Here is a 144,179-nt window from a genome sequence, read left to right as displayed (position 1 = left end):
AATGGATCTTTTTCTCTATATCTTATCTGATCTGTACAAACTCACACATTCATCAATATTAACAAGCCAAAATTAAACAAGCTAAACCAAAAGACATGCAGTTAGGTTAACACGGGGTAGCCATAGACCTGAAGGTTGGGCTGAAGTGCCCTTGAGCAAGGCACCTAAACCCCAACTGCTCCCCGGGCGCTGTAGCCTAGCTGCCCACTGCTCTGGGTATGTTTGTACTCATTGCTCACTTGTGTGCTCACTGCTTCAGATGGGTTAAATACAGAGGACGAATCTTACTGTGCTTGAGAGTACATGTGACAAAGTCTGCTTCTTCTTGTTTGAGGCATGTTTCACAAAACCAGAATATTCAGCTATTCAACAAAAAAAATTTTCTGCAAATTTGTCATAGCTTTTTTACTTCGTAGCAAAAAAAGAATTGAGTGAACATCCTCCAAGTGTGGAGATTCCATAATTTTTGCCAGGGGTGGAAACACATCACTGCCTCTATAGCTACATTTCAGGCAGCATCTGTAAGAGTGCAATCAACAGCAGACATCCAGTACTTCTGTCCCTCTACTTCACCCTTAATCTAAACTTTGTAACAGAAGCTGTGTGCTAATGCCGATATATTTAACCTGCCCTTACTGACCTCCCCTCACCACTGGGGTAATTCTCATCATCATAAGGGTCATTTCAGTACTTTATTAACTTCAAGTTTGTTAGAGTCCCAAGAAGTCGAGTCAACCTAAAAGCTCAAGCCTGCAAATACATACCCCTGTATTCAGAAGGAAAATCAATGGGGACGTGATTAAAAACCCTACTGGTGCTGAAGGAGCTTCCTAAAGACCTACTCTGCACAACTCTATAAGCCCAGTCATACTGATTTAGAGGTTTATGGCATTTTCATACTTGCACTTTTTTCCCCAAATGTCATTCTGTTTGCATGGGGTCATGTTTTACCAAAAAACACATGCCGTCCTGAGAAACAAGCACTGTTTCAGCTAAAAACTGTGGTCTGGAAACCTAGTGTGTTTCACAAAAAGTGTAACCACTTTCTAATTCACAGTGGAAGGAAATGACATGTTGTGGTCTGAAGATAAAATATAAAGTCTTCTAGATACACGGAGTGAAGAAAATAAAAACAGATACACTCAAAAACTTATTTCTTTATAAGCAAGTTGCTTCAATTGGAAGACTTCATCCAGACTGCTAAACAGTGTTGAGGCAAATAAAAATGAGAACTGAGGTTCTTTTTCATTTAAACACAGACAACTGACATACAGTACGCTCCCCAACTCAGAATGTCTTTGTATAAAACAAACCTGCAATGCTGTCACCCCAAATAAATTATTCAAGAATTGATCTTGAGTACACACTCAAATATTTTTAGTGTGTCCTAAAATTATGTTAAGATCTTATAGTATTAAAGCGCCAGTTAAGAGGTTTTATAGCCGAAATGCTTCTACATTGAATGGGTACAGCCCATTCAGTCTTTACATATCACTGATGTGAAGGATCTCCTTGGGTCACAATCAATCACACATGAGAAACACGGATAAAGATCACACCAAATGTAGGCTTCAGCAAACAAGAGTCATCAGGAGATAACATATTCCCCCGGCCCCCACATGAAACCCCACTCCAAAATTTTCCTGTCGAATTGGTTGCCATGGAAATACAAAAAAAAAAAAAACAAGATCAACTGTGAGCTACTGCTCACTTACGTATCCCCCCCACTCTCACTTATATCAGAATGCAAGCGATTGAAGGAATAGGACACTTATTATGAATGTTGACTTCAATAAATAATTAACCCTGAAACAAGTGAGTAAAGAGCAGTGTTCTCTTCAGGGATTTCAAACAGCATCCTGGTAAACTGTCATTTTGAAATAACATTTTGCTTCTTGAAATAGCGTCAAAATCCACCCTGTGTTTCGTAAATACATTCCGTCGGTAGACAGGAAGTTGATGTGCAACAGACCTGAAAACGGTATACACGGTATAGAACCCCAAGCTGAAGTTTGGTACCAAATGGCTATGATTTGTGTGCTTAGGGTCATTGTCTTGCTGCATGACCCACCTTCTCTTGAGATTCAGTTCATGAACAGATGTCCTGACATTTTCCTTTAGAATTCACTGGTATAATTCAGAATTCATTGTTCCATCAATGATGGCAAGCTGTCCTGGCCCAGATGCAGCAAAACAGGCCCAAACCATGATAGTACCACCACCATGGGATGGGATAAGGTTCTTATGCTGGAATGCAGTGTTTTCCTTTCTCCAAACAGAACGCTTCTCATTTAAACCAAAAAGTTCTATTTTGGTCTCATCCATCCACAAAACATTTTTCCAATAGCATTCTGGCTTGTCCACGTGATCTTTAGCAAACTGCAGACAAGCAGCAATGTTCTTTTTGGAGAGCAGTGGCTTTCTCCTTGCAACCCTGCCATGCACACCATTGCTGTTCAGTGTTCTCCTGATGGTGGACTCATGAACATTAGCCAATGTGAGAGAGGCCTTCAGTTGCTTAGAAGTTACCCTGGGGTCCTTTGTGACCTCATCGACTATTACACACCTTGCTCTTGGAGTGATCTTTGTTGGTCGACCACTCCTAGGGAGGGTAACAATGGTCTTGAATTTCCTCCATTTGTACACAATCTGTCTGACTGTGGATTGGTGGAGTCCAAACTCTTTAGAGATGGTTTTGTAACCTTTTCCAACCTGATGAGCATCAACAATGCTTTTTCTGAGGCCCTCAGAAATCTTTGTTCGTGCCATAATACACTTCCACAGACGTGTTGTGAAGATCAGACTTTGATAGATCCCTGTTCTTTAAATAAAACAGGGTGCCCACTCACACCTGATTGCCATCCCATTGATAGAAAACACCTGACTCTAATTTCACCTTCAGATTAACTGCTAATCCTAGAGGTTCACATACTTTTGCCACTCACAGATATGTAATATTGGATAATTTTCCTCAATAAATAAATGACCAAGTATAATATTTTTGTCTCATTTGTTTAATTGGGTTCTCTTTATCTACTTTTAGGACTTGTGTGAAAATCTGATGTTTTAGGTCATATTTATGCAGAAATATAAAAAATTCTAAAGGGTTCACAAACTTTCATGCACCACTGTATAATAAAAAAAAAAATCACAGAAATCCCAAAATGTCAAAAGGCACAACTCCTCTAGTCACTTAACATGACTTTCAGGTTTTATGAAAAAAAAAATCCTAATAGTTTGAGAGTTATGCTCCGGAAACTAAAATGTTTACAGACAGACAAAGCAATAGTTTGATCTCCCTGCATTATATGCCAGAGGGATAATAAAGCAAGAAATTCTCAAAATTTTCAAGTTCATCAACAGCTATTTCAAACAATTCTAATAATTTGATGCTTAAGGTCAAGTCACTTACCGAGGGTGGATCTATTTTTGCAAATTAGCCAGCAGTGATAAGCAAACAGTGAAGCCAGACTGACTGAGAACATGGAGGCAGCAAAGAACAGGAACATAATATGGAACTTGGCTTGAGTGTCTGGCAGGCCGTTCTGAGAAATGACATGAAACCATAAAAAGGAGTCCCAATTATAGCACATAGCACAACTTCAGAATTTAGGAAACTGGAATAGAAATTGTTAAGTAGCAAAACTATAACCCACTAGAGCATGTTTCCTATTTCAACAGCTAACGCACTGGCTTAAATCTTGAAATGCTCTGCAGCTAAGGCCACTACAGGAGTCTATCAGAATCTTATTAATGAATCAGTCATTGACTGTTTGACCCAGTAGTTCCTACCCAGTACTGTTTAAGTCGCTCATGGGTTTTACCATCCACCTTGCAGGAAAATACATGTATGAAGATGAAAACAAGCATCATGACCATTAAGACAATGCTAGGTTTTCTGTACAACACTTTCCTAAAGCAGTGTTAATCAAGAGTATTGTTAACCAAAAGACCTTCTCTGAAAGCATTCTGTAAAACAGTGTGTTATTTTAACATCCTCATGCTTTAAGAGTTTTTTTTTTAATCTGACCAACAAAATAGCCCCCCAAGCATAACTACTTCATCAATTGTTTACCACAATGCATTGCGGGGAATAGCCGGGGTCGGTAGTCGAGCAATATGATGGATATCAGATTCATTTTACGTGAGCGCGATGCGAGAGGAGCGATTTTGCCATGCTCTGTCATGGAAGAGACATTGAAGAACAGAATGAACAAGGGCCACCCTAGCTAATCACACCCACAGACTAGAAGTGTTTCACCAACAGTCCCTGCATCGCATCATGAACAACTGGTGGCAACATATCACCAACCAAGAGGTACTGTCAAGAGCCAACTCAACAACTGTGGAGACAATGCTGAGAACAAATCATCTAAGGTGGTTAGGCCATGTATCAAGGATGGAAGAGGACTGCATCCCAAAACAACTTTTGTTTGGAGAACTAAAGAATGGCATCAGGGAGCGTGGACGGCCAAAAAAAAAAAAAAAAGATGGAAAGATTGCGCGAAAGATGATCTGAAGCTATTTGCCATCAACAGTACAACTTGGTAAGAAGAGACAAAACAGAGACAAGTAGCGCCAGAACCTATGACGGGGTCGAGCCAGCTGTGAGGCTGAACTAGCAACCCGTGCCGCACGCCGCCGCCAGAAGCATCATGACAGGGTTCCCTGTGATCACAAGTGACAGGGATTGGAGTGAGTGAATGTGTGTCATGGAAGAGAATGAAATTGGTGATTTACCGTAAAAGAGGTGGATAACATGTCGAGGGTTTACAGCAGGAAAATCGGAATCCAAATCAAGCTTGGTGAGAAGGTAAGAGTCTAGACCAAGTCTACCACACTGTACAACATCATCAAATCTCAGAGTGTCTTATTACTGAGGATGTATATTGGATCATGAAGCAATCTTGGACATAAGTCGAAATTTGTTTCTTTTAATCTTCAGTTATTCCTTACCATTTTCTAAGAAGCTTTGTTCTAATGAAATCTTAGCCTTGTACTTAATCTTGATCCAGCACAATGAAAGTTACAGATGCAGTAAGGGAAACTATTATTGGGGGGGGGGGGGGGGGGGGGGGGGGGGGGATCAACTGTTGACTTAAGTCGAAGATTGCTTCGTGATCCCGGGGCCCAGATGCACAGCATCAAAACATTTATAAATGAGTGATTAGTTAAATTAAACAAAACTTGATATCAGGAAACATTACCAAAAAAAAACACCACTTTGAAAACCTGATGATCTGCCGTGTCAAGTTCAGCATAAGTGCGTTTTCTTCAATAAATGCTGCTAGTGAGGTACACTGAACATTATACATTCCCGAAAAAGAACCCTTCGTGGTTTGGGAGTTTTATCGGTCCGACAGGCTCATTTGGCTGCCGAGCGTTTCGGCATGTTGAGAGGCAAAGGCTGAAGAATGCTTGTGTTTTACAGGCTTTGGAATATCACTAGTTTCAGACAATAAACAGTGTCGATTGTTATAATCTTCTATAACCAAAGGCCATTCCGCAGACCATGGAAATATTGCTGGGTCACAGTTTAAGTACGTCTTTTTCCCACCAGAGAAATGTAAACTACAAACACTTGTCCATTTCGATTCAGTTCAAAGGTTTTTGGTGCAGATTAAACTTATCAATTTCTTTCTACTCTTCTTCTTCACTGGCAGCTGATAAAAGCTCAAATTAGGTGTTCTCTTTGTTGTGGAGACACAGTAATTCACTTTAGGCACGGTTAAAACCCGTTACACAGAACAATGCAGTGTTTAACAAAGGCGAAAGCAAAACAATACGGCGGAGCTGACTCCGGGGATCGCCCATAATGCACTGCGGTAAATAAGTGATGATGCAGTTATGGGTTAGGGTCATTGTTTGAACTCCAATCTAATCATGTTACCTAAGCTACCCATTCAATTGAAGGACATCTTGAAGAAGAAATTACTTATACTTACAGTCCAAAACTGAATAAAGTACTGCAGGTCTGTTGCAGTGATAAACAGGCAGTACACCAAAGAGTACGCAAGAAAAAGTGTAAAAAACTTGTAGTTTGAAAAGCCCACGCAGTTGTTCACCCTGTCAGAAGACAAAAAACATTCATTCAATCTTTATGTATAAATATAGCCCAAAAAAAAAAGGACTGAAATTTAAGAAACAATCTTCTAATCATTAAGGTTAAGTCAAGCTTATTTGGCTTGCATATCATTCTCAGTTGGCCAAAGTTTATTCCATTTTTTATACAACAGTTAGTTCCAGTCCACTAATTTGTTTGGTCGAGCAACATTCCAAAAGTGCCTATATTTCCTACAACCGCACAGGGACGTTTCACTCTTTGTATCACTCTGCTCGTTTGTGTTATCTATGTAAAATTCCACTTCCTAGTTCAAAATTGTTACTACAGTAGTGTTAGAAACATCAGTGAACATGGCAAACGATATATCAATTTTATTTATTTATTTTTTAAATTCTAGAACCAGAAGCACCTTTAATGAGAATGCACCGATCAATGTTAGCTAGCTAGCCAGCTAGTTGACATGCTGTGTAGTGATTGTGTCTTCTTTGGGATCTACTTCCACTAGTGGAGCAAAAATAAACAGAACATTTGGCAGCATTGCATCTGAAATGTCACTCACTCAATCTTAAGTGTGTGTTTATAGAACTGTTGTATAAAAGAAATACCGCACTCGCATTCTCACTCTTGCAATATTACTTAAGTATTTCCACATTAATATTATTGTCAGGCATTTTTCTTCTTCAAAATACATTTCTCTGCACTTCCTCTGTGTTCAACATCCTAAGTTACTACATACCATGGACAGTGGTGATCCATCTTCAAGATGCAGCTGTGAAACAAAATTAAGTAAATGGTTTCAAAAAGATACACCAGCAAGATACTGTACATTCTTACTAAATTTCAAGTCTTTTTATATGAACGGAAAAATCATACTTATCACAGACTGAGCAGTGATGACATCGGTCAGGTTTCACCAGATAGCACCGATCACAATAGCGAATAGCTATGGAGATAATTTTTCTACAGAATGAATAAAGCTTATTTGCTAAAGACTGAGTGGAAAAAAAAATAAAATATATGCACTCGTTGTTATTTGTCTTGCATCTGTAGAATATTTCTTGGTCACATTTCACCTGGCAGTACAAAAGTCCTGCAGTGACAGCTCACCTCCAGACGTTGTGCGAGTGGATATGGGTAAATCCTTGGCTATTCTTCGGAGAATCTCTTGTTGAGATTCAGCACGATCCTCCTGCTTCAGCAGTTCTTTGTCAGTGTGTGACAGGTGGAACTGAGCAGACCGGACAAACACACAATGCTCCGATTTCTATTTTTATTTGACAAGTAATAGTCTACACTTACACTGACACAGTGATTTTAGTGTCAAATTGGATGAAATGTTGTTTAATCACTTGAACACTGCGTGTGTTATAAACATGGATAGCTTATGTATCTTATAGACACTTAGACATTGTATGGTTTCTGTGCAGGACAGTATCAAGTTTAGAAATATTTGAAGTATTTTACTATCCAGTATATAGTATCTATATGACTTTCCTTACATAATGTCCAATAAACTTCAGTTGGCATCGTTCAACGGTTGTCAAGAGCTGTCTTTTTTGGCCTACGCGTCAGAGAACTTGCTGCTTTGATCTCATACATGGATAGAATTACAAATGAACAAGTTCTCCGACGTGTAGGCCAAAAAGTCAACTCCTGACAACAGTTGAACGACACCAGCTCGAGGAAAGGTCGACTAGAAGAATTGTGCCTCGGAGGAAGAATTGATGGAAAGAAAGCCGAAGCTGTCAAAGATGACTTCAGTTGCACAACTTCCAACCTAACCTCAAAAGTGTAAGTGTGCTCTGGAGCGTTGCTAGAAATCGAGAGAAGTGGCGCCACATCACTCAAACATGGTTTGTCTCACGTCTGGATCGGGTCGGCAGTGACAACGACATGATATTGCTGATGCAGTAGTGACAATCAGGAACCAAAATGGCTATTAAGAATATTTACCTATTTTGTAATAACATTTTTTGGTGCTCAATCGATTACAAATAGCTACTTGAAAAATGACATCAGTGCTGGGGGGGGACAAACACACATTACATACCTCTTTAAGTGGATTCATTGGTTTGGTGAAGATGGTTTGCCAGTATGACCATACAAACATGATGAAGGAGACATGATATGCCATGAGGTAAACTACTGAAAAACAAAAACAAAAATTCATGCTGACCTGTCAGTCGATTAAGTAGTCTAAACCTATGCAATAGATAGTAAACTGACAAATGTGCATTGTTTTAAATTACCAGTATATGGGGTACTATATAAGAGATTTAATAAATCTGGCAACTCCATGGTTTTTAAATAAATAAATAAATAAATAAATAATTTTTGCATTATTGATCATAAATTGTTCACAAAAAATAAATAAATAAAAATAGTTTAATTTTTCAACATGCCATCCATTTTGTTCTGTAGAAGTGTTTCAGCACTTAGAAAGTATTTGACTAATTTTCTCATTCTAATTTTGAATTTTCTTATTTTTCCCAACTAAACCTATTCTAAAATATCATTATAATAAAAAGGCCTGCTTACCTTTCTCTCCCATGTTTTCAATTGTTTCTGTGCAAAGAATTAAAAAAAAAGAAAAAGAAAAAAAAGGTTAGACCCAAAATGTCGTTTAATAAGGCATTTTTAAGAGCTTCAGCCAATGGTGCCAAGCTCTAACCCCATCAACATGATTGGATGGCTTGTATTCTTGTAGTTTATTGTCTGGGTGCCCCCTATTCATACCCTCTGGGTTAACTTATAAAAACAACAAATGCACAAGAAGCAATTAGTAAAATCCAGGACTAGAAAGAATCATCATATGCACCTTATTTAAAGCAACACAATATTCACTGTCGGAGCCCTGTATGAGGAAAATTTAGAGAAATCTGAGCTAAATATGAAAATGAACAGCATGGCAGTGTGTGTTTATCAGAAAACAGCAGCAGATGCTGTACAGCTGAAGTGGTTGCTGATGCTGGAACCTATATAACAGAAGTGAGCTGCTGATCGTGCCTCACGTATAGGGCACACTCACAGAGGCCTTTTCTTTACTGGTGCTAATGTGACTTGTGGAAAGTCAATGTGAGGTGTATGTATTGACAATGCAATTCAAAGTGTTCAAAAATTAACACCGAGACTGTGATACTGGATTTAGATGCGATCATACTGAAAACTGTCACAGTTTCTAACAAAACTCACACATTGTCCCTATATGTCAACGTTTTTTTTTAACTGGGTTAACACTCCAGCCCTACAGACCCCAAGAGCTGTTAGGTGTTGGCATTTGCTGGGGGAAAGTGTGATTGGTTCTTCACACAGCATATAATAATTTTCGTTCTGCAAATTGCACACAGCTCTTTTAAGAGATTCAGGAGTTGTCAGATGTACAGTAAAACAGGCAGTTACTCTGCTAATGTAAGGTGGGGTAGGCTGTAGTCCAACAGTAAAGACAATCACCATAAACTTCTATAAGACCAGACCGTCAGCGATGCAGTAGCTCACACAGCCGTACCATGAGAAACCAGACTTATTTATAATTAGCCAAGATGCTCTCCATGACAACAATAAAAACAATTAGATCTTCCAAACAAAACATCCATCCATTATCTGTAGCCGTTTATCCTGTTCTACAGGGTCGCAAGCAAGCTGGAGCCTATCCCAACTGACTATGGGCAAGAGGCAGGGTATACCCTGGACAAGTCACCAGGTTATCGCAGGGCTGAGACATAGACAAACAACCATTCACACTCACATTCACACCTACGGTCAATTTAGAGCCACCAATTAACCTAACCTGCATGTCTTTGGACTGTGGGGGGAAACCAGAGCACCCAGAGGAAACCCACACAGACACGGGGAGAACATGCAAACTCCACACAGAAAGGCCCTCACCAGCCACTGGGCTCAAACCCAGGACCTTCTTGGTGTGAGGCGACAGTGCTAACCACTACACCACGGTGCCGCCCCAAACAAAACAATCAGTGTCAAAATCCATTGAAAACTCCGGGAGGAGTAGCGATTTTCCTGAAAGTTCATTAACCAGCCTAATTAGCAACTTGTTAATGAGAAATCACAAAACCAAGGGGTAACTTTTGTGCGGACTGATTAGATCTTCCAAACAAACCAATCAGAGTCAAAATCCATTGAAGACTCAGGGAGCAGTAGCAATTTTTGTGACTTGTGGACGGACGGACGGACAGATGACGGACGCTGCATGATGGCAATAGCTCCATCACCCTATGGCCAGTGAGCTAAAAAGAATTACATCATTTATTTCCTGATGCACATGTAGACGTGTTAAACAACTTTGAATATGGCAACTTGGATGGCAGACCACCCTATTCTAGGTGAGCAAAAGTATAGAAACAGACAGATAACATACAAAAAGTTTATTAAACTTAATATTCAGTTGCAAGTGCCTTGCTTGCAATAACTGCATCAAGCATCACCAAAATGTTGCAATTGTTTTTGGGATGCTTTTCCAGGCTTGTACCACAGCTTCCTTCAGTTGTTTGTTTTGGGGGTTTCTCCCTTCAGTTTCCTCTTAAGGAGGTGAAATGCTGCTCAATTGGGTTACAGTCTGGTGATTGACTTGGACAGTCTGAAACCTTCCACTCCCCCCCCCAAAGAAGTCATTTGTTGTGTTGGCAGTGTGTTTCGGGTCACTGTCTTGCTGCATGATGAAGTTCATCCCAATAAGGTTGGATGAAGTTCATCCCAATAAGGTTGGATGAAGTTCATCCCAATAAGGTTGGATGAAGTTCATCCCAATAAGGTTGGATGAAGTTCATCCCAATAAGGTTGGATGAAGTTCATCCCAATAAGGTTGGATGCATTTCTCTGTAAATTGGTAGACAATGTTTGTGTAGACTTCTGAATTTCTTCTGCTACCATCATGAGTTACATCATTGTTGGATTGGACCAGGTGGGTGGAGCACAGAAGCACGGCAGGCCAGAACTGAGTTCTCAATGAACTATTTATTTTTAACAATATGTGTGGCTTTTCAGCTCATTCACTCATTTCCCAGCCGTGCACGCGTACGCACACACACGTGTTCGGGTTGGGGAGAGCTCCCTTTCTCTGCTCTCCTCTCCTTTTAAAGGGCGCGGTCACTGGGGAAGATACACAAACACAGGTTAATCCCCATCAGATGCAATGATTCCACCACTTACCTTCCCTGACTCCGCCCTCCATTCACAGACTGACACTTGGCCATGCCCCACTGCCACATACCCCCACCGCCAGACTCAGGCCGGGGAGCCGTCCGGCCTGTAGCCAACTCCCCCGCCCCCCCCTTGACGGGAGAGGAAATCCGCCACGACCATCTGTGCCCCCGGCCTGTGGACCACCTTGAACTTAAACGGCTGGAGTGCCAGATGCCAACGGGTGATCCACGCGTTGGCATCCTTCATGCAGTGGAGCCACTGCAGGGGCACGTGGTCTGAACAGAGGGTGAAAGGGCACCCCAGCAGGTAGTAGTGGAGGGCGAGGACCGCCCATTTGATGGCGAGGCACTCCTTTTCTATCGTGCTGTACCTGCCCTTGCGGACCAACAGCTTCCGGCTGATGTACAGCACTGGGTGGTCCTCCCCCCCACCTCCTGGGACAGAACAGCCCCCAGCCCTCTGTCCGACATGTCCGTCTGCAAAATAAAGGGGAGAGAAAAGTCAGGGGAGTGTAACAGTGGCCCCCCACACAGTGCAGCCTGTACCTCCGAGAAAGCCCGCTGGCATTGCTCCGTCCACTGGACCGGATCTGGTGCTCCCTTTTTAGTGAGATCAGTCAGCGGGCTGGTGACGTCCAAATAATTAGGTATAAACCTACGATAGTAGCCAGCCAGCCCCAGGAACTGTCTCGCCCCCTTTTTGGTCTTGGGCCTCGGGCAGGCCGCAATCACTGCTGTCTTATTAATTTGGGGACGCACCTGCCTATTGCCCAAGTGGAAACCCAGATACCGTACTTCCACCCACCCAATCACACACTTCTTCGGGTTGGCTGTGAGACCCGCTCGCCTCAGCGACCTAAGGACGGCCCTTAGATTGGCCACGGCATGTGGAACATCATTACTATAAATAACAATGTCGTCCAAGTAGGCGGCCACATAGGTGGCATGGGGGCGGAGGACCCTATCCATAAGTCGCTGGAACGTAGCGGGTGCCCCAAACAGCCCAAAAGGAAGTGTGATGAACTGGTATAAGCCAAACGGTGTGGAAAAGGCCGTTTTCTCTCGGGATAGCGGAGTCAAGGGGATCTGCCAATATCCCTTTGTCAAATCCAGTGTCAAATAAAAACGAGCCATGCCTAGTCAATCGAGCAACTCGTCAATACAAGGCATTGGGTACGTGTCAAATTTAGACACCGCGTTGACTTTCCTATAGTCCACGCAGACCCAGACCGACCCGTCGGCCTTGGGAACCAAGACCACCAGGCTGCTCCAGTCGCTGTGGGACTCCTCAATGATGCCCATTTCAAGCATGGCCTTGAGCTCTTCCTGAACCACCTTTTTTTTTGTGTGTTCGGGCAGTCTGTAAGGGTGGCTGCGCACTACTACCCCTGGGGGCGTCTCAATGTGGTGTTCTATGAGGTGGGTGTGGCTGGGCAGCGGTGAGAACACGTCAGAAAATTCTGTTTGCAACTGGGCGACCTCCGTGAGCTGGGTTGGGGAGAGGTGGTCTCCACAGGGGACCGGAGGGCGACGTCAATTTCCCTTTTTGAACCTCCGGCCCCAGCTCCGCCTTCTCTGGAACCACCGACACCAACACCACGGGGATCTCCTTGTTCCAAAGTTTTAGTAGGTTGAAGTGGTATATCTGTAACGCCCCACCCCTGTCCGTTCGCCTCACCTCATAGTCGACGTCCCCGACTCGCCGTGTGACCTCAAAGGGTCCTTGCCACCTGGCGATCAATTTAGAGCTCGATGTGGGCAACACCACGAGTACTTTATCTCCCGCTGTGAATTCCCTAAGGCACGTGCCCCTGTCGTACAAACGGACTTGACGTTCTTGGGCCTGCCGCAAATTCTCCAGGGTTAGGTGCGTGAGTGTGTGGAGTTTGGCACACAGGTCAAGTCAAATTTATTATCAAATATGCTATACATGCTCGACGTACAGCACGGATGAAATTTCAGTCCTCTCTGACCCACGGTGCAAACAGGCAATGCAATAAATAAAAATAGAATAATTGAAAAAAAACAGTATAAACACTCTAGATAAGAACTAGACAGACTAAACACACATACACACACACACACACACACGTAAATTGGTGCAAATAAACAGTCAAGGGCACTTGAGGTACAGCAAGTAAACATGAAATAAGCAGTATAAACAATAAACTAATGACTGTTAAGGTGAGGTAGTGCGGAATAGTGCAAATGAGCGAGGTAAAGTGAAATGTGCAGTCCCTGAGTTCAGTGTGTTAATGAACATTGAGAGTATGTATGTATGTATGTATGTATGTATGTGTTGGGGGAGGGAAACTGTGAGGGTGACCTGTCAGATGCTGAAGGGGGGGCAGGGGGGAGTGCGAGCAGAATCTGTGGCAGGGGGCAGGAGAGGCAGAACAGGGAGGGAGTTGAGCCTCCTGACCGCCTGGTGAAAGAAACTGTTCTTGAGCCTGCTGGTTTTGGCCCAGAGACTCCGCAGTCTCCTCCCCGATGGCAGCAGACTGAAGAGGCTGTGAGATCGGTGGGTGGGGTCACCTGCAATCCTGATGGCTTTGCGGGTGAGGCGGGAGTTATAAATATCCATTAGAGAAGGGAGAGAGACACCAATGATCCTCTCAGCTGCTCTCACGATGTGCTGCAGAGTCTTGCAGCAGGACACGGTGCAGGCGCCGTACCACACAGTGATGCAGCTGGTCAGGATATTCTCAATGATGCCTCTGCAGAATGTGTGCAAGATGGGGGCCAGGACCCTTGCTCTCCTTAGTTTGCGGAGGAAGTACAGACGCTGTTGGGCTTTTTTGGCCAGTGATGCAGTGTTGTTGCTCCAGGACAGGTCTTCAGAGATGTGCACACCCAGAAACTTGGTGCTGCTCACCCTCTCCACTGCAGCACCGTCAATAGATAGTGGAGCATGCTGGGTGTGCGCTCTCCTGAAGTCCACAACAATCTCCTTCGTCTTCTCCACGTTCAGGCGGAGATTGTTGTCCTTGCACCACATGGCCAAGCAGCTCACCTCACTCCTGTAGATTGTCTCATCGCCATTGTTGATGAGACCCACCACAGTCGTGTCATCCGCAAACTTAACGAAGAGATTAGAGTAGGATGTTGGTGTGCAGTCGTGGGTCAGCAGAGTGAAGAGGAGGGGGCTCAGCACACATCCTTGGGGGCCCCCCGTGTTCAATGTGATGGTGCTGGAGGAGTTGCTGCCGCCGACCCGTACAGTCTATGGTCTCCCCGTCAGGAAGTCCAGCAGCCAGTTGCACAGGGACGTGTTGAGTCCCAGCTGGTCCAGTTTATGAATGAGATGCTGAGGAATGATTGTGTTGAATGCTGAGCTAAAGCCTATGAACAGCATTCTGACATACGAGTCTTTTGTCTCCAGGTGGGTGAGGGCTGAGTGGAGGGCAGTGGAGATGGCGTCATCGGTCGAACGGTTGGACTGATATGCAAACTGGAAAGGGTCCAGGGCGGGGGGGTGGGGAGGGGGATGGCAGATTTGATATGCCGCATGACTAGCCGCTCGAAGCACTTCATGAGGATGGGAGTGAGTTCGACAGGGCGGTAGTCATTGAAGCAGGAGGGAGACGGCTTCTTCGGGACCGGGATGATGGTGGTGGCTTTGAGGCATGTGGGGACAACAGCCTGGCTCAACAAGATGTTGAAGATGTCTGTAAAGACATCTGTGAGCTCCTCAGCACAGTCTCTCAGGACACGACCAGGAATGTTATCAGGACCTGGGGCTTTTTGTGCATTTGTCGTCGTGAGACCTCTCCTCATGCTGTCAGGGGACAGCATCAACACCTGGTCGCCGGGAGGTGGTGGGGTCTTCTGTGCCATGGTGCTGTTGTCTGCCTCAAAGCAAGCGAAAAAGTCGTTCAACTGATTCAGGTCAATAATGTATTGAATTTCGTTTTCACTGGTTGAAGGTTCCTCCTCCCAATTTTATCGTAGCACATCCAGAATGCCACGCGGCTTACACCCGTATAGTAATTCGAACGGGGAGAACCCCATGGAGGCTTGTGGGACCTCTTGCACTGCGAATAACAGGGGCTCGAGCCATTTATCCCAGTTGCGTGCGTCCTCGCTTACGAATTTTCTAATTATGTTTCCGAGGGTGCGATTAAACCGTTCGACTAAGCCATCCGTGTGTGGGTGATAAACGCTGGTGCGGATAGGCTTAATTCCCAGTAACCCATACAGTTTGCGCAGCGTATGTGACAAACGTATTGCCTTGATCAGTCAGAATCTCTTTGGGGATTCCGACCCGGGAGATGACGCGGAAGAGTGCTTCAGCAATACTACGTGCCGAGATATTGCGAAGAGGCACTGCTTCCGAATATCGCATTGCATAGTCTACCAGAACTAAAATAAAGCGATATCCTCGTGTTGACCAATCTAATGGCCCGACGAGATCCATCCCAATTATTTCGAACGGGGTCTTGATTAATGGTAGAGGGCGCAAAAAGGCGCTTTTGGGATGGCCGCGGGATTTACGAACTCGCATTCACGGCACGCCGTACACCACCTACGGACATCGCCGCGAATCCCTGGCCAATAGAACCGGGCTATTATTCGGGCTAGTGTCTTGTCCTGCCCTAAGTGTCCAGCCATGGGATTAAACTGAGCCGCCTGGAATATAAATTCCCGGTGGCTCTTTGGGATTAAAAGTTGGGTTATTTGTTCCTTAGTCTGACTGTCCTGTGTCACTCGGTATAATCTATCCTTAATAATGGAAAAATAGGGGAAGGACAGGGTGGCATCTGGCTGGAGCGTTTGACCATCGATTACTCTCACTTGGTCAAACACATGCCGCAGAGTCTCGTCTCGCGACTGATCTAACGGGAACTCCCCGAGGGAATCCCTGAGAGAGGGAGGAGGAGGAGCCTGCTGCTCCTCACTCTGGCATGGTGATGACGTAGATGGCTCTGTGACAGTTGCTCCCGCCAATGCCACTCCAGGACCTCCCCCGCTGAACTATGGCAGGCCCCACTCTTCACCAAGTGCGTCATTAATTCCCGAAATCCCGGCCAATCAGTCACCAAAATTATTGAGTGAGTAAGGCGAGGATTAACCGCCGCCTGTACTCTAAATTTCTCCCCTCGAAACAGAATGTGGACCGACACTAAAGGATAGTTGTGAACATCCCCATGCGCGCGCGCACACACACCACCTTCACCAACTGTGCTCTTCCCAATGCCTCGTCTTGCACCAGGCTTTGGTGGATTGAGATCTGATTACAGACGGAGTCCACCAAAGCCTGATACGTATCCCCTTGGATACTCACCGGTATGCAATACGCTCCGGCCCGATTGAGGGCGGTCTTTGGCGCGTCGGGGATCCAGACCACCGCGCCCACCTCCGAGCACTGATGCTGGACGTGCCCCGGTTCTGCGCAGCGCCAGCATACTGGCTCAGGCTCTCTCTCTGCACCGGTGTTCCAGAGATCACTCACCTGAGAGAGGGAAGACACCGACATGGAAGTGGGAAATGGTAGGACACCGTGGGTGCAGCGGGCCGGCTAGGGTGAAGCCGGCCCCCGCCTCCGCGATGGGGGAATGGGGCGAGAGCGAGGAACGGGGGGGGGGGGGGGGAGAGAGAGAGGAGAAGGGGAGACACGCTGTCCTGCCATCGGAATGGCCGCCATATGGTCCTCCGCCAGCTCGATGGCCTGATCCAGGGACGCTGGGTGATGGCACTAGACCCACACCGCGGTTCCTTCTGGAAGTCGGGCGACGAATTGCTCTAGCACCACCAGATCGATGATCCCCTCGGTGTCACGGTTGTCGGCCCTCAGCCACCGCCGGCAGGCGTCCCGGAGTTGCTGGCCAAACGCAAACGGCTGGCCGACCTCCTCCAGGCGCAGCGCACGGAAGCGCTGCCGCTGCTGCTCCAGGGTGCGACCCACGCGCTGGAGGACGGCCCTGCGGAGGTCCGCATAGACCAGCCGGCTGTCGGCGGGGAGCTGTAGCGCAGCCAGCTGCGCCTCGCCCGTTAGCGGGGGAGAAGGCGCGCCGCGTGCTGTTCCACCGGCCCACCCCATGCCTCAGCTGCGTGCTCAAAAAGAGTGAGGAAGGCTTCGGGGTCGTCCTGTGGACCCATCTTCATTAGGGTGAGGAGGGTCCACGGCGGTGGTGATCGGGGGCCCCGCCGACGCGAGCAGGTGCCGGAACCCCTGGCGATCTTCCTGTTGCGCCAGCACCAGGGCTTCGAAGCGTTGTTATCGCTCCTTCCAGAGGGCGATCAGCGCCTGGTGCTGGCTCTGTTGGGCCCTGGCGAGGGCATGGACCAGGTCCTGGAAGGGGGAGGACTCCCTGTGGCTGTTCCCTTCTGCACTTTCCTGGGTTTCAACACCACTATTGTATTGGACCAGGTGGGTAGAACACAGAAGCACGGCAGGCCAGAACGGAGTTCTCAATGAACTATTTATTTTTAACAATATGTGTGGCTTTTCAGCTCATTCACTCATTTCCCAGCCATACACACACACACACACACACACACACGTGTTCTGGTTGGGGAGAGCTCCCTTTCTCTGCTCTCCTCTCCTTTTAAAGGGTGCAGTCACTGGGGAAGACACAAACACAGATTAATCCCCATCAAGTGCAATAATTCCACCACTTACCTTCCCTGACTCCGCCCTCCATTCACAGGCCAATGCTTGGCCACACCCCTGCTGCCACAATCATCAATAATCAGATCAACTGTGAGCTACTGCTCACTTACATATACCCTCGCTTATATCAGAATGCAAGCAATCGAAGGAATAGGACACTTATTATGAATGGTGACTTCAACAAATAATTAACCCTGAAACAAGTAAGTAAAGAGCAGTGTTCTCCCCAGGGATTTCAGATAGCATCCTGGTCAACAGTCATTTTGAAATAGCATTTTGCTTCTTGATATAGCATCAAAATCCACGCTGTGTGTTTCATAAATATATTCAGTCAGTAAACAGGAAGTCGATGTGGGACAGACCTGAAAACAGTATACACGGTACAGAACCACAAGCTGAAGTTCGGTACCAAATATCAAGCAGTTGTGATTTGTGGTTGCTGAGAAAAGTGTTATGAAAATTTTGTAAATCCACGCTATATATGTTTTGTAAATGCATTCAGTCGGTAAACAGGAAGTCGATGTGGGACAGACCTGAAAACTGTACACATGGTATAGAACCCCAAGCTGAAGCTTGGTACTAAAGTGGCTAGGATTTGTGGCTGCAGAGAAAAAGGGCATTTCAGTCGGACGGAGATACGGACACAGGTAAACCAGTAAAAATATTAGTGAGCCTGTTCCAGAAGCAACCATGCAAACCCAAACCATGACACTACCTCCACCATGCTTGACCGATAAGCTTGTACGTTTCAGATCATGAGCAGATCCTTTCTTTCTCCACACTTTGGCCTTTCCATCACTTCAGTCGAGGTTAAGCTTGATTCCAGAACTTTTGTCCTCATGTCTGTAATTCCAATCCGGCTTTCCGATTCTTATTTCTGATGAGTGGTTTGCATCTTGTAGCATGGCCTCTATTGCCGCTTTTCCACTACAAACGCGGCTGAGTCGGGCTGAGCCGTGCCGTGCTGAGTCGAGCTGAGCGGGGCTGTTGGAGTTGCATTTCGACTACAACCGCGCTGAACCATGCTGGCTGGAAGTGGGTGGACACATTGGGTGGAGTTAGCGAAAGTGGGTGGACGTCAGGTGATGTCGTTAGGCAGCACAAACAGTGACATCAGTGAGCTTTTAAGCGGTAGTCTCACGACCCGAATAGTAAACAATAAACATGGAGGACATGGAGTCGTTAGTGTTGCTGGTCTTGGTGCTGTGGCTTGTTGTCACCGACAACGCGGACAGATACTGGCAAGAGCGTATAGATGAGGCGAGGCGCATAAGGCTTCAGAAATTCTCGTAATTCGTAATTATTCTCCTTCCGGGTTTGCGGTGTTTACAGATCCCAGCGCGCTCGCGGGGCGTGTGTGGGCATGTGAGGACACTCCTCCTCACCAATCAGTGCACAGGGGAGTGTCTGCTCACGCCCCCGGCCTCACTCGGCACGGCTTGGCTCGCTTCAGCCCCACTCCAAAACGGTGCGAGTTTTAGGGGCTAAGCAGGGCTGAAACAAGCTGAGTTGTGCTGGTTTTTGGTAGTCGAAACGCGAGCCGTGTCGGGCTGAAGTGAGCTGAAGCGAGCTGAAGTGAGCTGAAAAAGGGTAGTGGAAAAGGGCCATATATTTCTGCTTTCAAAGTCTGTATTGTGATCCCTTTGCACCCAGCCTGTGGCAGTTGTTGGTAAGGTCAAAGACTGTTTTGGGGTTTTTCTTCACAGCTCTCACAGTGTTTGTCATCAACTGCTGTTTTCTTTGACTGACCTGTTTGATGTCTGGTTGGTTGTACCTCAGTGATTTCTGTCTTTTTCAGGACATTCCAAGTTGTTGTACTGGCTATATCCAATGCCTGTGCAATGATCAATTTTTCATCTTTTCTTAGGTTCAAAATAATTTGCTTTTCTCCCATAGACAGCTCTCTGGTCTTCATGTTGTTTTTTCCTTTTTTTTCCCTCAAATACACAACAAATTCAGTCTTCACAGATGAAATCCAAGGCCCATACTATACATTCAGTGCCATTAATTGTGTAAATAATCAGTCTAACAGGGCACACCTGGACAACAAGAAACACCCGTCAGGCACATGTTCCAATGTTTTTGATCATTTGAAATGTCAAACAAAAGGTGCCATGTTCTCAGTTGTTTAACATATCTAAATGCAAATATCAGGAAATGAAAGCTTAAATTCTGATTTCTTGCCTCATTCATCTTTTGATCTCAAACTCAAAAGGTCTTCAGTGTATAGCAAATACAAAAGAATTGGGCTTGCTGTTCCAATACTTTCAGAGAGGACTGTATAGCATGAATTGTATACTGTCTGCTTGATCATCTAAAAGATAGAAATATTCCTGCTTGTTATAAGGAATTAGTCTATACCGATCATATTGCAGTGTTTCCCATACATACTGGGATAAGCTGGCACTATGCCCAGGCATACTGATAACTACCCAAGTATATTTTGTCTCATCTAAAAAACACTTTTTTTTACAAAATTAATCCAGTCTGAGAAATGAACAAGCCTTATCTCTAATTTGGCTGTGGCATAAATACTATGCAGAGCAGGAGAAAAGGAAAGCTGGATGTTGCTAGTAAAACATTCTCCTTTCCTAAAAATGCTTGAACATTAATTACACCATGAACGAGCTAATAACTGTAATTGTAAAGAAGCTGACAAACAGCTGCATTAGTAGCTCCTAATATTAGCATGCTCCCATTTCCTGCTCATATTGGGCAATAGCAGAGCACACAAGAATATCCAGATTGATCCGAATTGATATGTTAAACAAAACGGTTGCCATTGTCCTTCGTTAGTTCAGCATTTTACATGTCCTTTACAACCATTTAATCATGAATATAGTCACATAATGCATTTTCAATATCAGTATATCAACTGCCTCAGTTTATAAAAACTGCACTCTACAGAGGAGCTCACGCTCCTCTTCAGGAGAGCTAAAAAAAAAAAAAAAAGGCCACGATTTCTTATGGCAACATGCTTATATTTAGATTATGTCATGGTTGGGATGCCGATATAATTTCAGTTTACGCCCATACACTGGGAATGCAGCTAAGCATGAAGAGTTAATAGACTAGATAAAAATATTTCTACAAATATTAGAGATCATTCTTACTTCTTTGAGAAGTCTCTGATTAAAAGTATTCAGAATCAGTCATGTGTCCATTAATTGTGTGGAGCACCTCATTTTTAATTAATTGTAATTCATTAAAATAAAACAGTATTTGGGTGCGATAGGAAGACAGAGCTGAGAATGTGGGAGTGAGAGATCAAATAAAACCTTAATGCATCACATAAACAGTGTCCACTACTCCACATGCAATATTATGAGTTGCAAAAAATTGAAATTTGTGCTTAAAGCATATACGCAGAACCATGGCCTCACTTTCGTTTACAAATGCCTTGAGACCTCAAGAATGGCACAGGAATAGTTTTAAGCGTTAACAATAAATCTAATATAGTAATTTTTACGATTAAAGTGATTCATATAGGTAGCAGTCTGAGTGAATGACCTTGATGTCTGTAACGTCACAGCAGGAAGTCTATCAGTCTCATTGTCATTTCTGCTATACTAAAACACAGAGCTGACTGCAACTCCAATCCTCCATTTTGAGCTAATTTATCACCATGCCACGTAGATGTGTTGCTGGCCAGTGCAGCAACACGACAGAAGGTCGATTTACGTTGCATTCATGGCCCAAGAATGTTCAAACTGAAAAGATTTGGACGTGTTTTGTGAGAAGTTTACAGGCACATTGGGCACCTATGAAGTGGTCTCTCATCTGCTCTGCACATTTTACCGACGACTCGTATGAGACCTCTGATCTGCTGAGGAGCATTGGCTATAAGGCCGTATTGAAAGAGGGTGCAGTGCCAACAATTAAATAAAACTACAAGAAAAGGAAAGCATTTATTTTATTTTTTTTTTTAGAAGGAAAGTAAGTTCAGTTGCACCAGTTCTCCTGGAGTGTGAGCCGAGGGTTGTTAGTAAAACCTGGGACGGAACATATTGCTCGGGCAGCGACCTCCCCGCGGTTGTTGCTAAAACCAGTGACGTTCCGTCCCGTCCCATCTCGGGTTTTAGTAATTGCCTGAGCCGAGCAGTAATGGCGGAGTACTCAGTATGGAGAAAATGGAGAATGAGTGGACCAGCCGTCTGATTTCTCCACTGGATATACTTGTCTCAGCAGCAATATTTCACCCTTATGTGGAAGTGAATGAATGAAGAACTGAAAGAACAACTGAAAGTCAGATTGTTTCAAAACAATCGGCCACAAGATCAGCCTTCAAGAAGCGAGAACGCAGATGGGTAAGATGCGACTCTCATTTGGATACAAAACAACAAAAACACGTAGTTTACCTGCATTTAGATTAATACATGTAACTTGTATTGTGTGTTTAAGTTACCGGTATAAGATTATTTAATTTGCTTCAGAATGTGATTGTCTCAGTTCATCTGATTATTTAATTAGCCTTTTATGTTTTATCAGTGAAAATGCATGCATGTTGCACAAGTTATGTCACCTATCCTGTTTTAATGAGAGTCAACCCACAATCACTGAAGTCAAATCAGTCTTAGTTGAGCAAGTCGGGAACGGTATTTCTTACTTTCACCATAAATTTTTATTTATATGACTTTGGTCTATAGCCGTAAAAGGCCTCGGCCTTAAAACCGGTTACCACTGTGATGTCACGCACTCAGGGCTGGCTGGCTCGCTCAGCGGGGCAGCTCAAATGCAAACTTTGCGGTCGATTTTAACTCTCAAAAATATATTTTTTGAATTCCCATTTATGCAGCATACAAGAGTCAAGAGTAGAGATACTAGCCACTCAATTTTATTTTAAAATAAAAGGTTCTGCGTATCTGCGTTAAGTTAAAAAAAAGGGGGGGGGGGATATTTCAGACCCTTTATTCAGTACTTTTTGGAAGCACCATTGGTAGCAATTACAGCTTTGAGTCTTCTACTTTTCTTAAGTCTCTACAAGCTTTGTGCACCTGGATGTTGGCAGTTTCTGCTATTCTTTCTGGCAGGTCTCCACAAGCTCAATCATATTGGTTGGGGAGCATCTGTGAATTGCAATCTTCATGTCTGACCACAAGTCTTCTATTGGGGTCAAATCTGGGCTTTGGCTAGGCCACTCAATGACCTTCAAAGGCTTGTCTCAAAGCATTGCATTGGCTGTATGCTTCAGGTTGTTAAATGGTGAACCTTTAACCCAGCCCAAGGTCATGTGCACGGTAGACCAAGTTTCTTCAAGGACCTCTCTGTATTTTTGCTGCATTCTTCCTTCCTTCAATTCTGAACTCATTCCTGCTACTTAAAAGCACCCTCGCAGCCTGGTGCTACCACCATCATGTTTCACCATAGGGATAGAATCAAATCAGTCAGCTGATGAGCTACACCCAGGTTGTTTTTTTTTTTTTGGGGGGGGGGTCAGACACAGCACTTGGAAGAGTCCTGGTGATTTCTTTATCCATTTAACAATGACAAGAGCCCATGGTGCTGTGCTGGTACACTCAAAGCTTTAGAAATGGTTTTAAACCTTTGCCCAGGGCTGACACAATGCAATTTGATCATGGACATCGACATAGATTCCTTGGACCTCATGACTTTGTTTTTTGGCCTGGTACGCACTGTAAATTCTCAAACCTTATATGCATATTGTCCCTTTCTAAACCATGTCCAAGCAATTAAATGTCCCACAGGTGGACTCCAGTCAAGTTCTAGAGATGACTCAAGATAAATCACAGCAAACAGGATACACCTGAGCTCAATTTGGAGTGGCTTAGCCAAAAGGTCTGGATACTTGTATAAAATCCAATATTTTGTTCTTTGATTTTTAATACATTTTCTAAAATTTTCAGGAGGAGGAGAAAAAAACAAAAACAAAAAACACACAGGTCAAGTAGGAGATTAGTTCTCTGTTAAGAACTCAGCAATGGGATTAGCTCGGAGACATTTAATCAGCAGATCACACACTCATAAAAAGTTCTGTTGTATCCATTGCAGGCCAAATGCTGCCTCATGGATGAGTCAGCCTCAACCTACTGTTTGATAGTAACACTCACCAGAGGACAGTTCGGCACCAAGAAAGGCTTATTTATTTGTAGTAAATGATGAAAGCTACTGGCTGGTAAACATTCGAGTGAGATAAGAGGCATTAATCTAATCTTACATTCAACTGGTAAAACATCCCAAAACACCCTTCAGGATGATGTACTAGCTTTAATGAAAACACCTACGTAGGCTGGGGATTTTATTACGTCTTTGCTTATTTTATTTATCTTGTCCTGAAGCCACAGAGTGCCAACGGAAAACAGATTGCCGATACATACTGTCTGCAGTTCAGCATAAATGCTGGTCTCACTCAGAAGCAGTGACAGGCAGTTGGGACGACGCTCTTGGCCTCCTTCAAGCCAACCTCTGGCTTCGCCACGGACGGATGGATGTATGTCTTGCTTTTCAAGCTGAAACAAAAGCTTTGATTGTTGAATCCAATTGTTCTGAATCTTCAGAAACCACAGAGTGGAATCACTACAGTCTTCTCTTCAGTCATCTGTCCATCCATGATGGTGAACTTGTGACATCACAAGCAGTAAACAATTGAGTGGCCAAAGTCAATAACTTGGGCGGCACGGTGGTGTAATGGTTAGCACTGTCGCCTCACAGCAAGAAGGTCATGGGTTCAAGCCCAGCGGCCAACAAGTTTGCATGTTGCCTGCATAGGTTTGCTCCGGTTTACCCCAAAGGCATGCAGGTTAGGTTAATCGGTGGCTCCAAATTGACCGTAGGTGTGAATGGTTGTCTGTGATGACCTGGCAACTTGTCAAGGATGTACCCCATCTCTAGCCCATAGTCAGCTGGGATAGGCTCCAGCTTGCCTGCAACCCTGTAGGACAGGATAAGCAGCTATGGATAACAGATGGATGGATGGATGGAAGTCAATACGTTAGCACTGTCACCTCGCAGCAAGAAGGTCCTGGGTTCAAGCCCAGCGGCCAACAAGTTTGCATGTTGTTTGCTTTGGTTTCCCCCAAAGGCATGCAGGTTAGGTTAATTGGTGGCTCCAAATTGACCGTAGGTGTGAATGGTTGTCTGCGATGACCTGGTGTCTTGTCCAGGGTGTACCCCATCTCTCACCCATAGTCAGCTGGGATAGGCTCCAGCTTGCCTGCAACCCTGTAGGACAGGATAAGCAGCTATGGATAATAGATGGATGGATGGAAGTCAATAAGTTAGCACTGTCGCCTCACAGCAAGAAGGTCCTGGGTTCAAGCCCAGCGGCCAACAAGTTTGCATGTTGTCTGCGTTGGTTTGCTCTGGTTTACCCCAAAGGCATGCAGGTTAGGCTAATTGGTGGCTCCAAATTGACTAGGTATGAATGGTTGTCTGCGAGTGTACCTCGCCTCTCACCCATAGTCAGCTGGGATAGGCTCCAGCTTGCCTGCAACCCTGTAGGACAGGATAAGCGGCTACGGATAATGGACGGATGGAAGTCAATAAGTTGGCACTGTGCAACTTAATCATGCTTTATTTAAAAAAAAAGGTTAAATAGTACAGATTGGATCATGAATTAAATGAAAACAAAATAAAAACACCCTCCATCTCTCAGACAGACATAGTTAAACATGAACTTGTCTCCTTTAGAGGAATGGGACTGTTTTAGTGCTTTAGCTCCCTGACACCTTCATAATCACAGATAAGCTCTTGGCTGTGTTCCTGAGGAGTATATGAACATGTCAATGTCCTAACCACTAACCTTCAAGTAAATGCACTGGTAAACAACATGTTTAGGTTTCTCGCGAATGAAAGCAATGACAAATTTAGGTGAAATATGCAAAGAACAAGACACGCGTGCCCTAAAACGGTTCGGGTTCAGCGAGATCTCAGGCGATCCGCCCTTACCTACGCAGAGCTGGACCACATACGCGTAGTAGGACCACGCCACGAGCACGCACACGAACAGCACGGGGATCCAGTGCACTACTCGCTGACACTTCCGCTTGGCACTGCGCGAGCCCGAGGGCGCCATGTTTCAGCTCCACTCACTGACCCAAACATGCCAAAGCAAAACCGCCGAGCTCTTTCAATCCGTCAGGACAGCGGATGCTCGTAACTAGCGGACACGAGCCCATTCCCTTCCGCCCTGCGCACACTCATTCCGCCTTGTGTGTGTGGAGAGCAATAACGGCCCCGCCTCTTTCTCACCAAGTTACCATGACGCCCATTAAGCGCAGACCAGGCGATGGTCAGAGTCGCATATTATTATTATTATTATTACTGTAGTACACAATGCACAGCGCTTTATTTTTTAATTTATTATTTTTTAAAATGTCCTGTTTAATACTGTAGTATGCAGGTTTGGACTTAGCCTTGTTGTGCGCACCAGTGAATAACTCCCCACACAGGAAAAATGACTGAGCAGTTTTTACAGAGTTAAAAGTATTTTCCTCAAAAATAGTTAATTTTACTCAAGTTTGAGTTTAAAGAGTAAAATTTAGAGTTGGAGTAGGAGCGAAATTACAGAGTTGGTTGTGGCTCTGAACTGAGTAAAATGGTAGAAGAGTCGCCTCATAGCAAGAAGGTCCGGGTTCGAAACCAGGGGCCGGCGAGGGCCTTTCCGTGTGGAGTTTGCATGTTCTCCCCGTGTCCGCGTGGGTTTCCTCCGGGTGCTCCGGTTTCCCCCACAGTCCAAAGACATGCAGGTTAGGTTAACTGGTGACTCTAAATTGACCGTAGGTGTGAATGTGAGTGTGAATGGTTGTCTGTGTCTATGTGTCAGCCCTGTGATGACCTGGCGACTTGTCCAGGGTGTACCCCGCCTTTCGCCCGTAGTCAGCTGGGATAGGCTCCAGCTTGCCTGCGACCCTGTAGAACAGGATAAAGCGGCTACAGATGATGAGATGAGATGAGATGAGATGAGTTGGTTGTGGCTCTGAACTGAGTAAAATGGTAGAAGAGTTCATTTCAAGACACACTGAATGGTCAAATACCACCACAAAGCACGGTGGTGTAGTGGTTAGCGCTGTCGCCTCACAGCAAGAAGGTCCGGGGTTCAAACCCAGCGGCCGGCGAGGGCCTTTCTGTGTGGAGTTTGCATGTTCTCCCCGTGTCCACGTGGGTTTCCTCTGGGTGCTCCGGTTTCCCCCACAGTCCAAAGACATGCAGGTTAGGTTAACTGGTGACTCTAAATTGACCGTAGGTGTGAATGTGAATGGGTGTCTGTGTCTATGTGTCAGCCCTGTGATGACTTGGCAACTTGTCCAGGGTGTACCCCGCCTTTCACCCGTAGTCAGCTGGGATAGGCTCCAGCTTGCCTGCGACCCTGTAGAACAGGATAAAGCGGCTACAGATAATGAGATGAGATGAGTTGGTTGTGGCTCTGAACTGAGTAAAATGGTAGAAGAGTTCATTTCAAGACACACTGAATGGTCAAATACCACCACAAAGCACGGTGGTGTAGTGGTTAGCACGGTCGCCTCACAGCAAGAAGGTTCCGGGTTCGAACCCAGCGGCCGGTGAGGGCCTTTCTGTGTGGAGTTTGCATGTTCTCCCCGTGTCTGTGTGGGTTTCCTCTGGGTGCTCCGGTTTCCCCCACAGTCCAAAGACATGCAGTTAGATTGATGTGGGGCGGCCTTGGGCTGAGGTGCCCTTGAGCAAGGTACATGCTCCCCAGTTGCTGTGTGTGGCTGCCTGCTGCTCTGGGTGTGTGTGCGCGTGTGTTCACTACTTCAGATGGGTTAAATGCAGAGGATGAATTTTACTGTACTTGAAGTGTGCATGTGACAAATAAAGGTTTCTTCTTCAAGAGTAAAATATTAACACTGAATTGAGGAGAATTGAGTCTGGAAAAACAGCTCCGTCAAAATAGTAAGTTTTACTCTTTTTAGAGAGGGACCAACTGTTATCTGGCATAGAGTAAAATTTTCCTCAATTTGAGTAAATTTTACTCAGGCAAATTTCCTGTGCAACCCCCCCAACCCAAAAAAAAACAACAACACTGAGGGTTTAATAAAGACAAGAGCATATCAGGTCACAAGTTCAAGACTGCAGTAATAAATTTATTTTAAAAAACAACTCCGGCTCGTTCTTTGTTTTCATCACTATCATTTTTATTCATCTTTGCTCTTTCTTTTTTTTCTTCAGTTTTCTTCTACTCTGTACTATATTATGGTGGTGTAGTGGTTAGCACTGTCACTTCGCAGCAAGAAAGTCCTGGGTTCGAACCCAGCAGCCGGTGAGGGCCTTTCTGTGTGGAGTTTGCATGTTCTCCCCATGTCTGCGTGGGTTTCCTCGGGGTGCTCTGGTTTCCCCCAAAGTCATGCAGGTTAGGTTAATTGGTGGCTCTAAATTGACCGTAGGTGTGAATGTGAGTGTGAATGGTTGTTTGTGTCTATGTGTCAGCCCTGTGATGACCTGGCGACTTGTCCAGGGTGTACCCCGCCTTTCACCCGTAGTCAGCTGGGATAGGCTCCAGCTTGCCTGCGACCCTGTAGAACAGGATAAAGCGGCTAGAGATAATGAGATGAGATGATATTATACATACAGGCAGCATGGTGGTGTAGTGGTTAGCACTGTCGCTTCACAGCAAGAAGGTCCTGGGTTCGAGCCCAGCAGCCGGTGAGGGCCTTTCTGTGTGGAGTTTGCATGTTCTCCCCGTGTCTGTGTGGGTTTCCTCGGGATGCTCCGGTTTCCCCCAAAGTCATGCAGGTTAGGTTAATTGGTGGCTCTAAATTGACTGTAGGTGTGAATGTGAGTGTGAATGGTTGTGTGTCAGTCCTGCGATGACCTGGTGACTTGTCCAGGGTGTACCCCACCTCTCACCCATAGTCAGCTGGGATAGGCTCCAGCTTGCTCCCTGCAGGACAGGATAAGTGGCTACAGATAATGGATGGATAGGTGTACTCTTAGTAATGATAGTAATTGTGTACTACAGGTAGTCGTCGACTTACGACTGCGTTTGGTTACGACTGACCGGTCGTAAACCGATCTGGTCGTAAGTCGGCCTATGTTAAATGAACGTAAGTATATTGTGATGTGTAATGATATTGTAATCATCTTAAAGTCTTATTTTATCAACATTTTCTTATTTCATTACCTTGGCACATTATTTGGTTTAACACTGCATACTACACTGCGTACAGTACAATTCGTTTAATATGTGCAAAACAAAAAATACGAAATACAGGTGAGAAAAATAGAAAACATTTTAGTTTGAAACATACCAAAATACAAATGTAAAACATAACAAAATACAAAAAATTTAGTGACCACTGGCATCACTGGTGCTTGGCTGTGGGTCATCTACGTAATCATCAGCTGTTGCAGTGCTCGGGCTGGCGGGGGGGATTTGCTCGTTTCATAAATCAGGAGCTGGGGCGGAAACTGTATGACGGAGTGCGTGAGAGAGACTGCGCATGTGCCTGGAGCTGGGATGGAAACTGTCGTACGCGGTGAGAGGCGCTGCCGGGAGCTGGGGCGGAAACTGTCGTACGCGGTGAGAGGCGCTGCCGGGAGCTGGGGCGGAAACTGTCGTACGCGGCGAGAGGCTGCCAGGAGCTGGGGCGGAAACTGTCTTACGCTCAGCTAGCTCAGCTGGGAAACACTTGCCAGTCATAACCAGACGGTCGTAAAGTTGATCGGTCGTAAGTCGCATAGGTCGTAAGTCGACGACTACCTGTATATTTACTTATATATACTTAAATAATACTGGCTGGTGTTGAGTGGTATATCACTCATCTTCGACTCGTTCATATATAATGCTAGCTGAATGGAATATATCTGATACACGACGAAAATAAAGCCAGCCAATATTATGATTATTATTATTATATATACAAGCAGCATGGTGGTGTAGTGGTTAGCACTGTCGCTTCACAGCAAGAAAGTCCTGGGTTCGAGCCCAGCGGCTGGCGAGGGTCTTTCTGTGTGAAGTTTGCATGTTCTCCCCATGTCTGCATGGGTTTCCTGCAGGTGCTCCGGTTTCCCCCACAGTCCAAAGACATGCAGGTTAGGTTAACTGGTGACTCTAAATTGACCGTAGGTGTGAATGTGAGTGTGAATGATTGTCTGTGTCTATGTGTGAGCCCTGTGATGACCTGGCGACTTGTCCAGGGTGTACCCCGCCTTTCGCCCGTAGTCAGCTGGGATAGGCTCCAGCTTGCCTGCGACCCTGTAGAAGGATAAAGCAGCTAGAGATAATGAGATGAGATGAGACACGACGAAAATAAAGCCAGCCAATATTATTATTATTATTATTATTATTATTATTATTATTATTATATATAGCCCTGTGATGACCTGGCGACTTGTCCAGGGTTTACCCCGCCTTTCGCCCATAGTCAGCTGGGATAGGCTCCAGCTTGCCTGCGACTCTGTAGAAGGATAAAGCGGCTAGAGATAATGAGATGAGATGAGATTATTATATATACAAGCAGCACGGTGGTGTAGTGGTTAGCACTGTCGCTTCACAGCAAGAAGGTCCTGGGTTCGAGCCCAGTGGCTGGCGAGGGTCTTTCTGTGTGAAGTTTGCATGTTCTCCTCATGTCTGCATGGGTTTCTTGCAGGTGCTCCGGTTTCCCCCACAGTCCAAAGACATGCAGGTTAGGTTAATTGGTGGCTCTAAATTGACTGTAGGTGTGAATGGTTGTTTGTCTCTGTGTCAACCCTGCGATAACCTGGCGACTTGTCCAGGGTGTACCCTGCCTCTCACCCATAGTCAGCTGGGATCGGCTCCAGCTTGCCTTCGACCCTGTAGAACAGGATAAGCAGCTCCAGATAATGGATGGATGGATTATACATACACACTCTCGTTTCCAATTTTTTGATGTCCGTTGATATGTTTTTCTCTTGTAAATATGTGTGAATAATATCTAATGTAGCTTTTCGGGTATTCGGCACATCTTTCACGTTCCCGGCGATTAAAGAAATGTTTCTGCGCATGCGCAGCAGTAAATGTTCGACGTCATATCACCAATCCAGTATCCATCTATCCATTATCCATAACCGCTTATCCTGTGCAGGGTCGTGGGCAAGCTGGAGCCTATCCCAGCTGACTATGGGTGAGAGTTGCCAGGATAAGTCGCCAGGATAAGTCGCCAGGATAAGTCGCCAGGATATCGCAGGGTTGACACATAGACAAATAACCATTCACACTCACATTCATACCTACGGTCAATTTAGAGCCACCAATTAGCCTAACCTGCATGTCTTTGGACTGTGGGGGAAACCGCTGGGCTCAAACCCAGGACCTTCTTGCTGTGAGGTGACAGTGCTAACCACTACACCACCATGCCACTCTCGTTTTCAACTCATTCAATATAATGCTAGCTGAATGGAATATATCTGATACACGATGAAAAAAAGCCAGACAATTTTATTATTGTTATTATCTCATCTCATCTCATTATCTCTAGCCGCTTTATCCTGTTCTACAGGGTCGCAGGCAAGCTGGAGCCTATCCCAGCTGACTACGGGCGAAAGGCGGGGTACACCCTGGACAAGTCGCCAGGTCATCACAGGGCTGACACATAGACACAGACAACCATTCACACTCACATTCACACCTACGGTCAATTTAGAGTCACCAGTTAACCTAACCTGCATGTCTTTGGACTGTGGGGGAAACCGGAGCACCCGGAGGAAACCCACGCGGACATGGGGAGAACATGCAAACTCCGCACAGAAAGGCCCTCGCCGGCCACGGGGCTCAAACCCGGACCTTCTTGCTGTGAGGCGACAGCGCTAACCACTACACCACCGTGCCGCCCGTGCTTGAGTGTATGAGTGATAAATAAAGGTGCATATATTTGCCTTTATTTATCACTCATACATTCAAGCACAGACTGAGAGTCTGGGGTGGAGAGTCTGAGGGGGAGGGGCATCAGCCCCCAACAGGGCTCTTAAGTTTTGAAGTCAGTTCAGAGTGAGATTTGTTGGGAAGGGCAGGGGTGGTGCTGGTGAGGGGTGTCGGCGGCGGCGCACAGGGGGATGGGGGGGGGTTATGATTGGTGTTATGTGTTGTAAGTGTTAGTGGCAGATTAAGAGGCCTTCAATACAGGGGTATGGGCCTCCCACTTGAAACACAGTGGTTCCAGGCCTGCCATTTTAACAGCCATGATTGAGAAGATGGTTCCGTCAAGGGCAACGTGTAAACAGAAGCGCGTAACAATGTACTACTATATCTGTGTATTTTGCAGTTTGGCAAGTACCCAGTAAAGGAAGAGGGAAAAAAAATCACACTGAGTTTTCATTCAAGTATGCAACACTAGGACTAAAAACAGGTGTCAAAAATAGCTGTTGAAATTAGCAAGGATTCAAGATTGAAGTGGCTAGACAAGCTCACAGACTCTGGGCAAACTGATAGTTAACATTATTAGCTGGAGACAATATTCCCCAACATCGGCTTTCATAATTTTTGTGATGCAAGTACTAATTTCGTTCAGGAAATACAAAGTCATATGATGAGATGATTTACTGTACTGTTGGCTACTCATCAAATACGGCGCTCCCACGTCCTCCAATGTGTGTCCGTCTGCACTTCACCACATCATCTTCTTCGGAAAGTTCACGTAAATTTTACCCGGATACAACTGTCAAGTGTTTTGCTCCTTTGCTGTGCTTATCCCACACTTGAAGGGTAATACCAATGCTGAACATTAAAACTGGAATTCACTTTCCTTTGCAGGTGAAAAACCTTAAAAGACAAACACCATCCATTTACCAATTTGCACAGTTTTTTTTCTTTTTATAAAAGCAGTTACACAAAAAATGATTATCAAAAGCTTAACATTAAATACATGTATGTGAAAATAGATAGAATTTACTTTAACTTAGGACAGATTTTGAATGAATTGTTTCAATGTAAATGCATCAAAATATTAAGGCTACGTTCACACTGCAGGCTGAAGTGACTCAAATCCGATCTTTTCGTCCATATGTGACCTGTATCCGATCTTTTATTGACAATATGAACGACACAGATCCGATTTTTTCAAATCCGACCCAGGCCGTTTGGATATGTGGTCCTAATTCCGATTCCTATCCGCTCTTTTCATATGCGACTTCAGTCTGAACCGCCAGGTCGCATTCATCCGACTTACACGTCATCAACAAGCCACAACGTCACTATTCTGCGCTGAAGTAGGCGGCGGGTCTCTCAAAAAAGTTACAACAACATGGCGCATAATCACGGGCGCAGATAGAGGGTGGGACGAGTCAGATTTAAATTCACCTCGTTCGGTCCCCCCCACTTATAGGGAGGAAAAAACGTCTATGCTGTCTTTCTTTGCATAAGGCAAACCTCACGGAAAAATCAAAAGACTAATTACCATTCGGTTTATTGAGGTGCACGGCAGTGTATACATAGTTGCAACAACTCACATAAAACAAAGACTGATATTCGGTTGGTTGAGCTGCGCAGACTGCACAGGTTGCGAGCTCGAGCTTGGTTGCTATGGTTACTAACAACAAGTTTGACAGGCATATCGGGGTTGGGGTTGGTTTGCTGGCAGCTTTGTCCCCCCCCCCCCCCCCCCAGTTTTTTGTCCCTCCCAGTTCAAAAAACGTATCTGCGCCCCTGCGCATGACATCAATGCGAGGGACGCTTCGGGCTGTGAAGGTTCTGAATCTTCTCAATGGAAGGACGCAGAGGTTAGGGAGCTGATTTCCATTTGGGGGGATACAGCTATTCAAGCTAGATTGGATGGGTCATACCGCAACCGGGCGGTTTTACTTCCGTAAACACTGGCCATGCTCACTGCGTGTGACGTCGTCGTATCCTGCAATGCGCATGCGGAACACTTTTAGGTCGCTTTTTGTTCATACTGAGGATCACATACAAGTCGCATATATTTGTTAATGTGAACGACCTCACAAAAAAATCGGATTTCACAAAAAAATCGGAATTGAGCATTAAGCCTTGCAGTGTGAACGTAGCGTAAGATACATTTTAACCACAAGGCCCATAATGAATTAAGCAAATTACTAAACCCAATAAATGCATTACCAAGTAACAAGCCAACCTACATATTTACAAACCATATCCACCATGAACATTTTAGCAATGAAATACTTTCAGTTCGTTTTAAACATGCACTGTATGCACGTAGAAAAAGATACATTGAAGCATGAAGATGCTTTTAAACCATGTCTTCACTGGCACCCAAGGATTCAGCACAATAAAGCCCACGCATCAAACCACATCTAAATTGGGCCATTTCAAACATGAGACCAAGCAAGTTGCAATAACCCTTACCAGCCAACAATTACACAAAACACCATGTGAATATTTGAACCTTAAGACGCTACAAACACAAACATTTTCCCTGCATCTCAATGCCCCGTCAGCGCAACAATTTCCTCGCATTCACAACAAAATAAAAATAAACGTGAGCTTACCGGCTGTCTGTTCAGATCTTGACAATGGGAAAACTTCTACACAGCTTCACAAAATGCTCGGCAAGTGATCGAGTTTGTATTTCGCGCTGCAGCAGCCTATTTTTTTGCTGCTCAATCCTCGCACCCGAGCAGGAAGTCAGCATGTCGCTTTGTTCTCCTTGATTGCGCACAGGTGAGTAATTAACACGCGTGCATACCGGCTGACAAAAAGGGCGTCCGCCGCGACAACAACAATGCTATTTTTTGATTGGCTGTTGGGTAGCTACATTTCTCAATTTATTGATCGGTGTGTGGCAAGCTATTTCTGAACTCTGCGGGAAACCACTTGATGCCTGCTCTTCGTCCACAGTTAAAAAATAGCGGTGCAACTTGGTGGGCGTTGTCTTAGTAATTTCTGTGCGTGAGAGATACAAGGTGTGGCGTGTGAGCGTGTGAACTGCTTGAAATGTGTGTGTCTCACGCTCAATGCGTGAGACTTGAGAGCCCTGGCCCCCAATATGCCTGAACCCCACCATACCAATCCCCAGCCTGTTAAAGGGGAACTGAAGTCATCTTTAAACTTACTTTATTTCTTAATTAACGTGTTATTCAATTACATTTTCGGTTTTATTAACCTTATATCGTGATTTGTATTGGCATATTATATTACACTTATCGGCCTTTTCAGTTTTTAGCCGTGTTGAATGTAGTTTGTTTGGTCCACGGCAGGCGTCGGTTATCCGTGTGATCTTCACGAGACTTGTGCGAGACTTCAAACGTGAAGTGTCAGCGCTGCCATTTTGAAAACTGTTTACACAGCGGCCAGATTGCCATATCATTCCAATTTAGATTAATTTTGAGATTTGCCAGCTTCATTAGTGATGGAGTGTCAGTCCTGCGCGTGTACCTGAAGGCGCGCCTCGGGCTGCGCGCATGCCAAGTGGACTCCAGCACACGTGTCCTGAACAAGGTGCACCTGAGCTCAATTAAGAAACTATGTGTTTGCCTATTTAAGGACTGTGCTGATGCATTTGCATCAAGAAGTATTACGATACACATGTACACATTACTGAGCCTTTCTACCCGTTGTCTTGATTTCCTGTTTCACGATCCTTGTGCCTGTTTCTCGTTCTTGTCCTCACTTAGCCTTTGATGTACTGTTTGCGCCTCGAACGACCCTTTTGCCTGTATTCTCATTTTTTATCTAGCCTGCCATTTTGGATTGTTTGCCTCTGTACAGTATATATTGTCTCACTGTATATATATTCTGCATTTTATTAAACTTCTACACATACATCCGCCTCCCTCACGTATGTGACATGGAGATTATTTCATACGACTTCGAACCAACGTGGAGTAGAGAAGAGTTGGAAAGACGACAGGATAAGGACTAGTCTGTCGTGCTGGTATGTCATTACTGTATCACGATTAAAATGTGCCAGATCAGGCGGCTGGTGGGTTTTCAAAATAATAAATACATGCATGTATTTTTGTGATAAATACATATTATCCTGAGCGCATTTCCCACATAATCCTCACTAAGGTTTCGGACAGCACTACAAAATGGCGTCCCCACTATATAGTGCCCTATATAGTGAGTAGGGAGCGATTTCAGACACAGGGAAAACTTCCAGCTTGATTACGTCAGGATAAGAAGGAGGGCGCGTGCGTCTTTTGACAATGCTGGCAGATGTTGGTCACTTTGATTTCCGCTGTACGTTTTAATTCCGTCCTACAATGTCTCGCACAGGTCTCAGCGAATCTTGTTTATGGCCATTGCTTTGACATATGGACTGATATATTACATAGCATATTTCAAACACTCATAACTTGCTATAGCAGTGACAAAATAGCTGTCAGAAATGCATTTTATAAAATGAGATAAATAGAATTTTGATAATATTTTTTTTCCTTCAGTTCCCCTTTAAGGAGGCATTTGTGATGATTATTTGTTTCCCTGAGGGCAGCATTCCTAATCTGATTGTTTGGAGTGCTCTGCACCACCAGTGAGTCAATTCCTGGGCTCCTTTTACTGAAACCAGGGCATGTTTCAGTCCATGGTGTTTGGGGTCCAACTGCAGACTGATGACCCACTTCTGGAATGCTCACAGTTCCAGGAAACCCAGGGGGATCACTAAGCATCCTCAACAGGCTCCAGTATATGCCAATGAACATCTAGACAGTCTTCTGTTCTGAACTGTGGGATGTACTTTTTCTATAACACATCTGTTCAAAATGGAATAAAGTCTTTTGGATAGAATGACTATGTTGGGGTTTGAGAACCTCAAAAAGGGCACCATGGAAATGATCTATAACCTGTACCAATCTGTGAAAGGCTTCTTTGGCAGAAAGCCCAAGACATATTCTGCAGGGCTGATTTGCACATTAGGCAGAGTAGATTGTATCAACCACACCTACGTATAAGCTATGTGGGTAGAAAGTTGCCTGATATCTTGTCCCACATGTCCCACCAGCAGGCAGTCACTTCTCTTGCAGAGGAGGCAATAGCTGTACATTGGAGGAACTTCTTCCATGCAGAATAGTGAACACACTGTACTGCCAGTCTGTGCCACATGCAACATAATAGTATAAGTGTTCACCAGGGAAACATCAGTGCTTTCTGCACTCACCATACAAACAATTCTAAAATACTGTCCTGGTCAGGGTCATGGTAGATTCAGAGCTTAGCCTGGAAACACGAGCTACAAGGCAGGGATACACATAGAAAATGTTGTGGGAGTTAAGGGAACGGCCCTCTCCTGGCTCAGGTCTTATTTAACTGATCACTATCAGTTTGTTGATGTAAATGGTGATTTTTCTAGACATACTGAGATAAAGTTTGGTGTTCCACAAGGTTTTGTCTTAAGCCCACTGCTTTTATCTTTATATATGTTACTTCTGGGTGATATTATTCGTAAGGTATGGTATTAGTTTCCACTGTTATGCTGATGACACACAATTGCATGTTTCTGCAAAGCCAGATGAGAGACACCAGCTTAATAGAACTGAGGAATGTGTAAAGGACATTAGACACTGGATGCTTATTAACTTCCTTCTGCTTAACTCTGACAAGCTAGAAGTACTTGTACTAGGACCACATGCAGCTAGAAGTAGGTTTTCTGACTACATAGTAACTCTGGATGGCCTTTCTGTTTCTTCATGTGCAGCAGTAAAAGACCTTGGTGTGATCATTGACTCCAGTCTTTCATCTCATCTCATTATCTCTAGCCGCTTTATCCTTCTACAGGGTCGCAGGCAAGCTGGAGCCTATCCCAGCTGACTATGGGCGAAAGGCAGGGTACACCCTGGACAAGTCGCCAGGTCATCACAGGGCTCACACATAGACACAGACAACCATTCACACTCACATTCACACCTACGGTCAATTTAGAGTCACCAGTTAACCTAACCTGCATGTCTTTGGACTGTGGGGGAAACCGGAGCACCCGGAGGAAACCCACGCGGACACGGGGAGAACATGCAAACTCCACACAGAAAGGCCCTCGCCGGCCACGGGGCTCGAACCCGGACCTTCTTGCTGTGAGGCGACAGCGCTAACCACTACACCACCGTGCCGCCTCAAGATACAACCACATCACCTCTATCTTATCCACACTGCATTGGCTCCCAATCAAATTTTGCATTAATTATAAAATACTACTATTGACTTTTAAAGCACTGAATGGTCTTGCACCATAGTACCTGAGCAAACTTCTGGTCCTTTATCTATCTGCTGGTACCTCATATAGTGAAGGCTACATCAGGGGGCAGAGCCTTTTCTTACAAAGCCCCACAGTTATGGAACAGCCTTCCAAGTAGTGTTTGGGACTCAGACACAGTCTCAGTGTTTAAGTTTAGACTGAAAACATATATTTTTAGTCAAGCCTTTTGTTAATAGTTTTTATTAGGTAAAGGAGTAGATCTGGAGGGTCCTCAGACATAGAGTGTTTTGGTAAACTGGGATGTATGGATGCTGTCACCCCCCACTCACTTGCTCACTCAGGTTTGTTGACAGTGTAGTGGCTGGATGCTTTATGTCTCGGAGCTCCCTCATGACTGTGTTACCTTCTGGCTCTCCCCTTTTAATTATGCTGTTATAGTTAGTCTTGCTGGGGTCCCTGCTTGCAATCATTGCAAAATGTATCCTGTTCTTACTCATTAGGTGACATTGGACATACCTAACAATCTGTGTCCTCCCCAGGTCTCTTCCCTCAGTCTGTCCCTCTCTGTTGCATTACATGTTGATCCTGAGACACCAGTAAGATGCTGACCTGCTGACCTCTTCTGCTCTCCGGACCTGCCCGATTCATCCTGATGCCCTATGTCTGGCTGGAGTCTCATCACATCACTCCTGTGGAGGACGGCCCCATATGGACAGTCGAAAGTTGCACTTGGAAGATGCTCTGGACACTTACAGTAATACATTTATGGCTGAGGATGACAGTTGACTTGCTAACTTTAGGACTGCAGTTGTCATGAACAGTTTTGCACTCAAGTTTCCATCAATGAACAGTTTATAACTTCAACAAAACAGACTTCATGTTAAAACTATCATGACTTTCCTGGTTAAGTAGTTATACTTTGTGAATATATATGACACAGTTATAGAAGCAAATTATTTATAATCATACTATCACCCAAATGAGGAAGGGTTCCCTTTTGAGTCTGGTTCCTCTCAAGGTTTCTTCTTCATGTTGTCTGAGGGAGTTTTTCCTTGCCACCGTCACCACAGGCTTGCTCATTGGGCATAAATTAGAGATAAAATTAGCTCATGTTTAAAGCCTTTAATTTTCTCTAAAGCTGCTTTGCAACAATGTCCATCCATCCATCCATCCATCCATTATCTGTAACCGCTTATCCTGTGCAGGGTTGCAGGCAAGCTGGAGCCTATCCCAGCTGACTATGGGCTAGAGGTGGGGTACACCCTGGACAAGTTGCTAGATCATTGCAAGGCCTTTGTGACAATGTCTGTTGTTAAAAGCACTATACAAATAAACTTGACTTGACATACCCATCGCAGAGCATCATACACCCACTTACACACTCATTTACAGCTAGCGTCCATTTAGAATAGCCAATCCACCTACTGGTATGCTAGGTGGTGAGGCAAAACCAGTGAATCTAGAGGAAACCTAAGAGGACACATGAAGAACATGCAAAATTCCACACAGGCAGTAACCTGAGCTTAGGATCGAATCCAGATTCCTGGAACTGTGAGATGGCAGTGCTACCCACTGCTTCAACCTGCTAGCCATTCCTTTAATACAGTCTCAATTGTACATGAACTGTTCCATGAGGCCAAAATATAAGGACCCATAAATAAATAAAACAAGCTTTAATTAAATTGTCCAGTACAATGGACATTATTCTATCCACATTTACTGGATATGAGCAATTTCGTGGTCTGATTGGATACTCTATTACTAGGCTATCAGCTCATATACCATGAGTAGAGAAAAACAAAATGGTGGAGCGTGTTACTGAACCAGCTGAGGATGAAATAAAAACTCTACTCAAAAACAAAACCCCCCAAAATACAAAAAAACAACAAAATATGGAATAAAAGTATTTGATGGTAAGAATGTATCTTTTTTCAAAAATTATTATTATAGCATTTTTCACAAATTGTTACTGTCATTTCATTGGTTTGTTTACATTTTAAGCGGAAATAATTTTTGTCGGACATTTTGTATAAAGTTTTTATTTATAGAATTTGCAAAAAATAACAATAAAAATGCTGTATTTCTCAAAATCCAGTGAATGTGGCTATAATAAAACAGTTATTCCACACAATCTCATCGTACATGGCTTATAGCTAACTCAGCGCTATGCACCTCATCTGCTATCAGCTCATGTACAACTCGATTTCATGGAATAACTGTTAAATATTTTGTAAGGAACATATTTTTATTTCTCAGTGCCTTTCCTGAACTAGTCACAATTTATAACAAACGATATACCTATATTACAAAATAATCAAATGGAGACTCAGTTGCAAATACAAATCTTTTGTGAATTATCCTCATTTTAAATATTGTCTTATATTAAACAAATATATAACTGCATTTAGAGAAGAGAGGAACAAAAAGTTCTTGTGAGGTATTTTGTGCAGCTACCTGAAAGCTATGGAAGAGTTTCTTATTAGCCTCTATATTGTTGAGTAAGCTGATCTGGGGCGGGTTTCCTAAAAGCCTCTTAACGCTAAGAGCATCTTAACGAGGAGAAAGTGTTCATTGTGATGCTCGCTCTACCACTTAATGATGATCTTTGTGCTACAAGGCTTTTGGGAAACCCACCCCTGAGCAATTAGAGGCTCACACAAAGTACAGTGGCATGCAAAAGTTTGGGCACCCTTGCTGAAAATGTCTGTTACTGTGAATAGTTAAGTGAGCAGAAGATGATCACCAAAAGGCATAAAGGTAAAGATAACATTTCTTTTCAGCGTTTTATGCAAGATTTGTGTATTATTTTTGTTTTGTACAATTGGAGAGTGAAAAAAGAAAAGGAACACAATGCGAAAGTTTAGGCACCCCAATACATTTGCGTTCTCAGGCAACTTTTACCAAGGCTCCAGACCTTAATTAGCTTATTGAGCTGTGGCTTGTTCAAATTCTTCGTTAGGAAAGGTCAGATGATGCAGATTTCAAAGCTGTATAAATTCTCTGACTCCTCAAATTTGTCCCTAAAATCAACAGCCATGGACTCCTCTAAGCAACTCCCTAGCATTCTGAAAAATAAAATAATTGATGCTCACAAAGCAGGAGAAGGCTACAAGAACATAGTAAAGTGTTTTCAAGTAGCTGTTTCCTCAGATTGTAATGTTATTAAGAAATGGCAGTTAACAGAAACAGTGGAGATCAAGGTGAGGTCTGGAAGATGAAGAAAACTTTCTGAAAGAACTGCTTGTTGGATTGCTAGAAAGGCAAATAAAAAACCCTGTTTGACTGCAAAAGACCTTCAGAAAGACCTTCAGAAAGACTTAGCAGACCCTGGAGTGGTGGTGCACTGTTCTACTATGCAGCGACACCTGAACAAATATGATCTTCATGAAAGCATCATCAGAAGAAAACCTTTCCTGTGTCCTAGCCACAGAATTCAGTGTCTGAAGTTTGCAAATGAACATCTAAGCATGCCTGATGCAGTGTGGAAACAAGTCCTGTGGACTGATGAAATCAAAATAGAACTTTTTGGCCACAATGTGCAAAGGTATATTTAGAGAAAAAAGGGTGCCAAATTCCAGGAAAAGAACACCTCTCCAACTCTGAAGCATGGGTGTGGATCGATCATGCTTCGGGGTTGTGTTGCAGCCAGTGGCACAGGGCACATTTCACTGGTCAAGGGAAGCATGGATTCAAATAAATACCAGCAAATTCTGGAAGCACACATCACACCATCTGTAAAAAAGTTGAAGTTAAAAAGAGGATGGGCCCTATAATAAGACGATGATCCAAAACACACCTCAAAATTTACAATGGAATACCTCAAGAGGCACAAGCTGAAGGTTTTGCCCTGGCCCTCACAGTCCCCTGACCTAAACATCATTGAAAATCTGTGGATAGATCTCAAAAGAGCAGTGCATGCAAGACAGCCCAAGAAACTTGTAGAACTGGAAACCTTTTGCAAGGACAAATGCGCGAAAATCCCCCAGGTAAGAACCGAAAGATTATTAGCTGGCTACAAAAAGTGTTTACAAGCTGTGATACTTGCCAAAGGGGGTGTTACTAAGTACTGACCATGTCAGGTGCCCAAACTTTTGCTTCAGGTCCTTTTCATTTGTTGGTATTTTACACCTGTAAATGATGGAAATAAAAATGTAATATTGCAGAAAATATTAAAGAAATGTGTCATCTTTACCCTTATGCCTTTCGGTGATCAGTTCATCTTCTGCTCACTTAACTATTCACAGTAACAGACATTTTCAGCAAGGGTGCCCAAACTTTTGCATGCCACTGTATGTTAGCAATGTGGTGGTGAGTGTGTAGTGAGTGTGTAGTGATATATGTTAGCAATGTAGTGATTATGTGGCTTAGCAGTTATTGAGAAGTAAAGAAACCAATGTTGCTGAAGTGGCAACAATTTATATATATTTATAAATTTATTTTCCAGTGTCTCGTCTCGTCTCGTCTTCATCCGCTTTTTCCGGGGCCGGGTCGCGGAGGCAGCAGTCTGAGCATGGAAGCCCAAACTTCCCTTTCCCAGACACCTCGGCCAGCTCCTCGGGAAGAACACCAAGGGGTTCCCAGGCCAGCCGAGAGACATAGTCCCTCCAGCATGTCCTGGGTCTTCCCCGGGGCCTCCTCCCGGGGGGACATGCCTGGAACACCTCCCCAGGGAGGCATCCAGGAGGCATCCAAAAGAGATGCCCGAGCCATCTCAGCTGATTCCTCTCGATGTGGAGGATCAGCAGCTCTACTCCGAGCTCCTCCCGAGTGACTATGCTTCTCACCCTATCTCTAAGGGAGCGCCCAGCCACCCTGCGAAGGAAACTCATTTCGGCCTCTTGTATCCGCGATCTTGTTCTTTTGATCATTACCCAAAGCTCATGACCATAGGTGAGAGTCGGAACGTAGATTGACCAGTAAATTGAGAGCTTCGCCTTTTGGCTCAGCTCCTTCTTCACCACGATGGACTGGTAAAGCGACCGCATCACTGCAGAGGCTGCACCAATCTGCCTGTCGATCTCACGCTCTATTCTTCCCTCACTCGTGAACAAGATCCTGAGATACTTAAACTCCTCCACTTGAGGCAGGACTTCTCCACCAACCTGGAGAGGGCAAGCCACCCTTTTCCGGTCGAGAACCATGGCCTCGGACTTGGAGGTGCTGATTCTCATCCCAGCCGCTTCACACTTGACTGCAAACCGCCCCAGTGCATGCTGAAGGTCCTGGCTTGAAGAAGCCAACAGGACAACATCATCTGCAAAAAGCAGAGATGAAATCCTGTGGTTCCCAAACAGGATTCCTTCTGGCCCCTTGCTGCACCTAGAAATTCTGTCCATAAAAATTATGAACAGAACCAGTGACAAAGGGCAGCCCTGCCGGAGTCCAACATGCACTGGGAACAGGTCTGACTTACTGCCGGCAATGCGAACCAGACTCCTGCTCCGTTCGTATAGGGACTGGACAGCCCTTAGCAAAGAGCCCCAAACCCCATACTCCCGAAGCACCCCCCACAGAATACCATGAGGGACACGGTCGAATGCCTTCTCCAGATCCACAAAGCACATGTGGACTGGTTGGGCAAACTCCCATGAACCCTCGAGCACCCTATGAAGGGTATAGAGCTGGTCCAGTGTTCCATGACCAGGACGGAAAAAATGCATTGTTCCTCCTGGATCCGAGGTTCGACTATTGGCTGAATTCTCCTCTCCAGTACCCTGGAGTAAACCTTCCCGGGGAGGCTGAGAAGTGTGATTCCCCTATAATTGGAGCACACTCTCCGGTCCCCTTTCTTAAAAAGGGGGACCACTACCCCAGTCTGCTACTCCAGAGGCACTGTCCCCGACCACCATACGATGCTGCAGAGGCGTGTCAGCCAAGACAGCCCCGCAACATCCAGAGACTTGAGATACTCAGGGCGGATCTCATCCACCCCCGGTGCCCTGCCACCGAGGAGCTTGAAAGCCACCTCAGTGACTTTGGCTTGGGTAATGGACGAGTCCACCTCTGAGTCATCAGCCTCCGCTTCCTCAATGGAAGATGTGACAGTGGGATTGAGGAGATCCTCGAAGTATTCCTTCCACCACCTGACAATGTCCCCAGTCGAGGTCAACAGCTCCCCACCCGCACTGTAAACAGTGTTGGCAGAGTACTGCTTCCCCCTCCTGAGGCGCCGGACGGTTTGCCAGAATTTCTTCGAGGCCGACCGATAGTCCTCCTCCATGGCCTCACCGAACTCTTCCCAGTTCCGAGTTTTTGCCTCCGCAACTGCCCGAGCTGCGGCACGCCTGGTCTGACTATACCTGTCAGCTGCCTCCGGAGTCCTGGAGGCCAACATGGCCCGATAGGACTCTTTCTTCAGCTTGACGGCATCCCTTACTTCCGGTGTCCACCACCGGGTTCGGGGATTCCAGCCACGACAGGCACCGGAGACCTTGCGGCCACAGCTCCGAACAGCTGCATCTACAATGGAGGTAGAGAACATGGTTCACTCAGACTCAATGTCCCTCGCCTCCCTCAGAAGCTGGGAGAAGCTCTCCCAGAGGTGGGAGTTAAAGACCTCCCCGACAGAGTGCTCGGCCAGACGTTCCCAGCAGACCCTCACCATACGTTTGAGCCTGCCAGGTCTGTCCAGCTTCCTCCTCCACCAGCAGATCCAACTCACCACCAGGTGGTGATCAGTTGACAGCTCAGCCCCTCTCTTCACCTGAGTGTCCAAGACATAGGGCCGGAGATCCAATGAAACGACAACCAAGTCGATCATCGACCTCCGACCTAAGGTGTCCTGGTGCCACGTACACTTATGGACACCCCTATGCTCGAACATAGTGTTCGTTATGGACAAACCGTGACTAGCACAGAAGTCCAATAACAAAACACCACTCGGGTTCAGATTGGGGAGGCCATTCCTCCCAATCACACCCCTCCAGGTGTCACTGTCGTCGCCCACGTGAGCGTTGAAGTCCCCCAGTAGAACAATGGAGTCCCCAGTCTGAGCACCTCTCAGTACCTCTCCCAGGGACTCCAAGAAGGCTGGATACTCTATACTGCTATTCGACCCGTAGGCACAAACAACAGCAAGAGCCCTCTCCCCGACCCGAAGGCACAGAGAGGCGACCCTCTCGTTCACTGGGGTAAACTCCAACACATGGCGGCTGAGCTGGGGAGCTATAAGCAAGCCCACACCAGCCTGCCGCCACTCACCATGGGCGACTCCAGAGAAGTGGAGAGTCCAGCCCCTCTCGAGGAGCTGGGTTCCGGAGCCCAAGCTGTGCGTGGAGGTGAGCCTGACTATCTCTAGCCAGTACCTCTCAACCTCCCGCACAAGCTCAGGCTCTTCCCCCTCAGTGAAGTGACATTCCATGTCCCAACAGCTAGCTGCTGTGTTCGGGGATCAGGTCATCGAGGCCCCTGCCTTCGACTGCTGCCTAATCCACACTGCACCAGCCCCCTACGGCTACCTCTGTGAGTGGTGAACCCACAGGAGGTCGGGCCCACGTCACCCCTTCGGGCTGAGCCCGGCCGGGCCACGTGGGCAAAGGCCCGGCCACCAAGCGCTCGCATACTAGCCCCAACCCCGGGCCTGGCTCCAGGGTGGGGCCCTGGCTGCGCCATACCAGGTGACGTCACAGTCCTTGATTTTATTTTATCTATAAGGATTCTGGTGAATATTTTCCAGTGGTGAATAAATATTTCACGAGTGAAGCAAACAAAAATATATGTGTGTCTGTGTGTGTGTGTGCATTTAACAATTATTTTCTGAAGGCGAAATGAATATCAGTGAAAAGTAGCCAAGACAAACTCGAGGTTATTATTCTTGGATAGTCACTGAGCCTGAGGTGGATAATTATTTTAGTATAAATACACAGGTGATTATTTTTTAAAAATCATATTTAAAAAAAATAATTTATTTCAAACTTCAAACGCAGAATGCAAATGTAATAACGGCATGGCACAGGCTTGTGTCACATCTATGCTGACTCACATAAAATACTTTGTTTGGAAAACGATAAAATAAATCACAGTTCCACCTTATCTTTGAATAGTTTTAGACCAAACTTTGTAGCATCTTTAGTGGTTTTAGGAACAACATTTTCTAATTTGTAATTCTTCCTTACTTACCACGACAAAGCGGTTGGCCGCCATTTTGCCGAGTTGCTCGAGGTGATTGGTCAAGAAATTCAGACTATTTCTCGATAACCAGCGTGCGCAATGACATTTTGGATTGACATTTTGACTGTGGACTTTGCATAGTTTTCCTTTGACTAGCCGCTAGTCAAAGTAAAACTATGCAAAGTCCACAGTCAAAATGTCAATCCAAAATGTCATTGCGCACACTGATTATCGAGAAATAGTCTGAATTTCTTGTCACTAGCGTATTCTGTTTGCTAACAGCCTGACCCTGGCTGCTTTTAACTCTGAGTTTGGTTCATCCTTTTGGTTGTGTGCTTTGTTCTTTTTAATAAGACTGCACTCGCGAAGAAACGTTGTGTGATCTTCTGACAAATGTTACTGAAAGTGTGCTAGTGAATAGAAAGTAGACTGTTGTTAGACATTTATCTAATAAATGTGGCGAATTTAAAGGCGCTATGTCTGTCTGTGCATTAAGACTTCTGCCCAGTCTGGGACTTTACATTATTACTCTGCAGGACTGTAGCAGATATTACAGAGATTCTTGGTGCAATTCATTCTGAAGCCCAAAGGAAGATGGGAGAACACTCACAGCAGACATATATAGGGTCATTCCATAGTTAAGTGTAGAAAAACAAAACCCAATTCATTCTTATCAGTCTTTATTAAACAGATTATTGTGAACTCACCTTCAAATTTGATTTCCCCAACAAACATGTCAACGTTAAGCACAAATCATATTAATCACAGCAGATCAACTAAAAATCAACTGGGAAAATGTACAGTAATTCCAGTCAGCTGTTTTATCCTGTACTCTGACCCTTTTTTGTATTCATAGTCTGCATTATGCTGTAGCCTACATTCAAATTAGCAAAAGAGAGGTAGATGATAAATAGTATATCCTACAGCAAGATAATGTCGCAACCACAACATAACAGAAGTTACACACATGCACACTGTATAGTGTAGGCTATTTATTCAGCCTAATATTTACTCATGATTATACACTTTTTTGTGCTTTCAGAGTAGCCTACTTTGCAAAAAACAGAAATAGACTAATACATAAACATCAATGCTGACTTTGGCTTTTAAAAATATTTGTTACATTAAAGGCTTTTAGTAGACATTCTTATTCAGAGTGACATACAAGATCCTGATATACCCACAGCAATGGGCAGATAGGTGCCTTGCTCAAGGACACTGTAGCTATTCTTACTGATCTAGGGACTTGAACTAGCAACCACTTGAGCACAAAGCTGCTTCACTAACCTCTAGGCCATGGCTTCCCCTGAAATGAAACCTGTTGATTTCATCCTTAGGAGTTCTCACTGTGAAAGCATCACCTCCACAGGGACTGGGCATTGTCCTGATCATTTAAAAATAACCTGGTATTAGATGTATTAGATGTCTATCCCAGGCTTGCTCATTGGGGATAGATTAGGGATAAAATTAGCTCATGTTTTAAGTCGTTCAAATTCTGTAAAGCTGCTTTGCAACAATGCTTATTGTTATTGTTAAATAAACTTGACTTGGCATGTATTTATAGTTAACGATTAATAATCTTGATTTGACTAGACGGCTGTGACCAGAAAAAGTGGTGTTTTAATCAGAAACACTTTATAAAACCAAATTCTATTCAAACATACAGAATTATAAGCTTCTATGCATATTCAGTGCCTTGCAAAAGTATTCATCCCCCTTGGTGTTTGTCCTGTTTTGTCGCATTACAAGCTGGAATTAAAATGGATTTTTGGAGGGTTAGCACCATTTGATTTACACAACATGCCTACCACTTTAAAGGTGAAAATTCTTGTTTTATTGTGACACAAACAATAATTAAGATGGAAAAACAGAAATCTGGAGTGTGCATAGGTATTCACCTCCCTTTCATATGAAACCCCTAAATAAGAGCGGGTCCAACCAATTCACTTCATAAGTCACATAATTAGTTGATTGAGATCTACCTCTGTGCAATCAAAGTGTCACATGATCTGTCACATGATGTCTGTATAAATCAACCTGTTCTGGAAGGACCCTGACTCTGCAACACTACTAAGCAAGCAAAATGAAAACCAAGGAGCCTCCAAACAGGTCAGAGACAAAGTTGTGGAGAAGTATAGATCAGGGTTGGGTCATAAAAATACCCCAAATTTTGAATATCCCAGGGAGCACCATTAAATCCATTATAACAAAATGGAAAGAATATGACACCACTACAAACCTGACAAAAGAAGGCCGCCCACCAAAACTCACAGACCGGGCAAGGAGGGCATTAATCAGAGATGCAACAAAGACACCAACGATAATGCTTAGGGAGCTACAAAGATCCACAGTGGAGATGGGAGTATCTGTCCATAGGACCACTTTAAGCCATACACTCCACAGAGTGGGACTTTATGGAAGAGTGGCCAGAAAAAAGTCATTGCTTAAAAAATCATGTTTGGAGTTTGCCCAACAGCATGTGGCAGACTCCCCAAACACATGGAAGAAGATCCTCTGGTCAAATGAGACAAAAATTGAACTTTTTTTGGCCATCATGGGAAATGCTATGTGTGGCGCAAACCCAACACCCTGAGAACACCATTCCTACAGTGAAGCATGGTGGTGGCAGCATCATGCTGTGGGGATGTTTTTCATCTGCAGGGACAGGAAAGCTGGTCAGGACTGAAGAAAAGATGGCTGGCACTTCATACAGGACAATTTTGGAGGAAAACCTGTTTGAGTCAGCCAGAGGTTTGAGACTGGGACAAAGGTTCGCGGTCTACCAGGACAATGACCCTAAACATACTGCTAAAGCTACACTGGAGTGGTTTAAAGGGAAACATTTAAATGTTTTGGAATGGCCTAATCAAAGCCCAGACCTCAATCCAGTTGAGAATCTGTGGCATAACTTGAAGATTGCTGTACACCAATGCAACCCATCTAACTTGAAGGAGTTGGAGCAGTTTTGCCTTGAGGAATGGGCAAAAATCCCAGTGGCTATATGTGGTAAGCTAATAGAGACATACCCCAAGAGACTTGCAGCTGTAATTGTAGCAAAAGGTGGCTCTATAAAGTATTGACTTTATATGTCAATACTATATATGACTCCAGATTTCTGTTTTTTCATCTTAAATATTGTTTGTGTCACAATGAAAAAACAATGTGCTCTCACAGTCCGGTCCAGTCCATCCATGCCTTAGATTGTGAGACTTCCATGCTGGCTTCAGGCCGGATCCAGGACAGGAATTCAGTCCTGCCTTGCTGAAGGCCATTTCCTGAAGCAGCACTCCCACACCTGCTACCACTCCTCTCCCATCAGCCAGGGCTTTTTAAGAACTGTTTGAAGCTACTCCATTTGCCAGACTGTCTCTTGTAGACTTTCCTCACCACGCTACAGCTCATTGGTATTGTGTCTTCTTGATTCCCCCTGCCTGAATTTCTCCTTGGGTTTTTTTGGTCAAGTTTTTCTGTCCAGTTGTTTTGTCCCTGTTTTTTGCCTGCCTGTTCTTTTGAATTGTGTCTTTTGCTACCTCTGCCTGGATTTCCCTTGTCCCTATGTTCATCAGTTTTTGTGAAGATTTTTCTGTCCTGTTTTTTGTCCCCGATCGTGTCTACCTGCTCCTCTGTGTTTTTGACCTGGCCTGTTTTTTGACGACCGATTTTTGCCTGAGCCCTACTGTACCTCTGCCCTCTACTTCATTAAAGAAGCTTTTCTCTGTACATTGCCTGTCTTGAGTCTGCTCTTGGGTCCTCACTTCACCTCAGCTCACCATTTCTGACAGCACAGTCTGGCCAACATGGACCCAGCAGATTTCACCCAGCGAAGAGCAGTGGTGCAGGGACAGGGAGCTCTCCTTGGGACCCATCAACAGGACATCCAACAGGTGAATCAAAACCTTGTCACCATCTCTGACACTCTCAATCTTCTTGCCACTCAGCTACAACAGCTTCAAGTAATGTCTGCTCCTACACAACCCCCTCCGCCTACTGCTCCTCCTGCTCCAGCCCTTTTCAGAGAGCTGAGACTTCCTGCCCCATAGCCATATGACAGAGAACCAGGTACTTGCAGATCATTTTTATCTCAATGCTCGCTAACCCTTGAGCTTCAACCACTGGCCTTCTCTACAGACCGTTCCCGAGTGGCCTACACCATCACTCTCCTCACTGGCAAAGCTAGGGAGTGGAGAACAGCTATGTGGGACGCCAATGCACCATGCTGTGCCAGCTTCAAGGATTTCACAGAGGAAATGAGGCGATCCTTTGATTGTTCTCTGTCTGGCAGAGAGGCAGCAAGAGAAATCATGGGGCTGCGGCAGGGTGCCCGGTCAGCTTTTGACTATGTGATTGAGTTTTGCACTTTGGTGGCATCTTGTGGCTGGAATGAGTGCCTTGTTTGACGCATTTTTGAACGGGCTGTCAGACTCCATCAAGGATGAGCTGGTCTCAAGAACTGCCACCTGATCTCCCCGGTCTCATGGACCTCCCTCGCCAGTCGTATTGACTCCCGGATCAGACAGCGGGTGAAAGAGAAAACTCAGACTAGTCTTGCTCCCCCTCAGCCTCCCATTCCTTCCGCTGAGCCAATGCAGGTAGACCAAGTCCACATCTCACCTGAGGAACGACAGCGCTGTCAGGATATGAGGGCATGTTTTTATTGCGGACAGTTGGGGCATTTCTGACAATCTTGCCCTTTAAAAGGAAGAGCCCACCAGTGAGTTTAAGGGCCCTGGTGGACAATGTCCAGAATCAGCCCCCTACCGATCGACCGCTACTCCCAATGGTCATTATCCATGGCAATCAGCCCCACGACCTCCAGGCACTCATTGATTCAGGGGCTGACAGAAACCTGATCTGCTCAACCACCGCCAAGTGCCTGGGGATTCCACTACTGGCTCTGAACCCATCCCTCACTGTCCTGACCGTTAATGGTACTGGTCTGACCACCATCACCTGGTCACCTTAAGAATTTCTGGCAACCACTCTGAATCCATCCAGTTTTTTGTCATGAGTAATCTTCATGTGCCCATAGTTCTTGGTCTGCCCCGGCTAACTCTACATAACCCCCATGTCAACTGGACTAACAACACCATTTTAGGATGGAGTCAATTCTGTTTATCATCATGCCTGAGATCTGCCCTCCCTCACGCCGAGCTGCTCCAGCCCATCATTGGTGAATATCCTGACCTCTCTAATGTGCCTCCCGAGTACAATGACTTAAAACCTGTGTTCAGCAAGTCTCAAGCTGTTTCCCTTCCTCCCCATAGGCCCTATGACTCTGGAATTGACCTTCTCCCTGGGACTGCACCACCTAAGGGGTGACTTTACTCTCTCTCTCCTTCTGAAAGGCAAGCCATGGATAAATACATCACTGATTCCTTAGCAGCTGGAGTTATTCGTCCCTCCTCTTCTCCTGCAGGGGCAGGATTATTTTTTTTGTGGAGAAGGACAAATCCTTGCGCCCTTGCATTGATTACTGTGGGCTAAATGACCTCACCACCAAGAACTGTTACCCCATACCTCTCATGTCTATGGCATTTGAGTTACTCCAGGGAGCCCAGATTTTCACCAAGCTAGACCTGTGTAATGCTTACCACCTCGTGAGGATCAGGGAAGGGGACAAATGGAAGATGGCGTTTAATATCCCCACGGGCCACTATGAATATCGTGGTTCCGTTCAGCCTGACTAATGCTCCCACGGTTTTCCGGGCCCTCGTTAATGATGTCCTGAGGGACTACCTTAACATTTTTGTTTATCTGGACGGTATATTGATTTTTTTTCCCTGCTCCCTTGATGAGCACCGCATCCACGTCAGGCAGGTCCTTCAGTGACTCCTGGAAAATAAACTCTTTGGTAAGGCCAAGAAATGCGAGTTCCATAGAAGTTCTGTCTCCTTTCTGGGTTTCATTATCTCCCCTGCACAGATTCAGATGGACCCCCTGAAACTCAAGGCAGTTGCTGACTGGCCCACTCCATCCTCTCGATGAGAACTCCAGCAGTTTCTTGGGTTTGCGAATTTCTACAGCCGATTCATCAGGAACATTAGTACGGTGGCTGGGACCCTCACAGCTCTAACTTCCACCAAGGTCCCTTTCCGCTGGGAGGAAGGGGCCAAGAAGGTGTTCTCCGAGCTCAAACAAAGGTTCATGTCAGCACCGATACTCACCATTCCAGATCCATCCCGGCAGTTTGTCTCTTGTTGGCTTCCCCCTCTGAGAGAAACTATGACGCTGGCAATAGGGAACTGTTGACTGTTAAACTGGCCTTGGAAGAATGGAGACATTGGTTGGAGGGGTCAGACCTTCCCTTCATCGTACGGACAGATCACAAGAACCTCGAATACCTCAGGACTGCCAAGCACCTCAATTCTTGTCAGGCCCAATGGTCTCTTCTTTTCTCACTTCAAGTTCACAATTTCCTTCTGCTCAGGCTCTAAGAATGGTAAGCCCGGTGCCTTGCCCAGAATGTTTTCTCCCCTCCAGGAGGAATCAACCTCCCCTATGACCATCCTTCCTCCATGGTGCCTGGTGGGGGCTGCTCTGTTAGAAGTGGAAACCCTGGTCCAGAAGGCCCATAAGCAGGACCCAGGGCCCAGTAATGCACCTCCTAACCATCTTTTTGTTCCTGTTTCTGTGCGGGCACAGGTGTTGCAGTGGGGTCATGGTTCCAGAATGGTGTGCCACCCAGGAGCAGCCCGGACTCTGGCACTCATACGACAACGTTTTTAGTGGCCATCCATCAAGGAGGACATCCAGAGGTTTGTGGCAGCTTGTGACATCTGCGCCAGGAACAAGACTGGCAACAGACCCACTGCTGGCTTGCTGAGACCCCTTCCTGTTCCCCACCGGCCCTGGTCAAACATAGCCCTGGATTTTATCACAGGACTCCCCAATTCAGGTGGCAATACTTGTATCCTCACTGTCAACCGTTTTTCTAAAGCTGTTCATTTTATCCCTCTACCCAAGCTTCCCACCGCCAAGGACACTGCCAAATTGCTGATACTCCATGTTTTCCATCTACAGAGACTCCCCTCAGACATGGTATCAGACTGTGGACCCCAGTTCTCTGCCTAATTCTGGAAGACTTTCTGTAAACTCATTGGTGCTTCTCGCAGTCTGTCTTCAGGTTTTCACCCTCAGACCAATGGACAGATGGAATGGGCCAACCAGGAGCTGGAAGTGGCTCTCAGGTGCATGGTGTCCAAGAATGCTGCCTCCTGGAGCAAGACCCTTCTTTGGATAGAGTACGCTCACAACTTCTTATCCACTTCTGCTATAGGTTTTTCCCCCTTCCAGTGCTCTCTGGGTTACCAGCCACCACTCTTCCCCATCCAAGAAGAAGTTGCCGTGCCCTCTGCCCAGATGTTTGTGTACCACTGCAGGAGAACGTGGGCATTGACTAGGAAAAAGCTCCTACGTTCTGTCAAGATGTTTAAAGAGCAATCTGACAAACACTGCTTGGCAGCTCCCATCTATCGGGTGGGGCAGTGGGTAATGCTCTCCTCTTGCCCCTCAAGATGGTCTCCCACAAATTGGCTCCCAGGTTCATAGGACCTTTCCCCGTCTCCAAGGTAATTAATCCCTGCTCTGTAAGACTGTCTCTGCCCGTAACCATGTGCCATATTCACCCAACTTTCCATGCCTCCCAAGTCAAACCCCTTGTCTCCAGTTCCCTGTCCCCACACTCCAAACCCCATCCTCCTCCCAGGTTCATAGATAGTGGTGAGGTCTTCACTGTCAGGAGGTTGCTGAAGGTACAACACTGAGGCAGAGGACTCCAGTACGTGGTTGATTGGGAGGGGTATGGTTCTGAGGAGAGGAGCTGGGTTCCTGCCAGGTTCATCATGGATCCCACCCTCATCACGGACTTCCAGGCTGGCTCCAGGACAGGAATTCAGTCCTGCCTTGCTGAAGGCCATTTCCTGAAGTGACACTCCTACACCTGCTACCACTCCTCTCCCATCAGCCAGGGGTTTTTAAGAAAGGTTTGGAGCTACTCCATTTGCCAGACTGTCTCTTGTAGACTTTCCTCACCTCACTACAGCTCATTGGTATTGTGTCTTCTTGATTCCCCCTGCCTGAATTTCTCCTTGTTTTTCTGTCCAGTTTTTTTGTCCCAGTTTTTTTGACTGCCTGTTCTTTTGAATTGTGTCTTTTGCTACCTCTGCCTGGATTTCCCTTGTCCCTGTGTTCATCGGTTTTTGTAAAGATTTTTCTGTCCTGTTTTTTGTCCCCAATCGTGTCTACCTGCTCCTCTGTGGTTTTTTTGACCTCCTGGCCTGTTTTTTTGACCACCAATTTTTGCCTGAGCCCTACTGTACCTTTTGACTTTCTGCCATCTACTTCATTAAAGAAGTTTTCTCTTTACATTGCCTGTTTTCTGAGTCTGCTCTTGGGTCCTCACTTCACCTTAGCTAGCCATTCCTGACATGTGCACCTTTTAAAGTGGTAGGCATGTTGTGTAAATTAAATGGTGCTAACCCCCCAAAAATCCATTTTAATTCCAGCTTGTAATGCGACAAAACAGGACAAACACCAAGGGGGATGAATACTTTTGCAAGGCACTGTAGCAGCTTATGATATTAAAATCATGATGATTCATAGGACATATTAAGCTGCTATATGAGACACATTAAGACAAGGTTATGCATTATCATTTGACCATCAAATGCATCTGAAATTGTACATTTGTAAAGCATACATTTAAGGATTTTTAAAAATGAAACAGAAAAAATGATCATACATGTTATCTGCAGAAAATAGTTGGAAATCATTTTAATATAAATATAATAGGTCCTTACGTAGTATAGAAGACTACATAGAAAAATAGTCATAAATGCACTATGAATTTGCCTTGGTTGTTTAATAAAGACATATTGCATTACTGCATAAGGCCTCAAGAGAAGAATCCAAGTGAAACTGAGGTTATAAAATTCTTACAAAAAATTTCTAAATGTTCCTGTTTTTGTAAATGGTTGCATGTATAATTTAAATGTTTAATTGTGCTCTCAGTGGATATTAAAGGGCTTTGCAAGTGTGTCAGTGGAAAGGTATTAGGTAAATTCCTGAAGGTTAATCTGATTCGATGGCTTATCATATAGAGTATAGTCTTCAGTCTTATGGCTATCGCTGTAAAACGAACAATATGCAAAGAATTTCGCTAGTTGACAAATAAGTATTTAAAACCATTAATATTACAAATTGATTACTAACCATAATATCATGTATAGTTTAATTGTTAACTACCTATGGTAAAATTTCAATTACACAATTCTCAATGTAACAGCTAACATCCTAAATATAATTTCAGTATGCAAAGGCAATAACTAGTTTCTTGCTTGACTCTTAGCTTTAACTTAATACCATGCTATGACAGTTCTCCTCACTGACCCAGAGTCTGGCTGGTATCTAGTATCGGTTAATCGACTAGCGCATTAATATTACAGAGTAATACGATGCTTAGGCAAAGTCTTAGCCAAAACACACTCTGCTTTCATGATGTGGCTCCTAGTCATTTGTTTAAAAATCCCTCAATGCAAAATTATACTACTAGGCCTGATTTTGTGGAAATAAGACAATATCACTCATTTCACTGAGAATAGCTACATATACTAAATATGCTAATTACAATCAAGGTAAGCTTAAGACTATATATTTTTTCTTCTCCCAAACTATTTTCCAGCCAGCTCTTTCTTCATACAGGCCTTAAAGGACGTGAACTTCTCATCTCCTCGATATCCCTAGAAGTAAAGAAGAAACAGTTGAAATAAGACAGAATCAGTGTGACAGAACACGATCACAAACTTTTCCAAATCAACAAAGTGAGAGAAAGAGAGAGAGAGAACAATAGCCCTAAGGTCATTGAGTGCAACATCATAAAACCAAAACAAGACCACTAGATGGCAGAAAATCTTCAGGCAAATTGTCAAGCACAATATAGAATACATCTAGGTATATGCCTCTGTATTAAAAGACAAATGCACATTTATTGATTTGTCTATAGTCCAGCTGTTTATAGGGTTTTTGCTCAAGTTTCTCACATAAATAAATATGGGGGACGACAGGCCTAGTGAATTGTGAAGAAAGTCTTTTGAATTCCACTCGCTATTCTGAAGCACTAGACTCATTTTCTTTCGAGGCCTTCTAATGTTTCATTTGACAAGTTAACTGAGGATTATATAGAGTATCTCTTAAAAATTGTTACTTCTTTATGCATGGATGGGTTTGCCAAAGTAAAATGAGATTCTGCTTTGGATTTGACTTTCCACCACATCCTGATTCTAGCTGAACACTTCCATCGATTTGTGCTGTGTAATTGAAGCTCACTTGTGAAAAGCAAAGGAGCAATTCCTCTGGAGCAGAAAGCTCTAAATAAATTAGTTGTTATATAGATTACCCAACAATAATAGCAATAGTATAAGCATCACCCTCTATGCGTTTACAAATGAAGGCATGAAGAAATGTTTATTAAATTTGTGCTATCCTTGACTTGCAAGTGACGTCAAAGCAAAATAGAAGCCCGGATGTTGGCCACGTTGGCGGATATATAAATGCGGGGTCAAGTGACATTCCATACAAAATGCAACTCTCTGTTTTTCCACTACTTTAAGTGTTCTTTTAGCTATGCCATATCTTTGTGCTGTATATGGTTGTGGTCACAACAGTACTCGTGACCGTGGCACATTCAGATTTTTTAGAATTCCATCCGTGATTCGGAAAGAGGGCGAGGAAACTCAGAGGCTTCGTACGGAGAGGAGACGAGCATGGCTGAACAACATCGGCAGGGCTGATCTAACAGAGACTAAAACCAAAACAGCTCATGTTTGCAGTAATCATTTTATCTCAGCTTTCTCGATAATATCATGGAAGAATTTTATTTTGCGTTACTAGAATTTTGCTATAAAATGAGCGTTCTCTTGTCGTGGTATACTCGGTCGTTGTTATAATTTTAACACGTGTATTACCATTTCGCTTCTAGGAGCGCCAGCAAAATTATATGATAGAAACCATCCAGACTGGGCACCCGCTCAGAAAATGGGCTATGTTTTGTCCAAGGTCAGACTTGATTCTTTGGCAGTCAAACCAGATAGAACATGATATCTGGGTACTCGATGGTCAGTAGAAGCATCCTATCTTCAGAAAAGTCTGACTTTTTAAAATAATATGGGTCAAAATCACACATAACTATCTTCTCTTTGTATCGAATCTTTGCTCGACAGTTCAAATCATGGTAATCCTGAGAAATTCAGCATTGTTTATAGACACGCTTTCAGCAGCTGCCATCCTAGTTGCTTTGTATATCCACCATCATGGCGGACACTCATGACGTAGCACATTTTGATCACGTAGTTGCAAGTCGTCTATATCTGTCATTTGGAAAACAAAAAAGCAAGTAAGACAAAATCTCAAAGTGCTGAACAACTCGAGGTGCTCAAGGTGTCTTGGTCAAGGCTCAGTAACTCTCTGGTAGTCCTTGGATTTGAACCCACTGGTGGCTCAGTGGTGACGGCTTTGGATGACCCATCAGAAGTTTATCAGTTTGAATCCCAGTACTACCAAGCTGCCACTGTTGGGTCATTGAGCAAGAACCCCTAACTCTCATCTGCTCAGCTCAATTGTAAGTGACTTAAATAAAAGTGTTTGCTAAATGGTTTAAATGTAAGTAAACTCATGACAGCTTGCTAAAGGAATGATCTGAATACTAACTTAGCAGAGAGTTACAACAGCAGAATGTCCTTATATAGAAAGTTGAATACCTTCTATATTGATTGGTGCCTCAGAGAGGAACCAAACGAACCTGTACATAATAACTTATTAACTAACAACGCTCTGGCCTCTCAGTCTGGATCACATCAGGCTACTGTTGTGTAGCATCTACATGTTTGATTTCCTCTACATGGACATTTTTGCCTCAGATTGATTGGGGGTTTATAACCCTGCTGTCACCTGGGCTGCTGTAAAAGAAAGATAAACAGTGTTTAAACAGCCCCAGCTGTGGAGCGGCTGACCCTCTTGTCCCATTTACCCAGGAGCCTCGATGCAGGCGGTCCTTCATGATTCCAATGAACTCCTTGTAGCTAAGTTGGTCATCGTGGTCCACATCAAAAATCTTGAAGACAGTGTTCACAAGGTGTTGGGAGAGTTTTAAGCCTGTGGCAACGTAGACTGCACGTGCAAACTCATCTGTGCATCAAATAAGATGGAATATGTTTTACTGTACATCATCTGCTCAAATGCTTGACTTTAGAAAATGTGCAACAAGGACAATGGACAGAATGGGTAATATTGATATTGTGATTTTTTTTTACCTTGTCCAATGGGTCGACTTGCATAGTTGTACATTTGCATTGCAATGGCAAAATCTTCTAAGTTATTGAGGAACTGAAAGAATGACCTGAATTCCTCAAAAGTGATTCCCTAGAAGAAACAATAAATAAATATCATGATATATTTATAGTAGAAGGTCCGGTCAACGACATTTACACAGATTCAGATTCTAAACAGGATTACGTGTTGAAAAGGAAATGTATTTTCAAACAATTGTGAAAACTTACACCAAGATAAAACATTCTACACAAACCAGAAAGTTCGTTTTATCAAACAAAGGTGCTGTCTCTGGGAGAAAACTCATAAAAATAATGACTCTCTAAAGGATGTCTCAACCCTGAGAATAATGTTTCTGATAACAAATGCAGAGCTCTGAACAACACATTATCTGTGTCAGACTTAACTCTCTCTCAATCAGAGGGAAACCTTAAGTATCTAAGAGACCTTGAAACTGTCAGACAGATAACAGATCCAAAGGCAGGAAATAACTTAGTCAAACAGTCAAAGTATACCCACCCAGGTCCTGTTCCAGGCCCATGATTCGAGCTGTCAGCACTCAGTTTTAAGGTCAAGCAGCCTGTAGATTTTTTTTTTCCCAAAGAAGATTAACCTGATTCTCACATAAACAAAAACAAAGGGAATCTATCCAAAACACGTCAGGACTAGTGGATTACTAGCCTACCAGTCTATTGAATTCCACTCATCCATTCTCAGTCACGAGACCCTTTCTCTTTCTGCAGTGCCATTCTTATGTCTATTTTACAAATGAACTAATGAGTAACATGTGACGCTTGGCTGTTTTTATAAGTGGAACTACATAAAATATCACTTAACGTGGTGATAAGACACACTTACTCATCAATGGGCATCTACCAACAGCCCCCTCATTAGGTGAACAATTTTTTTATGCATGGGTGAATTTGAACAAAGCGAAATCTAAAACAGGACTCTGTTTTCTCTTCGCTCGTGTTAACATCCCGGCTGAGTATTTGCACTGATTTGTGCTGTGTAATTTAGGCTCACTTTTGAAAAACAATGGAGCAATTCCTCTGGAGGGAAAAGCTCCACACAAAATTAATCTGTGGCCAATAAGCATCATCAATATGTGATTACAAATGAACCCAGTGGGGAATGTTTGTTCAATATTGCAAAAATAACAATGCACGTACAGTATATTTTAGCATGTTTAATATCTGTATGATGAAAATCAAATGCATATTAACAAACTGAACATTTAAAGGTAGACTGCCTTTCAGATTTTTCAAGTATAGGTCATAAAAAGAATTTTCCCTGACACCCAATTTTTGTTTAGTGGACCAAAAGCTACTGAATTCGAATCACAGACCTCTAATTTTATTATTATTATTTTTAAATAGAATAATTAATGAATTTGGGGCCACATGGCCCTAAATTCTCTGCTATTTTTTCCTGCTTCACCATGACCCAATTCAAGATACTATGTCATGCATCACGTGGTGGGCTTTCCCCATTCGCGCAAGGCATTATGGGATACAAATTAGAAACAGGAAAGAAAAATGGAGGATGTGAACGAAACATGAAAGACTGACTACAGTAACGAAAAGCGATAAGAAAAGATGTTATGTTGTGAAGGAAAGGAAACGCAGGATCAAACTAATAAATATCGGTGGTCAGCGAGCAACTCGGTGTGATCAGCTGTTCGTTTAGCAACAGAATGATGTCACTGTCAGTGCACGGTCAAAGGTAAACCTGCGCATGCGCACACGGACTTCCTCTTTCTGCTTGACTGCGCGAAACGAGCGATTTCATGCACATTATTTGCTAGGGAATCCTCTCACAGTAAATAACTTCCCAGCCACACAATGGCCAGATAGTTTGTGAGATATTACAGAAATAAACATATATCACAATGACCAAATTTCAGAGGGAACTAAATTTCACCAATTTTATGAAATCAAAAGGCTTTAAAGCGTTTAGATAAGAAAAATCAAAAGTCACTAAATAAGGGCAGTGGGATTCATATTACAAAGTAATATTTTACCTTAGTTATTATGATCATTTCTATTTATTTATTTATTTATTTAGGCGGCACGGTGGTGTAGTGGTTAGCGCTGTCGCCTCAAGGCAAGAAGGTCCGGATTCAAGCCCCGTGGCCGGCGAGGGCCTTTCTGTGCGGAGTTTGCATGTTCTCCGCGTGGGTTTCCTCCGGGTGCTCTGGTTTCCCCCACAGTCCAAAGACATGCAGGTTAGGTTAACTGGTGACTCTAAATTGACCATAGGTGTGAATGTGAGTGTGAATGGTTGTCTGTGTCTATGTGTCAGCCCTGTGATGACCTGGCGACTTGTCCAGGGTGTACCCCGCCTTTCGCCCGTAGCCAGCTGGGATAGGCTCCAGCTTGCCTGCGACCCTGTAGAAGGATAAAGCGGCTAGAGATAATGAGATGAGATTTATTTATTTATTTTTCCTCAGCAGATTCAATATCAAAGTCCATCACCAGATCTCCTCTGGAGTCCAAGAGTAGAAAAACTGAAGTTATTCTGCGAAAAGTATCATGAAGGTATGGTGTGGATTTTCCTTAGTATATGAGCACTGCTAATTAGTATGATCTTCTGTATTTTCTGGATGATGTTGTTTCCAGGAATTTTCTTCATGTTCTTTTCCAAAACTTTCCTCATCATCCCAAGTGCCCCAACAATAACTGGGACCATTGTTGTCCTAACACTCCACATGCTTGCAATTTCAACTTCAAGATCTTTATACTTTCTAATGTTTATTATTATTATCCATCCATCATCCCTAACTGCTTATCCTGTGCAGGGTCGCGGGTAAGCTGGAGCCTATCCCAGCTGACTACGGCCTAGAGGCGAGGTACACCCTGGACAAGTCGCCAGATCATCACAGGACTGACACATAGAGACAAACAACCATTCACACTCACATTCACACCTACGGTCAATTTAGAGCCACCAATTAGCCTAACCTGCATGTCTTTGGACTGTGGGGGAAACCGGAGCACCCGGAGGAAACCCACACAGACACAGGGAGAACATACAAACTCCACACAGAAAGGCCCCCATTGGACACTGGGCTCGAACCCAGGATGTTCTTGCTGTGAGGCGACAATGCTAACCACTACACCACCGTGCCACCTCTTCTTCTCATCTCATCTCATTATCTCTAGCCGCTTTATCCTGTTCTACAGGGTAGCAGGCAAGCTGGAGCCTATCCCAGCTGACTACGGGCGAAAGGCGAGGTACACCCTGGACAAGTCGCCAGGTCATCACAGGGCCGGCACATAGACACAGACAACCATTCACACTCACATTCACACCTACGGTCAATTTAGAGTCACCAGTTAACCTAACCTGCATGTCTTTGGACTGTAGGGGAAAACGGAGCACCCGGAGGAAACCCACGCGGACACGGGGAGAACATGCAAACTCCACACAGAAAGGCCTTCGTCAGCTACGGGGCTCGAACCCGGACCTTCTTACTGTGAGGCGACAGCGCTAACCACTACACCACCGTGCCGCCCCCCTCTTCTTATTATTATTAAAACCACATTTCAAATAGTAAAGTACATTTTGGTGGATATAAATGACAGGTCCGGTAGAAAGTGGCTGTTTTGTAAACTAACTCCAGGTATAGCACCCCTCACACTACTCTTAAAAACCAAGCTTGCAATATTGCAGTAGTGGGATACATCTAAAGTGTGCTGGTCCAAAGGACACTCTGCTTTTGTGAGCTGCAATGTGCTGGTAGATGTCATGAGAAGAGCAGAAACCTTTACCTTCTCATCAGGTATGCTCTGATGCACATTCTCCAGGTAGCTGCTGATGTTGTCCACAGTGGTGTAGCGCAGAAGGATCCGGGCAAAGTCCTCCTCACTGATGGTGGTCATGCCTTTAGAATAGGCAAGGAACTCAATCTCAAGTACTTCTGTCTGCAGGTTGTCCATGAATCTGCCAAAAGAAGAAGATGTAGATGCAGTGGTAAGAGGACATGCCACCACTGAATGAGTAGGAACCTTAAGTAAATGACTAGGCCAGCTCCAAATGCTTCAAAAAGGACACACATTGTCACTATCTGTTTCATGGCTTTCTGTCCTGGTAGTGAATGTAGAATTATTTATTTGCTAGTTGTTTTTATATGACATGATTTATGAGTGAGACAATCAATTCATTTAGAGAATATGTTGAAGTGATATAAAGGGCACATCCAAACAGAAACAACTGTAAGATGGTTGTATGAAGAACAGAACAGTGAACTACAACCACTGGAATACTTCTAGTGCTAAGGAATGCTACAAACGTTCATCACAATGCATTCAGTTCAAATATGAATAATGACTGAGCTGCAGATCTAATTCGCCTTTTACCTGTAAAAGTCGTCAAAGTTCAGATCAGTTTTTCCCTTTTTTCCAAAGAAATGCACCAACAGAGTTGTGTCAGCAATGCTCTCTTGGACATGCTGTGAAGGCAAAAGTAAAAGGAATTACTCATCATCAACCTGCGCCTGAAAAGGCAAACACAATAAAGCCGTTACATGTGGTAAGTTTGGAAAACACCATAAGTGCAGGTGCATATCATTTTTAGAGAAGTCAGGGCCTCACATCCTTGCTTTTTACTTTCTGAGCATTTAATGTTGTGTGCTAGTCATATTGAGTGAAAATTGGGTGCTTAGTTATTTCTAACTTTATTTTTGTGCATTTTATTTCTGCAAGTGTGAAATTACCGGCGAGTGGCCTAGTGGTTAGCGTGTCCGCCGCTCTACTGGGAGATCGCGAGTTCTACTCACGGTTAAGTCATATCAAAGACCATCATAAAAATGGTGCCTACTGCCATCTGGCAAGGTATGCTGCAATACAGATGTGAGTGGGGAGTCAAACTCTCGTGGTTACCAGAAGACTAGCCCCCCCCACTGTAACCCTAGCTATGTAATATAGGCGAGAGGCCGAGGGCTACGAAACGGAGATCGGCGCTGCCAAATGTGCCACATTCGGTGCAGGAAGGACTTTGAAGGTGTGAAATAAAGAGCAGGTCATCCATGCCAGATTGCAAACAGGGTCTCATGCAACAAAATCTGCACTTCAGTCATATTAATGTTCTTTCCTTATAAGCTGGATCTGAGGATGATGAGGCTTTCCCTTTAGCAACAAGCTCCCACTGTACCTTATCTTAAGTCCCATCGCTGCAAATTTTTCCAAAAACAAAAGAAATACACTGTATTTTATGTACTTTATGCACACTGACTTTACTCATCACGAAGCTCTTAGCAAATAGTTGTACATAGTTGTTTGATATATTGAAAGAGAATTTTTTTTTTGTTCCATCCTTGTAGCAGTAATGGTCTTATATATATATATATATATATATATATATATATATATATATATATATATATATATATGGGTCTGTCTCAGAAACTGGGTACTGTGGGGGTACCCCACTAAATATACTCACAGTCAATAAACTATACGGTTTTGAATGGTGATGTTGGTTTTAATTTGAAACAAAATGATGAAAGAAATAATACAGATAAAACTAAATCTTTGATGTGAATATTCAGAATTTGGCAAAAATTCTGCAAATTTGTGGAAAAATGGCGGCTTGATCTGGGACATGATAAATGGTTGACGACATCGCATTCCCTTAAAAAGGTTGTAGTCCACTGAAAAGTCTACAGTTATCACTAATTGTATTTTAAATTGTAACTTTATACACCTAAGGATTGCTGCGCTCACAGAATAATCATAACGTAATAAAACATCATGCAAAATATTTGATCACCATTGTAACTCCATTTTCCGCATACCCAAAACCAATACGATCATGTGTTTTGATTTAAATGGAAAGCCTCAGGGTCAAGGTCACTACGTCACCAAAAGTAGTAACTTAAAATCGCTACGCCATATAAAACTTTAGTTATAAATCTGCAATTTTGTTTTTTAAAACAAAAGCTGAAAGTTAAGTACAGAATATGTTTCTTACAGAATATGTTACGATGGTAGCTGGTCTTGTATGAATTTCTGAGCTATAAAATGAGTTGTGGTCTATTTTTTACCGTAGCGTGTTATTTGTGTGCGGGGAAGGACACACATTAACAATTTGCATGTGTAGAATGGAATTTTCCACTCCAACAGTTAGAAGTTGATCGTGCTTCCATTTGCGGTCTTTCTGTTACGCGGGTGATCTGTTCGGACGTCATCACTGAAAAGGTGAGTTTTGACAGTTTTATTTTGTTTTAGTCTTGCAGTATAAGGCAATAGAATGTTTCTTTTTATGCCTCCGCCACCTTAAGGTGCAGGAGGCATTATGTTTTCGGGTTGTCCGTCTGTCTGTGCGTGCGTCTGTCCCGAAACCTTGTGAACACGATATCTCAAAGGCTAATGAAAGGAATTTCACCAAACTTTCACCATTTGTGCGCTTTGGGACAAACATGAACTGAATAGATTTTGAGGTTAAAAGGTCACAGGTCAAGATTACTGTGAGGTCAAATGTCCATCCCCAAACCTTGTGAACGCCATATCTCAAAGACTAATGAAAGGAATTTCACCAAACTTTCACCATTTGTGCACTTTGGGACAAATATGAAATGATTAGATTTTGAGATCAAAAGGTCTAAGGTCAAGGTCACTGTGAGGTCAAATGTCTATCCAAAAACCTTGTGAACACAATATCTCCAAGGCAAATGAAAGGAATTTCACCAAACTTTCACCATTTGTGCATTTGGGGACAAAGATAAACTGATTAGATTTTGACATTAAAAGGTCACAGGTCAAGATTACTGTGAGGTCAAATGTCCATCCCCAAATCACAACTTAATAAGACGTGTAGTCTACCAGGCGGAGGCATCCCCATCGACGCTGTTGGTGTCGAGTTCTATCTAGTTCATCTTATTTTCATATTTCGTAGTCTTTGCGTATTTTTGGCCAATATTTTGCAACCATGGTCAATTTAGATCGAACTTTTGATAGAATCTACGGCCAGTCATTTTGCCCCGCCCCCGCCTCGCGCTTCGTCGGGTGCGGTAGTGATGTCCTGTTGCTCGCGCGCCGCAGCAGAGACCTACGCAACCTTCAGCCGGTACAGTTGCTGTTCTTTTACCACCGCCGTTATTCTCATCTTTCCGGAGTGTTCTTGATTTTTCCATTGTGTCCTATTGTCCTATTTCGCCACATCAAATACCCAAAATGTATCATATTATTCATATTTAAGTGAATAATCAATTCAGTCATCATAACTTGGCATTTTTAACCCAAGCAATCAAAAAGAGGAAATTTATTCAATATTTTCACTCATCTGTGAAGGAGGGGCTTTAATTCTTCATGATGTAGTTATTTTATATGTAAATCAATTTTACAAAAGCATTTGAATTGTAATTAAAAAAAAGAAATATTGAGTGTTAGGTAAATGCAAAAAAATAATAAAATTAGAAAATACATTTTTTGACCATAATGTCCCAAATGAGAGACCAGTTTCTGGGACGGACCCATATATACACTACCGTTCAAAAGTTTGGGGTCACCCAGACAATTTTGTGTTTTCCATGAAAAGTCACACTTTTATTTACCACCATAAGTTGTAAAATGAATAGAAAATATAGTCAAGACATTTTTCTGGCCATTTTGAGCATTTAATCGACCCCACAAATGTGATGCTCCAGAAACTCAATCTGCTCAAAGGAAGGTCAGTTTTATAGCTTCTCTAAAGATCTCAACTGTTTTCAGCTGTGCTAACATGATTGTACAAGGGTTTTCTAATCATCCATTAGCCTTCTGGGGCAATGAGCAAACACATTGCACCATTAGAACACTGGAGTGATACTTGCTGGAAATGGGCCTCTATACACCTATGTAGATATTGCACCAAAAACCAGACATTTAGTAGAATTTAGCTAGAATAGTCATTTACCACATTAGCAATGTATAGAGTGTATTTCTGATTAGTGATCTTCATTGAAAAGAACAGTGCTTTTCTTTCAAAAATAAGGAAATTTCAAAGTGACCCCAAACTTTTGAACGGTAGTGTATGTCAAAAAATTACCTGAAATCTGTTCTTTAACTTGTCCTTCACTTAAAAACTGGTAGAAGAACCAGTTTGAATCAATTTGAATTTTGGACCCCTGTGACACAAACTTTGTACCCTGATTGTAAAACAACCCATAAGAAAATGAGGTGTAGGTTTTACTGAGCATCTTGCAGAACCAGCCACAGTTCTTCTGGACACTTTGACTGTCACACTTGCGTCTTAATTTTGCACCAAAACCCAGCAGCCTTCATTATGTTTTCTTTTTTAATCTGAAAAGTGGTATCTTATGTAATAATGTAATATGGTGCTTAGATACAATTTTTTTTTCCTGTAGCATTTAATTTTGTGCTGAAAAACGAACGTTTGGACTCTAAAATGTTTTTGTACTGACTCAATAATGTAGAAATCATAAAATAGAAATCTGTAACAAAGTTTGTATGAAAAAAATAGGGTGTCTAAGACTTTTGCACAGTACTGTATATACAACTGCACTGAAATTTTAATTTGGTTTATTGCATTTTTAAATGATGGGGAAAACATGAAAACTATAATTCATAGGAGACAAAGGTACTGATGTACAAATCCAATCAGCTAGAAGAGTGATGAGATAAAGGATGTTTGTACCTCCACCAGATCTGAAAAGAGAACTATTCTTGCACCATGCTTCAGCACATCCCAGAAGCTTCTCGGTTCAAACTCTTGTACTTCTTTTTTAATAACCTGCATATCAGAAGCACAGCTGTTAGCGCCTTCAAAACAGACTGGAAAATGTGACAACGTCACAAATTCACAACCTTTTAATATTGCCTGTAAGATCATAACAGATTGGAAATTTTTTTTTTATCACCATGCAAACCATGCAAGTCATGCACATCCCCAAATACACACAGAACAGCAGCTAGAACTTGAGATGCATTTCCATGAGAAAATCAGAATGTCACTGCGACTGCAGCACAAGTTGGCTGTTGCATACCATAACCTGTGCAATTAGCAGCATTCAGCCGTTGTGCAACAGTACAGTACAGTACGGTGGGCTACCGGTACCCATATGGAACAGGTATGGGAATTAAATCAGTGCACAGGTAATTATGACATAACTATGTTGAACAAACTATAAAACAACATCATCACTTCATTACCATACTGATAGTCACGCAACATCAGTGCAGCATCTACTCAGCATCCAGTCTGGACATGCATCTCCATCACAGATGCTCATGCGGTACATATCTTGATACATTGCCAATGATCAGATACATTAAAGATTCTTATGAAGAAACTACTAATGTGATATGATATGATTCACTCCTATTGTGGTGCAGTGCAATTTGACACGATTTGATTCAACACAATGCGATTCAACGTCATACGATGTGATTCAAAAGAACATGATCTTATTCAATTCAATATGGTAGCTCTTCCTCCTCCATGATAGTCCTCCGTGTGACTCAAGGAGGGTCCGGCGTGAGAAAGGACTTTAATTTTGAAATCCCATTGACGCTATGGCGAGAAAACCACTGGGACAGCCACGCATCCAACTAGTGCGAGAGTTAGCCAAGAAACTTGATGAGAATTGGTCCCTGACAGCAGTGGAGATGAGAGAGAGCATGCCTGAGAAACAGTTTAGAAAAGATAAAAATCAATATAAATATAAAATTACTGGTCAACATTTATTTGTTATTAGACATGTAATGATTCACTCAATTCAAGATTCAGTTCAAGTCACGATATCGAACATTCTATGTACAGTGGTGCTTGAAAGTTTGTGAACCCATTAGAATTTTCTATATTTCTGCATAAATATGACCTATAACATCATCAGATTTTCACACAAGTCCACAAAGTAGATAAAGAGAACCCAGTTAAACAAATGAGACAAAAATATTATACTTGGTCATTTATGTATTGAGGAAAATGATCCAATATTACATATCTGTGAGTGGCAAAAGTATGTGAACCTCTAGGATTAGCAGTTAATTTGAAGGTGAAATTAGAGTCAGGTGTTTTCAATCAATGGGATGACAATCAGGTGTGAGTGGGCACCCTGTTTTATTTAAAGAACAGGGATCTATCAAAGTCTGATCTTCACAACACATGTTTGTGGAAGTGTATCAAGGCACAAACAAAGGAGATTTCTGAAAACCTCAGAAAAAGCGTTGTTGATGCTCATCAGGCTGGAAAAGGTTGCAAAACCATCTCTAAAGAGTTTGGCCTCCACCAATCCACAGTCAGACAGATTGTGTACAAATGGAGGAAATTCAAGACCATTGTTCCCCTCCCCAGGAGTGGTCGACCAACAAAGATCACTCCAAGAGCAAGGCGTGTAATAGTCGGCGAGGTCACAGAGGACCCCAGGGTAACTTCTAAGCAACTGAAGGCCTCTCTCACATTGGCTAATGTTAATATTCATGAGTCCACCATCAGGAGAACACTGAACAACAATGGCGTGCATGGCAGGGTTGCAAGGAGAAAGCCACTGCTCTCCAAAAAGAACATTGCTGCTTGTCTGCAGTTTCCTAAAGATTACGTGGACAAGCCAGAAGGCTATTGGAAAAATGTTTTGAGGACTCTAATTTCACCTTCAAATTAACTGCTAATCCTAGAGGTTCACATATTTTTGCCACTCACAGATATGTAATATTGGATCATTTTGTTCAATAAATAAATGACCAAGTATAATATTTTGTCTCATTTGTTTAACTGGGTTCTCTTTATCTACTTTTAGGACTTGTGTGAAAATCTGATATTTTAGGTCATATTTATGCAGAAATATAGAAAATTCTAAAGGGTTCACAAACTTTCAAGCACCACTGTAGGTATGAGGGCAAAATAAGCCCCCACCCCAGGTAATAAGATAAGACGTTACATATGATACCCTAGGACAAAGGTCCTTATGGCAACACTTCAATGAACTTGCATAGAACCATGAATAGAAAACATCGCTCCAAATGTCAGGTTACTTATATGCACACACAAAAGATTTCTTATCTTTCCAAAGTAAATCAGTTACCTTTCCACACTTAAATACAACCCTGATTCCAAAAATGTTGGGACGCTCTGTAAAAGATAAATAAAAACAGAATGCAATGGTTTGCAAATCCTTTATTTACCTATATTCAATAGAATACAATACCAAGTCAAGATATTTAATGTTCAAACTGATAAACTTTATTGTTTTTGCAAATATACATTCATCCTCACTTTGTCTTCAACACATTCCAAAAAAGGTGGCACGGTGGTGTATTGGTTAGCGCTGTTGCCTCACAGCAAGGAGGTTTTGAGTTCGAGCCCAGTGGCTGACGGGGGACCTTTCTGTGTGGAGTTTGCATGTTCTCCCTGTGTCTGTGTGGGTTTCCTCTGGGGGCTCCAGTTTCCCCCACAGTCTAAAGACATGCAGGTTAGGCTAATTGGTGGCTCTAAATTGACCGTAGGTGTGAATGGTTGTTTGTCTCTGTGTGTCAGCCCTGTGATGATCTGGTGATTTGTCGAGGGTGTACCCCACCTCTTGCCCATAGTCAGCTGGGATAGGCTCCAGCTTGCCTGTGACCCTGCAGAGGATAAGTGATTATGGATGTTCCAAAAAAGTTGGGACAGGGGCATGCTTACTTCTGCGTTAAATCACCTTTTCTTTTCTCAACACTCAGTAAGCATTTAGGAACTGAGGACACTAACTGTTGAAGTTTTGAATGTGAGATTATTTCCCATTCCTGCCTGATATACAACTTCAGTTGCTCAACAGTCCAGGGTCTCTGTTGTCGTATTTTGTGGCTCATGACGGGTCATGCATTTTCAATAGGAGGCAGGCAGGCCAGTTTAGCACCCACACTTTTTTACTATGAAGCCACACTGTTATTACACGTGCAGAATGTGGCTTTGCATTGTCTTGTTGGAATAAGCAGGGATGTCCCTAAAAAGATGTTGTCTAGATGGCAGCATATGTTGCTCCAAAAACCTGCAAGTACCTTTGACCATTAATGGTGCCTTCACAGATGTGCAGGTTACCCATGCCATGGGCACTAACACAGCCCCATACCATCACAGATGGTGGCTTTGAGCTTTGTGCTGGTAACAATCTGCATGGTCCTTTTCCTCTTTAGCCCAGAGGACACAACGTCCATTATTTAAAAACAAAAAAATTAAATGTGGATTTGTCAGACAACAGCACACTTTCCCACTTGCATCAGTCCATCTCAGATGAGCTCAGGGCCAAAGAATTCGGTGGTGTTTCTGGATGTTGTTGATATATAGCTTTCACTTTGTATGGAAGATGCAGCAACAAACTATGTTTACCAACAATGGTTTTCTGAAGTGTTCCCAAGCTCATGTCATAATATTCTTTATATAATCATGTTGGTTTCTAATGCAATGTTGGTTTCTAATGCAGAGGCATGGTGGTGTAGTGGTTAGCGCTGCCGCCTCACAGCAAGAAGGTTCTGGGTTTGAGTCCAGTGGCCGACGGGGGCCTTTCTGTGTGGAGTTTGCATGTTCTCCCTGTGTCTGCGTGGGTTTCCTCTGGGTGCTCCAGTTTCCCCCACAGTTGAAAGAGGTTAACATGGGGTGGTCTTGGGCTGAAGTGCCCTTGAGCAAGGCACCTAACCCCCAACTGCTCCCTGAGCACTGTAGTATAGTTGCCCACTGCTCTGGGTATGGGCAGGTGTGTGTTCACTGCTTCAGATGGGTTAAATACAGAGGACAAATTTTCCTGTGCTTGAGTGTGCATATGACAAATAAAGGGTTCTTCTTCAGTGCCACCTGAGGGATCAAAGGTCACAGGTTTTCAATGTTAGTTATTGACCTTGCCCCTTATGTGCAGAGATTTCTTTGGATTCCTTCAATATTTTGATGGTATTATGGATTGTCAATGGTGAAATTCCTTGCAATGCAGTTAGGTTAATATGGGACGGCCTTGGGCTGAGGTGCCCTTGAGCGAGGCACCTAACTCCCAACTGCTCCCCGGGCGCTGTTAGCATGGCTGCCCACTGCTCTGGGCATGTGTGTGCTCATTGCTCATGTGGGTGTGTGCATGTGTGTGTTCACTGCTTCAGATGGGTTAAATGCAGAGAGGAATTTCACAAGCGTGTGATGAATAAAGTTGTTGTTGTCTTCTTCTTCTTCTTCTTCTTAATTGTACATTGAGAAATGTTCTTAAACTGCTGAACTATTCACCAATGTAATTTTTTACAAAGCGGTGAACCTCACCCCATCCTTTCTTGTGAATGCCTGAACCTTTACAATTCCAGATAGGTGTTTTTTGAGCATTCCACAATGTTCCCAGTCTTTTGTTGCCCCGATTCCAACTTTTTTGGAATGTGCTGCAGGCATCAAATCCAAGTTGAGTGTATATTTACAAAAACAAACAAAAAAAGTTTGAACATTACATATGTCTTTATACTGTATTCAACTGAATCTAGGTTGAGAAGGATTTGCTGATCATTGAATCCTTTTTTCCATGTGAACATCATTTCACAAGCTCAGAATCTTTTTTGAGTGGCATGGTGGTGTAGTGGTTCACACTGTTGCCTCACAGCAAGAAGGTCCTGGGTTCGAGCCCAGTGTCCAATGGGGGTCTTTCTGTGTGGAGTTTGCATGTTCTCCCCATGTCTGTGTGAGTTTCCTCCGGGTGCTCTGGTTTCCCCCACAGTCCAAAGACATGCAGGTTAGGCTAATTGGTGGCTCTAAATTGACTGTAGGTGTGAATGTGAGTGTGAATGGTTGTTTGTCTCTACGGGTCAGCCCTGCAATGATCTGGCGACTTGTCCAGGGTGTACCCCGCCTCTCACCCATAGCCAGCTGGGATAGGCTCCAGCTTGCCCGTGAGCCTCCACAGGATAAGTGGTTACAGATAATGGATGGAAAATCTTTTTTGCATTAATTTGATCTCTTAGTTGTCCTTATCGTAACAACAGTCAAACTCACTCCTAAACAGAGGTGGGTAGAATAAGCAAAAAGTGTACTCAAGTAAAAGTAATTTCATATGATGATTTATTACATCTATAATGTATTACATTCAAATGTGTCAGAATCAGTTATGCCCAAAATTAAAATTTAAAAGTGCTTGTCTAATAAAATAACAGAGAGAGAGAGAGAGAGAGAGAGATTAAATGCTAGCTTTATGTTTTCCATCAAGGTCAAGGAAAAGTGCTTAGGAAAGGACTTAGGATGGACTATTGAAATGCTGCTTTATGTTACAGGAGACTCAGTGCTGTTTTACTGGCAAAGGCAGGCTGTACAAACTATTAAACGCAGGGGTGCCAATAATAGTGGCAGATGTGTTTTTGTTGAAAATAGTTATTTCTTGATGAGGGATTTGTTTTTCTCAGAATACATTTATTTCAATTAAAGGTCGGATTTATTTTTCTCATTTTTTCAGTGTTAGAAGAAGCCACTTCAAAAAAAGGTGGATTTTTTTCTAACCCTATTTATGAAACTTTACAAGGGGTGCCAATAATCATGGAGGGCACTGTATAGATTCTTGTCAAGTGCAGATCTCTGTAAATAACAGTGCCCATCTGTTTGTTTGTTTTTTACATTTTTATGAATGTTTCCTTATTAATAACCAAATGACAGAGACTGATGTTTCTGAGTCATTAAATTGAATGTACTGTAGTGTTCTAAAGGCAAGATAAAGCAGATATTTAATAACTACAGTCAGGTTCCTGCATAGAAAAACCTCACATAGGATACTCCAGTCTGTCGTCCTCTCTGTACTCAGGCTTACACTTGGAGTTCTCGTAGGTATTACTGTAGTCCATCATTTATTCCTCCATTATTTACTTATACAGAAGCAAATGAATAGCTGTTTGAAAATGTTTCAGAAAGTTTGGCTGTGTTTACTCATTTAAACAACAGCACAGTGGCCTTCGCAGAGCTTGTTAACCTAGAAGCTGGATACTACAAAGCTAACAAGCGAGCTATTTCACTTTTCTGAGGCGAATTATCAGCTTGAAATACTACAAACAAAATATTTGCTAAAAAGTAGGTTTGAAGTAATCCAAAGGGGAACTCATAATTTCCAATATGGTTACATTTCCACCATGTTCAAACCAAAGCATTTACCCATGGCGACAACCATCTTGGAATAAAATGAATGCTTCCGAAAAACATCTGAAGTGGTTATTTGCTGCTAGACGGAAATAAAATTCTCTCACGTCATTCTCTACGGGAAAATTAGGGATTAAAATTGGCAATTTAAAAAAAAAACAGACCACGCAATTAGCAAGTACAATTCTTCTTCTTCTTCTTTTGGCTGCTTCCAATTAGGGGTCGCCACAGCGGATCTTTCGTCTCCATTGCTCCATGTCTTCCGCATCCTTCTCTACCACACCTGCCACTTTCATGTCCTCTCTCACCACATCCATGTATCTCCTCTTTGGCCTTCCTCGTTTTCGTCTGTCTGGTAGTTCCATCCTCAACATTCTCCTTCCCACATGCTCTGCATCTCTTCTCAGGATGTGCCCATACCATCTCAGTCTCATCTCTCTAGGCTTAATTCCCAAGCTCTCCACATGTGCTATCCCTCTGATGTGTTCGTTCCTTATCCTGTCCAACCTAGTCACTCCCATCGCAAACCTTAACATCCTCAACTCTGCCACCTCCAACTTTGCCTCCTGCCTCTTCGTGAAGGGTACGGTCTCCAATCCATACATCACAGCTGGTCTCACTACTGTCTTATACATCTTACCTTTCACTTTTGCTGGGACTTTCCTATCACAAATGACTCCCGAAATCCTTCTCCAACTGCTCCACCCTGCCTGCACTCTCTTTCTCACCTCACTATCGCAGCCCCCATTTTCCTGCACAGTTGACCCCAGGTACTTGAATTCACCAACGTTCTTTATGTCTACTCCTTGCATCTTCACTACACTCTCATCCCCATTCTCATTGATGCACATGTATTCTGTTTTGCTACTGCTCACCTTCATTCCTCTTTGTTCCAATGCATACCTCCATCTCTCCAAGCCCAACTCAACCTCCTTTCTACTTTCACCACATATCACAATATCATCCGCAAACATCATGTTCCATTGTGACTCTTGCCTCACTTTGTCCGTCAAGCTATCCATCACTATGGCAAACAAAAAAGGGCTCAAAGCAGATCCTTGATGGAGTCCCACCTTCACCTTGAACCATTCAGTTGTTCCAACTGCACACCTCACTGCTGTTTCACTGTTCTCATACATGTCTTGCACCACTCTAATATACTTCTCATTCATTCCACTCTTTCTCATACAATGCCATAACTTATCTCTCGGCACTCTATTGTATGCCTTCTCCAGGTCTACAAACACACAATGTAGCTTTCTCTGGCCTTCCCTGTACTTCTCCATTAACATTCTTAAAGCAAAAACTGCATCCGACGTGCTCTTCCTTGGCATAAACCTGTACTGCTGTTCACAGATTGCTACCTCTCTTCTCAATCTCGCCTCCAATACCCTTTCCCATAGCTTCATGGTGTGGCTCATCAATTTTATTCCTCTGTAATTACTGCAGCTCTGTACATCTCCCTTATTCTTGTATATTGGGACTAGCACATTCTTTCTCCATTCATTTGGCATTTTCTCATTCTCTAGGATCTTATTTAACAATCTCGTTAGGGACTCCACAACTGTCTCACCCAAACATCTCCAAGCCTCAAGCGGGATACCATCTGGTCCGACTGCTTTCCCAGTCTTCATTATTTTCATGGCTGCCCTCACCTCATCCTTACTAACCAACTCTGCTTCCTGATTTGCTGTCTCCAACGAATCTGACCTTTTCTCTCTTGGATTCTCCTCATTTAATAAATGCTCAAAGTACTCTTTCCACCTTCTTAATACACTCTCTTTGTTTGTCAGCACATTTCCATTTACATCTTTCATCACTCTTACCTGCTGTACATCCCTCGCTTCCCTGTTTCTCTGCCTAGCTAGTCTGTACAGGTCTTTCTCTCCTTCTTTGGTCTCCAGTCTTTCGTACAACTCCTGGTATGCATCTGCTTTCGCCTTCGCGACCACTCTTTTTGCCTTCTGTCTTGTCTCTCTGTATAACCGCCTACTTTCCTCATCTCTCTGATCGTCCCAATTCTTCTTTGCTAGCCTCTTCTCTTTTATAATTTCCTCCACTTCTTTGTTCCACCACCATGTCTCCTTGTCTTCCTTCCTCCTTCCCGATGACCACCCTAGCACCTTCCTTGCTGCCTCTCTTACTAGTACAGCAGTAGTATTCCAATCTTCTGGCAGACTTCCATGACCACTCAATGCTCGTCTCATTTCTTCCCTAAACTCCTTCTGATGTTCAACCTCTTTTAGTTTCCACCACTTAATCTTTGGCTCCACTATTTCATGCTTTCTCTTTTTCACTTTCAAGCTCATCCTGCACACGACCACTTGATGTTGTCTAGCTACACTCTCCCCTGCTATCACTTTACAGTCTCCAATCTCCTTCAGGTTACCCCTTCTGCAGAGTGTGTAGTCCACTTGTGTAGATCTTCCTCCACTCTTAAACGTCACCCTGTGCTGCTCTTTCTTCTCAAAGTATGTATTGACTATTGCCAAATTCACCCTCTTTGAAAAATCAACCACCACTTGCCCTTCCACATTTCTCTCTTTTATAACATATCTGCCCATCACGTCCTCAGCTCCTCTGTTTCCCTCTTCAACATGTCCGTTGAAATCTGCTCCTATCAGCATACACTCCTCACTTGGTATACTTTCTATCACTTCATCCATCTTTTCCCAGAAAGACTCTTTCTCTTCATTCTCACATCCAACCTGTGGGGCGTATGCACATACAACATTGATTACCACTCCTTGAATCTCCAACTTCATGCCTATCACTCTATCTGACACCCTCTTCACATCAATCACACTGTTGACCAACTCTTCCCTCAAAACAACACCAACACCATTTCTCTTTTCATTGACTCCATAATAAAACAACTTGCATCCATCTCCAATGTTCTTGGCCTTGCTTCCTTTCCACCTCATCTCCTGCACACACAAAATATCCAACTTCCTTCTTTTCATCATACCTGCTAACTCTCTCGCTCTGCCAGTCAATGTTCCCACATTCAGTGTTCCTACCCTCAGTTCTAAGCTCCTTCCCTTCCATCTTTCACGCTCTCTCCTAAAGGCCAATTTATGCTGACAACCCAGTCCTCGCAGATGGCGTCGCAGATGGCGTCTGCGAAGCCCCCCCCCTTCGCAGACGCTCTGCGCGCACCTCCCAAAAATTGTGACCACCGCAGATAGCCTCGCAGACAGCGTCGCAGACAAGAGGGCTCTGATTGGTCCACTCTACATCCGCTGTACACGCACTTCCGCTTCCCTACTTTCCCGGTTTGTTTTGTTTTCACAACCGCCATTTTTAAAAACACGAGCGAAGATGGAGCAGCACGAAGAGCGATTGATCGAGGAAGTACGTACATCTATACGACTCCAGTTCTAGTCATTATAAGTAACCGGAGGGCAAACACTCCACTAACCACACCCACCAACTACTCCTAGCGATTTCGCGACTTCGCGCCCCCTTGCGTTGTGGCGGTGAATAACATCGCGCACGCCTATTACTCCCCACTCAACAATAAATTACAACTGTCTGCGAAAAGCTATCTGCGAAAGCCTTGTCGCAAGAGCATGCAGAGGCCTTAACACGCCTCCCCCCTCTCTTTCTCCTTCTCCATTTTGGCTCAACAGTAGTACACTTTCCACCGGCACCCTGTTGACCAACAGTACCAGAGGCGGTTGTTGTTAACCCGGGCCCCGACCGAGCTGGTATGGTATTTCTCTTTTCATTCCGCATGTTAGATTTGGCACAGTTTTACGCCGGATGCCCTTCCTGATGCAACCCTCTCCAATTTATCCGGGCTTGGGACCGGCACCAAGAGTATGCTTATGCACTCCCAGTGGCTGGATTACAATTAGCAAGTACAATATTCGGGCATAATATGGACAAGTTAAAATTGGTTTGGGGTCAATATCTCAAAAACTAGGGGTGAACAAACAGTCAGAAAATTGATGATATAATAATAATAATAATAAATTAGTCAGCGGCGGCACGGTGGTGTAGTGGTTAGCGCTGTCGCCTCACAGCAAGAAGGTCCGGGTTCGAGCCCCGTGGCCGGCGAGGGCCTTTCTGTGCGGAGTTTGCATGTTCTCCCCGTGTCTGCGTGGGTTTCCTCCGGGTGCTCCAGTTTCCCCCACAGTCCAAAGACATGCAGGTTAGGTTAACTGGTGACTCTAAATTGACCGTAGGTGTGAATGTGAGTGTGAATGGTTGTCTGTGTCTATGTGTCAGCCCTGTGATGACCTGGCGACTTGTCCAGGGTGTACCCCGCCTTTCGCCCGTAGTCAGCTGGGATAGGTTCCAGCTTGCCTGCGACCCTGTAGAACAGGATAAAGCAGCTAGAGATAATCTCATCTCATCTCATCTCATTATCTGTAGCTGCTTTATCCTTCTACAGGGTCGCAGGCAAGCTGGAGCCTATCCCAGCTGACTACGGGCGAAAGGCGGGGTACACCCTGGACAAGTCGCCAGGTCATCACAGGGCTGACACATAGACACAGACAACCATTCACACTCACATTCACACCTACAGTCAATTTAGAGTCACCAGTTAACCTAACCTGCATGTCTTTGGACTGTGGGGGAAACCAGAGCACCCGGAGGAAACCCACGCGGACACGGGGAGAACATGCAAACTCCACACAGAAAGGCCCTCGCCGGCCACGGGGCTCGAACCCAGGACCTTCTTGCTGTGAGGCGACAGCGCTAACCACTACACCACCGTGCCGCCCTGCTAGAGATAATGAGATGAGAAATTAGTCAGCTGTGATTAAGTTTACTGGCAATAGAAAAATCTGTGAAGACACCACAAAACTGAAGTAACTAGTTTTTAAAAATGTCTTGGGGAAAATAGATATTGTGACAGTTCTTTCAATTTATCTTGAGTAACAGAAACATCAAAGAGCTTTAATGAACTCACACACCTGCCAATCCAGTTTTGGTTACTTACTGACAACAAAATAGTGCTCCGTTATTTAACAATTATTCACCGAAGGCAAAGTGAATATCGGTGATTATTATACATACAGGCCACTTTTTCCATGGAATAAAAACATGTATTCTATTCCCTTCTAGTAGGTTTATTGATGGCATGCAATATTGTTATCATATCGCTTATCTTCCATGTATTACACCACTCTCCCCAATGGAGAATGAGCGTGCAATATTGCTACAATATTGCATGTTGTCAAGACAACACGTCACACATCGGCGCTCATGCGAAGATCCAATGACAAAACTTTTCTGCTGCGCATGCACAGAATCATTTCTTTGTCGGCTGGGAAAGACAGAAGACGAGGCTAATCTAGTGCTAGCTTTAAGCAATAAATAAATAAACTGAAAACTGAAACTGAAGACAGGCTGAACATCCGAAAGGCTACCGAAACATCATCATATATTCTTCACGCATATTTACAAGAGATAAACATACCAACGGACATCGAAAAACTGGAAAAGAGACACGTAGGAGATGTAAAACTTCCGCACTAGTGAGTGACTGCGATAGTTTGTAAACAAACATGGCCACGAGGTTTGCTTCATCAAAAGTGGAAGATTTTGAGAGAATTTTGGCTGTCAGGTCACTCCGTTGTGTGTCGTTGTCGATGTTGATTTTAAAAGTAACTAAGTAAATTACACATGGGAAAATAATAATAATAATAATAATAATAATAATATTTGGCTTGGGCGGCAGGTGGTGTAGTGGTTAGCACTGTCGCCTCAGTGCACCCGGAGGAAACCCATGCAGACACAGGTAGAACATGCAAACTCCACACAGAAAGGCCCCCGTCGGCCGCTGGGCTCGAACACAGAACCTTCTTGCAGTGACGCAGCAGTGCTAACTACTACACCACCGTGCCGCTCTGCCTGAACAAAATCTTTTAAAAAAAACCCTTTCCTTGTCCCTGCTGAGACTGGTTCCCACTTCAGTGTTCACTGTGACTGGCACATAGTTCTTCATAGTCAGGCTATTACAAAAAGGTAATCTGAGCTTGAATACCACTTTTCAAGTAACTGTAAAAATAAAACATGGGGGTCCAGGAGGAATGGTCTGTCTTTGGGTGAGGGCTTTTTAAGCGAGATCTGGGCAACCACGCCTCAGCGAACGCCACCTGACAGTAGACAAGTAACATAAATCATCTGGTCTCCTTTTGGTGCTGTTCCAGACAATGGAAACATGTTTCAAATTGCATTCGGCCAAGATCCATTAGGACATATTGTCCTGCCTTTCTGAGGCTGAGCACTGTATAAGGGTCATTTCATTTGACTTTACCTAAATGTGACAGAAGGCCATTCCTCTGTGCCTGTCAGAAAGTCTCCATAAGAGTGAAGCAGGCCCAGGTTTGTTTTAAATATCTACCTCAACCACTGTTCCGAGTACAAACATCATTGTAAAAAACGGATATGCACAGATGTTCGTGACTGCCACATGGTAAATTTCATCATGCACTACACACATCAGCAGTAAGACAAAGACACAAATCGTGCAAACCTTAATACTTTTTCCTCATACATTCAGATACATACAGCATGGCTGACGGAACCTTGATATCCGTACAGTTCCACATTCTTGAAGATGACATGCAGAATATAGAAAATGAGAAAATAGTTCTTCTAGTCATTTGTTAAAGTGAATTTAATGTCCCTAAACCACACTTTTTTCCTTATCCTAAGCAACAATCATGCATTTTCGAACCATAGCTGATCCAAAAGGCCATAAATTAATGGAAAATCAATAAAATCAGCCAATTTTCACAGAATCTACCGAGACTGAACTAGAAGATCCCAAAGGGGTGCATGATGTCACACATGTAACAATTCAGGTATCAATTTCGTTCATGTGCGCAGCAGTGGTTAGACCAGTCTCGATATGGAATCACGTTTTGGAGAGAATTCTGATAGTGATTGGGATTCTTGTATGTTGGATGAAGGGGCAGATGATTATCTATACAATAAGCAGCAAAGTTTGTTTGTTTGTTTGTTTGTCTTGAGCTAACATTGCCATTTCTTGACGGATTTTCACCAAATTTGGCAAGTAGGTCAGGGGATGACCCAGAATTTTGCAGATATAAACAAAAATTCATGTACGGGCCCCAGGGAGGTTCCTGGGGGGCACAACATCCACACACACCCTCTCTCAATGCAGATCATTTATCAACACAAACTCTCGACAGATCTTCATGAAACTTGGCACGTAGGTACAGGAGATCACAATTTGGCAGAACTCAGAAAATCCATATTTGGGCCCCAGGGGGGCCCCGGTGGGCCCCTGGGTGGTGGATGTTTGGATTTTTGTTTGTCTTGGGTTAACATCACCATTTCTCGATGGATCTTCAACAAATTTGACATGGAAGTCTGGGGGCAACCCAGAATTTTGCAAAACCCAGGCAACACTGGGTAACCTGCTAGTCAAGGATATTCCAGAGTAAATGGCTATCTTTTCAAGCCACCAAGACAAGAAACAGATGCCAGTTCACACAGTTCATGACAGTCCCACTCGCCGCTGATAGCGCACTACCAGCCAGAGAGAATTGGAAACACAGATTGGTTTGTGGATTTTTATTCTAAGCTGGCCACTGCAAAATACAGGGAAAATATTTACACGTACCTCAATAAATGCAGAAATATAATCTTTAAAAAGTAAACTTATTCATTTATTCAGTGTAATTATTGAAAGAAAACATGAAGTGGGTGATAATAGGGGAATCGACGAACTGTCCAAATGTCAGCTCAAATGTCATTTATTAAATCAGTGGGTTTCTTTTTGCTCCAGTAATTCCCATGTGGTTGTTCTGGTGGTGGTGAACACTTGATGAATCAGATTTATTATTAGTAGACGACACGAAATCTGCCCGCTTTGTTTGCACAAACTTCACCCACTGTTGCTTTAGATCAGCATCATTTCTCGGAAATTTGTGAATGGAATGTCCTGTTGTATACGAATTTGAACATCCAAACAACGCAGCGCTTTCACATCATTTTTGTAAGATTCCAACAACAATATTCAATTCCAGCAAGTAAACAAGGGCGGAGTCAGATAAACCGAAATGACCAGATGACCGAGGTTCCACGTGTGATGTCATGAGAGATTAGCCCCGAGGCAAGGCTGCCTTTTATTGGGATCCGGATGCCGGGATTTATCGATAATTTTGTGCTTGATAATAAAATAACAAATAATTATTCCCCCCCTACTTTATTAATTCATTTTGGTCGTTACTAATGATCATTTTAAAGCATTACAATAAGGCATTACATTCACTTTAACTTAACCACATCATGATTTTACAGTAACCTATTGTGTTTGTAATATTACTTCAGTTTTTACAATTAGTGAGTTAAAATGATCAAACATGCATCAAGACAGTGAATCTGACTTTTACCTGAGTACTGTAAAAGGAAAGAATTTGCTGTTTCTCTTACCAGTTGTGATGAGCTGTCAGTCTCACCACCTCGGTCCTTTTTGTCATTTTTCTTACGAAATATTTCCTCTAGCTAAGGAAGAAAAGTGTATTATTTGACATTTGCTTACATCCACCGAGTTAGTTCGATAAGTATAAACCAAAGGGAAAGCATACCACCATAAACTCCCTTTTATCCACCATTTCATTCCCATCTGCATCAAACATGTTGAAAGCTATCCTAAATCCTGCCTGAGGCTCTAGAAAATTACAAAAATATCTGACATTGATGCAAAAAGAATATCAGAACATTTAAACATTTAAATATCCATGCCGTTCATTGAATACTCTTTCATACTCACTTGTCAAAATGCAAAGAAGAAACAGATACTCTGTATATGAGATGATTCCTGAAAAAAAAACATAATACAGAAGTGCTTGAAAGTTTGTGACCCCTTTAGAATTTTCTGTATTTCTGCATAAATATGACTTAAAACATCATCAGATTTTCATAAAAGACCACCAACATCCCAGAGCTGAAACTGTTCTGTACAGAGGAATGGGATAAAATTCCTCTACGCTGATGTGCAGGACTGATCAACAGTTAACAGAAACATTTATTTGCGGTTATTTCTGCACAAAGGGCCACACCAGATACTGAAAGTAAATATGTACACACACATACAATATTGGATCATTTTCCTCAATAAATAAATGAACAAGTATAACATTGTTGCCTGATTTGCTTCACTGGGTTCTCTTTATCTACTTTTAGGACTTGTGTGAAAATCTGATGATGCGTTAGATCATATCTATACAGAAATATAGACAATTCTAAAGGGTTCACAAACTTTCAAGTACCACTGTACATCATTCTTAACAGGCGAAAAATTATGAATTTATGCCTTTTGATCACTAAAGCTCTCTTTAAATTCAAGCTATCATGCAGTGTCTTGCAAAAGTATTCATCCCCCTTGGTGTTTTGTTGCATTACAACCTGGAATTAAAATGGATTTTTGGAGGGTTAGCACCATTTGATTTACACAACATGCCTACCGCTTTAAAGGTGAAAATTCTTGTTTTATTGTGACACAAACAATAATTAAGATGAAAGAACAGAAATCTGGAGTGTGCAAAAATTGAACTTTTTGGCCATCATGGGAAATGCCATGTGTGGTGCAAACCCAACACCCTGAGAACACCATCCCTACAGTGAAGCATGGTGGTGGCAGCATCATGCTGTGGGGATGTTTTTCATCTGCAGGGACAGGAAAGCTGGTCAGGACTGAAGGAAAGATGGATGGCACTAAATACAGGGCAATTCTGGAGAAAAACCTGTTTGAGTCAGCCAGAGGTTTGAGACTGGAACGAAGGTTCGCGGTCTAGCAGGACAATAACCCTAAACATACTGCTAAAGCTACACTGGAGTGGTTTAAAGTTAAACATTTAAATGTCTTGGAATGGCCTAATCAAAGCCCAGACCTCAATCCAATTGAGAATCTGTGGCGTAACTTGAAGATTGCTGTACACCAATGCAACCCATCTAACTTGAAGGAGTTGGAGTAGTTTTGCCTTGAGTTATGGGCAAAAATCCCAGTGGCAATATGTGCTAAGCTAATAGAGACATACCCCAAGAGACTTACAGCTGTAATTGTAGCAAAAGGTGGCTTTACAAAGTATTGACTTTGGGGGGTGAATACCTATGCACACTCCAGATTTCCTTTTTTTCATCTTAATAATTGTTTGTGTCACAATAAAACAATTTTCACCTTTAAAGTTGTAGGCATGTTGTGTAACTCAAATGGCGCTGACTCTCCAAAAATCTATTTTAATTCCAGCTTGTAATACGACAAAACAGGACAAACACCAAGGGGGATGAATACTTTTGCAAGACATTGTATGTTATTTCAAACACAACATCCCTGATAACATCTCAGGGGATTCCTTTCTTAACTCCTAATTGGTGTGTCCCCTCCACACACACACACACACACACACACACAAATAGAGACAGTTAAACTCAAGTAATCAGGCTGGTCACAAACCCAAACAAAAGCAGCCTGAGTGCCTGGCTCCTGGGCCATCCTCTGTTTGTTTTCCTAGGTGTAAAACATTCTCAAGTGATCTGCTGCTGATTGGGGATGCCTGATGTGTTCTTCTTTCAGGCCTGCTAGTCCTTTTGTTGTGCAAAAAGCGAGAAAAGGAAGAGCAACTGTCAGGATTCAGTCAGGGAGAGACTTAAGGAAACTTGTTGTGACCGTTGAAAGCATTCCCAAGCTTTTGTTTGCAGGCAGAGATAGTGACTCACACACAGATAGCTTAGGGTGACTGCTTCGAGAGTTGTGGGAAAGGATGTCAGTATAACTAGCAAAGAGTTGAAAAGACAACTGGCTGCAGGAGCACATATAACTAAATCTAGACCTAACTATCCAGACTCAATGCATAAAACAGCTTTTCATGATTATATGCTTCTGCAAAAATTGATTGATGAAACAAGTGCAAAAACTGTCGCTGCAGTAATTTTGATTAAAGGTTGACTGCCTTTCAGATTTTTCAAGTTTAGGTCATAAAAAGAATTTTCCCTGACACCCAATTATTTTTGCTTAGTGGACCAAAAGCTACTGAATTCCAATCACAGACTTCCAATTTTCTTAGTTTTTTTTTAAATAGAACAATTAATGAATTTAGGGCCACACAGCCGTAAATTCTACAATATTTTTTCCTGCTTCACCATGACCCAATACAAGATACTACATCATGCATCACATGGTGGGCTTTCCCTGTTTGTGCAAGGCATTGTGGGATACAAATTAGAAACAGGAAATAACAATGGAGGATGTGAATGAAACATGAAAGGCCGGCTACAGTAACAGAAAGCAAGAAGACGTTACGTTGCGAAGGAAAGGAAATGCAGGACCAAACTAATAAATATCGTCAGTCAGCAAGCACCTCGGTGTGATCAGCTGTTTGTTTAGCGACAGAATGATGTAACTGTCAGTGCACGGTCAAGATAAACCTGTAGATGGCAGTAATGCAACACTGGATGCCAGCTGTCGTAAAACCCAAAAGAAGAAGAAAAGAAGATGAAGGTTAACCTGCGCATGCGCACACGGACTTCCTCTGTCTGCCTGACTGCGCGAAGTGAGCGATTTCATGCACATTATTTGTTAGGGATTTCCCTCAAATTAAATAACTTCCCAGCCACAGAATGGCCTGGGGTTTTTAGATATTATAGAAATAAAAACATATATTGTTAAAGTCTGTTCCTTCTCATAATAAGACTTCACAACTTGTACGGTTTCAACCCAACTGGGCTATAAACTTTAATAATAATATCAGCATGTGAGGTTAATACAACCCCGATTCCAAAAAAGTTGGGCCAAAGTACAAATTGTAAATAAAAACAGAATGCAATGATGTGGAAGTTTCAAAATTCCATATTTTATTCAGAATAGAACATAGATGACATATCAAATGTTTAAACTGAGAAAATGTATCATTTAAAGAGAAAAATTAGGTGATTTTAAATTTCATGACAACAACACAACTCAAAAAAGTTGGGACAAGGCCATGTTTACCACTGTGAGACATCCCCTTTTCTCTTTACAACAGTCTGTAAACGTCTGGGGACTGAGGAGACAAGTTGCTCAAGTTTAGGGATAGGAATGTTAACCCATTCTTGTCTAATGTAGGATTCTAGTTGTTCAAATGTCTTAGGTCTTTTTTGTCGTATCTTCCATTATATGATGCACCAAATGTTTTCTATGGGTGAAAGATCTGGACTGCAGGCTGGCCAGTTCAGTACCCGGACCCTTCTTCTACGCAGCCATGATGCTGTAATTGATGCAGTATGTGGTTTGGCATTGTCATGCTGGAAAATGCAAGATCTTCCCTGAAAGAGACGTCGTCTGGATGGGAGCATATGTTGCTCTAGAACCTGGATATACCTTTCAGCATTGATGGTGTCTTTCCAGGTGTGTAAGCTGCCCATGCCACACGCACTAATGCAACCCCATACCATCAGAGGTGCAGGCTTCTGAACTGAGTGCTGATAACAACTTGGGTCGTCCTTCTTCTCTTTAGTCCAAATGACACGGTGTCCCTGATTTCCATAAAGAACTTCAAAATTTGATTCGTCTGACCACAGAACAGTTTTCCACTTTGCCACAGTCCATTTTAAATGAGCCTTGGCCCAGACAAGACGTCTGCGCTTCTGGATCATGTTTAGATACGGCTTCTTTGAACTATAGAGTTTTAGCTGGCAACGGTGGATGGCACGGTGAATTGTGTTCACAGATAATGTTCTCTGGAAATATTCCTGAGCCCATTTTGTGATTTTCAATACAGAAGCATGCCTGTATGTGATGCAGTGCCGTCTAAGGGCCCGAAGATCACGGGCACCCAGTATGGTTTTCCGGCCTTGACCCTTATGCGCAGAGATTCTTCCAGATTCTCTGAATCTTTTGATGATATTATGCACTGTAGATGATGATATGTTCAAACTCTTTGCAATTTTACACTGTCGAACTCCTTTCTGATATTGCTCCGCTATTTGTCGGCGCAGAATTAGGGGGATTGGTGATCCTCTTCCCATCTTTACTTCTGAGAGCCGCTGCCACTCCAAGATGCTCTTTTTATACCCAGTCATGTTAATGACCTATTGCCAATTGACCTAATGAGTTGCAATTTGGTCCTCCAGCTGTTCCTTTTTTGTACCTTTAACTTTTCCAGCCTCTTCTTGCCCCTGTCCCAACTTTTTTGAGATGTGTTGCTGTCATGAAATTTCAAAATGTCTCACTTTCAACATTTGATATGTTGTCTATGTTCTATTGTGAATACAATATCAGTTTTTGAGATTTGTAAATTATTGCATTCCATTTTTATTTACAATTTGTACTTTGTCCCAACTTTTTTGGAATCGGGGTTGTACATCCAGCCCGGTCTGTTATCCAAGGTGCAACAACATAAAACAACCCCTGTAGAAACAAGGAATTAAACAATAGTTCCTATTGTTACATTCTTTCTCTTTTCAGAGTTTCTTCTTTTAGAACCCTTAATACATTTTTTTAATTGTCTATCACTGTAAACAATAAAATATAAACAAAATCTCTTTGCTGGAACAGTGCTGGAACATCAACATTCAAAATGTTCTTCATATTAGCAATGAAAAATACTTTATCAGTTACTTATAGCTACTAATGAAAATTAAATTATCATTATCAGCTTCTTCTTCTTCTTTTGGCTGCTCCCGATTAGGGGTAGCCACAGCGGCTCTTTCGTCTCCATTGCTCCATGTCTTCCGCATCCTTCTCTACCACACCTGAAACTTTCATGTCCTCTCTCACCACATCCATGTATCTCCTCTTTGGCCTTCCTCGTTTTCGTGTGCCTGGTAGCTCCATCCTCAACATTCTCCTTCCCACATGCTCTACATCTCTTCTCAGGATGTGCCCATACCATCTCAGTCTCATCTCTCTTAGCTTAATTCCCAAGCTCTCCACATGTGCTGTCCCTCTGATGTGTTCGTTCCTTATCCTGTCCAACCTTGTCACTCCCATCGCAAACCTTAACATCCTCAACTCCGCCACCTCCAACTTTGCCTCCTGTCTCTTCGTGAAGGGTACAGTCTCCAATCCATACATCACAGCTGGTCTCACTACTGTCTTATACATCTTACCTTTCACTTTTGCTGGGACTTTCCCATCACAAATGACTCCCGAAATCCTTCTCCAACTGCTCCACCCTGCCTCACTCTCTTTCTCACCTCACTATCGCAGCCCCCATTTTCCTGCACAGTTGACCCCAGGTACTCGAATTCACCAACTTTTTTTACATCTGCTCCTTGCATCTTCACTACACTCTCATCCCCATTCTCATTGATGCACATGTATTCTGTTTTGCTCCTGCTCACCTTCATTCCTCTTCGTTCCAATGCATACGAAGAGGAATGAAGGTGAGCAGGAGCAAAACAGAATACAACAGGAGGTCCTATGAGGTCCTATGAATCCAGCCACTGGGGGTGCATAAGCGTACTCTTGGTGCTGGTCCCAAGCCCGGATAAATTGGAGAGGGTTGCGACAGGAAGGGCATCCAGCGTAAAACTGTGCCAAATCTAACATGCGGAATGAAAATTATCATTATTAGCTACTGTGTATAAAAGTGATATGGCTTCTCTTCACAGTTTAACATAACCAATGGTTAAATGAATACCTGAACTTGCAGATAACCATGTGAACATGAACATATGTACACAACATTTGTGATTCACTTTCTTTTTTTTCTGTGCCCCCCAAAGTCTATTAAGTCCTACACATCTATTAGTGCTACTGATCCATTCATCTGCATGAGGTCACAAAATCTTTGTATTGCTGCGGCTGCACCACAGTGCAGCCAGATCTTGGTGTAACAGGGGTGGCCCTGTCACCAGTGTCTATGATTGTGTGTCCTGCTAAGTCACTGCGAGGAGGAACACCGAACATCCAGGTTCAATAGTCTCTGGCTGAATGGGGCTGCTGATCTCCATGTCCATAGGATCAGTGAAGATTGCTCCTGGTGCATGCCTGAGGTGTCTACGATTTCTCCTGATGACACCACCAGAGTGTAGCTGGACCTCATAGGACCTCCTGTTGACCAGCTTCAGCACTTTGCCCAATCTCCAGCTAGTGTGGGGTGCGAGAGGTTGCACTCTCACACATTCACCTGGGGCAAGTGTGTCCAAGTCTTTAGCCGACCTGTCGTAGTAGGCCCTCTGAGGTTGTTGGCTATTTTGTAGCTCCTGTTTCACCTGCACAAATTTTGGCTGTAATAGGCTTGCTTTGATTGGCAGTAGTGTTTTGGTATGGCAACTGAGGAGCTGCTGTGCTGGACTGGTATCCAGACCCTGTGATGGTGTGTTGCAGTGGTTCAGAAGGGCAAGATAAGGATCCTGCCCAGCAGCCTTGGCTTTGAGCAAGAGTCTTTTTGCTGTCTTAGCAGCTGACTCAGCTTTGCCGTTGCTTTGCGGGTAGCCTGCTGATGAGGTTTCATGCTGAAAACCCCACAGTTGGCTGAACTTCTGGAATTCTTGTGACGTATACTGTGGGCCATTGTCCAAGATTACAATATCTGGGATACCTTGGTGGGCAAAATGAGCTTTCAGCTTCCTTATCACTGTGGTGGACTTGGTATCTGCCAGGTAATCTATTTCCCAACAATTTGAGAAAAAAATAAACAGTTATGAGGTAGTCTTTGTTGTCAAACACAAACAGATCCATGCCCACCTTTACCCATGGCCTGCTTGGCACATCGTGTGACATTAGTGTTTCTTTTTGTTGTTTATTGTTCACTGATCTGCAGATGTCACATTTTGCTAGATATATTACTTTATTTGGTCATTCATGCCCTGCCAATAGACACACTCCACAGCCCTCCGTAGACATCCTTCCACACCCAGATGTGATGTGTGTAGGAGGCAAGTGACGTCTTTCCTCAGTGTATCAGGGATGACAGCGCACTCACCCCTGAACACTATTCCCTCTTGGTGACTTAACTCCTCTTGGAATGAGAAGTAGGGCTTGATTTCACCTGGTGTCTTTGACTTGTCGTCAGGCCATCCTTGCTGCATCATTTTGATGAGAAGCTGTAGTGTTTTGTCCTCTTTTGTGGCAGATCATATATCATGTAGTCTGTCTGCTGAGATAGGAAAGTGTTGTACCATATTGACAGTCTCTAGTTCTGCATCCAGGAAGATAGGCTCTGCTCAGAGTGTCTGCTAGCAGCATGTCTCTACCTGGCACATACGTTACATCTAGATCATACTTCTGTATGCGCAGCATCATTCCCTGCAGCCTTTTGGCTCCCAATCAAATTTCGTATTGATTATAAAATACTACTATTGACCTTTAAAGCACTGAATGGTCTCGCACCACAGCACCTGAGTGAACTTCTGGTCCTCTATGACCCACCTACTTAGATCAAAAGGTACAGGCTATCTGCTGGTACCTCGTATAGTGAAGGCTACATCAGGGGGCAGAGCCTTTTCTTACAAAGCCCCACAGTTATGGAACAGCCTTCCAAGTAATGTTCGGGAATCAGACACGGTCTCAGTGTTTAAGTCTAGGCTGAAAACATATCTGTTTAGTCAAGCCTTTTATTAATGGTGTTTATGAGGTAAAGGAGTAGATCTGGAGGGTCCTCAGACATAGAGTGTTTTGGTAAACTGGGATGTATGGATGCTGTCAGTCCCCCACTTGCTTGCTCACTCGAGTTTGTTGATGGTGTAGTGGCTGGCTGCTTTATGACCCGGGGCTCCCTCATGCCTGTGTTACCTTCTGGCTCTCCCCTTTTAATTATGCTGTTATAGTTAGTTGCCGGAGTCCCTGCTTGTACTCAGTGCAATATGTATACTGTTCCTACTTATTCAGGTAACATTGAGCATACCTAACAACCTGTGTCCCCCCCCCAAAAAAAAATCTGTCCCTCTGAGTTACATGTTGGTCCTGGGATCGAGATGCTGACCTCTTCTGCTCCTCGGACCTGCCCGATCCATCCTGGTGCCCTGTGTCTGGTTGGAGTCTCATCGCATCGCTCCTGTGGAGGACGGCCCCATGTGGACAGTTGAAAGTCACACTTGGAGGACGCTCTGGACACTTACAGCAATGCTTTTATGGCTGAGGACTATGGTTGACTTGCTAACTTTGGGACTGCAGTTGTCATGAACAGTTTTGCATTCAGGTTTCCATCAATGAAGAGTTTATGACATCAATGAAACTGACTTCATGTTAAAACTGTTAATGTTATAGTCATGTTGTCTGTTGTTGCCCAAATGAGGATGGGTTCCCTTTTGAGTCTGGTTCCCCTCAAGGTTTCTTCCTCATGTCGTCTGAGGGAGTTTTTCCTTGCCACCGTCACCATAGGCTTGCTCATTGGGGATAGATTAAGGATAAAATTAGCTCATGTTTTAAGTCATTCAAATTCTGTAAAGCTGCTTTGCGACAATGTTTATTGTTAAAAGCGCTATACAAATAAACTTGACTTGACTTTTGGGTGCGTTCAGTAGGGGTTTTCTCACTATGGTTTTTAACGGCTTGTGATCACTTTGAAGTCACTTTGCGGCTATATGTGCACTGGTGAAATCTTTCCATGCTAAAAACCATTGCTAAAAACTCTTTTTTTATTTGCGCATACCCACGCTCTGTTTGTGTGATTGCTCTGCTTGCAAATGCTATTGGCTTACCCATCTGCATGAGTGCTGTGCCTAAGCCTGTGTCTGAAGCATCACACTGCACTGTGAGTTCCTCATCTGGGTTGTAATATTTCAGTACTAGGACATTTGCTATAGTCTCAATTTGAGGAAAGCCTCCTCGTGCTGTGCTGTCCAGTTCCACTCACTGTCTTTGTGTGTCAAGTCTCTCAACACTATGCACTGGTCTGAGAGGTGGGGACAAAACTTGGCTGGATAATTTGCCATACCTAGCAGCCTTTGCACTCCTTTCACATCTGTCGGTGCCGGCATCTGCTCAACAGCACGCACTTTCTCCGGATCCGCCTTGAGTCCATCAGCTGTCAGGCAGTGTCTGATGTATGTGGTCTCCTTCTGTATCAGTTTGAATTTGCCTGCATTCGGCTTGATGTTCTTTTGTCTGCATCTGTCAAGAAACAGTCTTAGCTTTTCATCATGATCAGGCTCAGCTTCCTCTTGTGTTTCCCCTTGGCCTGTGATCAGTACATCATCAGCAATAATGTACAGGCCTGGCACACCATCCAACGCTTGTGTGAGCTTTCGCTGACAGATTTCAGGGGCCGGACTTATCCCCATTGGCATCCTCAGCCACCTGTAATGTCCGAATGGAGTGGCAAATGTTGTTAGATAGCTGGACTCCTCCAGCTGTACATGCCAGAATCCACTCTTGACGTCACACACCGTGAACACTGGCTTTTGACAAGTCCGGTAAAATGTCCTCAATGGTTAGCAGTGGCAAGTGACTGCATTTTAGAGATTTGTTCAAGGGCTTGGGTTCAATACACACTCTTGGTTTCCCAGTTGGTTTCTGTACCACCACCATTACACTGATCCAGTCTGTACTGCATTCTACAGATGAGATGATTCCTCTGTGCTGTAGGTCCTGTAACTCGTCCTTCAGCGGTTTCATCATGGTGACTGGAACCCGTCTCTTTGGCAGCTGCACTGGCTTCACTGTGCTGTCCACCTCTATTTTGTATTTTCCCTTGAGGCAGCCGTTGCCAATGAATACATCAGCATACTCTGATTTAATTTGTCCCATTGTCCACTGTCCTGTTGTGGGTTTTTTCTGTTGTGACAATACTGTCTATTGCCACGATGTTCTCATAGTGCACTTTTATCAGTTTCATGGCCTCACTGGCTTTCCTACCGAGCAGAGGCACTGTACCATCTGCCTTCACCACCTGGAACTCTAAGCGATATAGTTTGTTATTTCTTGGGTTTCTTATTTTCACTTTACATTTTCCCAGTGGTTTCGGTTTGCTTTTGTTGTACATTACTAGTACACTCCAGGGTTTTTTCTAGAAAAATTTAGTATGAGGGCGCTCACCATGGCGAGGGAGCGAAGCGGGGGGGGATGGTGCCGGTTGTCCCCCCCCCCCCGCCGTGCAAAGCCTTTGAAAAATGTTCCAATGGGACATTCTGAGGCTATCTGAGAGGGAAATTGTAACAAATTGTCTGTCAACATTGAAAAAGAAAGAAGTAATCTTCTTCTGCCCCGGACAGTCTTTGGCTTTCTTCCGTTTCGTGCCGCAGGATGACATCTTTAAATGCCCAAGTGTCAACAAAAACAACTCGCGAATTACTTCTGTCAAAAACTCCCGCGCCGGTGGGTGAAAGGTCATTCAGTCTCGAGAAATCTCGCTCTACAAGTCAGCTGACCTTGTATGTAACCCATGTCAAATCTCGCGAGAGCAGCCGCGACAAGTAAACAACTAAACAACATGGCGCCTCAGTCTGGAAAACGCCAATTCGGATTATTTTTGCACCGTCTGGCGGTGTATCTACTATGATTGGAATATTTTTGGAGCAATTATAACGTATTTGATGATCAGACACATTGTCACGTAATGTTGCTGGGATGTTTTCACGCAGTCGGTAAGGGGGCGCACGCCGAGAGTAAGAGGGCGCAGCGCCCCTGTTCCCCCGTTTAGACGAAAGCCTGCACTCTGTGTGTGTTTTCAGTTGGTGTCTGGATTCAGCAGGTTAATTGGGATGATATTGCAACTAGCACCATAGTGTATTTGGAATTTTACTATGCCCTTGCCTAGAAGCATGCCAGCATAGAGAATCTGAGTTTTCTTCACTTTATCAGTTTCTTTTACATCCTCTACAGCCTCTGTATCCACATCTTTCACTGTGTCAGTCTCTACTGCAGCTACAGTTTCTGTCTCAGTTTCAGTGACACAAGTCATAATATCTTCATATTCATCACTCTCAGATTCAGCTGTTATTTTATTCACATATTTCTTTTTTCTTTGGCCCGGTTTTGCTTTACATTTTGCTGCAAAGTGGTTCTCTCTTCCACACTTTGTGCACTTCTTCCCGAACACTGGGCACTTTTGTTTACTTTTCTCATGTGTTTTTCCGCAATATCCGTACTCCACAGTGTTGCTGGTCTGTTTCCGGTACTGTGCTCCTTGCACAGCATGTACCTCTTCTACCATCGGTCCCAAGATGGTTTTCATGTTCTCCTTTGAGAGCTCAGCGGATCTGCACAGCTGCAAACGTGTCGAGTGTCAAGTTTTTCTCTCAGAGCAGTCTTTCTCTTATGATTGCATTGTTACCTCCACACACAATCCGATCATGAATGAGCGAGTCTCTAAATGTCCCAAAGTTGCATGTTTTTGCCAACACTTTCAGTTCCGTGACATAACGGTCTATATTTTCACTGGTGCCCTGGTTTCTTGTAAAGAAACGATAACGTTCCACAGTCTTGTTAACGCTACGGTCGCAGTGATCATTAAACTTCTTTATAATGTCATCCATCCTCCATGCATTCTTCGGAGTGTCGCCCATTAACGTGTCCAAAAGTTCTCTGCCGCTCTCCCTGACAAGATAGCTGAACAGTTTTACCTTCTGTTTGTCATCAGCGTCAGCCATCGCTAAATCCGCATAAAGAGCAAACTTGTCCCTCCAGGCCTTCCATGTCTTCAAAAGGTTGCTCGAGTCCAGACATAACGTTTGCGGTGGTTTTAGCCCATCCATGTTACATGGCAGTCTCACACTAGCAGCTAATACTAACATAAACTTAACGTTGCTCCGCACTGCTAACTGCTTACTGCTCTCCCGCTCAGAGAAAACTTTTCTGCGCCAAACTTCAAACCGAGTCCTCCACCGCTGCCACCATGTTAAAGTCTGTTCCTTCTCATAATAAGACTTCACAACTTGTACGGTTTCAACCCAACTGGGCTATAAACTTTAATAGTAATATCAGCATGTGAGGTTAATACATTCAGCTCGGTCTGTTATCCAAGGTGCAACAACATAAAACAACCCCTGTGGAAACAAGGAATTAAACAATAGTTCCTAACAATAGTTCACATTGTTACATATATCACAATGACCAAATTTCAGAGGGAACTAAATTTCACCGATTTTATGAAATCGAAAGGCCGTCTAGCTTTAATTATTTTGAGAAACACATAAGGAGCTGGAAACCTTTTGAAAAATTGGTGCTAGATTTGAACATGAAACAAGTAAGTGTTATTGCATCATTAAAACTGACACATCTATCAGCAGCTGTTGTTAGACCATTGGCATGCCATCATCATGGAGCTCAAACATATATGACTTTATGCACTTTTGTTACACTGTTTTGTTTTACAAGGAAGTGGGTGGGATGTATTGAGTTATTTTTTCCTGACCCAAAGTGGACAGTAGACTTAGAGAATCTTGATGTCTTGATCAGGATAAAACTTTACACATGTCTAATGTTGTTTAAGGAACTAATATATTATTTAAGTCTTCAAAGATCTTTTGATTGACTTTAAAAATCATTGCTTTTTTGTAGATTCCTCCAGTCATATATTTTTTACTGTACAAGCCAACCACAATAAGACAGATGAAGAGCCATCAAAGTAACAACATAGGTTTGGGCCTGTTCTGTGTATGAAGGTTAAACAGTTTTGCAGACATCCAGACAAGAGTCAGCTTCAGTCTTGCAGAAAGAAACTGAGCCCATATGCTTGAGCAGATGCTGTCAGAAATACAAACATTCTCAGAAATGATTCACACAAAGTGTCAGTGTGAGCAATGTAATTCAATGCCATTCTTAGAATTCATACTATCGTCAGTGATGGCGAGCTGTCATAGGGACAAGTCCCAACACTGCAGAGTTCAAACAGCTTTCCCCGTCTTCTGACACAAGTTTTGTTTATAGATCAAGTCATTGTCTTTTAAAAAGCATTTTAAAACTTAAATGTAAAAGTCTAAAGTGTACCTTTAGCTTTGAAAGGACAGTTCATCAGTATATATCAGTGTTTATACACACAGACACACACAGAGTATATACATATGTACATATATGTACATACATGTTTTATATACAGTGCTCAGCGTAAATGAGTGCACCCCCTTTGAAAAGTAACATTTTAAACAATATCTCAATGAACACAAACAATTTCCAAAATGTTGACAAGACAAAGTTTAATATAACATCTGTTTAACTTATAACATGAAAGTAAGGTTAATAATATAAACTTAGATTACACATTTTTCAGTTTTACTCAAATTAGGGTGGTGCAAAAATGAGTACACCCCACAACAAAAACTACTACATCTAGTACTTTGTATGGCCTCCATGATTTTTAATGACGGCACCCAGTCTTCTAGGCATGGAATGAACAAGTTGGTGACATTTTGCAACATCAATCTTTTTCCATTCTTCAACAATGACCTCTTTTAGTGACTGGATGCTGGATGGAGAGTGATGCTCAACTTGTCTCTTCAGAATTCCCCAGAGGTGTTCGATTGGGTTCAGATCAGGAGACATACTTGGCCACCGAATCACTTTCACCCTGTTCTTCTTCAGAAATCCAACAGTGGCCTTAGATGTGTGTTTAGTCATGTTGGAAAAGTGCACAGTGACCAAGGGCACGGAGTGATGGTAGCATCTTCTCTTTCAGTATAGAGCAATACGTCTGTGAATTCACGCCATCAATGAAATGCAGCTCCCCGACACCAGCAGCACTCATGCAGCCCCACATAAGGACACTGCCACCACCATGTTTCACTGTAGGCACCATGCATTTTTCTTTGTATTCCTCACCTTTGCGACGCCATACAGTTTTGAAGCCATCAGTTCCAAAAACATTTATCTTGGTCTCATCACTCCAGAGTATAGAGTCCCAGTAGTCTTCATCTTTGTCAGCATGGGCCCTGGCAAACTCTAGGCGGGCTTTTTTTTGCCTGGGCTTTAGGAGAGCCTTCTTTCGTGGATGGCATCCATGCATGCCATTCCTCTGCAGTGTACGCCGTGTTGTGTCACGGGAAATAGTCACCCCAGTTTGGCTTTCTACTTCTTTAGATAACTGCAGTGAACTTGCATGCCGATTTTCTTCAACCCTTCTCATCAGAAGATGCTCCTGTCGAGGTATTAACTTCCGTGGACGACCTGGACGTCTCTGTGAGATGGTTGCAGTTCCATCGTTCTTAAATTTTTGCACCACTTTTGCTACAGTATTCTGACTGATAAGTAAAGCTTTGCTGATCTTCTTGTAGCCTTCACCTTTGTGGTGGAAAGAAATTATTTTCTTTGGGGAATTCTGAAGAGACAAGTTGAGCATCACTCTCCATCCAGCATCCAGTCACTAAAAGAGGTCATTGCTGAAGAATGGAAAAAGATTGATGTTGCAAAATGTCGCCAACTTGTTCATTCCATGCCTAGAAGACTTGGTGCGGTCATTAAAATCATGGAGGCCATACAAAGTACTAGATGTAGTTTTGTTGTGGGGTGTACTCATTTTTGCACCACCCTAATTTGAGTAAAACTGAAAAATGTGTAATCTAAGTTATATTATTAACCTTACTTTCATGTTATAAGTTAAACAGATGTTATATTAAACTTTGTCTTGTCAACATTTTGGAAATTGTTTGTGTTTATTGAGATATTGTTTAAAATGTTACTTTTCAAAGGGGGTGTACTCATTTATGCTGAGCACTGTATATATATATATATATATATATATATATATATATATATATATATATATAGAGAGAGAGAGAGAGAGAGAGAGAGAGAGAGCATTACACAGTGGTGTGAAGAGAGGAAGTTTATCTTTGAGTGGTGAATGGCTATATCATGAGTGAGTGAAGCGAACAAGTGATATATCTTTCAACACGGGAAGATAAACTTCATATCTTCATGCCACCATGTAATGTTCTTTATATTGTATAGACACATCCACAAAAAAAATACGCAAGTTAATCAAAAGAATTTTAATTCTGAACCGGTTCGCCAGTTTGACAACGCGCATCTGGGGAAAACACTGGGAGTGACATCACTGGAGTGAAATACTGGAAATTATTATACATGCAGGCCACTTTTTTCCATAGAATAAAAACATATATTCTATTCCCTTCTAGTGGGTTTATTGATGGCATGCAATATTGTTATCATATCGCTTATCCTCCATGTATTACGCCACTCTCCCCAATGGAGAATGAGTGTGCAATATTGCTACAATATTGCACATTGTCAAGACAACACAACGTTACACATCACCGCTCATGCGAAGATCCAATGACAAAACTTTTTTGCTGTGCATGCCCAGAATCATTTCTTAGTCCGCCAGCTAATCCAGTGCTACTGCTAGTATTAGCTATGCTATAATTAAGCCCTAAATAAATAAACTGAAAACTGAAACTAAAGACACGCTGAGTACCCGAAAGGCTACTAAAACTTCATTATATATTCTTCATGCATATTTACAAGAGAAAAATATACCAACGGACACCGAAAAACTGGAAAAGAGACACGTCAGAGATGTAAAACTTCCACGCTAATGAGTGACTTTGACAGTTTGTAAACAAACATGGCCGTGAGGTTTGTATCATTAAAAGCAGAAGGTTTTCACAGAATTTTGGCTGCCAGGTCGCTCCGTGGTGTGTAGTTGCCGATGTTGATTTTTAAAGGTAACTAAGTAAATTACACAGGGAAAATAATAATGATATTTGGCTTGACTGTGCTAGCATTGGCCTTCGCTAACACTACACTGGCTGGAAGGTAACTGGACTGCTGTGCTCACAGCACCAAGTCACAGGTAAGCTTGCATTGGCATTCGAGAATGCTGATATGAAGAGAGTGTTTATGTATAATAATAATAATAATAATAATAATAATATTGGCTGGCTTTTTTTCATGGTATATCAGATATATTCCATTCAGCTTGCATGATATTGAATGAGTCGAAGACGAGTTCAATATCATGCTAGCTGAATGGAATATATCTGATATACCATGAAAAAAAACATTATTATTATTACTATTGTACATGGGCAGCACGGTGGTGTAGTGGTTAGTGCTGTCGCCTCACAGCAAGAAGGTCCGGGTTCGAGCCCCGTGGTCGGTGAGGGCCTTTCTGTGTGGAGTTTGCATGTTCTCTCCGTGTCCGCGTGGGTTTCCTCCGGGTGCTCCGGTTTCCCCCACAGTCCAAAGACATGCAGGTTAGGTTAAATGGTGACTCTAAATTGACCGTAGGTGTGAGTGTGAATGGTTGTCTGTGTTTATGTGTCAGCCCTGGCGACTTGTCCAGGGTGTACCCTGCCTTTCACCCGTAGTCAGCTGGGATAGGCTCCAGCTTGCCTGCGACCCTGTAGAACAGGATAAAGCAGCTAGAGATAATGAGATGAGATTATTATACATACACACTCTCTTCCAGTTTTTCGATGTCCGTTGGTATGTTTTTCTCTTGTAAACAGAGGGGAACTGTCAGGGTCTTCTAGGTCTTCAGAGAAGGCCCAAACATATCAGCATTTCATTTCTTTCATTCTTTCATAATTTCATTATAATTATTCTATTCTAATTTGGCCTCATTTTATATCAAATTTGCTTCAGAAATGAAAGGGTTGCTGTCCTGAAAACATTAAAATAGAGTTATCTAATGAGATTTTTGTTTGTTGTCTCTAGGCAGAGAAGAGTTTAGAGCTGGCTCACTCATTGTTTAGGACTTCATTGCTGGGACAGAAGGCCATTGCAGTGTATGTTTATGTAGGAAGTGACAGAAGAATTAACCAATCAGATTTTGATTTATTGTGGGAGGGACAAAAATTTAATCGCCCTAGGCCTTCTCAAAGGCCAACGCGAGTTTAACCGCGAGTCGGCATGGCAGTGAAGTGACCTTCCAGCCAGTGTAGTGTTTATCAGTAGTGTTAGCAAACGCTAATAAAGCAGTCAAGCCAGTGCTATCGAGAGCAAGTAGCACAGGATAACAACCGAGAAAACTAAGATTTCTGTCTCCAGACTCTTCTTCCACGCATGCTTGCCACAGTATTTTTCACTCATACTGAAGTATTCATTTCCCTATGTAATTTACTCAGTTACTTTTAAAATCAACATCGACAACTACACACAGCGGAGCAACCTGACAGCCTGCCACTAATCCCATGCAAAATCCTTTGCCCTGTTGCTTTTTTAGTGTGTCTGACTAAGTTTTGGTGTGTCTGAAGTCCCAGCTCTACTAGTAACGGTTCGCCACTGCTTGTAAATATGCGTGAAGAATATCGAATCAAGTTTTGGTAGACTTTCAGGTGTTCAACGCGTCTTTAGTTTCAGTTTTCAGTTTATTTATTTAGTGCTTAATTATAGCATAGCTAACCCTAGCACTGGAGTAGCCTAGTCTTTCTCTTTCCCGGTGAACAAAGAAATGCTTCTGCGCATACACAGCAGAAAACTTTCTCATTGAATATTCGCATCAGCTCCGACATGTGACATCATGTTGTCTTGACAACGTGCGATATCGTAAACCATATTCAACGCTCATTCTCCATTGGGTAGTGGCATAATACACGTAGGATAAACGATATGCTAACAATATTGCATGCTAACGAACCAAATGAATGAAACCCATTAGAAGGGAATAGAATACATGTTTTTATTCCATGAAACAACTCATCTTAAAAGAATTCATATGTTAAATTTTCACACCCATATGTGGATGTGAAAATTTAACCTATGAATTCTTTTAAAACGAGTCAAGAAACATCCCTATAAGAAAGTCATCTCATCTCATTATCTCTAGCCGCTTTATCCTTCTACAGGGTCGCAGGCAAGCTGGAGCCTATCTCAGCTGACTTTGGGCGAAAGGCGGGGTACACCCTGGACAAGTCGCCAGGTCATCACAGAGCTGACACTGAGGCTACGTTTACATTTGACCGTATCTGTCTCGTTTTCTTCGCGGATGCACTGTCCGTTTACATTAAACCGCCTGGAAATGCCGGGAAACGGGAATCCGCCAGCGTCCACGTATTCAATCCAGATCGTGTCAGCTCTGGTGCTGTGTAAACATTCAGAATACGCGGATATGCTGTGCTGAGCTCTAGCTGGCGTCTCACTGGACAACGTCACTGTGACATCCACCTTCCTGATTCGCTGGCGTTGGTCATGTGACGCGACTGCTGAAAAACGGTGCGGACTTCCGCCTTGTATCACCTTTCATTAAAGAGTATAAAAGTATGAAAATACTGCAAATACTGATGCAAATACTGCCCACTGTGTAGTTATGATTGTCTTTAGGCTTGCCATCCTTCCACTTGCAAGTGGTAAGTGACCTGCGCTGGGATCACACACAGCGGCTCAGTCCCGAATCACAGCTTGTTCACTTCACTCGCGTGCTCTGTGAGCTGCGCAAGGCCGGAGTGCGCACCCTCCAGAGGGCACTCGCTGTTCAGGGCGGAGTGATTTGGAGAGCAGGATGCCTGCGGAGCCGAGCGTATCCGTGTATTGGTATTGCTGTGTGCACGCAAATCGTGTATTGGCGTTGCTGTGTGCACACTAATCGTTTTAAAAACGTTAATCTGATGATCCGCTGATACAGTCTAATGTAAACATGGGCATAGACACAGACACCCATTCACATCTACAATCAATTTAGAGTCACCAGTTAACCTAACCTGCATGTCTTTGGACTGTGGGGGAAACCGGAGCACACGGAGGAAACCCACGCGGACAACATGCAAACTCCGCACAGAAAGGCCCTCGCCGGCCACGGGGCTCGAACCCGGACCTTCTTGCTGTGAGGCGACAGTGCTAACCACTACACCACCGTGCCGCTATAAGAAAGTCAGAGCACTAATAAAACTTTTCATCTACCACTTTAAGATGTCTCTTCACAACTTACTCAATATATTATTTAACAATTATTCACCGAAGGCGAAGTGAATATCTCTGAATAATAACTGAGATGAAGTCGAGGTTATTATTCACCAATATTCACTGAGCCTGAGGCAGATAATTGTTTTAATGTAAATACACAGGCCATTATTTAAAAATTTTTTTAATTCATATTTTTAAAAAAATGTATTTCTAACTTCACAAGTAGCATGCAAATGTAATACATGCAGACTTGTGGCATGCTGTTGTGTCATAGAATCAAGAAGCTTTTAATTATCTCAAATTCACTTTATTAAACTAACAAGTAAGTATACAGCCAACATGAGAATAACGTGTAACCATAGCTGTCTCAAATCACTCATTCATTCACTACTCCCTACTCACTATCTAGGGAATTACTATATAGAGGACTATATACCGAGCTCATTGATAAAATGAAAAAACACTTTCGGACACTACTCCATTGTGCTGTTATTTACGTCATTACTGTCGCACAATTAAAACGTGCCAGATCAGTCGGCTGGTGCGTTTTCAAAATAATTAATACACGCATGTATTTTTGTGATAAATACATATTATACTGACTGTATTTCCGACATTAATCAATACAAAGTACTTTGTGTCTGCTGCATCTTTAAGTTCTTTTAAATCAAGGCTGAATCCTTTCTTCTTTGCCGCTGCCTTTTATTAAATCAAATTTGAGGCTTTTGATTAATTCCTCGCTCTGCACTGTAACTTTTATTCTTGTATTTTATCCATCTTATTCTATTTTAGCTTATTTTATATTCTCTTACTATTTTTAATTGTACTTGAATGTCCGTTTATAATGTGTTTCTTCCTCCAGCCATTCACCCCAACACACTACAATATTATCGCAACTTCCGCACCACAACTTATAAATTTGTCTCGTGCCCGTTGTCATAAGGAGAAACAAACTACTGCTATACTCAATCTAAAGTACTTAACACTCCTTATGAAACAGCTTTTACAGCTTTCCTTTCAGCGCAACCGCAATGCATGATGCTATATATTGCTTGGTTAGTGACCATTGGTTGTACACTACTTTTCACAATGAACTGTGGGATACTATGAGTCCACTATATTTAGGGTGTAATAATTCTCACTATACATTTGGACAGCACTACAAAATGGCGTACTCACTATATAGTCCACTATATAGTGAGTAGTGAGTGATTTCGGACACAGTGCATCTCTACCTTCTCTGTACTTCTCCGTCATGGCTAGTTAGCCATAACCTTCTAAAGTACATATTTCCACCTCGTGGCAAGGATGAACATCACATATCCCACACCTACACACAGACTTGTGTCGCTTATCTACGCCGACTCACATAAAATACTTTGTTTTGAAATCAATAAAATAAATCACAATTCCGTTTTACCTTTGAATAGTTTTAGACCAAAGTTTGTAGCATTTTTAGTGCTTTTAGGAACAGTATTTTCTTTCATAATTTGTAATTCTTCCTCACTTAGGATGACAAAGCAATTTGCAGCCATTTTGCCGAGTTACTCGAGGTGATTGTCAAAAAATAGTCCGAATTTCTCGACCAATCAGTGCACGATTTTCTATAATCATGTGCATCTTCTTCTTTTGGCTACCTCTCTTCTCAATCTCGCCTCCAATACCCTTTCCCATAGCTTCATGGTGTGGCTCATCAATTTTATTCCTCTGTAATTACTGCAGCTCTGTACATCTCCCTTATTCTTGTATATTGGGACTAGCACACTCTTTCTCCATTCATTTGGCATTTTCTCATTCTCTAGGATCTTATTTAACAATCTCGTTAGGGACTCCACAACTGTCTCACCCAAACATCTCCAAGCCTCAAGCGGGATACCATCTGGTCCGACTGCTTTCCCAGTCTTCATTCTTTTCATGGCTGCCCTCACCTCATCCTTACTAACCAACTCTGCTTCCTGATTTGCTGTCTCCAATGAATCTGACCTTTTCTCTCTTGGACTCTGCTCATTTAATAAATCCTCAAAGTACTTTTTCCACCTTCTTAAGACACTCTCTTTGTTTGTCAACACATTTCCATTTATATCTTTCATCACTCTTACCTGCTGTACATCCCTCGCTTCCCTGTTTCTCTGCCTAGCTAGTCTGTACAGGTCTTTCTCTCCTTCTTTGGTCTCCAGTCTTTCATACAACTCCTGGTATGCATCTGCTTTCGCCTTCGCTACCACTCTTTTTGCCTTCTGTCTCGTCTCTCTGTATAACCGCCTGCTTTCCTCGTCTCTCTGATCGTCCCAATTCTTCTTTGCTAGCCTCTTCTCTTTTATAATTTCCTGCACTTCTTTGTTCCACCACCATGTCTCCTTGTCTTCCTTCCTCCTTCCCGAAGACCACCCTAGCACCTTCTTTGCTACCTCTCTTACTAGTACAGCAGTAGTATTCCAATCTTCTGGCAGACTTCCATGACCACTCAATGGTCGTCTCATTTCTTCCCTAAACTCCTTCTGATGTTCAATCTCTTTTAGTTTCCACCACTTAATCTTCGGCTCCACTATTTCACACTTCCTCTTTTTCACTTTCAGGCTCATCCTGCACACGACCACTTGATGTTGTCTAGCTACACTCTCCCCTGCCATCACTTTACAGTCTCCAATCTCCTTCAGGTTACCTCTTCTGCAGAGTATGTAGTCCACCTGTGTAGATCTTCCTCCACTTTTAAATGTCACCCTGTGCTGCTCTTTCTTCTCGAAGTATGTATTGACTATTGCCAAATTCACCCTCTTTGAAAAATCAACCACCACTTGCCCTTCCACATTTCTCTCTCTTACACCATATCTGCCCATCACATCCTCATCTCCTCTGTTTCCCTCGCCAACATGTCCATTGAAATCTGCTCCCATCAGCACGCGCTCCTCCCTCGGTATACTTTCTACCACTTCATCCATCTTTTCCCAGAAAGACTCTTTCTCTTCATTCTCACATCCAACCTGTGGGACGTACGCACACACAACATTGATTACCACTCCTTGACTCTCCAACTTCATGCCTATCACTCTATCTGACACCCTCTTCACATCAATTACACTGTTGACCAACTCTCCCCTCAAAACCCGGGCCCCGACCAATCCGGTATGGTATTTCTCTTTTCATTCCGCATGTTAGATTTGGCACAGTTTTACGCCGGATGCCCTTCCTGACGCAACCCTCTCCAATTTATCCGGGCTTGGGACCGGCACCAAGAGTACGCTTATGCACCCCCAGTGGCTGGATTCTATAATCACGTGCATATTTATACTAAATAAGAATATTACATCCATCACCAGATGTCCAACTCTGAAGTAATCTAAAAAGCATGCAGAATTCTCCTGCTCACTGGATCTACATCCTGTCACGTCATTCACTTTCTGTGATCACTGGCTTGCAGTGGATCAAATACGAAACTCTTGTCTTTCCTTTCTAAACCTTGTAAAGTATAAATTATACATGTTTACTTCTGTCCACAAGGCATAAATTATAAATGTTTCAGTACATTGCTAAAAATAAAAATGTAGTCTATCTGGATGACCAAATTAACTTCTCTGTATGTTGCAACAGTATCAGATCCCACATACTCCTGCACCATATTACTGTCCTTTTTGAAAACAAAGGCTCATCCATACTTTGCTTTTTCTCGTCAGGACTCCAGCTTGCTACTGGCTTGCTTTTGTTAATACTGTATGCTTCCATTTCTCTTGGAAAAAAAAGACAGCAGAGAATTCTGTTGCTCACCTGGTGAATAATCTATCCAATTTCTTTTATAAAACCGATTTAATTGGATTAATTCAGTAGCTTGCAAGGATCAAATCCAAAACCTTTTTCTGCTTTTCACCACAGCATGACAAATCAGACCCTCGGGTAGAAAGGCTGTTTAAACATTTAATAATCAATTCACCTGAGTTATAAATGCTTTCAAAAATCTTTGTGTACTCTCACTCAGCCTTCTAAATGTAAATATCCTCAGGAGTACAAATATACACAAGTATTTACTTGTTGTGAATTCTCACCTTTTTCATTCAAGTTCCGGAAAAGCCTGGATGAGCCTTTCCAAACAGGAGGTGTATCAGAGAGAATCTTATCCAAATCCTTTAAAAAGGAGTGAACATTTAAGTAATCTGTCATTGAAATACAAAAAATAAAAATCAATCTCATGCACAACATTAGCAGCAACTTTTTAATCATACCTGTTTTGTCAGGGCTCGCCAAAACTTTTTTTCTAGGATGTAACAAATAATAGAGTTTTAGAAACTATCTGCACAAACAGACATCACTGGATCCTACCTTATCCTAGCACAGTAAACTAACATAGAGTACAGTGTCTTGCAAAAGTATTCATCCCCCTTTGTGTTTGTCCAGTTTTGTCACATTACAAGCTGGAATTAAAATGGATTTTTAGGGGGTTAGCGCCATTTGATTTACACAACATGTCTAAAACTTTAAAGGTGAAATTGTTGTTTTATTGTGACACAAACAATAATTAAGATGAAAAATAAAACAGAAATCTGGAGTGTGCAAAGGTGTTCACCCCCGAAAGTCATTACTTTGTAGAGCCACCTTTTGCTGCAATTACAGCTGCAAGTCTCTTGGGGTATGTCTCTATTAGCTTAGCACATCTAGCCACTGGGATTTTTGCCCATTCCTCAAGGCAAAACTACTCCAACTCCTTCAAGTTAAATGGGTTGTGTTGGTGTCCAGCAATCTTCAAGTTATGAAAGGAAAAAAAAAGAAAGAAAGAAAGAAAGAAAGAAAGAAAGCACAACTTTATTCATCACACACTTGTGAAACTTCCTCTCTGCATTTAACCCATCTGAAGCAGTGAACAAACACATGCACAATGAGCACACACACATACCCAGAGCAGTGGGCAGCCATGCTAACAGCACCCAGGGAGCAGTCAGGAGTTCGATGCCTTGCTCAAGGGCACCTCAGCCCAAGGCTATCCCATATTAACCTAACCACATGTCTTTGAACTGTGGGGGGAAACCCACGCAGACACAGGAAGAACATGCAAACTCCACACAGAAAGGCCCTCGCCGGCTGCTGGGTTCGAACCCAGAACCTTCTTGCTGTGAGGCGACAGCGCTAACCACTACACCACCGTGCCACCCACAGATTATGCCACAGATTCTCAATTGGATTGAGGTCTGGGCTTTGACGAGGCCATTCCAAGACATTTAAATGTTTCCCTTTAAACCACTCCAGTGTAGCTTTTGCAGTATGTTTAGGGTCATTGTCCTGCTGGAACGTGAACCTTTGTCCCAGTCTCAAACCTCTGGCTGACTCAAACAGGTTTTCTTCCAGAATTGCTCTGTATTTAGTGCTATCCATCTTTCCTTCAGTCCTGACCAGCTTTCCTGTCCCTGCAGATGAAAAACATCCCCACAGCATGATGCTGCCACCACCATGCTTCACTGTAGGAATGGTGTTCTCAGGGTGTTGGGTTTGCGGCACACATGGCATTTCCCATGATGGCCAAAAAAGTTCAATTTTTGTCTCATTTGACCAGAGAATCTTCTTCCATGTGTTTGGGGAGTCTGCCACATGCTGTTGGGCAAACCGCAAATGTGTTTTCTTAAGCAATGACTTTTTTCTGGCCACTCTTCCATAAAGCCCCACTCTGTGGAGTGTACAGCTTAAAGTGGTCCTATGGACAGATACTCCCATCTCCACTGTGGATCTTTGCAGCTCCTTCAGTGTTATCTTTGGTGTGGGTTTGTTTGTTTGTTTGTTTGTTTGGGGGGGTTCAGCTCTGATTAATGCCCTCCTTGCCCGGTCTGTGAGTTTTGGTGGGCGGCCTTCTCTTGTCAAGTTTGTAGTGGTGCCATATTCTTTCCATTTTGCTATAATGGATTTAATGGTGCTCCCTGGGATATTCAAAGTTTGGGATATTTTTTATAACCCAACCCTGATCTATACTTCTCCACAACTTTGTCTCTGACCTGTTTGGAGGCTCCTTGGTTTACATGTTGCTTGTTTAGTAGTGTTGCAGAGTCGGGGTCCTTCCAGAACAGGTTGATTTATACAGACATCATGTGACAGATCATGTGACACTTTGATTGCAAACAAGTGGATCTTAATCAACTAATTATGTGACTTATGAAGTGAATTGGTTGGACCAGCTCTTATTTAAGGATTTCATACGAAAGGGGATGGATGCCTATGCACATTCCAGATTTCTGTTTTTTCATCTTAATTATTGTTTTGTGTCACAATAAAACAACAATTTGCACCTTTAGAGTGGTAGGCATGTTGTGTAAATCAAATGGTGCTAAACTTCCAAAAATCCATTTTAATTCCAGCTTGTAATGCGACAAAACAGGACAAACACAAAGGAGGATGAATACTTTTACTAAACACTATAGATTATTTAGTCTGAATATCAGTCCTGTGAACATAATCACAAGAGAGTTACATAATCCAATGTCGAGATCTCACTGTATAACACTGTAAACACAAGTTCTGAGGGAATGGCAAGGCCATGTTATTGTGATCCAGCCAAGGGATCATAAAATGCATGACTGAGTTCAGGCATTTGTCTTCTCTCAGCACCGCAACTACAATCATGAAGCTGTTTTCCATGCATTTGCAAAATCATGACTGACTCTGCACCAAAATGCAGGTGCTCCTACAAGGGCTTTGTGCTTCTCACAGCAACCTGGTCCTGAACCTATGAAAAGAACACTGCAATGGACCCATAAACACAAAACAATATCACAAATATATTTTAATTAAGTGTAAAGGAGCATGAGCAAATGCAAAACAAAACCACAAATTAATATAGAGTTTGTATCTTATGTTTGCATAATTAAATTCTCTTATGCCTGGTGGTTCTCTGCTCAGACTTTCACAAACAAGCAAAGTTATAGCACACTCAGACAGTTTTTATAGCCATGGCATAAAACCATAAATACCATAACGTCTTTTTGCTGAGCATGTGCTGTTAAAAATAAGGTGGCTGACATAGTGAAGCAATATGCTTCCTTTATATTCAAGTTCAGATTTTATTCCTGTCTGGACATACCGGGCACTCTCAGTCAGGAGACAACAGGATAACACAGGGTGGAACAGCATACCCAGTTTCAAACTATCAATGGCCCTTTTCTACCTAAGCCTGAGGAAAGCTCCAAGCTAGCTTACATCAACCTAGCCAACAACTCACTAGAACCAGTTTTCAAACCACACACAGTCCTTGATTCAGCCCCAAGCCAGAGCCAAAGTGTCTGGTTTTCTCTCAACCACAGAAGTAATGCTGGAGAAAACCAGTGGCTTTCTAATATTACAATGATATTTAAACCCACTGTATGAAAGAGCCAATCGGGGTGGAGCCTTAAGTGGAGTGAAAATATCCTAGGTATAGCCTTTCTTCCAATAATATAAAAATGCCACTGTATAATAGCCCTGAACAATAGTGTATAATAATATGTGTACAATAGAGTTTCTAAATAAATGTAATCAAGATCAAAACTACCAACCACACCTGTCTTGGTGTGAACTTCCATCACAGTAAGTGCCATCAGAAAGATGCCTTAGAGCTCAAACAGTTTTGACAGGGTTTTCTTCTTCGTCCTTAAATGAAATGATTGTGGAGATAGCTATCTCCATGCAGCAGGGCTTTACATTAACTTTTTTGCTCACCAGCCACTGTGGCTAGTGGTTTTCCCGAGTCACTAGCCATTCAGCCTTTTCACTAGCCACAATTTTGTTGCCAGGAAATCACAGTTTTTTCTTCACCATGATACGTTAAAGTTCGGAAGATCTACAGTGGTGCTTGAAAGTTTGTGAACCCTTTAGAATTTTCTATATTTCTGCATAAATATGATCTAAAACAACATCAGATTTTCACACAAGTCCTAAAAGTAGATAAAGAGAACCCAGTTAAACAAATGAGACAAAAATATTATACTTGGCCAATTATTTATTGAGGAAAATGATCCAATATTACATATCTGTGAGTGGCAAAAGTATGTGAACCTCTAGGATTAGCAGTTAATTTGAAGGTGAAATTAGAGTCAGGTGTTTCCAATCAATGGGATGACAATCAGGTGTGAGTGGGCACCCTGTTTTATTTAAAGAACAGGGATCTATCAAAGTCTGATCTTCACAACACATGTTTGTGGAAGTGTATCATGGCACGAACAAAGGAGATTTCTGAGGACCTCAGAAAAAGTGTTATTGATGCTCATCAGGCTGGAAAAGGTTACAAAACCATCTCGAAAGAGTTTGGACTCCACCAATCCACAGTCAGACAGATTGTGTACAAATGGAGGAAATTCAAGACCATTGTTACCCTCCCCAGGAGTGGTCCACCAACAAAGATCACTCCAAGAGCAAGGCATGTAATAGTCGGCGAGGTCACAAAGGACCCCAGGGTAACTTCTAAGCAACTGAAGGCCTCTCTCACATTGGCTAATGTTAATGTTCATGAGTCCACCATCAGGAGAACACTGAACAACAATGGTGTGCATGGCAGGGTTGCAAGGAGAAAGCCACTGCTCTCCAAAATGAACATTGCTGCTCGCCTGCAGTTTGCTAAAGATCACATGGACAAGCCAGAAGGCTATTGGAAAATGTTTTGTGGACGGATGAGACCAAAATAGAACTTTTTGGTTTAAATGAGAAGCGCTATGTTTGGATAAAGGAAAACACTGCATTCCAGCATAAGAACCTTATCCCATCTGTGAAACATGATAGTGGTAGTATCATGCTTTGGGCCTGTTTTGCTTCATCTGGGCCAGGACGGCTTGCCATCATTGATGGAACAATGAATTCTGAATTATACCAGCGAATTCTAAAGGAAAATGTCAGGACATCTGTCCATGAACTGAATCTCAAGAGAAGGTGGGTCATGCAGCAAGATAATGACCCTCAGCACACAAGTCATTCTACCAAAGAATGGTTAAAGAAGAATAAAGTTAATGTTTTGGAATGGCCAAGTCAAAGTCCTGACCTTAATCCAATCGAAATGTTGTGGAAGGACCTGAAGCGAGCAGTTCATGTGAGGAAACCCACCAACATCCCAGAGTTGAAGCTGTTCTGTACGGAGGAACGGGCTAAAATTCCTCCAAGCCGGTGTGCAGGACTGATCATCACTTACCGCAAACGTTTAGTTGCAGTTATTGCTGCACAAAGGGGTCACACCAGATACTGAAAGCAAAGGGTCACATATTTTTGCCACTCACAGATATGTAATATTGGGTCATTTTCCTCACTAAATAAATGACCAAGTATAATATTTTTGTCTCATTTATTTAACCGGGTTCTCTTTATCTACTTTTAGGACTTGTGTGAAAATCTGATGATGTCTTCGATCATATTTATGCAGAAATATAGAAAATTCAAAAGGGTTCACAAACTTTCAAGCACCACTGTAGATTTAATTATGAATGGCAGCATATAATATATCTCTACAGTAGCACTCAAGTATTCAGCGCTGTTAAGGTAGCTCCCTATATGAAAACATGCAACCAATTCAGACAAAAATAGAAACAGAGTATTCTGTTTATTGAACTCAAATTCAAGCCCCTTACAATATGAAATATCATATAATGTGAAAAATAACATTCAGTACAACTGAACTGATTCTAATATTAAAAGTCCAATTCAAAACATTTATCATTGAAAAACATTTGATGTTTTGATATGCAAGTATTATGTGTATTATCAAGTATTATTATGTATATTATGTATTATGGCGGCACGGTGGTGTAGTGGTTAGCACTGTCGCCTCACAGCAAGAAGGTCTGGGTTCGAGCCCTGTGGCCGGCGAGGGCCTTTCTGTGTGGAGTTTGCATGTTCTCCCCGTGTCCGCGTGGGTTTCCTCCGGGTGCTCCGGTTTCCCCCACAGTACAAAGACATGCAGGTTAGGTTAACTGGTGACTCTAAATTGACCGTAGGTGTGAATGTGAGTGTGAATGGTTGTCTGTGTCTATGTGTCAGCCCTATGATGACCTGGCGACTTGTCCAGGGTGTACCCCGCCTTTCGCCCGTAGTCAGCTGGGATAGGCTCCAGCTTGCCTGCGACCCTGTAGAACAGGATAAAGCGGCTAGAGATAATGAGATGAGATGAGATTATGTATGTTATGTATTATGGCGGCACGATGGTGTAGTGGTTAGCGCTGTCGCCTCACAGCAAGAAGGTCCGGGTTCGAGCCCCGTGGCCGGCGAGGGCCTTTCTGTGTGGAGTTTGCATGTTGTCCGCGTGGGTTCCGTCTGGGTGCTCCGGTTTCCCCCACAGTCCAAAGACATGCAGGTTAGGTTAACTGGTGACTCTAAATTGACTGTGAATGGTTGTCTGTGTGTCAGCCCTGTGATGACCTGGCGACTTGTCCAGGGTATACCCCGCCTTTCGCCCGTAGTCAGCTGGGATAGGCTCCAGCTTGCCTGTGACCCTGTAGAACAGGATAAAGCGGCTAGAGATAATGAGATGAGATCTCTTGTGTGGCGTGTAATTCACCCCACTCATTTAAATATGTCGAAAATTTTTTGTCGCGTGCTTTGTGCATCACGGACCTCCGTGATTTTAAAATGTTGCTCCGGCCCTGCTCATCTCTGCCCCTTTTTTCTTGAGCAGCAGGGTTTGAAACTCCAGCTATATGCCACTACATAGTACGCTTGTCAGTCGTCAGCAACTTTGTTGCTTCATTCATTAACCGCAGGTTACTGTATCATTGATTTTATCTGAGACGTTAACGAACGTTCTAAACAATTCTAACATGTTGTCAGAATGTTTATGCAGGTGCTCATGGGAGTTGTAGGTGCGTAATATTACATTGCAATGCGTTTATTATATCAGATGCCTTCAGAGAAAACTACAATTAAAATATATTGTCATACCACAGAATAAACCACCCACCAAAGTGGCTAGTGAGACTAAAGTTATTACCCGCCAAAGCCGAATTTTACCCGCATTTGGCGGGTGGGCGGGTGCTAATGTAAAGCCCTGCCATGCAGGTGTTATGACTTCATAGATAATGACCAGTAACAGCTAATTTGAAGCATCAACGTTATGAAAAACATCCAACTGATGCCGAAGTCAATCTCAGTTTCACTTAGCCAGTAAGACAAATAAGGTTTCACATTCATTCTTTTCAATCACTGGCGTCTTCAAAGTGCTAAGGAGTATTTAGCCTTAAGAGTATAACCTATGTGTGGTTAGTAAATATTTGATTATTGCTTACTCTTTGGCTCACTCATGGTAACTGACTCGATGAAATCCAGTGGTGTCATGTAAAGCTGCCCTTCGTACTCCACTGAACTAAACAACCGGAACCTCTGCTCATGGGCTGACATTGCCATGTCTTCATCATCAGCAGATATCCTGGTCTACAATTTACAAAACACACACACACACACACACACACACACACACACACGTCTGAAAAAAAATATTGAGATCAAAACAAGGGAATCACCAAACATGGGACTAAATCACAGGTGTTTATGAGCATGTTCTCATAACTGCACATTTCTTATAATTTCACAATTATAAGAATTTATATGAAAAGGTTATGAATGACCGAGGTGAGGACAAGGACTATGATTGAACCTCATAAGTGTTCTTATAATTCATTCACATTCATGTTTGTGCCAAATTTGTGTGATGTTAGATTGCACCTAAGACTTTCCATACACTAAATTAACACACCAGAATACCAATCGGTTTTACGTAAATGTTTACTAATGGAGAGGAACCAGATGATGGCTCCTCTACACTGAACCTAAGCTCACAAGGACAAAGTTGATGTCTTTCCCAGGTGGCAGGCAGCCAGGCCCACTGGGCACTAGGCAAACACTCAGGAAGGTGTGCCTATGCTACTTATTACCCACATCAAATATCAGCTATGCTGCCAAGGTTCAGTGTCCTGTTACCTCAGCCTTGGATTCCTGCATCTCAATCCACAAGTTAAGGTTATGTCCATTGCCCTCCTCCCCACCCACCTCAAGATAAGACACCAAAGAAATAAACAACCACAGTGTAATGGCAATTGCACAGTAGACTGAGCCAATCCTGTATGGTTTAATGATCCAACAAATCAGTGATGGTTCTTTTGACAGCAGTCCCCCACAGATTACTATTGCACCAACTTGTCAGAGAGACTTGTGCCAAGAATATGACTAGGGCATAACTTTGTCTTTTCACTCTTCTCTAAGCACAGGAAGGGACTAAACCAATAGTTCTCAATAGAGCTTTCTGGAACAAGTGCCTAGCCAAAATAATCATGCTTTAATTTCCTTAGTTTTTCATTATTTAAAACCCCAATTCCAAAAAAAGTTGGGATGCTGTGTAAACTGTAAATAAAAACAGAATGCGATAATTTGCATATCATGGAAACCTTATATTTCACTGAAAATATTGCAAAGACAACATATCAAACATTGAAACTGAGAAATGTTATTGTTTTTTGAAAAGTATGAGCTCCTTTTGAATTTGCTGTCAGCAACACATTTCAGAAAGTTGGGACAGGGCAACAAAAGACTGAAGAAGTTGTGTAACCTCATTTAGTTAATTGGCAAAAGGTCAGTAACATGATTGGGTATAAAAAGAGCATCCCAGAAAGGTGGAGTCTCTCAGAAGTAAAGATGGGGAGGGGTTCACCGCTCTGTGAAAGACTGCATGAGCAAACAGTACAACAATTTAAGAATAACGTTCCTCAATGCAAAATTGCAAAGAATTTGGGGATCACATCATCTGTGGTACATAATACCATTAAAAGGTTCAGAGAATCTGGAGAAATCTCTGTATGCAAGAGACAAGGCTGAAAGCTGACATTGGATGCCTGTGATCTTCAGGCCTTCAGGCGACACTGCATTAAAAGCAGACACGTGTCTGTAGTGGAAATCATTGTATGGGCTCAGGAACACTTCAGAAAACCATTGTCTGTGAAAACAGTTCATTACTGCATCCACAAATGCAAGTTAAAACCATCTATAAATAATATCCAGAAACACCGCCACCTTCTCTGGGCCTGAGCTCTTTTACGATGGACTGAAGCGAAGTGAAAAACTGTCCTGAGGCCTAATGAATCAAAAGTAGAAATTCTTTTTAGAAATCATGGACACCATGTCCTCCAGGCTAAAGAGGAGTGGGACCATCTGGCTTGTTATCAGTCCACAGTTCAAAAGCCAGCATCCGTGATGGCATGAGGGTGCATTAGTGCACATGGCATGGGTAGCTTGTACATCTGAGAAGGCATCATTAATGCTGAATGATATATATACGTTTCAGAGCAATATGCTGCCATCCAGACAAAATCTTTTTCAGGGAAGGCCTTCCTTCTTTCAGCATGACAATGCCAAACTGCTTTCTGCACATATTAAAACTGCATGGCTCCGTAGTAAAAGAGTCTGGGTGCTAAATTGGCCTGCCTGCAGTCCAGACCTGTCTCCCATTTAAAACACCTGGCGCATTATGAAGTGCAAAATACAACAAAGGACACCCCAAATTGTTGAGTAACTGAAACTGTACACCAGGCAAGAATGGGACAACATTTCTCTTTCAAAACTACAGTAGTTGGTCTCCTCAGTTCCCAAATGTTCACAGATTGTTGTTAAAAATACAAGTGATGCAACACAGTAGTAAACATGTCCCTGTCCCAACTTTTTTGAAACGTGTTGCTGACATCAAATTCAAAATGAGCATGTATTTTCCAAAAAACAATAAAATTTCTCAGTTTCAACATCTGATATGTTCTCTTTGTAATATTTCCATTATCCATAATTGTTTATCTGCTTATCCTGTGCAGGGTCGCGGGAAAGCTGGAGCCTATCCCAGCTGACCATGGGCAAAAGGCGGGGTACACCCTGGACAAGACACCAGTTCATCACAGGGCTGACACATACAGTGGTGCTTGAAAGTTTGTGAACCCTTTAGAATTTTCTATATTTCTGCATAAATATGACCTAAAACAACATCAGATTTTCATACAAGTCTTAAAAGTAGATAAAGAGAACCCAGTTAAACAAATGAGACAAAAATATTATACTTGGCTATTTATTTATTGAGGAAAATGATCCAATATTACATATCTGTGAGTGGCAAAAGTATGTGAACCTCAAGGATTAGCAGTTAATTTGAAGGTGAAATTAGAGTCAGGTGTTTTCAATCAATGGGATGACAATCAGGTGTGAGTGGGCACCCTGTTTTATTTAAAGAACAGGGATCTATCAAAGTCTGATCTTCACAACACCTGTTTGTGGAAGTGTATCATGGCACGAACAAAGGAGATTTCTGAGGACCTCAGAAAAAGCGTTGTTGATGCTCATCAGGCTGGAAAAGGTTACAAAACCATCTCTAAAGAGTTTGGACTCCACCAATCCACAGTCAGACAGATTGTGTACAAATGGAAGAAATGCAAGACCATTGTTACCCTCCCCAGGAGTGGTCAACCAACAAAGATCACTCCAAAAGCAAGGTGTGTAATAGTCGGCGAGGTCACAAAGGACCCCAGGGTAACTTCTAAGCAACTGAAGGCCTCTCTCACATTGGCTAATGTTAATGTTCATGAGTCCACCATCAGGAGAACACTGAACAACAATAGTGTGCATGGCAGGGTTGCAAGGAGAAAGCCACTGCTCTCCAAAAAGAACATTGCTGCTTGTTTGCAGTTTGCTAAAGATCTCATGGACAAGCCAGAAGGCTATTGGAAAAATGTTTTGTGGACGGATGAGACCAAAATAGAACTTTTTGGTTTAAATGAGAAGCGTTATGTTTGGAGAAAGGAAAACACTGCATTCCAGCATAAGAACCTTATCCCATCTGTGAAACATTGTGGTGGTAGTATCATGGTTTGGGCCTGTTTTGCTGCATCTGGGCCAGGACGGCTTGCCATCATTGATGGAACAATGAATTCTGAATTATACCAGCAAATTCTAAAGGAAAATGTCAGGACATCTGTCCATGAACTGAATCTCAAGAGAAGGTGGGTCATGCAGCAAGACAACGACCCTAAGCACACAAGTCGTTCTACCAAAGAATGGTTAAAGAAGAAGAAAGTTAATGTTTTGGAATGGCCAAGTCAAAGTCCTGACCTTAATCCAATCGAAATGTTGTGGAAGGACCTGAAGCGAGCAGTTCATGTGAGGAAACCCACCAACATCCCAGAGTTGAAGCTGTTCTGTACGGAGGAATGGGCTAAAATTCCTCCAAGCCGGTGTGCAGGACTGATCAACAGTTACCGCAAACGTTTAGTTGCAGTTATTGCTGCACAAGGGGATCACACCAGATACTGAAAGCAAAGGTTCACATACTTTTGCCACTCACAGATAAGAAATATTGGATCATTTTCCTCAATAAATAAATGACCAAGTGTAATATTTTTGTCTCATTTGTTTAACTGGGTTCTCTTTATCTACTTTTAGGACTTGTGTGAAAATCTGATGATGTTTTAGGTCATATTTATGCAGAAATATAGAAAATTCAAAAGGGTTCACAAACTTTCAAGCACCACTGTAGAGACAAACAACCATTCACACCTATGGTCAATTTAGAGCCACCAATTAGCCGAACCTGCATGTCTTTGGGGGAAACCGGAGCACCCGAAGGAAACCCATGCAGACATGGGGAGAACATGCAAACTCCACACAGAAAGGCCCCCGTCAGCCACTGGGCTTGAACCCAGAACCTTCTTGCTGTGAGGCAACAGTGCTAACCACTAGCCACTGTTTAGCAAGTAATTTATGTTGCTCAGTTGATGGGAATGGAATACAGTAAAAATGCTTTCCCTTATTTTCATGTTTATTATTTTTGCAACCATAGGCTTTGCACTGTGCCATTTTTCAACAATGTTTTGTACATCTGGCTACATCATGGTGTCAGGAGCAGCGAGCCAATCAAGATACAGGAAACTTATCAACGATTCTAGGTCATGGTGACCTTATGCCATACTCACAACCCGCCGTAAGTGTTTTGGACACGCACGGGTCGCAGGGTTTGGTAGCTTGCAGCCATACCGCAGGGTCGCGGTGAACCCGGGGGAAAGTTTGGGGGAGGAGTATGGGCAAAGTACTTGTCAAGTACAGGTTGCATTCGGCAGAGGATAAGAGAGAGGAAGTGATTGGGAAAAGATGGGACAGAGGCCACCACCTCTGCCGCCTTGCGTTCTGACATCAGTGTTCCTGTATTAGCAAAGCCAATATCGCTTCGTGCTGCTCCTCAGGTTCTATCATCTGCCTATAAAGGTCCAGCTCCCTCAGTCATTGTGGCAGTATGGCAACAGTCATCTTCTTCCCTTCTACAATGCTACACGCTGCATGATTGGTTCCTTGGTTCCTCCCCCAATATATATACCCGGAGTCTTGCCCCTCATGTCGCGTGCAGGTCGCGTGTGCTGCATGCACGCCACACATAGGGGTAGAAAGTGAGATGTACTTCTGTGTTGAGGGCCGCACAAATAGCAAATGTGGAATACTTGTGTAGTACTTCTGAGGCACGTCACTCGTACAATGACCATGGGTCTTAGTGTCATTGCAAAAAGACCCTACTAGCCATGCTGCTGACTTGGTTTAGGCGTACAAAAGGAGTACGGGTCCCGTACGTAGTGTATGCGTTCTTGATTTTTCACAAGACCCGTAGAATTTGCATGTGCAAGACCAAAAGTCTCCACGGCCAGTCTGGGACCTTCTATGGCGCTGAACACACGCAAGTGTCACGCAAGTCTCAAGTACAGTTTTGCCAAATTTTTTACCACGTACAGCGGGTTGTGAGTGTGATTTTAGACACCGCCCCACAAAATGGCAATATGGCTGCATGCTTCAGTGAGCAGGAATACAAAATAATTTCAAAGCACTACTTGAGGCGACAGGAGGCATGGTGGTGTAGTGGTTAGCACTGTTGCCTCACAGCAAGAAGGTGCTGGGTTCGAGCCCAGCGGCTAGCGAGGGTCTTTCTGTGTGGAGTTTGTATGTTCTCCTCGTATCTGCGTGGGCTTCCTACAGGTGCTCCGGTTTCCCCAACAGTCCAAAGACATGCAGGTTAGGCTAATTGGTGGCTCTAAATTAACCGTAGGTGTGAATGGTTGTTTGTCTCGATGTGTCAGCCCTGTGATGACCTGGCGACTTGTCCAGGGTGTACCCCGCCTCTCGCCCATAGTCAGCTGGGATAGGCTCCAGCTTACCCGCGACCCTGCACAGGATAAGCGGCTATGGATGGATGCCTGATGTGTCAATACAGGGTAGTCAAAATGCACTTGTGCAAAATGTGTCATATTTCCAGGCAATGTTTATGTTTTGCTGCGGGTACCCTTTAAGCATTCCTCCATGCGGACAACCAAAGAACCCGAAAGAGTTTTGGATTTAACCTTATTTACAAACAGCATATAAAACCTGACAGTGCATATTCAACACTGGACATTTTGCCACGCATACAATGCATCTACAAAGCTTTTAAAATGTTTATGTTTGAAAGTGGCATTTTATGCATGAGTAACTGCCTCCTTGGCTCTGTACATCCTATTCGAGGGCGGAGATTTCGATTTAAAAAATTCGATTTCCTTGTTTTCAGCACCTCTGTACAGTGGAGAGCGTCACTGACATCAGTCCCGACGGAACACGGCTTGTTTACTTGATCCCACTGTAAATGAGCGCGTGAAGAGCTGCGTGTCATAAATAAATGCACCCTTATCCAGAGTTTCGAAACCGTACCTTTTCTCGAGCAAACACAACCGGGATTGCGCGTCTCATCCTCCTTGTGTCGACTCCTTTCACGGGGCAATGCTGATACACAGTTATTCCTCCTACAGCGATGCACAGCCCTGTCACAACCCGTCGCATAGAGATTTTCCATTTGGACGATTGGGCTGTGCACAGATAAACACCTGCACCGTTTTGACAAGCAGTGATGGTGTTTACTATCGTGCTGAACCGGCGTGCGGCCGCCGCCGCCATCATTACAGTAACAAAGTGGTCAGTGTGAAGCGACTCCTCGCGAGATGTGCTCACGGATTTAACCCGGTCCAATCAAGCGCACGAGTGCGCGCGCGCGTACGCACACACACACACACACACAGGGTTGAATAGCTAAATAAGGCAGATCCTAAGCTTCATTTGCCATGTGTTTCAGGGTTAAGTGATGGGTGCAATGCAATTTCTATCCATCCACCCATCCATCCATTATGTAGCCTCTTATCCTGTTCTCCAGGGTCGCAGGCAAGGTTTTTTTTTTTAACCTAATATTGTACATGCTCTCAGTTTCATCTTGATAACTAGTTATTCTGTGCTGGCTAATAAATGATTTTAAAATAATAATAATAACGGGGTCGCAGGCAAGCTGGAGCCTATCCCAGCTGACTACGGGCGAAAGGCGGGGTACACCCTGGACAAGTCGCCAGGTCATCACAGGGCTGACACATAGACACAGACAACCATTCACACCTACGGTCAATTTAGAGTCACCAGTTAACCTAACCTGCATGTCTTTGGACTGTGGGGGAAACCGGAGCACCCGGAGGAAACCCACGCGGACACGGGGAGAACATGCAAACTCCACACAGAAAGGCCCTCGCCGGCCACGGGGCTCGAACCCGGACCTTCTTGCTGTGAGGCGACAGCGCTAACCACTACACCACCGTGCCACCCGTTATTATTATTATCTCATCTCATCTCATTATCTCTAGCCGCTTTATCCTTCTACAGGGTCGCAGGCAAAGTTTTTTTTTTTTAACCTAATATTGTACATGCTCTCAGTTTCATCTTGATAACTAGTTATTCTGTGCTGGCTAATAAATGATTTTAAAATAATAATAACAACGGGCGGCACGGTGGTGTAGTGGTTAGCGCTGTCGCCTCACAGCAAGAAGGTCCGGGTTCGAGCCCCGTGGCCGGCGAGGGCCTTTCTGTGCGGAGTTTGCATGTTCTCCCCGTGTCTGCGTGGGTTTCCTCCGGGTGCTCCGGTTTCCCCCACAGTCCAAAGACATGCAGGTTAGGTTAACTGGTGACTCTAAATTGACCGTGAGTGTGAATGGTTGTCTGTGTCTATGTGTCAGCCCTGTGATGACCTGGCGACTTGTCCAGGGTGTACCCTGCCTTTCACCCGTAATCAGCTGGGATAGGCTCCAGCTTGCCTGCAACCCTGTAGAAGGATAAAGCAGCTAGAGATAATGAGATGAGATAATAACGGGCGGCACAGTGGTGTAGTGGTTAGCGCTGTCGCCTCACAGCAAGAAGGTCCTGGGTTCGAGCCCCGTGGCCGGCGAGGCCCTTTCTGTGTGGAGTTTGCATGGTGTCTGCGTGGGTTTCCTCTGGGTGCTCTGGTTTCCCCCAAAGACATACAGGTTAGGTTAGGTTAGGTTAGGTTAGGTTAGGTTAGGTTAACTGGTGACTCTAAATTGAAACTCTAAGGTGTGAATGGTGTCTGTCAGCCCTGTGATGACCTGGCGACTTGTCCAGGGTGTACCCCGCCTTTCACCCGTAATCAGCTGGGATAGGCTCCAGCTTGCTTGCGACCCTATAGAACAGGATAAAGCAGCTAGAGATAATGAGATAATAATAATGTTAAAATGGTCAAAAATGGATGGGTGTTCATTAACATTGCCAAATAACTGGATCTCATAAGAACTTATATGTGTGGCAGTCACAATCAACCAAAAATACATACAAAAATACTTTGATATCTCTAAATATATTTTACCAAAGTCATGTTTTATTAGCTTTCTAAACTTGCTTCGGCTTTCTGCAGAGATCATGTTAGGTAAGATGCCAGTTTATTAGTGAATTATTAGCAAATGCAAAAATAAAAGGTGTTTATATACATCCATAACCACTTATCCTGTACAGGGTCGAGGGAGCCTATCCCAGCTGACAATGGATGAGAGGCAGGGTACACCCTGGACAAGTCACCAGATCATCACAGGACTGATACATCGAGACAAATAACCATTCACACCTATGGTTAATTTAGAGCCACCAATTAGCCTTTGGACTAAGAGAAAGAGTGGAGTGAATGAGAAGTATATTAGAGTGGTGCAAGACATGTATGAGAACAGTGAAACAGCAGTGAGGTGTGCAGTTGGAACGACTGAATGGTTCAAGGTGAAGGTGGGACTCCATCAAGGATCTGCTTTGAGTCCTTTCTTGTTTGCCATAGTGATGGATAGCTTGACGGACGAAGCGAGGCAAAAGTCACCATGGAATATGACGTTTGCGGATGATATTGTGATATGTGGTGAAAGTAGAAAGGAGGTTGAGTTGGGTTTGGAGAGATGGAGGTATGCATTGGAACGAAGAGGAATGAAGGTGAGCAGTAGCAAAACAGAATACATGTGCATCAGTGAGAATGGGGATGAGAGTGTAGTGAAGATAAGGAGTAGACGTAAAGAAAGTTGGTGAATTCAAGTACCTGGGGTCAACTGTGCAGGAAAATGGGGGCTGCGATAGTGAGGTGAGAAAGAGGGTGCAGGCAGGGTGGAGCATTTGGAGAAGGATTTCAGGAGTCATTTGTAATAGGAAAGTCCCAGCAAAAGTGAAAGGTAAGATGTATAAGACAGTAGTGAAACCAGCTGTGATGTATGGATTGGAGACCGTACCCTTCACGAAGAGACAGGAGGCAAAGTTGGAGGTTGTTGAGGTTGTTGAGGTTGTTAAGGTTTGCGATGGGAGTGACAAGGAACGAACACATCAGAGGGACAACACATGTGGAGAGCTTGGGAATTAAGCTAAGAGAGATGAGACTGAGATGGTATGGGCACATCCTGAGAAGAGATGCAGAGCATGTGGGAAGGAGAATGTTGAGGATGGAGCTGCCAGGCACACGAAAACGAGGAAGGCCAAAGAGGAGATACATGGATGTGGTGAGAGAGGACATGAAAGTGGCAGGTGTGGTAGAGAAGGATGTGGAAGACAGGGAGCAATGGAGACGAAAGATCTGCTGTGGTGACCCCTAATCGGGAGCAGCCAAAAGAAGAAGAATTAGCCTTTGGACTGTCGGGGAAACCAGAGCAAGCCCACGGAGAACATGCAAACTCCACACAGAAAAGCCCTGGCTGGCCTCGAACCCAGGACCTTCTTGCTGTGAGGCGACAGTGCTAACCACGCAATTTATGTATTTAAAATATATGTCCTGTTTATGGATTTGGTGTATGCTGTCATTTTGTGTCTTCCTTTTTACAAACGCACCACACACACACAAAGAGAGAGAGAGAGAGAGAGAGAGCTATAGATGCGCATACGCATAGACACATTAAGTGTGAAGAGGAAACGCTGTGGTAAGGCAGGTCTATAATCCCAGCACCGCCCACCAGAGTCCTCCTGCCGCCGCTGTGCACCTGCCCTGGGCATAAAACACAGCATAAACCACTTCTCGCGATCACGCACACACCCACAGCACCACACACACACACACACACCTTAAACCAAAAGTCGGCCTGCAGTGGCTGAGTTTTGCCCTCGAGGTGCGCCAGATTTATCAGTCGCACGCTTCAAGACTCCACTTCCTGCGCGTGGATGTAATTCATATTAAGCAAGAGGTTTCATGTCAAGTGCATGGAATTAACTTGAAAGTGACTAAATTCGTGTGCAACTGACAGTTCAGCCGCAGTTTAATTGTTAAGTTTCGTCACTGGTGGATATTTAACATCTGGAGTATTATAAATTGCATTGATATTTCTTGCCCTGCCGCTCGGAAACTCTTGACTCGTTCACTCAGCGCGCTGTTTTGGGGCTTTGGGCCGCATGGACCGGATGAGTTCGCAGCGTTAGGAGATTGTTTGTTTGCGCGCGGCTCCAGTGACCGGTGATGGCGGAGATGGGCGCGCTGCTGCAGGGCGCGGAGGGCGCAGGGGCCACCAGCTCGGTCCTCTTCCTGCCGCCGCTCGCTGAGACTCTCGCGCTGCTCGGAGACCAACGATTTCCAGCCGAGCGCCTGTCCCTCAGCACACCGGCCGAACTGGTGCACTTAAAGGGCATCCTGAGAAGGAGACAGCTTTACTGCAGAACCGGGTTCCACCTGGAAATCCTACCGGACGGCACAGTGCAGGGCACCAGGAAAGACCACAGCCGCTTCGGTATGGGGGAGGTTTATTATTATTATTATTATTATTATTATTATTATTATTATTGCAATCCTTTCAATCAGACCGAAACTGATTTTCACCAGTGTCGGTAATATCAATAAAAGCATTCACATTACATAATGCACTTCCATAACGTGCGTTTATTCAATCTGCATATAGTTTATACAGCATATACACTGCATAGGACTTTATCACACTTTCATTATTATTTACTCTGCAAAAGTATCCTGTTAACACCTGTGTATCTGACAGTTTGCCAACTTTATCATTTAAACAGAGGCAGTCGAGAGTAATCATGTCTAGCTAGTGTTTCAGAACAGCTTACTTGCAATGTGTGACTACACTGTGGGCTTAGACTGCAGAGTGTATGCTTAGAACAATTGATTTATTCTTCTCCAGGTATTTTGGAATTCATAAGCCTTGCAGTTGGATTAATCAGCATCCGAGGAGTGGACAGTGGCCTCTACCTGGGAATGAATGACAAGGGGGAACTCTATGGCTCTGTAAGTATTCCTGAGTCAGTTTATGAATAGTTCTAAGAAGTGCTCTGTGTGTGTGTGTGTGTGTGTGTGTGTGTGTGTGTGTGTGTGTGTGTGAGAGAGAGATTGTTGGTCAAGGAGAAGACAAAAAAAAACACAACTTAATTTTTCTCCATGCATTAAAGGTTCTGCTTGTTTGTACTACTTTACATAAGGTTCACTTTTCTGCCTTTCATTGCCTTGTAGGACAAACTGACAGCTGAGTGTGTCTTCCGGGAACAGTTTGAAGAAAACTGGTACAACACATATTCTTCCAACCTCTACAAACACGGAGAGAAAGGGGCACGCTACTATGTGGCACTCAACAAGGATGGAACACCACGGGATGGGACAAAATCAAGACGACATCAGAAGTTCACACACTTTCTCCCCAGGCCAGTAGACCCTGATAAAGTACCTGAACTTTACAAAGAATTTTTAGGACACAGCTGAGACCAGCAGCTTGATGTCTGAAGAGGAATAGGCCTATTAAGCCCTGTTCTAATCATAAAGGAACAGGGGAAATGGATGGGTGTCTAGTGGCCCGGGTACACCTGCCAGTGCCACAAAGAGGACATGGGCTCTTGCTTCAGGAAGCATAGGCCAGAAATGATGGTGAAGTGCTTAATCCTGGTCATTTTCCTAAGTTCTGTGAGCTACAGAAAGTGTCCCAGAGTCCATGGGTCGAACAGAACCTATTTAGCATTTAGCTGCTGAAGAGTAAGAAGAGAAAATGTCGTCTGATGCTGGAAAGGACATTTATATGACAAGGTTTTTTTTTGTTTCATGCTTTTTTTTATTGACTGGCTTTGGAGAAAACTGAAGGAACGTGTGATGCGCTGAAACGTCAAGATCGAAAGCTGTGGAGAACAGAACACATAAGCAGGATATTATTTATACAGTTCACACTACATATATTTATTTTATGTATTTATTTATTTGATAATATATATTTTTACATCTAAATGTAGACTTATCTAATTAGATACACTTAGAAGGTGCCTTAAGCTAGCATGAAATCAGATGTGTTCATATGATGGAAGTGCAAAATATTACTTTTATATTGTCACTATAATATAATAAGTACACTTGTGGTTTTCCTTTTCAGAAATATCTAAAACGGTTGTTATTTCTATATATATTTCAAGAAGGTCCAAAAACAATTTCGTGTCAGTGTCAGAATAGCAAACCAAATGATTGCTGGATCCCTTTTTTTGTTTGTTTGCTTTTTAAGATTGTTTTCCCCCAGAATTATGTCATTGATATATCGCTTGAAGCTTTGAAAAATTTAAATTATATATATATATATATATATATATATATATATATATATATATATATATATATATATATATATATATATTTTTTTTTTTCCCTGTGGCCCCAGTTATGCTGTGAACAAAATGTCCAGCACTCATCAACTTCAAAGCTCCTTTTAGAGACCTTCTCATGTAACAACCTCCCAATGACAAGATCAGGATGAAATAAAAACTCAACCTTAGCTGCAGTCTAGTGGTTTGGCAATCTTGCACAAAAGGGGTCAAACTGATAAGTATTAAGCCGTCTCTGCTAACTATTTCCGAACAAACAAAAACCTTAATATCACCACATATCAGTAACAACTGCTGTTTTAATGAAATATTAATCATGGAAGGTATTCATTTGTTTGGTCAGTTTTTCATTATATCTGTGACATATGGTTTGGTGTTATTGTCTGAGAGTGAGATTAATTGTCTGTACCGGCATTTGCAATTAAACAAACTGTCATTTAGACAATATGTGCTTCAGATATCTCAGGCTCACCTTCTTTTTCTGACTGTGTTTGAATGGCTCAATGAGCAATTTCCACAACAACGAGCAAAAAAGCATATCAAGCTACAGTTTCCGTAATGCTTGGATGAATATTTGTGTCGAAGCATGAAAGCTGTGCTGTGTGATCTCAGCATCTCTGTGATGGTGAGCCAGAGGCTGTCATGACAGGGGAGTCGACATGGTGCCAACCTTTATGTGATACTGTGGGATTTTCCCCTCTAAAAAAAAACATAACAAGGAACAGTGTATGGAGGCGAGAAAGAGACAGAGAGTAGAAACAAAGAGGGGGTTCACACTACAGGGCCCTAAATGGGCAAACATTTATGACATTATAGTTCTACAGCTAGTTAGAAAGACTTTAGTGTAGCTGTTGTCAAGTGTTACAACTATTTTCGGTAGCATCTTGAATTATGATCTGCAGCCTATACATCCATTTCCCTTTTCTGTTCTGCATGTTAATATTTCAAACAAGTAATAGAAAAAAATCATCTTTCATTTTTAATACATCACATGTATTAAAATTGGTTTGTGTGTGGGTGTGTTTGACAGAAAATATCACATTAAAAATTCAAACGCTGAGGTATTCGATTCCATTAATCTTGTCAGATGGGTAACTTTGCTCTAAATGTCCAGTAAAAGGTCCAGCTGAGCAAGAGCTCAGCTAAAGCAGAGAGCAAATTTAACATGTTTGATACCTGATGCTATGAAATACTTTTTGGCACTTGTTAAACCGGTGTTTTGGAGTCTGTCTGGGATGAAAATGATGTCTTTGTCCCTGTAGCAGGTGGTCCAAAGCACTTTACAGCCAACACTTAAATCCTTCATCCATGCCTTCTCTTAGGCCTACCTCATGCACTTAATGGATGCACCCTTATTTTCATCACTTCAGATGTGGCCCAAAAGAGGTCTGAAGGAAATCCAATCGTGTGTGTGTGGGGGGGGGATGTTTTTATATCTTGCTGGGGAATAGATATATCCCCACAGACTTTGTGGGGACATCTGGCTGGTCCCAATTCGGAAAACCACGTTTTTCTTTGCTTGTTTTTATTTAAAATAATAATAGTAATAAAAGAGCCTCAAATTTTCTTTTGGGTACTGAGGTCAAGCTTAGAGGTAGACTTAGGTGCAGATATAATATTAATAAATTGCATTGACACACAAGGATTGTCAGATTGTGTGTGTGTGTGTGTGTGTGTGTGTGTGTGTGTGTGTGTGTGTGTGTGTGTGTGTGTGTGTGTGTGTGTGTGTTAGTTACATATGTATTGTGTGAGATGAGTGACAGAGAGACTGAGAGATTGCTAACTTCCACACCTGCCTGTGCGCTGATGTTGCATGTTTTCTGTACTCTCTCTCTCTCTCTCTCTCTGTCTGTTTTCTCTGTCTCAGCAGTTCAGTCACAGTGCAGGTGTTCCCTCAGCAGCTTTCTACGTCTCCTGTGTTTGTCAGCTGTGAACATGAGGAGGGTGTGCACACAGGCACATGGAAATAACATAGCATACATGGCTTTGTTGTCTGTCCGGATTATGATAAAGTATAATTCATATTTTTGCAGACTGACCAGGGAAGCGTCCTGTGGATGAGACTAAGGCTCACCTGCTGATTTAAGCAGTAGATTCTTCTAAGGATAGGTATCTGTTTGCATGAGGGTGGTGTCTGACAATACACACAGCAAGTATTTATTTAGAGCCCTTTAAGAGTAAATTACCTCCTTAAACCCAAAGTACAATGCAATCCTGTTTACATGGCTTAGCACTGAACAGTATTGGTTTACTGAATTGGGTAGGAAATTCATAACATATATTCGAGACAATGAAAGTATTACTCAAATACAAAAAGAGTGGTTCTTCACCATGCCTAGTACATTAAATGTCATGTTTTTGGCATGTCATCCTTGAGGTCTTTCGATCTGTATATTTATGTACTTAAACTCAGTATGTTTATTTTTCTTGACTTTAAAGATGTCAACTGCAGTGGCAATGTTTCATCTGTTTTTTTTTTTGTTTTGTTTTTTTAATTGCTATGCAGACCTTAGAAAGATGTATAATAGCCAGCCAATGGTAGCATATTTTGCAGCCTCTGGGGCTTTTCAATGGTTAGAACCCACTGATAAACAATTATGGAGTTAGAAATGCCTTGAAATTAGGGAGTGTTTATCTCATTGCTACATTTAATGGAATGATTACATGGCCAAAATTATGAAAGTGTAATTTCAGAATCAGATGTTGGAAAATGTATGTAAAATGTACACACATCCATCCATCCATCCATCCATACATACATACATACATACATACATACATACATACATACATACAAGTATACAGTATACAGTACCAGTCAAAAGTTTGGACACGCCTACTCATTTATAGGTTTTTCTGTATTTTGACTATTTACAGATCCAGCTTGCCTGTGACCCTGTAGAACAGGATAAAGTAGCTAGAGATAATGAGATGAGATGAGATGAGATGAGATGAGCTGAGATGAGACTACATTGTAGAACAATGATGAAGACATCAAAGCTATGAAATAAAATATGGAACATATATGGAATTATGTGGTAAACAAAAAAAAGTGTTAAAAAACAAAATCCATCCATCATCTGTAGCCACTTATCCTATGCAGGGTCGCAGGTAAACTGGAGCCTATCCCAGCTGACTATGGGTGAGAGGTGGGGTACACCCTGGACAAGTCACCAGGTCATCACATAGACACAAACAACCATTCACACTCACATCTACGGTCTATTTAGAGCCACCAATTAGCGTAACCTGCATGTCTTTGGGGGAAACCGGAGCACCCGGAGGAAACCCACACAGGCACGGGGAGAACATACAAACTCAACACAGAAAGGCCCTCGTTGGCCGCTGGGCTCAAACCCAGGACCTTCTTGCTGTGAGGTGACAGTGCTAACCACTACACCACCGTGCCAACTAAAAACAAAATATGTTTCATATTTTAGATTCTTCAGAGTAGACACAGTTTACCTTGACGACAGTTTTACACACTATTGGCATTATTTTAACCAGCTTCGTGAGGAAGTCACATGGAATGCTTTTCAGTTAGCAGGTGTCCCTCGTCAAAAGTTAACCAGGGGAATTTCTTGCCTTCTTAAAGGGCTGATGACACGAACATGACTCTATGCACTTTCTTAAATAAACTATACAACATGGCAAACAAGTTAGATTTCTGTTATAATTACGTGAAAAGAAGCTGTTGTTATGCAAATATCCAACTTTTAATTGTACAGCGCAAGAAAACTGGGTCCGTGGCTCGCGGCCATGTTGTGACGTCAGCAGAAGAACACGCTGCGGTTCACTGGCTGTTCTACTCTGGTTCTACTCAATGGAAATGGCGCATGAAAACGCCGGTGAACTCTCTAGTGCTAGCTCTTCCTCTTCTGGGAGTCTAGAATTGTGTTGATCTCTTCCGAATAGAATCTATGATAGTCTACCCTCTTTACCCTTTGCCTCTCATTGCTAGGCGGCAGTTACATGAAAGCCACAAGCTTTCACAAGCAAATACATGACTGATATCACGCCGACTTTATGATTACATTTATGATTATCATGTAGAATCTATAGCTCTACGTACCTTTATCTTATGTCATTTCACAACACATGTTCTGACAGGAGGACTGTCTTTGGATCCGGCATAGCTACTAGTAGACCCCCTCCGGAATACTGGCAGTGTTGCCAGATTGTGAGGTTTCCCGCCCAATTGGGCGATTTCAAGTGCATTTTGGTGGGTTTTGAACATATTTTGGGCTGGAACACTTCAGCAGTATCTGGCAACAGATACTGCTGACGTTTTCCAGCCCAAAATATGTTCAAAACCCACCAAAATGCACTTGAAACCGCCCAACTGGGCAGGAAACCTCCCAATCTGGCAACACTGTGTAGGCACTCCTGATGGTAGTAACACACGTTTGTGCTGAACTGAACACCCAAGAGATTCTTTTAAGCTGGGAAGGGTGTCAAAACAATCCAAATCGAAGTGTTCAGAGCACAGGACGGATGTTGGTGAGGGCTCCCACTTGTCACGAGTGCACCTGACTTGCTTCACCCACTTCGCATGCAGCTCGGGATCTCTGGGAAACTTGAATAAACTTACCCCATCCTTGTGGGTTTTGGAGCAAAAGCCAGCAACACAACGCGAAGGCATAATAACTATATATATAATAATGTATAATAATGTCTAATAAAAATACTAATAATGATAAACTGAACACCTGTCGCATCAACAACAAACTGGTAAGTTAGGAGGAAGGTTCTTTCGCTGACGTCATATAGCTCCTCCTCCTCCTTCGTCTCCTGGGTGCTGCAGCCCCGTCAAATTTGCCCAAATAGTCGTGTTTATCATCATAACTTGTAAAATAGGCGCCTTCATGAATTAATATATGGATCATCGGGAATTACTTTTTATGTTATAAAACATCGCCAAAGATGTCAAAAACGTGTCATCAGCACTTTAATGTGTTTGAGATCATCAAGCAGTAAATAGCAAATCATAAAAATACAATAAATAACCCTATTTGATAACTGTAGTAATCCATATTATGTCAAGTGTCACATCTGCATTTGCTCACACTCAAAACTCCACTTCCCAGAGTTTGCAGTGTCCTCCAAACATGGCTGCCATGGACTACGATAACCAACCTGCACCGCACTGTCCTCCATCTCCAAAATACTGATTGGTGTTACGCCTGTTCCCCATCTCACATAATCACCACTGTGTATATTAGGGCTGTAGTTTGTACTTACTAACTGTGAAGTAAATGCTCAGTGTTCCCTTGCCTGACTTTACCAAGCCTTTTGTTATGGTGTTGATACTCTGGTTTTTTACTTTATTTGTACTTTGGATTTTGCCCTTCTGTCTTTGCCTCTAATATTTAGCTTTTGCCTCACCTGACCCTTGCCTGCTCTTTGACCTTGACATTGCTTGCCGATTTGGATTTGTTTGTCAGTTTGCCTTAATAAACTCTCTGCCACTTTTACATTCAGCTGTTGCTTGCATTCCTGACAGATTATTTTGCCAACACCATGGATGCAGTCGATGAGAGAAAGCATACTGCCATGTCCACACAGGGGCATCTCGTGGAAGAACAACAGCAGTGTATGGGTGAAATGGATACCCACATTTCTCATCCCACTGCTGTTGTTTTGCAGGCACTCCTAGCATGTCCCGTGCTGGTTATGAGCTCCAATGTGCTTATTCTGCAGCCTGACAAGTTTTCAGGAGGAGTGTCTAACTGCAAAGGGATTCCTGTTGCAATGTTTCCTGTTTATACAGTCCAAACAGGGACCACTGATCAACAGAAGATGGCCCAGTTTATCAACATGCTCACTGCGAAAGCGCTCAAGTAGGCAACTGTGGTGTGGGAGAAGGGCAGCGAACCGATGACCTATGAGCGCTTCATTGAACTGTTTTACCAGGTATTTGATCATAGTCCCAAAGGCATGGAGGTTAGTGAACAACTGCTCACCCTTAAGCAGGGGAGTAGATGTGTGGTGGAATATCTGCTGGAGTTCTGCACACTCACAGCTGGAAGCAGATGGAATGAACCAGCCCTGAAAGTGACATTTTGTCAAGGGCTCGACCCGCAAGTTCTCACTGAACTAGCATGTCAAGATGAGCAAGCCACATTGAACTCACTCATTGACGTTCATCCAACTCGATAACCTCCTCCAAAACTGACCATCACTGCAAGGCTCCATGTCTGAAACCCCTGGCATGGAAACCTCAGTACCCATGGAAATCTCTCACACTAGAATGGCCCGCTCAGAACACACATGGAGATGCAAGGAGGGACTGTGCTTCTACTGTGTGGAAGCCACACATCTTCTGGCACACTGCCCTTCTCACCAAAGAATGCTCAAGGACATCCACAGGGGCCAAGAGAGCTCTGATCACCACTAACCCTCTCTCGGTGAATCCATCTCAACAACTCTCTTTTAAACCTTTCAAGATTGATGTTCTGGTAAAGTTCTCAGAGTCAGTCCATGTTTTCTCTGCCCTGATAGACTCAGGAGCAGTGGGCAATTTCATGGACAGCGAGATTGCTCAGAAACTCCAGGTGCCCACGTAAAAACTTCAGCAGCCACTGAGCTTCAGGGCCATCGATGGCAGGCCCATTGGAGAGGTGTTTGTAACCACACACACACCCAACCCCTCACTCTCCAAGTCAGTACTTTACATCAAGAAACCATCTCCTTCCTCCTCACCAAGACCCAGAACCAGGCCATCATCCTGGGGTTCCCTTGGTTACAACATCATGACCCTCAGATCTCCTGGCAGTACAGAAAGATTCTGCAGTGGCCCACGTCTTGCAGACAACATTGTCTCCATCTACCCAAGCTCACAGTACCCTCCACCACCGTGGCAAGCCCAGATGTCTCCTCAAAGGTTGTCATTCCTGAATATTACCAGGCACACATGGAAGTTTTCAGCAAGGGTAAAGCCAGTGGGCTCCCTCCTCACTGTCCATACGATTGTGTCATTGAGCTTCTTCCTGGCACCATACCTCCTCACTGCTTAATCTACCCTCTGGTTATCTCAGAGCAAAAATCTATGGAGGTTTATGTGCAGGAGGTTCTACAACATGGGTGCATCTGTTCCTCCATGTTGCCTGCTTCTGCAGGATTTTTCTTCTTGGAGAAAAATGGAGGGGGTCTCAAGCCATACACTGACTCCTGCAGCCTAAACCAGATCACAGTGAAATACCCGTATCCCTCGTCTCTAGTTTCATCAGCCCTGGAACAACTTTGCTCTGCCAAGATATTCACCAAACTGGACCTTCATAGTGTCTGCAACCAAGTGCACATCTGTGAGGGTCACAAGTGGAAGATGGCCACCTCTGGCCACTATGAGTACTGCATCATGTCATATGGACTATTTTGCATGTCAAGCGTCTTCCAGTGCCTAATTAATGATATGCTAAGGAACATTCTTGGCAAGTTCATCATCACGTATATCAATGATATCGTCATCTACTCTCTAGACTTAGAAAATCACAAGGCCCACGTCAAGAAGGTCTTACCCAAACTGATGGACAATCACTTGTTTGTCAAAGCAGAAAGATGTGAGTTTCATGTTAGTCAAATCTCCTTCCTGGGCTACATCATCAGTGCTGAGGGAGTCATCATGGACCAAGACAGAGTCACAGCAGTCACTACATGGCCAATCTCCACCACTGTCAAGGAACTCCAATGTTTCCTGGGATTCATCAACTTCTGTTGGTGATTCATCAGAGGCTTCAGCTCCATTGCATCCCCACTCACTGCCCTACTGAACAAAGGGCCCAAATGCTTACAATGGAACCCAGAGGCAAACAAGGCCTTCAGCCAGCTCAAGACAGCCTTCACCTCTGCTCCCATCCTGAAACACCCTGATCCCACAAAACCCTTTTTGGTTGAAGTGGATGCCTCTTGGGGTGGGAGAAGTACTCTCACAGTGTTTTGGCAAGAAGCCCAAATTACACCCCATGGCATTCTTTTCTAAAAAACTTTCACCCAGAAAACAGAATTATGACATTAGTAACCTGGAACTTTTGGCAGTTAAATTGGCACTGGAAGAGTGGTGACACTAGCTTGAAGAAGCAGCCTACCTGTTCACTATATGCACTGACAACAAGAACCTGGAATATCTCAAAGCAGCCAAAAGACTGAGCCCCCGCCAAGCTCACTGGGCCTTATTCTTCACCTGATTTCAGTTCACCATCAGAATCAGACCTGGCTCCAACAACACCAAGGCTGATGCATAATCATGTGTATACCCTCCCTCAGCCCCCAGCCCAGGATTCAGAACCTATAATGCCTCCTGTCTGCTTGTCACCTGGGACATAGATTGAGAGCTTGCCTAGACCTTACCATACCACATTCCTGACAGCTGCCCTCCCAATCTCATGTATGTTCCTCCACATCTCTGAGGCCAGCTGATCACTTGTGCACACATTACCCCCACTACTGGACACCTGGGCCATCAGCGAACTTGCCAGTTGCTCAAAGCTAAGTACTGGTGGCTTGACATGCTCACAGACATCAACCAATTAATTCCAATTTGGTGGCATCTGGTGACTTTTAGGAGCATTTTATGGTGGTACTGACACTGTCACTTTTTACTGTTAACATGGTTGAAAAGGTTGCTACAGCAAATGGAGGTCTGTGATGCTGTGGTTGGCAGTATGGGGTTCACATGAGCAATAAATAAAGTCATCATCTGAAAACAATGTATTATATAATAATGCTGTTTTATTACCTGAATCACTGCCAGAGCACCACTAACCAAAAGTTTAAATTAGTTCTGTTGCAGTTAGAAAAAATAATAATACCCCCTGCAGACTGCATTTACTGCACAAATGCCCTTTATACTTAGGCCTACTTAAAGGGGAACAGAGGGCAATATATAGAGTAAATATAACAATAACACACACATTGATGAACCTTATTCAAGACTTACAAAAGTTTTTTGTTCCAAGGTTGAAAAGTTATAGTGTTTTGAAAGTAGCTCGAGCAAACTATTTCCACAGTTTGAACAGCCCGTCATGATATTAATTTTATCCAATCAGAATGCACGTTCATTTTCTCTGCGTAACACTCATGACGTATGTATGTGCCCAGTTGTGTTGGCTCATTGAGGTTGGGAATAGCACGTGTGAAATACCTCTTTTCTGCCTCTTGCGACGATTTCGCAAGTCCACGGGTGTCGCCTATCTCATTGCAGCAAATAAATTCTGCTGGACTCGTGAGCAACTCCACGTTACATTTTCCGCATGAGCACCACGCCGTGTCACCTGCACGCAGACGCTCTGCCCCACGCTCGCCATGCCCATGGTCAGCATCAGTCTCATCCTCGCCGTCATCCGAGCTTTCTTCTCTTATTTCATCACCGGAGTCGAGAGTACCTCTCCTAGGTTCAAACTGGTACCCTTCTAAGCCATAGCCTGCTTGCAGTGTGTCTTGCGGGATCTCTTCGTATGATTCGACAGAGCTGTCGCTTTCACTTGATGCGCCCGACGCCATGATTACACGCTTCTCTCCTAGTGCAGTGGGTAGGGCTGACGTCACGGTCTTTTAAAAATGGCGACTCTTGTGCCGTGTAGCGTACCGACTATTATATTTACAATTACCAAGATATTTTGTTGTTTTCTAGTATATAAATTTGATAGAATACTTAAGAATACATTACTTTGTCACATCAGCAACTGTATATATTATATTTGGTACCCCTTTAATACTTTAAACACCAAAAGCACCTTAGAATAAACAACATGTTTGAGTAATAATACTGCTACTAGTACATGTAATTATTGTATTAATTAATAATGTAATTATTGTACCATCCACTACTAGATAAAATTAAAATGAAATCTTACAATATTGTTTGAAAATCTAGAGCAAGATATTTTGTTATTTTACAAAAAATAACACTTCAGATATTGTTTTAACAATAATAAGCATCACTATATAAATGATAGAGTGCAAATAGCTGTGTAACTAGAAGTCCTTAGGGTTGTAGAGACATGGAGGGCTGGGAATACCATCTAGCCCACAGTTCAGGTACGAGTCCTTCAAGAGTAAATGCTTTGGCTTTCGCAACATTCTGTTCCCAAAAGCTCATGTTGGGAAAAAGTCTTTACACAAAAAAGGTTTTCTTGCTTTTGTAGTTTTTTTTAACTGTTCTTCCGTGTCAGGACTCTTCAAGGAAAAAAGGTATATTCCAACATGTAGCTAACACTAATGCTAAGCCACAAATCTGCACCCTCACTCCAGTCGTTTTGAGGAATTTTGTACAAATCATAACTGCTAATAAACTCTAATTTCTGCGTATATCTATCCTTCGCTTCTTTCTGACTAAGATTATCCAAGTAATCCGGTAGTAGAGTTTTTTTAGCTGTAGTTTTATTCGGGCAACAGATGCCGGACGTCTTTGCTTGGCTTCAGTATGTGAACAGTATGTAAACAAAGTTCGCTTGTCCCCCAGGTATAGGGTAGCAATGGTTGCTAAAGTAAATGTGATGTCAGTGCAAGTGTACTCACCCGCGCACTGAAGCATCATGGTACCAGTGCAGCAGCAAAATGATTGAGGGTGTTTGTTGTGATCGAGGATTTCCCAGGGGTATTTCCTGTCTGCCTGAGTGCATCACGGCAGCAAACCGACCCAAAACACTGGTTTTCCTTCAAAATATGCCCCAAACATCGCAAGGTAGAAATCTGATGTGATTTTTCGGCGAGTGTTTGAGCAAAAAAAATAGCGTGTCGGCAAATTTAAAGTGCGTCGGCATGAAATTAAAGCATGTCAGCCCCGACATGCAAAACCACTCTGGGAGAACACTGCAGTTGGATCTCACCTAAAGACACTTTAGGTCTACTTCTTTGTTATGCCAAGCACCCAGACAAACCAGGTCCTTGCACCCAAGGTCGTCCTAGGAAGAGTATCGCTCCCATAGTGAGCTCCTCGGGGGGTCAGGTTGGTCTGTCACCTGCTCACACTCAAGACTCCACTTCCCAGAGTTCACAATGGCTTCCAAATATGGCCACTGCAAACTATGAGAACCAACCCTGCACTACACCACCCTCTATCTCTGGAATATTGATTAGTGCTACACCTGTTCCCCATCTCACGTAATCACCACTGTGTATATAAGGACTCTAGTTTGCACTTACCAACTATGAAGTAAATGCTCAGTGTTCCCTTACCTGACTTTACCAAGCTTTTTGTTATGGTGTTGATACTCCGTTTTTTTTACTTTATTTGTACTTTGTATTTTGCCCTTTTGTCTTTGCCTCTGATATACAGATTGTGCCTCACCTGACCCTTGCCTGCTCTTTGACCTTGACCTTGTCACAATTTGGATTTGTTTGCGAGTTTGCCTTAATGTAATCTCTGATGCTTTTACATCCTTCTGTCGCCTGCATTCCTGACATCAAGAACCGCTTGACTAAGTAAAGAGAAATGGCAATTCATTATTACTTTAAGCTATGAAGTGTTTTTAATTAATAAAAAATAAAGAAAAAACATTGAATTAGAAGCTGTGTCCCAAATTTGTGACTGGTACTGTACATACACACATACATGCATACATACATACATATGTATGTACATACGTATATACATACACAAGAAACAAAGAAAGAAAACAACAAAACATTTGTGAAAGCCCTCCACTGACTTTTCCTCAATTGCCCAAAATCACCCTGTTTTGAGTTTCTCCCTGTAGACACACAGAACCTCAGGCAATATGCTTCATTTCTTGAAATGGATAATCCTACACACACACACACACACACACACACACACACACACACACACACACACACACACACACACCCATATCTGCTGAGCTAACTACTCTGCATCTCCCATTGGAGTCCAGCTCAAAGTCTTTGGTTCATGCATCCAAGGTGTAAAGCCACAAATTAGGTCTTGACATCTGGGCACAAATAATTGTGCCTGAAAGCATGAGGTATCAATTAGACTCTCAGCACTGTGACAGGTTAACCCTACAGGACACAGTGATTAGAGCTAAAAATAAAAATAAAAAATACATAAATGTGCTAAACATTGTTATTTTTTGTGAGAGTTTAATATTTTTCTTATTTTGCATAAGAATGTTTTGCATTGATCATTTCGTGACTCTTTTGGTCAGTGTTATAACCTCAGTTGTGCCTTTTTTAACTTATTCATGGGTTTTGTATGATGTAGTATCATTTTTCACATGTGGGAATTTTAGGTGAGTTTGCCTGCAGGTCTGTCAGCTCAAAGTTCTCTTTGATTTTCTTGCATTAGAGTAGCTTTTCCCACAGGGTTCTCCTACTGAAGGGGTCAGAAAAAAGGTCAATTGGTTAATTTCCATAGTTTTCACCTAAAACATTCTTCAGACACTTGGGAGTAATTCAATCAGCAGCCAAAACATGGAATAACATCCCTGAATGACAAAAGAAATAATTAAGAATTGATTGTATACCACAGCAGAAGAAAGAACTGTGGTAAGTCCCCTTTAAATGAGTCCATCTATGTCCAAAACATTAGGCTATGGCATTAAATACTGCATTTCTGGCACATCAGTATAATTTATGGTGTTGATGCTAACATACATAAGTCACAAGTGATGAGGAAAAGCTGTTTTTCTAACATGGAAAATTTGATCAAATGCCAGATATGTGCACAATTGATTTAAAGTATAGTCCTGCTTGTTGGCATGGACTCTGCTGAACTGTTTGACGAATCTGAGAAAGGTATGCACACGATACACTCACTGCTTCCAAGTGAAAGTGGAAATGTGCATTGTTGCCCATAAGTGAGGCGGAAAATTGCTAACCCATTTGTCATTGTGCATGTAGAGGTCAATCAATGGATTCTTTCATGACAAGCTTACAGAATTGAATGTTTTTTCATGGCCGCACCCCTTTCACACCTGGACTGTCAGGTAAAATAACAAAACAAGAAATGAGCAAAAGAAAAGGGGGTTTAGTAGACTTTGGTCTTACACACAGGGAAAACTGATAGGTTAGAAGAATGTACTGGGTAACAGCACTTTAACTGACTGCCTCAGTTCAACTTAGAATACAAATTGTGCCCACTGACAATAAAACAGGGTTTACTTTTTCATGCAATGTAGTAACCTCCAACTCATGAACTGTGTGAGAGACACACACTTTCCGCTAAGCTGGGGCAGCAGGGCTTGTTGTTTGCTTTGTGTAACAAGAGTAGACAGCTAATTCAAGCATGAAGAAACCTGATCATAAATTGTGACGCTGTACATGCACCATTTACATATACTAGAGAAAAAATGCATGGTAAACCTGAAATATTTTTATTTTATCTTGAACAATGCAATATTACACTAAAATGTAAGATATTATATTTATAATATATAATGTGTGTTAATTATATATGATCATCTTAATATTTTGGCCATATTATTGATCAAATTGGGATTAGATTTCTTTATAGATTCCAGTTTCAATCCGAAAAGATAAGCAAAGCTTTCTGTTAGCATGACTAATTGCTTGTTGTCTAAATGCAAATATCTTCGATTGTTCGAAAATAACCTTGTGAATCTATTGATGTCTTATTGATAAGGAAAGATTGTTTTTACTTCTAAGTCAGCTGTTTGAGTTCCTGGTGCCACATTACTTCCTCCACTTGGTCCCGCTGGTTCACCATTCATGAATAGAAAATTCATCTCATCTCATTATCTCTAGATGCTTTATCCTGTTCTACAGGGTCGCAGGCAAGCTGGAGCCTATCCCAGCTGATTACGGGCGAAAGGCGGGGTACACCCTGGACAAGTCACCAGGTCATCACAGGGCTGACACATAGACACAGACAACCATTCACATTCACATCTACGGTCAATTTAGAGTCACCAGTTAACCTAACCTGCGTGTCTTTGGACTGTGGGGGAAACCAGAGCACCCGGAGGAAACCCACACGGACACAGGGAGAACATGCAAACTCCACACCGAAAGGCCCTCGCCGGCCACGGGGCTCGAACCCGGACCTTCTTGCTGTGAGGTGACAGCGCTAACCACTACACCACCATGCCGCCCTGAATAGAAAATTATTTTAAAAATTAATTAAATAAATTGAGTGCACTACCGATTGCCTTTAACAGTGAACTTTACAGAAAAACTCTATTCTGACATGCAGACATTCAGCATCAGACATACATGGACAATTATTGTTATGGTTTTCAAGTTAAGTATATATTCTAGACATTTTTGCTGGTTTTCACACCAACATGGGTACAAACCATAAAAATCTCCTATCTACAGAATATCCATCCATCCCTCCATTATCTGTAGCTGCTTATCCTGTCCTACAGGGTCGCAGGCAAGCTGGAGCCTATCCCAGCTGACTATGGGCAAGAGGTGGGGTACACCCTGGACAAGTTGCCAGGTCATCGCAGGGCTAACACATAGACACAGACAACCATTCACACCTACGGTCAATTTAGAACCACCAATTAGCCTAACCTGCATGCCTTTGGACTGTGGGGGAAACCGGAGCATCCGGAGGAAACCCACGCAGACACGGGGAGAGCATGCAAACTCCACACAGAAAGGCCCTTGCCGGCCGCTGGGCTCAAACCCAGGACCTTCTTGCTGTGAGGCGATAGTGCTAACCACTACACCACCGTGCCGCCCTTTCTACAGAATATTTCTTTTTAAAATATAATGTGCAAATAGTGTGGTTCCATGTATTTAATTGCAAATTTTACAGGACCACAGTGTGAATATCAAACAGAGAGGCCACCTGTCAGTGTATGCAGCTGCTATTAAAATATTCTCATGACGTCCCTCTATAAATAACAGCACTGAATATGGCAAGTCCCAGCAAGTACAGTATTCAGAGGTGTTTGCAAGTAGCAAGCAGAGCTAATGGGGTTAAAGAAACTACACATAAATTACAAAATATGTTTTAGATAACAGAATGCCCGGATGGGTTACAAGCTATAAAACTAGTGTTATTATTAATTATTAACATTTTAGTGTGATGAACACAAACATTTTGGAAATAAAGGCATCAGGTTAGTAAATGTTGTACTCAGTAGAGGAGATATGCATACACTACATGGCCAAAAGTTTGTGGGCACCTGACCATCACAACCATATTTTATAACTTGCCACAAAGTTGGAAACACATAGCTATACAGGATATCTTTGTATGCTGTAGTATTACAGTTTCCCTTAACTGTAACTAATAGGCCCAAACATTTTCTAGCATCACAACGCCCCTGTGAGCAAGGCAAGGGCCATAAAGACATGCTTTACCAAGGTTGAAGCAGAACAACTCAAGTGGCCTACACAGAGCCCTGACCTCAACCCCACTGAAAACCTTTGGGATGAACTGGAACACCAACTGCACACCAGGCCTCCATGCCTGACATCACTGCCTGACCTTGCTAATGCTCTTGTGGCTGAATGGGCAATTGCCCACAGTCATGCTCCAAAATCTAGTGGAAAGCCTTCTCAGAAGAGTGGAGGTTATTATAACAGCAAAGGGAGTCTCAGCAGTAGGGACTTTATATTATACACTACAAGCACTTGGCATCTGGTCAAAATGAAAATAAAGACATTGCAATTGTACGTCAGCTGCCAAACCTCCCATGAGGTCTTAGCCAGCCAAAAAAAAATTATGAATGAAAGTGAGAAGACAGTACTATTCCTCTCCAAACTGGTTTTTAAATGTCAGTTATCATGTCATGTAGGGTTTTTTCTGTGCAGGCAGACACAAGTAAGACAATGTGCTCCACTGGATTGGCCATGAAATTTTATTGCACATTTTATTTGTGGCAAATTTGTCCACCTGGAGCGAAAACCAGACTTGAAGAGACCAACTTCAAACAAGCACTTCGGCACAACACTAAACCACCTCCATAGTAATTTGGAAATCTTCTGAGGAAAGGAAATCCCCTGGCAGAGAGCTGATCAAGTGTGCTAGAAAAAAAAAGTTTGAGGAGATTACAAGAAAAATAAGCACCTATCAGAGATCTTAGTTATGAAATTAAGATCAACAGTACTTTATTACATTTTCAAGTAAAAGTATCCTTATGGACACTGAACCCAAAGTGGCATAATATTCAATTGATGTTAATTAAACAAGTGGAACTAACTGCCTGTATGGTGTGTGTGTATAGACACACTCAGTACAAACCAAAAACGTCAGGAAATCACTCAATAAAGAGTCATGTAGTTTATTTTTGTTTGTTTTTGTTTTTTAAACACCTTCAAATTAAACTTGATATGATTTCCATTCTACTTCCTCAAACGTGGCCTCAGGCCGATATAATACTATGAAAGTTTATGTCTGACAAATTCAAATGGCTCAAGTGTACCAACAGTTTATCACAGGACCACTTTTCATAAGTACTAGGTATGTTTTGCATGCATGTTCAAAACAGGTACTTCTGCCACAATGACAACTAAAGTGCTAGTATTGTACTCATCTAAAGACGGAGAAGTTTCTAAGTAATTAGACAGGGTGTCAGCCTTGTATTCAAGCAATTTGAACTTAAATTACAATTTTAGTTCAAGATCATGTAAATGTTTTTCTATACCAGATGAGCCATGTAGGAATCACAGTTACTTTGATATGTGATTAATTTCTTCAGTGACATAAGCAGTTGAAATGGCTACTTGAAGGTTTCTTAGTCAGCTGTGTTTTAGATTTAATGTTACATGGGACAATTGCTTCTGGAATCTGTAGCTGATTTCAAAAGAAATATAAATGACAGTAAAGCCGGCTATATTGAGGCATAAAAATCTGAATGAATCAGTCAGTGGCATACACAAAAATATTAGGCATGCAAAACCAGCTTTTTGGTATCTAGTTAAGAAGAAAGCACATAGGTAGGCTTAGTAACAGCTAACAATCTGATAATATGCAGATGACCACAGGAGAAAATGAACAAACAATACTTAGAATCATTAAGAAAAACTTTTGAGAACCATATAATGGCAAGAATAATTTGACCTCTGATGGTTCATCTCAAGATACAAGCCAATCTTGAGAAGGGACAGAAAGACCATGTTTTGTCAAAACATGCATAAAAAGCCTGTAGATTAGGCTAAAACTACCAAACTGGTGTGACTGGGAAAGTGTAGAGACTCATGGATACTCCTGGACTGATGCAATTAAACTGGCTCAGTTGCTGTTTTGACAAGAAGCCTTTACTTATCACACGTATGCTCAAGCACAGACTTAAGCACAGTGAAATTCCTCCTCTGCATTTAACCCATCTGAAGCAGTGAACACACACATGCACACACAAGTGAGCAATGAGCACACACACATACCCAGAGCAGTGGGCAGCTATGTTACAGCACCCGGGGAGCAGTTGAGGGTTAAGTGCCTTGCTCAAGGGCACTTCAGCCCAACCTTCAGGCCATGGCTGCCCCATGTTAACCAAACTGCATGTCTTTGGGCTGTGGGGGAAACCAGAGCACCTGGAGGAAACCCACACAGACACGGGGAGAACATGCAAACGCCACACAAAAAGGCCCTTGTCTGCCACTGGGCTCGAACCCAGAACCTTCTTGCTGTGAGATGACAGTGCTATGACAGCAGTAGCAGGATGGATTAAAAATTCAGTAACAGGTGCTTACTTTGCAGCAGGACAAAACAGCAATTACACTATATAGCCAAAAGTATGTGGACACTTGACCATCACACCCATATGTAGGCCTTCTTCAATCTGTTGCCACAAAGTTGAAAGCACATAATTTTCTATAATGTCTTTTTTTTTTGCCATATCTTTAATATTTGCCTTCACTGGACTAAATGATCCTAGCCCAAACATGTTCAAGTATTACAATTCTCCTGTGCACAAAGCAAGCTCTGTAAAGACATGGTTTGTCAAGACTATTATAGAAGAACTCAAGTGTCCTGCACAGAGCCCTGACCTCAACCCCACTGAGGACCACTGGGATGAAATGGAATGTTGACTGTGTGCCAGGCCTTCTTGCCTGACATCAGTGCCCAGCCTTACTAATGTTCTTGTAACTGAATGGACCATATAGTGTATGTCATTACTCATGGCCCCTAAGTAGAATTGTCTTGACTCACTTAGTTCATATTCAATGACTATAGTCAAAGACAAAAAAGCCTCCAAAACAAGGCATGACTGAATGTGGGTACATTGCAGGCCTCACAAAGCATCACCAGGAAGATGCCCATGCATAGTAGGGTATGAGTGACAGATTTCAGGCAGCCACAAAGTGTTGCAAACAGTAAGAATCCAGTTTTATTTCATATCATGTTGTGGATCTGGTCTCAGAAATAAAGAGTTTTGCATTAAAATTATATGTTGTTTACCCGAGTGATAGTGATACTGATAAATGGAAATAAGCTCTAATTAAAGTTAACTTTTGAGCTTTATTCTTATAGCAACTGTTTCATTCCAAATCTAATGTGTTGGAATACAGAGTAATTTAAAACAATTTTCTAAGAAGGTAAAATTGCATCATCATCATTTAACAATAGAAATCAACAGCTTAGCACATTCAGTGTTTCATAAAATGCAACCTTTTCACTGCAATATAAAAACAAATCTAAAAATTCATGGTTGCATGTTGCATGAAGGAGGCTTTTTCATCTTATCAAACAGCTCATGTACAGAAGTTAATCAGCGGAGTACAAAGGGGCCTTTATTTAGGTGAAACCTCCATGCTCTCCGATATCAAAGGCAGCACAAGCTACCACAACAAGATGCTACACCAGGTGATAAGATATATGCCATGTGACATATGAAGGAATGTCTGCAGTGAGTGATGGTGAATTAGAAATTTGAGCTTAGGATCAGTTATTAAAGTCTTCAGGGGTTTTTTTTTCTTCTAATGTTCATTGTTTTCAAAATAATAACTTGTTTTACCATGAAGTGAAACTCTGAAAACTTGGACTTGAGTTCTGGACAGCTTCTGCTTGGTGCTAGATAGCCATCCACTGCACTAAAACCTCTTGGGTAGGAGTTGTTGAATAGTATTGAGTTGACAGAGGGATGTTGGCTTAAAGAACTTGTCAATAGTTGAGAGGGAGTTCAGAGAAAGTTAACGAGGAAAAAGATGGAGCTTTGGGAGTTGCCGTTCTCCTAAACTTCAGTTATTTCTTAGCTCCATTTGTGAGAGAGCAGTTTATACTGGCAAAATTATGAAAATTATGCCTGAGTAATGCGTACCTACCACCACAGTGCCTTACGTCTCATGTCCATTGCTGCAGTTACATTCCTGCCATAATATTCAATTGAAATTT

General features: G+C 43.0%; 3 protein-coding genes across 4 annotated transcripts in view; 1 reads left to right on the top strand and 2 right to left on the bottom strand.

Annotated features, from left to right (window-relative positions):
- The window catches only part of zdhhc2 (zinc finger DHHC-type palmitoyltransferase 2), a 36,896-nt gene extending 10,903 nt beyond the window's left edge, over nt 1-25,993 (bottom strand). The window contains exons 1-8 of one of the 2 annotated variants that reach the window (XM_060927853.1): nt 25,742-25,993; nt 8,603-8,629; nt 8,115-8,209; nt 7,172-7,292; nt 6,938-7,007; nt 6,801-6,833; nt 5,946-6,066; nt 3,413-3,545 (exon numbers count right to left, since the gene is read on the bottom strand). In XM_060927853.1, the coding sequence (XP_060783836.1) occupies nt 3,413-3,545; nt 5,946-6,066; nt 6,801-6,833; nt 6,938-7,007; nt 7,172-7,292; nt 8,115-8,209; nt 8,603-8,629; nt 25,742-25,868 (727 nt within the window). In that variant the 5' untranslated portion in view covers nt 25,869-25,993. The remainder of the gene's footprint in view (nt 1-3,412; nt 3,546-5,945; nt 6,067-6,800; nt 6,834-6,937; nt 7,008-7,171; nt 7,293-8,114; nt 8,210-8,602; nt 8,630-25,741) is intronic. The other variant, XM_060927854.1, reaches the window with a different exon arrangement.
- Nucleotides 25,994-55,652: 29,659 nt separating this feature from the next.
- On the bottom strand, nt 55,653-118,978 carry micu3b (mitochondrial calcium uptake family, member 3b). The gene is made up of 14 exons (XM_060926953.1): nt 118,736-118,978; nt 112,276-112,420; nt 105,283-105,314; nt 105,106-105,184; nt 82,118-82,165; nt 81,933-82,015; nt 81,778-81,849; nt 79,885-79,926; nt 66,943-67,038; nt 62,667-62,758; nt 62,079-62,250; nt 58,290-58,398; nt 58,007-58,164; nt 55,653-55,721 (listed from the first exon to the last, which is right to left on the bottom strand). Exons 1-14 carry the CDS (start codon nt 118,976-118,978, stop codon nt 55,653-55,655), a joined length of 1,440 nt encoding a protein of 479 aa, XP_060782936.1.
- A 3,437-nt stretch (nt 118,979-122,415) lies between these two features.
- Nucleotides 122,416-124,888, top strand: fgf20b (fibroblast growth factor 20b). Its single transcript, XM_060926952.1, has 3 exons — nt 122,416-123,090; nt 123,499-123,602; nt 123,825-124,888. The coding sequence occupies exons 1-3, from the start codon at nt 122,823-122,825 to the stop codon at nt 124,068-124,070; spliced, it is 618 nt and encodes a 205-aa protein (XP_060782935.1). The 5' UTR covers nt 122,416-122,822; the 3' UTR covers nt 124,071-124,888.
- The last annotated feature ends 19,291 nt before the right edge of the window (nt 124,889-144,179 follow it).

Source organism: Neoarius graeffei, chromosome 8 (assembly GCF_027579695.1).
Source record: "Neoarius graeffei isolate fNeoGra1 chromosome 8, fNeoGra1.pri, whole genome shotgun sequence".
Lineage (NCBI taxonomy): Eukaryota > Metazoa > Chordata > Actinopteri > Siluriformes > Ariidae > Neoarius > Neoarius graeffei.
Note: the sequence above shows the minus strand (reverse complement) of the source record. Positions and strands in the feature narration are given on the sequence as shown.

Excerpts from the sequence above, each read along its gene's own strand:
- micu3b (XM_060926953.1), bottom strand. The coding sequence starts at position 118,978 with ATGGCGGCGGCGGCCGCACGCCGGTTCAGCACGATAGTAAACACCATC. Across the intron at positions 82,166-105,105 it reads CCGGAACTTGAATGAAAAAG|GAATCATCTCATATACAGAG; the intron begins GTGAGAATTCAC and ends TTTTTTTTTCAG. Across the intron at positions 55,722-58,006 it reads GCCTGCATCGAGGCTCCTGG|GGATATCGAGGAGATGAGAA; the intron begins GTAAATGGGACA and ends CTTTACTTCTAG.
- fgf20b (XM_060926952.1), top strand. The coding sequence starts at position 122,823 with ATGGCGGAGATGGGCGCGCTGCTGCAGGGCGCGGAGGGCGCAGGGGCC. Across the intron at positions 123,091-123,498 it reads GAAAGACCACAGCCGCTTCG|GTATTTTGGAATTCATAAGC; the intron begins GTATGGGGGAGG and ends ATTCTTCTCCAG. Across the intron at positions 123,603-123,824 it reads AGGGGGAACTCTATGGCTCT|GACAAACTGACAGCTGAGTG; the intron begins GTAAGTATTCCT and ends ATTGCCTTGTAG.